The 144,179-nt window shown below is 43.0% G+C and overlaps 1 long non-coding RNA gene and 1 pseudogene across 1 annotated transcript; one reads left to right on the forward strand and one right to left on the reverse strand.

The window, feature by feature from the left end:
- The first annotated feature begins 31,820 nt into the window (after nt 1-31,820).
- On the forward strand, nt 31,821-74,894 carry LOC109249869 (uncharacterized). Its single transcript, XR_008422880.1, has 4 exons — nt 31,821-31,925; nt 33,537-33,693; nt 71,429-71,498; nt 74,499-74,894. It is a non-coding gene; the product is annotated as an uncharacterized LOC109249869 (long non-coding RNA).
- Nucleotides 74,895-75,731: 837 nt separating this feature from the next.
- Nucleotides 75,732-80,150, reverse strand: LOC109249813 (protein BEX5-like; annotated as a pseudogene).
- Nucleotides 80,151-144,179: the final 64,029 nt, after the last annotated feature.

The raw sequence follows: 144,179 nt of genomic DNA on the forward strand, positions 1-144,179 counted from the left end.
GCCAAGCACATGGGGTGTGTGTGTGTGTGTGTGTGTGTGTGTGTGTGCGTCCCCTACTTCTTCCACTAAAGGAGTGATTCTCAACCTGGAGTGATTTTGCCCCTAATCCTCCCAAATATTTGGCAATGTCTGGAGACACGTTTGATTTCACAACTGGGTGTGCTACTGGCATCTAGTGGGTAGAGGCCAGGTGTGATGCTAAACATCCTACAATGTACTGGACAGCTTCTACAACAAAGAGTTACGTGGCCTAAATGGTCCATATTTCTAAGGTTGAGGAACCCTGATCTAAAGGATCAGATATGGAGGACTCATTGGCCATAAAACAGTGTATGGAGAAGCTTTAGCTAAAGAACAGTTAGAAGCCACAAGCTATTGTTGGTAATACAACAGCAAGACAGTGAGGTGGGTAGATATGTAGACTACCGGCGCTCACGATCTAAACTCTGCCGCTCAGCAGTAAGGTGTCCCTGACAGGTTACTTAACTTCTCTGAATCTCTTCCCGACCCTGAAAACATCACTACAAAGGTAGAGAAGAAATAGGACAATTTTATTACTGGGAAACATTAAACCAGAATGCGATACATCAGTTAAAGAGATTGCAAAGACAGAAAGAAATCTCACTGTCATGTAATAAAGGGATCCAACCCATTTCATCAGGTGGATTTTGCAATTTGGAATCAAGTAACCAGTAGGCCCTTCTCTTCCCAGGACATCAGGAGATTAGGTATTATCTTCCCTGATCATTACCTTTCAAAGAGATGGCCCCCAGTTCTGGAGAAAACATTCCTGAGTTGCTAGAGACTGGCCAGAGATTTGTATTTTTGAAAAGGCCAAAGAAAGAAATTGTGAGAGAAAGGGGAGAGGAGAAAGAGTCTCTTCCCTTGTTTTCAACAGGGGGAATTACACTTCTTAAATTTATTTGCTCTTATACATGCTGTCTATAAAAAGAAGATGGTAATAATAATGATATTTACTCCTTAGAGCTGTTGTAAGGATTATATGGGTTAGAACATGTATACGGTTATTAGATTAATTAAACTGGGGACCGTTAGACTGGTGGCTCTAATGCCATGGTGGCCTGCATAAACACCCCCAAATCTAACCCTGTAAATGCTTCAGGGTTACTAAATGGAAATGGGTTAGAACATGTATACGGTTATTAGATTAATTAAACTGGGGACCGTTAGACTGGTGGCTCTAATGCCATGGTGGCCTGCATAAACACCCCCAAATCTAACCCTGTAAATGCTTCAGGGTTACTAAATGGAAATGCCAAGGACAACCAACCGCAGCCAGTCAGCTGGACTTTAAGCTACAGGCAATCAAATAATTTCTTTCTTTTTTTTTTTTTTTTCTTTCCTATCTTCTCTATATAAGTCTTTCCCATAGTTCTAGTCCGGAGCATGCTCCTGGACACTTCAGATTTGAGGCTGCCCAGTTGGAATTAGTTTTTGCTTAAATAAACTCTTAAAATTTTCAAATTATGCCCAGTTCATCTTTTACCAAAGTTTAGACCCATGTCCAGCACTCAGTAAATGCTGCTTTAAGACCTTGTGATAGGCAGAAGTTTAAGCTGGCCCCAAGATTCCCACCCCTGGTACACACTTCTTGTATAATTCCCTCTCCTTGAGTGTAGGCAGAACCTCTGAACATGAGGGCACATCCCTCTCATGATGAGGTTACTGATCATCTGGCTTTGAGTTAACTAAAAAGGGGATTATTCGGCGGGTCTGACTAAATCACACAGGCCCATTACAACTGGATCTAGATGTCAGAGACAAAAACAAAACAAAACAAAAAACAACATCAGAACAATTCAAGATGACAGAGGGCCTATGGAGGAGGCCACATGGCAAAGAACTACAGAGGGCCTCTAGGAGCCAAGAATAACCCTGGCAGACAACCAGCAAGAGAACAGAGGCCTCGGTCCTACAACCATAAGGAACTGAATTTGCCAGCAATCATATCAACTTGGGAAAAAGGACCCTGACCCACAGAAAGAAATGCAGCCTGGCTAATCCTTTACTTCAGTTTGTGAAACCCTGAGCAGAGAAGACCTAGCTCAGGTGGGCCTGGACTTCTGATCTACAGAGACTGTAGGGGTAATAACTAATTGTTGTTTGAAGCCACTCAATTTGCATAATTTGTTATGAGCAATAGGAAACTAATACAATCCTCAAAAAAAAAAAAAAAAAGTAACATTTCACTCTGATGTCACCGATTTAAGTGTCAGAGGAAGGACCTGACCTAGAGGGCCACCTCTGTCACAAGTTATATGTAAGCAACACCTGAAGTCTGTTTTGGAGGAAGAAAACCTATGAAAAAATTCACTAAACAAACTGACCAGGTGTGAGGCTTTAGGCGAGTCCCTTCAGCTTGGTTTCCCTTCTATAAAGTTTGTTGTAAGTGGAACCAGATGGCTGCTGTGTTTACTGCTCTTCTGAATTCTCTCAGAATTCCAAACAGTGAGTGCAGGAGAAACAGGGGTGGCTTTGTAATAGGGACCATTTCGTGGCTGAGCAAACTGGACTGAACATTCTAGCTCCCTTCTAACAGGTGCGCTTTGAGTTCCTGAGAGCGTAGATGGGGATTCATTGTGGCAAGCCTCCAAACATGTAGTGGGTTTGGCTCAAAAATATCTTATTTATAGACACTTCTTTCTCTTAGAAGTTTAAATTACTTGAAATACATGTAATTAATCTTTGATTCATTCTTAAGAATAAAGAGGAGCTTTACCTGAAGGTTCTGGAAAACTACTGACAGGCCCAGGAACACGCTCGGGTGCTAGCCAACTCCAAGCAGACAGGAGACTAATATGAAGGTCTTTGGTTTTGGTGGGGGCTCTGAATGGGTTAAAATGAAGATAGCCTAATCTCCACTGAGCTCTCCCAAACATTCTGACTGGGAAGGTGCTGGCATGGGTCCCGGGACTTTGTGTTTTTAGCGAGCACCTACAATGATTCTGAAAGCAGATGGGCTGTGGAACACTCAAGGAAGTATCACAAGTAGTAAATTAGAGGTTACTAGAGTATCAGAGAGCAGAATCCAACTCCTGTCACTGAACAAAAAAAAATTTCAGTGAAGAAATTATGGAGGAATGGGCAGTGTAAGGGAAATGGAAATAAAGGACTCAGAGACTTGCAACAGTGAGAAGCCATCATCACCTACAGGCGGGCTGATGGATCAAGGGGAGTGTCACTAAATCCCACTGCGTGATGGGAGCTGATGAGGAAGCCCCCTCCTCCCCCACCCCGGAGAGGCTGTGGTCAAAGAGGAATGTAGCAACTTGCTAGAGACTCTGCATGGAAGTAAGGAGGGTGCAGGGAGGGAGGAAGTGAAATCCAACTGGAAGCCAGCAGCAAGAATCCTGAACGCGCCGTCTCAGGAATTCAAGGGCACAGAACAGGGGAGAGAGGCAGTAAGTGGATAGTATCGGCAGGAGAAGCGATGAAAGATAATCAGCATGTCCTAAATCTCAAGGACAAGATCACAGACATGAAGAATGGCTGGACAATTACAGGAGTGAGTAGATCAAAATGAAGCCGTCGATACCACGAAGAGAATCAGTTACAGGAGATGGCCCAGGCCAAGTGCCTGGGACTCATCAGGGGATGTGGAGTAAGAGGAAAGAAGATGGTCTGGCTGGGCTCTGCTGCTTGGGCTCCTGAAAAGTTCATCTGTTGCAGTCAAGACTGAAAACAGCAATAATTACATTTGAATGTACTGGAGCAGCCTTCCAGGGACATTCAGACTGAGTGGCATCATCAGCTTGCAGACTACCATCCAATGTCTTCCTTTGCTAACATTGCCAAAGCTCACTGCTGCCCTCTGGATAAAACAAGTCAATGTAACTCACATTTAGAGTACTCATAAACGGCCTTGTCATCATGATTAATGAATGAGGGATTTTCTATTTTTCTCACTAGGTTATGACCACAACTGAACAAATTAAAAACTATGCGTGTGTGTGTGTGTGTGTGTGTGTGTGTGTGTAATTGGACCATATATTTCAGCTCATAGTACAGCTGAGATATACTGAGAGAAAGGAATTTCCTTATCTTCTAATTAGATTGGCACTCTTCCCGAGCCCCCACCCATTGGTAAGTAACTGGGAGAAAAGCTAACTGTACAATCTGATTTAGAACCCGAGTAATTTAAAGAGTCTCTTAGGCCATCTCAAGTCACTACTGGATAGTCACTGCCCAGTGGCTCAGTTAGCCTGGCTTTCCCCACCGTGTTACAGTCTAGTTGAAATGGAAGAGTCTGGGTGTACTCTTGGAAAAGAGCATGGCTTACTGGTTCCCTGTTGTGTTGCTGGGGTACGGACAGACCCCTGGCCTCCTGAAGGCTCATGAGTCCTACTGGCAGGAATCTGCACATCTCCAGGGGGCAGCCTCTGTCCAGGTAGTTCGGTTGCCCTCCAGAGCTGAAAGCTGCAGCTGGAGAACTCTGGCTCTCTCAAGTTTGTTTTCAAGAATATGTCCTTCCTTCCTTCTTCTTTTCTTTTTCCTGTTTTTTTTTTTTTAATTTTTTTTTTAATTTTGAGAGTGAAGGAGAGAGAGAGAGAGCACACATGCAAGTGTGAGCGGCGGGGGGGGGGGGGGGCAGAGAGAGAAGGAGAGAAAATTCCCAAGCAGGCTCCATGCTGTCAGCACAGAGCCTGACGCGGGGTTTGAACCCACGAAACGTGAGATCGTGGCTTGAGCCAAAATCAAGAGCTGGACACTTACCCGACTAAGCCACTCGGGTGGCTCAGGACTTGCAGACTGAGGAACAGGAACATTTCCTACTCACTGACTCTGCTTCTCTTGAATTCTGAAGAGCTACAGAACCCTGAGTTTCTGCTGTTTTTCCTTAAGCTGCTTGGCCTCGTTGTCTACTTGCAGCCTTTGCTGGAGGGTCACCTTGCTTTGCCACAGCCGGCCTGTGGCAGGTCCTCTGGCTCTAAACTCAACATCCTGTGAGGAAAGAGAAAAGGGAGATTCCAGATTGCCACCTAGACCTTTCCTGTCTACTCATGACCTTCCCCCCTCGTAAATACCTAGATGACCATGATGTGTCAGCATAGGCCTCCTGTCCTAGGAACTTCTTCAGATCCAAGTGGGCAGGTTGAGCAGTCCCTTACTTGAATGATACCTTCGACTTATCTAAAATATATGTAGTCAATCCTCATTATTTGCTGCTTTTATATTTGTGAATTTGCCTAATCACTAAAACTTGTTTTAACCCCCAAATCAGCCTCTTACACATCCATGGCTGTTTGCAGAGTGGTGAGAAATTTGAGTTGCCTGTTTTGCCCCTTCTCAGCTGGGGTCAAATAGGGTGACACCCGGTCTTACTTCAGGACTCACACTGTCAGCAAGTATTCCTTACATGACCTATTTGGTGCTCAGCTTTTCACATTTTCGTGCTTCGTGTTGGTGATTTTGCTGTTGACAGTGGCCCCTTGAGTACAGTGTTGACGTGCTGTGGATGGCTCGTAAGAGTGAGAAGGCTGTGAAGTGCCTTATGGAGAAATCATAGGTGACAAGGGCTGAATGTTAGTGCCTTCCAAAAGTTATATGCTGAAGCCCTAATCTCCCGTGTGTCTCTATTTGAAGATGACACATCTAAGAAGGTAATCAAGGTCAAATGAGGTCTTACGGGTGGGCCCTGATTGTTATCAAAAGAGATGAGGGCTTTCTCTTGTGCACTGTACTCGGGCGAAAGGCTAAGTGAGGGCAAAGTGTCCATCTAAAACCAGGAAGAAAGCTTCCACCAGAAACCTACCATAACCTTGGTCTTTGACTTTCCTGCTTCCAGTACCGTGGGAAATTCAATTTCTTTAAGCTACTCAGTCTGTGGTATTTTGTCATGGCAGCCTGAGTAGAAGCCTGGGCACACCAAGACAGCAATGTGTCAGACTAGCTTCCTCCAGGCGTGTTTTACAGAACCGTTGTCTGTGAGTTCAGTGTTAATGAGTCAATGGTGTCTATTAAATAAGGTGTTCTTAAACAAATAGATACACACATAAAACAGGGTTATATGTTGATTATTTAATGAAGTATAAACTTCTGCTCTGTGATAGATGCTGTCAAGAGAATGAGAAGATAAGCCACAAAGTGGGAGAAATATTTGCAAAAGACATTAACTGACAAAGGGCTAATATCCAAAATATACCAACAACTCTTAAAACTCAACGACAAGGGAATGAACAACCTGATTTAAAAATGGACAAAAGACCTGGACACCTCAGCAAAGAAGGTATGTGGAGGACAAATTAGCCTATGGAAAGATACTCCACAGGTTATGGCATTAAGGAAATGCAAACCAAAACAACCCTGAAGGACTACCGCATGCCTATTAGAATGGCCCAGATACAGGACAGTGACACCATCAAATGCTGGTGTAGATGTGGAGCTATAGGAACTCTCATTCGCTGCTGGTGGAAATGCGAAACGGTGCAGCCGCTGTGGAAGACAGCTTGGCAGTTTCTCATAAAGCTGAAGCTACTCTTACCATATGATCTAGTGGTTACACTCCTTAGCATTTACTCAGATGAGTTGAAAACTTACAGCCACACAAAACCCTGCACGTTGGCTGTTTATAGCAGCTGTATTCATAATTGCCAAAACTTGGTAACCAAGTTGTCCTTCGGTAGGAGAATAGATACATAAACTGTGTATTCATTAGTCTGCTCCAGCTGCTATCACAAAATACCCCAGACTGGATGGCTTACACACAGATGTTTTTTCCACAGTTCTGGAGGCTAGAAATCCAGGATCAAAGTGCTGGAAAATTTGCTTGCTGGTGAGAGATTTCTTCCTGGCTTGCAGATGGCCAGCTTCTCGTTTTGTCTTCACATGGCTCTTCTTCTGTGTGAGCATGTCTCTGCTTCTTATAAGGACAGTCCTATCGATTAGGGCCCCACCTTTATAACCTCCTGACCTTGTTTAGCCTTAATTACCTTTGTAACTGGCCTTGTCTCCAAGTGCGGTCATATGGGAGTTAGAGTTTCAACATATGAATTTCACGGTGGGGGCGGGGGAACATAATTCAGTCCATTACCCTGAGGTATATCCAGACAATAAAATAGTATTCAGCATTAGAAAGAAATGTGCTATCAAACCAAGAAAAGATAGGGTGGAGGGGAGACTGAAATATATATTACTAAGTGAAAAAAGCCAATCTGAAAAGACTACAGGCTGTATGATTCCAACTATATGAGATTCTGGACAAGGCAGAACTATGAAGGCAGTGAAAGATTAGTGGTTGCCAGGGGGTCGGGGCAGGGAGATTTTTAGGCAATGAAACTTTCCTGTATGATCCTATAATGGTGGATATGTGTCATTATTTGTCAAAACCCAGGGAATGTACAATACCAGGGGTGAGCTCTAATATAAACTGTGGGCTTGGGATGATTCTGATGTATCAATATAGCTTCATCGATTGTAACAAGTGTGCCACTTTGGTGGGGTATGGTCATAGTCCAGGAGACTATGAGTTTGTGGCGGGGGGGGGGGCGGAATATGGGAGCATTCTGTACTTTCTGCTTTCTGCTCAATTTTGCTGTGCACCTAAAACTGCCCTAAAAGAAACCTATTTGAAAGGAAAAAAGATGTTACCAGAAACCTAACCATGTATGTCCCCAAAGAGCAGTGGTCCAGTATTTGCTAATTCAGTGTTTGTGGTGATGTTATAGAACAGTACAATGAGTGAGGAGAAGTGACTGGACGCAGTCCCGCTCCAGGCCCAAAGCCAGGAGGGGCAAATGGGACACTCATCTGGCTATCGACCTCCCACACCTTCCTTCCTCCTTTTCTTCTTCCTACTTCTCTGGGGTCAGAGACAGACCCCTTCCCCACCACACAAACTGGCCTTCGCTAACCAACTTCCTGTTTTTGTACTTTATGTAAAACTCTGGGATCTAGTTGGCCAGGCAGGCTCATTACTAGGCTATCGGGTAAAGACACGGGGACAATCCTTTCTCAAAATGTCGGGCAAGTTTATAAAGCTAAGATTACACGGCAAACCCCTATCATGCAAGGCTGGAAGGTGATTATTATCTCAGCTCTCTTTGAATTCCTTCCCTACTGAACTCCCTAATCTCCTGCCCCTCCCCACTGCCTTCCTCCTCTCTGGATATTGCAGGCCAATGGAGAAAAAACTGACCTACTGAGAAGGCAGAAAGAGCAAAGTTCATTAATCGTTTGTAACAGGTTGTCCCTGTTTCTCTTGAAAGCCTCGTAGCACAGAGCTCTGCACCTTGAACGTAATAGGTGTTCGGTGACAGACGACGCCTGAGTCAGAAGCTGTCAAATAAGAGCCACCGTATGGTTGCCCCGCCTTCAGACTGCAGGCGTTGATTTATATCGTTTCCCTTCCTTCTTCCTCCTTTGATTGTCACACCTTGGTGATCCTATAACCAATATCCCTTAAGGATAAAGACCCCCAAATGCACAGCCATCTTGGCAACACCTTTCCTATTTGAATTCTCGGGCACTGCCTCCTTCCAGGAGCTACCAGCTCTCAAGGAGAGCTTTCCATTTTAAGGTTTTCATCAAATATCTTCACATACTTCCTTTCACAATGTGGATGGCACTTCAGTAGGTGCCCCTAACTACTTGAAAGGAGAGTGCCCTGTATGGCTTAAATGAAGGAATGGGCACGCTAGAGGCGCCTGAGGGGCTCAGTCAGTTAGGCATCCAGCTTCGGCTCGGGTCACGATCTCGTGGTTCGTGGGTTTGAGCCCCGCATCAGGCTTTCTGCTGTCAGCACAGAGCCCGCTTCAGGTCCTCTGTCCCCTCTGTGTCTGCCCCTTCCCCAGCGCACGTGCACGCACTCTTTATGCTCTCTCTCAAAAATAAACATGACAAAAAAAGAAGGAGAAGAAAGAAAGAAATCAGCACGTCAGACCAGCACAGCCATAGAAAGTAACTCTGTTGAATGCCTACTGATAAACTTAAGGGAAAGTAGAAAAAAGAAATGTCAATGAGGAAAGGCTTCAACCAGCATGGACCCCGAGAAAAAGTAGACTCGCAAAGGCGAGTGTCCCAGAAGAAGGTACTCTCTCCGTGACTATGTATTTGGTCTGTCTGGCGGGTGTATCTCTGGTATGCAGGTGGGTAAAACAGACTGCAGAACCCAATGCTACTGTGCTCCCGTTACCTTGGTTGTTGCCCGTGCCTGCCAAACAGTTTGGTGATAGTATAGCTTGTCAGAAAGGAAAGAGAGGGCTACTCAGGCCACCACGAATACCACACTCTAAATTATCATTCTAGCTTTGTACATCATGTCTTCCAGGCTTTGTTTAAATGAGTCAGCATCTCAAGTCTGGCCAACCCTGGGACACTTACAAAATCATTTCTGCCCCCCAAGACTGTGAACCAGATTTGGGGAAGTGGTGAGTTCTCCAAGGTCAGTGCTGACTTGTGGGGTCCGTCTGGGGGCCAGTCTCCATCCACATCACTCTCTAGAGATTCTCTACCCTGGGGCGCCTGGGTGGCTCGGTTGATTGAGTGGCTGGCTTCGGCTCAGGTCACGATGTCACGGTTCGGGAGCTCAAGCCCCACGTTGGGCTCCGTGCTGACAGCTCGGAGCCTGGAGCCGGCTTCGGATTCTGTGTCTCCCTCTCTCTCTCTGCGCCTCCCCTGCTCACGCTCTGTCTCTCTCAAAAATAAAATGAGGGGCGCCTGGGTGGCGCAGTCGGTTAAGCGTCCGACTTCAGCCAGGTCACGATCTCGCGGTCCGTGAGTTCGAGCCCCGCGTCAGGCTCTGGGCTGATGGCTCGGAGCCTGGAGCCTGTTTCCGATTCTGTGTCTCCCTCTCTCTCTGACCCTCCCCCGTTCATGCTCTGTCTCTCTCTGTCCCAAAAATAAATAAAAAACGTTGAAAAAAAAAAAATTTAAAAAAAAATAAAATGAAAACATTAAAAAGAAAAAAAAAGAGTTATCTGTTATAAAGATTCTCTACCCTGCTTCAGCCTGTTTGGGCTAAGCAACAATTCTTGGGTAATGCACGAGAATGATATTTCCTTTGCTAGATGATTAGAGTGCTTCTCACCGCTGGTTGGAAATACCCGGGGGGCCTTGTTATCCCACAATACTGGACACTTCTGCTTCTGGTGAGACAAAGCTCTTAAGAGCAGTGTTTGTAAAACATTGAGTAAATTCATTAAAAATTTACCAATACTATTACAACTTCAGGCCAAAAGTTTCTGGGAAGTTTGGGTTTAAGGGGAACTTCTACCCCATTGCCACCCCTCCCACCCTGTTTCCCTGTCTAGATCACCCTGGGGGCTGAAGGCTGGTAACGTGGGATTTCTTTTCTAAGTTCTGTTGTTATTACCTTGTACCAAACAGCAGTGGCATTAGTCAAAGGAGTGGGCTGAAGCTGTTTCACTTCGAGAGTTGACAGAGGCTGCCATTTCTACCATCAAATTGTACCTATTAATGAGTTTAAAATATGCCTGAGGTCTTGGTGGACTGCCTTGGCCATTTTCTAGCAACTTCTCTTCATTTCTGGACACGTACCAGTGCCCTGCCTACGTTTCCTTTACCCTGGCACCATGAGAACACTCGTACAGAAAGCAGGCTAACTGTTTTTGTTTCCGGAAAAACAGTGCATCATAGCACCATAGCAGCAAAAGTTAACCATGCACGTTTTAAACAGGATTTGGTTTGGAATGTGACAGTGACCCTATAACAAGCTATCAATACTGTGGGGTCCTTCATTTATTATATAACTCAAGTCTGCCTTTTCCTTTTTTTTTTTTTTATGTTTATTTATTTTTGAGAGAGAGAGAGAGAATCGAGAGCAGACTCCAGACTCTGAGTTGTCAGCACAGAGCCCGACACAGGGCTTGAATCCACAAACTGTGAGACTATGACCTGAGCCGAAGTTGGATGCTTAACCAACTGAACCATCCAGGTGCCCCTCAAGTCAGCCGTATTCTTAATATTATGGCTCTGGTTGTGACGTTCAACCATTCTCCCCAGAGATTTTATCTGGCCCATTTCTTGTTTTATGCTAGAAATCAGGACCCTATTACATGGATTTCCTTCTGTGATGTAGATGACAATCCAATCCGATGAAAATTGTGAAAACCATTGGAAAAGCTGAATTGTATCTACCTAGCAACTGGCTGTAAACTCTTGTATATTTGTAAACAAAAAGTAGCATTTTCAAGAACATTATGTGACAAGTCCTGGCTAGGAAATTTGACATGGCCTGGAGCCATTTTAATAATGGATGTCCGATGTACTCAAACACATATTTATATGGGTCACCGTTAGCATTTGGTTAATTAAGAAGTTTTGCCTTGTCAATCTCTTTGTCACTTCAGTGGGGAGCTGGCACACAGCAACTTCTCTTAGTTCTGGGCTAGTTATTTGTTCATTTTATTCTTGCTGCCAGTACCCCTATTTCAAACTTCGAGGAGGTCTGAAAGATCTACCTGCTATCCAGTTGATAACTGGATTAGATGGGGATTAGAGTGGGGTTTCCTTCCCCTCTCCCTCCACTCCTAATAACCCATCGGTTACTCCAGGACTAGATCCCAGCTCACCGTCAGGGTAATGTTGAAGGTAGTGGTGATATCGATGCACATCTTATTTTTAAGAAAATGCCGAACATCACTGGGGAAAAAGTAGCCGACAACAACCCTTTTATGTTCACAGATGCTGCCACCTGCAATACCATTAATGTTTAGTCTGATAATTTTCCTAGGCAGGGAAAATCACTTGCCTTACTCTTCTGTAAGGTACCTAATGCACTGTGCCGAGACGAGACGTTTTTTCCTGCTTTATGAAGTGAACGTATTTACTTATTCTTATTTTACGTAGCTTTAAAAGTTCTTTCTCCAGTCTTCGTGGGAATATATGTTTATGAGAGATTGGGCCTATTTAATTAGCTCATAAAATGATACAGAATTTATCATTTCAAAGCGAAGGTTTCATATCAGATGCCTCCTGAAGATTAAGTAATTTTATGCTTGGTGTATTTAAAAAATAAAACTTTATTTTAGGCAATACAAGGAATTTTTAGAAGACGTAAATGTTTTCAGAATAGGCAAGATTAGGTTTTTATCCAATATACGGTCTGACAAATGAAACACCTTACATGTTTTCCTAGCCAAAGGCTTACCCAACAGTATAAGTAAGCAAAACAGTGCATGATACTTTTTTTTTGATAGATAGATTTAAAATTTATTTCTGACTTTTGGTTCAGTTCAGAACATGATCAACATCTTCGGGCCAGCATTTCTAGGCGCAAACTAAATTCTGCTGCAATGAGAGAAAATGAACTTGGGTTTCAGATTAAATTTTATATCTTTGAGTTTTCAGACCGAATGTATGGGTCTAAGAACGAACAGTTCATTTGTCTGCCTCTCTATAACCAGTCTCAAGAAGACCGAGAGGGAGAGGGTGTTGGAAATGATTAAATGGACTCAGTTTTGATTAGTGAGTCAGAGGTCTCAGAAGTCAAATTCAGATCCCCAGCTGAAAGCCATAGGCTGGCGTAGAAGCCAGATCAGATCAGATCAGTCCAGATCTCTGTATTGTTCATCTGGCTGTGTGATAGGCACACTCTCCACCCTTGACTCAGCCTCAGACGGGGAGACTAGTGTTTCTCATAGGACACAATGCTAGCCCAAATTCTGAAACATGAAAAAAAAACCCCAAAAACAAACAACTCAATTCATGCCAGCTTGTTTGGTTTGGGGAACCATTATTGAATATTTAGGATTAGGCATGATATGATATTTGAATGATAACATGTTATGGATCAAAGGAGTAGATATAGTCAATATTAGTCTAGTACGCAATCTCTATATAAGTGACAGTTGAAAAAAAACAAGACGTTCTGTGATTTCTGCCAAGCTCAGTGGTTTGTAACATCTGGCAAGAAGTAGCCCATGTGATTCCAAAACTTGGAATATCACATACGACCACTGAAAAGAAGTAGCTTGTGAAGAAGATGTTTAAGAAGCAGAGGTAGGTAGCTTCTGGGTTCTACAAATAGTTCTACACGGAAGAATGAACAGAAGCAAACCAGAAAGGCTGCTGGTGAGGCAGAGCCCAGGATAGCTTCTACTGCCTGCATATGTCTGCAGCAACACAGGGCATGAACCAACTTCTACTTGGAGAAGCCCGGCCCTGGCTGCTGTCTTTGGCAGGGAAACTGCCAGAGAGATTCTGCCTAGCCTGCTCCTTGGCATTGGTTTGCTGAGCAAGAGGTTTAGGCTCAGGAGAGATGACCAATGAAATGCAGTAAAGTCTGCGATCTTTTGCCATGGGGCCAATACTCAGAGAAAACAGGGCTGTCTTTCAAAGTAGGAAACTGTCTGGGCACCATCTGGGGACAGTTTTTGAGGTCCTTCCGCTCTCCATTCTGGCTTCTGGCTGCTGGTGGCAGCCCTGTGTTCTCTCAGGCTGCAGGCTGCAGAGGAACTGCCAGACATAACTAGTTCAGACTGGGTCTGAATTCCCCCAGGAAGTACAGCATTGAGTGTGTGTGTATGTATGTGTTAGGGGAGGGGTGAGGAGGAAGCAGTTATTACCCATCGATATGCCTGAAAGACCTGGTTCCTGGGAAAAAAAAAAAAAAAAAAAAAGGAATAGGATGGCTTGTCATTTGGGAACTTGGAGAGAGAAATTCTCACTTTGTAGTAAAGCATTGGGCTGTAAATTATGCACACGTGAGAAATGTGCTTTCCTGCAGCTCTATATGGGTAGTGGTATTTAATGGAGAGAACACAGAAGGCTACATTCTTCTTATTGTTGACTGAATTTCTGTGTTGTAAATATGTAAATATGTACAAATATGTACGTGATGTTGGAAAATAAGCCTTAGCAGAGGAAGTGAAAGTGAAGAAGGGGGTGCTTCCTTTGGAGCAGAATGGTGGGAGGCAGGCAAATGAGCCACCCATCTTCTACCACCATCAACACACACACACATGCAAATATAAACACAAACATGCATCATTGTCCAAGTGTCTACCTTCCCTATACCACCATCAACATACTTGGTTCATAAGAACCCAAGATTACATGAATATGTCCTTCAAGCTTACAGTTTAATACTCCTCATGATTATTCATTTTATTTGCAATAAAATTCACACATGTTGAACTCATTGGTAAAAAAAAAAAAAGAACTTCCAAGTAACGACCATATCAAGATATAGACCATTTCTATCACCCTGAGAAGTTTTCTATGCTCTCTTGTACTCAGTCTCTCCACCTCACCCCAAGAACCAGGCAGCCATTGATCTACTTTCAGTCCGTGTAAATCAGACTTGCCTATTTTCAATTTCCATATAAATAGAATTATACAGTGTGTACCTCTTCGTGTCGTTTACATAGCATGATGCTTTCAAAATGTTAAGATCCATGTTGCTACTTAAATGAGTAGTTCATTGCTTTTTACTGCAGATTAATACTCCATTGAATGGATATACCACGATTTATCCACTCACCTCTTGATGAACATTTGTGTTGCTTTCAGTTTGGGGCTATTGTGAATGAAGCTTATATGAATATTAGTATTCCAGTGTTGTGTGGACATACATTTTCATTTCTTTTAGATAAATACAAAATAATAATAATAATAATAATAATAATTGTGGGTTATTTGATTTCATTGATTTTACTATGTTGCTTCTGCGTTTTCTATTGTGTTAATTTCTGCTCTTTATGCTTTCCTTATAATTACTTTGGATTCAATTTACTCTTTGTTTTCTAGCTCACAAGGTAAAAATTTAGAGAACTGAACTTGAGAATTTTCTTATTTTCTACTCCCAAGCTTTCTTAAGATATTATTGATATATAACATTGCAAATTTAAGGTGTACGATGTGATGATTAGATACATGCACATATTGAAAGAATTTTCTTATTTTCTAATGTAAGCAAATAAAACTACAACTTTCCTGTTAGAGACCACTTTGACTTTACCTCGCAAATTTTGATACACAGTGTATACAAAATAGTGAAGGACCATAAAAATGACCATGCAAACTGAAATCCTGCAAAGTGATCTTAATAATCAATGGAAAAATTCCAACTATTCTGTGACCTTTAAGATTTTTTTGTCATGGCATTAGAAACTCTGCTATAACTGTGTAGGAAAATGAAAAAAAAATAATGAAACGAATATTTATTTAGTACCCTGTAATTTAAACCCTTGGACGCATTAAACTGTTTATAGTGAAACGCTTTGAGGATTAAAGTGTTTTCCTTCTTTATAAAAAACTTAGGAAGTGGATACAGACTTTCAATTTGGGAAATGAAAAAGTTCTGGAGACGGATGGTGGCCATGGTTGTACAACAATGAGAATGTACCTCATGCCACTGAACTGTCCCCCTGAGGTGAAATAATGAATTTTGTATTATTTATATATTGCTACGATTGACAGAAAAAGCAAATCAAAAGAGTTTGAACGGTGTTTGCTGCCTTGTCGTTGTATAATTTATGACGAGGAGTGATCACTTTTTCTATGCCTCTGTGAATTGTCATTCTCAGAACTTTATAACTTTGATTCAGCTTCCAACATTTGATATTTTGCACATTCAATGGTATGAAATATCCAAGAGTCCTTTAATGTAACATTTTTTGCCAGGATCCCTTCCTCTGGGGCATCTTTATCCTTTCCATTGTAAGTACATTCCTCATTTATGTCACTTTCACTACATTCCTCGGACTATAAATCTAGAATCTCTCAAAAAGCTGCAATATTAAGATTCCCACGTTAGCGATTTCTTCTCTAATCCCATTTGCATTTGATTCAAATTATGCTTCCAACATGATCACGTTTTGTTTGTTTGATGTACTTTCATCTCTGTTGGCCAGTTCCTTCTTTGGGTCATCCATTTTTGTAAAATGTCATGTGATTTATCAGGGGGGACCAAGAAGGAAACAGCATTACTCTATGTGTGTGCACTGAGTAATAGAGGCACAGCAATACATCACCAAAGAATTTTGGAAGAAGTGATGTGATTGGCCACTGATCATTTGCATAGTGATTCATGGACTGATAATCTCACAATGAAGTTTATTGAATTACTTACAGTTAATAAACTATGATAACCAAAATGTGGTAACTGAAATGGGAACCATGTTGATGAGGGACCAGTATTATTTATGGTAGCTGAAATCTGTGCATATTAGAACCTGTGCAATGCAAGGATTGCCTGTACTATGTTCTTTTCTTTTGACCCATGAGTTATTCAAAAGTGTGTTTCATTTCCAAATATTTGGAGTATTTTCCAGATATCATTTTATATTGCCTTTTATTTTAATTCCATTTTGAGCAAAGGGCATGGTCTATATAATTTAAAACCTTTTAAATGTATTGAGATTTGTTTTATGGCCTAGCATATGGTCTATATTGGCTAATGTTCCTTGTGCACTTGAAAAAACTATGAATTCTGCTGTTATTCAATGTAATGTTCTATTAGGTCAAGTTGGATTATGGCACTGTTAAGGTTTTTAGAACTTTAATGTTTTCTTTTTTTTTTAAATTTTTTTTTTAAGTTTATTTATTTTTGAGACAGAGAGAGACAAAGCATGAACGGGGGAGGGTCAGAGAGAGGGAGATACAGAATCTGGAACAGGCTCCAGGCTCTGAGCTGTCAGCACAGAGCCCGACGCAGGGCTCGAACTCACGGACTGCGAGATCATGACCTGAGACCAAGTCAGCCGCTTAACCGACTGAGCCACCCAGGTGCCCCGAACTTTAATGTTTTCTATTGACTTTTTCTGTCAAGTGCTGAAAGAGAAGTATTGAAATCTTCAACTGTGGATTTGAATGTTTCAATTCTCAGTCCATCAGTTATTCTTTCACATATTTGGAAGCTGTATTGTAAAAGTATGTAGTTTTAGGATTATTAATGCCCTTTTGATGATAAACCTTATCATTGTTATAAAATGACCTTCTTGACCCCTGATAATATGACTTTTCCTGAAGTCTATTTGTCTGACGTTAATACAGTTACTCTAGCTTTATGGTGATTAGCATTGACATAGTATAATTTTTTTCCATCCTTTTGCTTTTAATCTATCCTTGTCTCTATATTTAAGGGTATTTCCTATAGCAGCTTGTAGTGGTTCTTGCTTTGCATCCAGTCTGGCAATCTCTGTAGAATCCAGATGCAAAATAGAGACTCTTAATATTTAGTGTAATTATTGACACCCTCATTGCATTCATATTTTCCTTTAAATATATGAACATATTTAAACTATTGTTTTAAAATTCTTATATGCTAATTTCATTATCTGTGAGGACTCTTTCCAGTGACTGATTTTCCTCCTGGTTTTAGGTTTTGTTGCTTTGTTTTGCCTATCTAATGACTTTTCATTGAATGCTACAGGTTATGAATGTTGTGCTGCTGAGTGTTTAGATTTTGTTGTCTTCCTTTAAAGAATGTTGAATATTATTTAGTAGAAAATTAAGTTACTTGTCACCAATTTGATTTCAGACACTATCTTTGAGATTTATTAGAAAGGATATAAAGTAGTTTTTAATCTAGAGATAATTTAGTCTCACTCCTAAGACATGACCGTTCTGTGGTCTCTACTGAATGCACTGGGTATTCAGTGAGGCCTCTTCACCTCAGCTGGTAAGAACTCAACTTTCTCCCAGATCTTTATTAGCTCAGGAAATTGTTCAGCTTATAGTATTTAAGCAGCTGTTCTAATAGCAATCCAACCTACCCTGCGTAGATTAGTATTCAGACAAGGGGTGTTAGTATTCAGGCTTAAGGGCATCCTTGAAGCTCTGGTTTAACCTCTTTTTCTCTGGAGCTTTGACAGGTACCTCAGTCTTCCCAATCTCCTACATCTGTCTCCTCTATTCAGAGAGACCACTGCCTGAATTCCCCCTTCCTGTGGTTTGGAAATTGCTTCCATGCAAAAATCTGGAAGAATCAGAGGGTCACCTGGTTTGTTTCTCTTCTCTCAGTGGCATCTAATATTTATAGGATAAAGTTCTAGCTCCTTTACATAGTGGCATCGTAAGTAGATTTATTTTTCCTCCCCAGTGTTTCAGACTTTTTCCTCAGTAGCCTTTATATTATGAAGACCCAACCCCAGGGAAGAAGAAAACATAAACAGTTGAAGTAAAAAATAAATAACAAATAAAAACTTTGCTCAGCATTGAATTTAGATGCTAAACTTGGTTAGAAGACAAGAGTCTTAGAAATCAGGCTTTCAAGAGACAGAGTTTCCTGAGAAATCCCACAGTTTGCTTTCTACTTGTCAAGCACTAAACTTAGAGGGTTTACTACAAAGTAGATCATAGATCTGGGGAAAATGTGGGATAGGAGGAAGTTCCCTCCTCACAGTAGAAGAAAAGCCCTGATGAGGTTGGGTCAGGGGATAATGGGGAGAAGGCCAGGAAAGAGGAGAATCCTCTGGCTTCTTGCATCAGGGTCAGAACCTGGGGTGGTAGTGGGGGTAAGGGAATGCAGGCAGTTGTGAGGGAACGGGAGAATGTTCTAGAACTTTGTTTTCCTAGGGATACCTAGAGAGAACGCAGTCCTTCCAGACAAGCAGGTAGTGGGACTGATGTTCTACCTGCGTGACTGGGTGACTGAGGGAAGGGCGAGGAGAGTGAACCTCATAACAGCCTTACGGAGCTCTGCACACTTGGGCAAAGTCAGAGAGCACTACCCAGGTTCCAAGGTAGAAGAGTGTGAGGTCACCGAAAGTGTCGGCTGCTAGAGTCTGATAATGCCCAGGACGTCAGACCCCAATACCTTCATAGATCTTGGCACCCTGTGACAAGGACCGTCACGTTGCACAGCAGCAAAAGCCACCAGTAAAGAGGTTTACACCTGGACAGGATGCAGGGGAGTCTGCAGTGCGTAGGGGACAGGAAAGTCACCTTCCTTAATACAGGACGACATATGATTCCTGTCCCTCCCCCTAAAAATTAGAAAAGAGTCAGCGAAGAGGGATGTGGACAAGAATCTCTCAGTAACCAGGTATTTACTCTTAAGAGGATTATGTCTGAGCAGGACAGTGACGGAGATAAAATATGTGACTTTGGGTGAAAAAACCTTACATTGAGCTGAGGAATGTGGAAAAGGAAAGTCTCTTCCTCCACCCTCTTCGGTTTTTAGCTCTTCTTGCAAATTAGACTAACAAAAAACACCAACCAAAGACAAATTAGACTAACAAAAGACACCAACAGTTCATGCAAATTTTACCTGACAGTAGGAGCCTTCCCAGAAGACAAACAAAGACCCAGAGAAATAAATAGGCCCCGGAGCTTACATAACATCTTAACAAAGAACAGTAAAGTGGTGGAGATGGGACAAAACAAAGGAAAGAAGTTTTGGGCTTCTGGGGGTGGTAAATTGTGAGAAAGTGACTAGGAAGTATCTGAGGATAACTAATGGAAAATAAGGGTTATTTTAGTCAGGGTTATTTGTACGGAAGTATCTTGGCATGGACTCCCCATCTCCAGTCACAAGAATGTTCTCTTCCTGGTACAGCAAGGGTACCTTTTTTGCTGGAAATTTCGACTTGGATTTTAGCCGGGTGAGGCGGGGTCAGAGAGTCCTTCCTGCATCTGCTGTTTCTAAATTGCCTTCAGCTCAAAATAGTCACTATGCCAAAGTGGGATATTTTGGGGTATTCTGATCCCCTTCAGGTACATTGAATATTATGGAACAAAGTCTCTGCTCCAAATCGAATGTGAGATTTATGGCAGCGAGTCAATTTTAGAAATAAAATCAATTATGTTCCTGCACATATCTGCCTTGTAACTGCTCAGTTTTTACCTGTTATAAAGGTCAAAAACAACACAAGCAAAGCACTCTTTGTGATGTAGTTCTTCTTACCACCTATCCTTTAGTCTCCAGTATCACTAAACTGCTGCCTACCATTGTCTTTGGTTGACCTGTGTCACCACTCTGTGATCTGCGTCTGCTACCCACAGTAGTAGTCCGTTCTTCAAAGGCTGGAAACAAATCTCATTCACCCTTGCATTCCCAGAACCTAGCACAATGTGTCTGCTGTGTGACTGAAAAAGACCTAAATACCTTCCTCTGGAAACTTGTCCCAGGACCTGAGATTCTTCCACCAGAAACTCTGCGTTGAGTTATAGGGCAAACTCCTTAGTGCTCATTATTCCATTGTTAGGTGTGATAGTGCCTTATCACAAATAAATTCAGCTGAGTAGGGGTGGAGACCAGGGCTCCACAGGAAGGAAATAAATGAAAAGGGGCTCTATGGGGCACTGAAGGGAAGCCGGTTTCTCTGGAGCAGCCAGGGTAAGGCTGCTTAAGGAAGCTCAGGGCAGCGTGAAGAAACTGAAGCTACTGGTAGGGAGTGGGAAGTGGGGTAAGGATGGCTTCATGGACATGTGACCAATACATTTGCACAGGCCCCCACACTTAAGAGACCCCATCTTGCTTTAATCCTTTACTACGTCCATTTCGAAATACTTAATAATTTTTACTTAAAAAAATTTTTTTTTTGACGTATTTTTGAGAGACAGAGACAGAGCACGAGCAGGGGAGGCACAGAGAGAGAAGGAAACACAGAATCCGAAGCAGGCTCCAGGCTCCAAGCTGTCAGCACAGAGCCCGACGCGGGGCTCGAACTCACGAACTGGGAGATCATGACCTGAGCTGAAGTCGGACGCTCAACCGACTGAGCCACCCGGGCGCCCCAATACTTAATAATTTTTAAACAAAGGACACTGTGTTTTCATTTTGCATTGGACCCCCTAAATTACGTATCTGGTCCTGGTTGAGGGATACCAAATGGAAGGAAAGAGCACAGAGAGAGAAGACGAGAAGAGGCATAAGAGGCGTTATTCCACCTTCATGGCCTGAGGTCAAGCTACCAGCCAGTGAGATGGCCAAGAGGGCTGAAGCGGCAGAGAAACTTGAGTGGCCACCCACCAGTGTTTCATGTATCTCATACTTAGAGGTGGGCTTCTGAGCCATCAGAACCCGTGGGACTCTCTCACTTGCTTCATTTAGTCCTGGGTTTACAGCCCCTTTTCCTGTGGTGGCACTTCCGTAACACCTTCCAGGTTGTATCACTGGTGGCTCAGGCTTCCTTCCTTTGAAGGACACCCAAGAGTCAGATGTCATTTGCTGTCATTATCAGTGACCTTAGTGACACTCGAGGAGGTAGCCAGACACAAAGGTTCTAAAGACTGTAGTGTATATCAAGAAACAGTGGCAGGAGTGATGCTGGAGATCATATGATAAATTAATCATTAAGCCGGGCATCTTCATTTTTGTTTGTTTTTTGAATAATCAGTGGTTACAGCCTGCTGAGAAAACAGTCACAATCGTTACTAGTGTATCTGAGAACCTGTAAAACACCCTCCTGGTAGACACACTATGGTCAGGAGTGGGCCCCTATCCCTTTTGCATAATTTGAAACGAAAGATGACAATCTGATGTATCTAATGCATTTCCTCAGTGAATTCATCATTGGCATTATCATCTTCCTTTCCAGGTAAGAGTTCTTCACGTACAACTCGTCAGACATTTATGTCTTTATGTGTCTTTTTTTCTTTCCTTCAGTACAGCCTAGACTGAAAACTGATTGAATGCCGCATTCTTCATCTATAGCTAGAGTTAAACTAGAAAATGACAAGCCTTGCCCAAAGGAAAGTCCCCTCTTTGTCATTTTTATGAACATCTTTATAAGCCTTTAATGTATTTGGCTTCTGTGCTAGACTTAAAACAAATCTGAAGATAATCCTTGTCCTCAGGGCAGAAATATTATATCTAGAACACACAGGAGAACACACACAAATACCTCCTCACTGCTGGGGGGAAGCTGTCAACTGCAGTTACAGAATACCCGGGAATGGTGTTATAGAAATCTATTACGCTACAAACATAATGCACTGAAGATCAAATGAGCTTTTAGTTTGAATCTGAAGGAGCAAGACAGGGACTGCGATTTTGCTAATGTTCAAATTAACCGACGAGACGTCCGAGTGACCTAAGTGAGAACACAGCACTGATGGCCGAGGGGAACTCCTATTCATTGCTTACGTACTGCTTTGCACTATGTCCTTGCGAACAGTCTCCGATTTAGTCTGTACTAAACAAGTCGCATCACTGGCACTGAATTGATATCTGTTTAATGGTAAAGAATACAAATTTAAATCCCGTGCTCTCAAATAGAAATGTCATTTGGGATATTTTATTTTATTTTTTGTTTATTTTATTTGAAGGAGAGAGAGAGAGAGAGAGAGAGAGAGAGAGAGAGAGAGAGAGAACATGAGTGGGGGAGAGGGGCAGAGGGAGAAAGAGAGAAAGAATCCTAAGCAGGCTCCATGCCTAGTGCAGAGCCCGACACAGGGCTTGATCCCATGACCCTGGGATCAAAACCTGGGCCAAAATCAAGAGTCTGAAGCTTAATGGACTGAGCCACTCAGGAGCCTCTGGGCTCTTTTAGTTCTGTAGAAATCATTAAGTAAATGTCACCAGAATGAATGATGTCTTCTTTCATCAGCCTTCTCCAGTCACTATCTCCCTCTGCTCAGGGTCCCTCCCTTTAGATGGCAAGGGAGAGGAGTCGTTGCAGGGTTGCTCCAACCTGGAGTTGGGTCTTCGTTGTCCAAAGAGGTAACTGGAAACATCAATGCTTAGAAGCTGTTTTATCCATCCTCTCCCACCCCAATAGGATGGTCTTTTAGCTTTGGCTTAAACAGTACAGGAAAAGATAACTCACCATTTCCTGGAATAGCTTATTCAACTTTTGAAACAAACATTTTAAGAGAGTTATTCCATATGTTGAATTAAATATATGTCTCTCTTTTTAATTCCTATACACTGGCTTTCAACTTCTGGAGGGCATTCTATATCCTTTATATCTTTCTCTTATAAATGTTTGTTTATTTGGGGGGGGGGGGGAGACAGAGAATCCCAAGCAGGCTGTGCACTGTCAGTGCAAAGCACAACATGAGGCTCGATCCCCCAAACTATGAGATCATGACCTGAGCCGAAATCAAGAATCAGATGCTTAACCAACTGGGCTACCCAGGTGCCCCTCTGCTTTATATCTCTAGCCCTGATCACTGGCCTGACAAAAAACAATGTTTGTGGAACAGTGGAAAGCTGGAAAGGGTCCAGGTTATGAATAAGCGGGGAAGTTGGGATGCTGTACCAGTCACAGAGATGATGCTTAGAACAAGAGGTGCAGATTGTGGGGGAGGCTGAAAAGTTTGGGTTTGATAACATTGGTAATCCCAGTTATGAATCACAAACTGGAAAAATCCAGTAGGCTATGAGGATTGAGAAGAAAGGGACAAAAACTAAGGAACAGATTAAATCATTCACGACAAGCCTATAGTGATAGGAGAGAAAAATGAGAGAATTTTAGTCCAACTGCAGTCATGTTAATAGGTTACAAATAAGTTAACAGGGTTATGACATTATATTAGTTAATGAGATAAAGGATATGTAATAAGATGAAGGATGGTGTTATGCTAGCAAATCAGTGAGAAAGAGCTGAAATGTAAAATCTGCATGAATGGCTGATGTGGAAGTAAAATAAGAGCCTAAGTGGGAGGAAGAGTAGGTGTTAGCAGCAGTCGGCCTGAACCTGACGTCTAGCTGCATGATGGACATTAGCAGGTTATGAGATGATGAGAGTTATGTCCTCATATTTCACAGATGATAATAATTTGCTTGAAGCGAGAGAGAGAGAGAGAGAGAGAGCTAGTAAGGTGGGACTTCTTTGACTCTTGCACTTTATTGCTTCCCTGAGATGTCATGCTATCTTCCTGGAACCGGAGTCAGAACACCCTGGAAAGGCATCAGTTGACAGGATCTAGGAAACGTCTACTGATTTGCAATAAGCCTCGCCTAGTGCCTGCCTGGTATGAACAACTGGAAGACTGGATGGATGGATGGATGGATGGTATCCATCCTTTTAAGGATGTCTTTTAAGGCTTTTAAGATTGTCAAAGAATTAAAATATGGACTTAATGATCATTTCCCATCACTCAGATAGCCCTTTGGACCAAGCCACAGATCTTTAGTAAGCATCCTGGGGAGAGGGACTCCAAATAAAATCTCAAGGACAGTTCTCAAAAATGATGCAGGCCTAGAGAACATGGCTTTGCATCTATTCATGTGAATGAGGCTGGCACTCAAGTTGGGGAGAAGGGTTTTTCTCATTTTATCAAAGTTCAGACCCTGGCAACTTTGGCTTAGCGTTCCCTGCACACGAACACTGCAGGTTCTTAGAGTCTTTGGCTCAGTTTGTCACCTTTTCTTCTACAGAGCATTGATGAAGGATAAATCAGAGGGCCATTACTGGCAGATGGTCGTAGTGTCTCTGGAAGGTGACTTCACAGAGTTGCAAAATATACACATTACTTCCAAAATATGCAAAGAACATATAACTTCCATTTCTAGAACTGATATGAACTTTCACAAGAGTCCCCACTCCTTGGTAGTAGATACCGGGAAAAATTGTGAAAGTCTTTGAAAAGGGCAAAAAAGATAAGTATCCTATTTAGTAAACTCTTCTGGGTTATATCTGCCTTTCGTTGACCTTGAGCTACTTTACAACTCTGGCAAACTGTAGAACACCGATGACAATGCTTATGTTTTTTGCAAGTTGTGTCTGGTGGAGAGGCACTTACCTATTGCCCTGTAGATGTTGACCAATTTTTGGCATTCGTTTCATTCGGTATTCATATTCATCAGTCTTCCTGATGGCCTGTACTTGTGTGTGTGAATTCTCTTTTAAATCAGCTGTAAAATCTTACCAGTTTCCTCATAACTTGAGTTAATAAAATCTTTCACATGGGAGAATCATAGTTTTATCCTTTAAAAATAATCTTTTAACATAAAGGAAAACTGACTAAGCTTGACGTTTTATGACATTGCTATTTCTTCTGGCTTAGGCTGTTTTAGGCAGCTGCTCGGTCTTTTTTTATATCACGTTCCACCTCTTGCTCCTTGCCATCTTGAAAGCGCATCATCTTGATGTGAGGGGGACAAGGCCCATATGACTTGTGGTGGGGGAGGAGAGACAAGATCTGAGGGCCACGTGGTGTCTGTGTGGTCATTTGTCCACCATCCTGTCATCTCTCACAGAATACTGTGGACCCAGTCATATACTCTGTCTTCATCCTTAACGCAGGTCTTTGCATCCCTCTACATGGCACATGGAAACTTCTAGTTGCAGTGCATGTTTGGGTAGTCCGTGAGAAATGTGGAGTGCCATCCTTTATTTATTTGCCAGTTCTGTGGTGTGGTTCCTTCTCCATGCTGACATGACTATATCCCAGACCCAGAATGATCTCAGTCTTTCCTATTCTCATGTGTGTATTTCTACCACTAAAGCATTGACTTCTAAGTCTGAACCTTCTGCCCTTCCTCTGTCTTTCTTCCCCTTCCTATCATCCATGAAGACCAAATGAACAGGCATTCTACTTCCTCTTGCTGTTTGATAGACCCTTCCCCCACACTGTGCCCTCTGAAGTGTCACTCACTCTCCCCCTTTTTCCCCTGAACTGTCATGACAGAATGGTCATTCTATGCATGACATATGGAGAAAGGGAATGAAAAACCCATTCATGTAGTAGCTTCAAAACATCATCACTCTTGTATAGGATGTTGGGGTTCTCAAAAGCAGAAGCCATCACTGAAAAACAGAGCCTGCTGAAGAGAGAAAATTTGGAAACCAGAAAATAGATGAGAAGGTTGCTTGAACAAGGACAGCTAAAGCACTCTCTGGACACCACCTGTGAGCTTGAATAATGCAATATCTTTATAAATACATTGGCATAAAAGGCAATCATTTTGAACCACCATCAAAAAAAGTATCACTTTTATTTTGGGACTTTATGCTTCTAAAAACCCATAGTGGCCCCTAGGGATAACTGCATTTAAAAAAATCTGCTTTCAAACCACATGCTTAATAATAGGTTTAGGAAATTTGCCAAGAGTAAACATTAACTCACTCATCTGTATAACTCAGTTTCTACCTTCTCTACATTCAAAAAGAGAAAACACACATTTTAATACTTCAACTTTTTTCAACTCCTCCTATTGCCCCTAACACCAAAAAAAAGTGTGAAACAATAATTTTAATATTATATGGATTCTCAAAAGGCAAATTGTATTCTCAAGAAGTATGAATTTCCATGAGCTTTTGACCACTCAGAAGAAGTATGAATTTAAATGCAATGTGTTGAGAAGGCTCTAAGATTTCTGGAGGGTATCTTTTTCTTTTCCTCTCAAGCCAGGGCAGACATTGTGACCATGGGACAGGAGTTTTTGGCTGTGGGCAGGAGCTATGACAGCACATCCTCAGACAATTCTGTCCGTATGTGCAGGTTAAATAGCTCCTTATAGAATTTGACAGCAAAAAAAAAAAAAAAAAAAAAAAAAAAAGGTTGTGACAATGGAAATACATAATTGAGACAGTATATGATTCTTCAGTGTAACATAATCAGTATTAACCCAGATATAATTTCCTATGAATTATGTGACCTTATAAAATAAACTTTTATACACACACACATACACACTTAGTCATCCTGGAAATAAGTGCTTGGCTGTCTCTTCATGTAGAATATACATGTGGGACTCATTCTCAGAGGAAGTCCGTGGCTAATGGTTCATACCATTTTTTTTTTATGGTTCTTACCTTTAATGGTAGACAGAGACACAAAAGTACTAGTTCCTCAGTAGCTCATACTGTACCAACAAGCTCAGTCCCGGTCCTATAAAATATATACAAATTTATCTTTATTGATTATATCCACATATGTTCATATATATCACATACACAACTGTCTCTCCATATAAAAACAGTAATTCAGAAATCTTTCTTATTTGAAAACATGGAATATCTGTCGTCATCCTCTAACATTTATGAGAATCCACTCTCTGAGCCAAAGATGGAAAGGAGGGAAACCCCGTGATCCAGGAGAATGTATTCTAGTTGGACATTGGCTTATTCTCATGGAATTTGGGTCAATGCATATTTTTTTTATTTTTAAATTTTTTTTTTTTTAATGTTTACTTATTTTTGAGAGGGAGAGACAGAGTGCGAGCAGGGGAGGGGCAGAGAGAGAGAGAGGGGGAGATACAGAATCCGAAGCAGGCTCCAGGCTCTGAGCTGTTAGTACAGAGCCCAATGCAGGGCTTGAACTCATGAGCCATGAGATCATGAACTGAGTCAAAGTCGGATGCTTAACAGATTGAGCCACCCAGGCGCCCCTGGGTCAATACATATTTGTAGTTCTTTGACCTCAGATCTCTGATCCACTGCACCAAATACAAAATAATCTCAGCCCATAGGCCCTGGGTGAGCTATGTCTTCTGGAAGCCATGTTGGGATTGCTGATGTTTTGCAGTCATCGTAAATCGCTTTCCTTTTTGAGACACTTTGTCAATTCTGTTGAGTACACTCACTCTTCACAGCTCACTGCTTTGTATGCCAGAGAATGCCGACTCTAATTGTCTGTTCCTCATCCAACGATGTCTTTACAACTTGCCAAACTTAGGAAGCGCTCAATTTGAACTCCCATGAGAACTCTAAATGTCATAATCCTTATTTTCTCAAACACTGAGCTTGCTTCAGTGTCATCTTCAGGGAAACTCCGTGGACTCCCTGCTGATCACAGTGATATTAGTGTTGGTGATATTAGTGGTGGCCACTGTTATGGCTGTTGTTCAGCTGTCATGAGACCAGGGTCCACTGCGGCTGAACACTCCTCCTTAGACAGCCTCATGTTGAATCCACAGGAGATGTAGAAGCAAACAGGTGAAGGAAGCCCCGGATTTGGACACGTATGCTACCGACCTTTGGGACCCATATCACTTCAGGTGTAAGGAGTATCTGTCTCCTGACGATAGTTCAGACCTAGAGTTGTCTTGGATGACTGGTCAACTGTGGTGGAGGGGGAAGAAACAAAACAAAATACCTTTTCTCAGTCCTCCTAGGTTTTCTGGCTCCAACCCTGCAAATTAGAGTGACACTAAGAAAAAAACAGAGTTTATTGAGGTGTGCATGGCACCTACATGTGGGAGCATCAGTGATGGGTCACTCAGAGGGGTGGTTGGAACTGGGGCTTCTCTAGCATCTTCATAAAGAACAATAACTTTGTAGAGAAGAGATAGGCTGAAGGAAAAAGGGTTTAGACGATTAGGGGTGGCAAACTGTGGTGAGGTTAAGTTTTTTCTTGTGTCTGCTTCTTCCCAGCTGCCTTCAGCTTAAAATAGTCCTTATGTCAAAGTGGCAGATTTGGGGACGGCATATTCTGATCTCCTGCACCACCGAGGAGGAGGCAAGCAGCGTAAGGACAGTTCTGTTTTGTTCTGAGTTTTATGCGAGAAGCACAAACTCCAGTGGGAAAGGAAATGAAGGTGTTGCCTTGAAGATTTCAGCTCTTGTGTTGGCAGGCCATGTAGACAGCATGACGCTGACTAGCATTCACCGAACGTTTGCCACTTGCCAGGGCCTGTACTCAGGACTTGATATGCATTAGATCACTTAATCCTCAAAATAACCCTTGAAGGCAGTACTGTTCTCAATTCTTTTTGTGGATGAGCCCCTGGAGCTGCAAATGAATTCATTTGTCCAGGGTCCAGCGTTGGGGATGGTGCTAGGCTTAGAACCCTGATGGCCCCTGCATGAAAGCCCAGGCAGGTAAGGCTCCCAGAGCATGGTGTCACGGGCACTATTACAGCCCCTTTGTGGGCACCGGTCAACAGGGCAAACTTGGAGGACTGTGACCAGTCCCGTGCAGGGAACTGCAGGGTGGAACTCAGGTATGCCAGACTCCAGAACCCGCTTCCTTCTTGTCAGCTCCGCACTGCCCCTCCGTGAGAAGCCTCAGCCCTTCTTGTGGTGATGTCCTTCCAGACTTGGAGACGGCAGCCATCTTAAGCATGATACTACCCCCTTCCTCCTCGCAGCTTAGGAAACTGATGATGTGTTTGCTACGGGATGTTCTCCTTTGCCACCCCTCCCTCCGTTGTCCTCTATACACGATCTGTACTTGCTTGTTTCCATCTTGACATCCTTCCACTGAGCTCCTGACTTAAGCCCTACTGAGTCTTGTGTTCCAGGCGCCTAGCACTGCCTGGCACGGAGCGCGCTCTGAGGACGCAGCTGGTGACCGAGGAAGGAATGACAGTGGATCACGTGTTGCCCTCCCAGATACCGGCCGTGGTCATAAACATGATAAACTAGAGGAGGGACTGAGGGTGATGTGTCAAGGGAAAACCTTGGACCCTGGGGCATCTCCGATCGTCTCCCGCCTCAGAGAGGCATTCTCTAGAAAAGCAGTCAGGAAGCCTCCTTGTAGGGGCCTGACGCTGGTGCAGCCGTGCAAACAGAAGGGGTCTCATGGCTGTTTTGTGTCCCAGAGCGACTCTGGCTGCAACAACTCCTCGGGCAGGGCAGGTGCCGGCCTTCTCCTGCTCTCTGGCTTCCCCACCACCGTCGGAACCTCTTCCTTCTGTAGAAAGAGCATAATAGTAGGAGTCCAGAAAGAAAAGTCTACCCACACACCCCTGGCTCGCCGTGGGAAATTAGAAGTCACTGTGTGCTTCCCTGAGCATTCATTCTGTCACCTCTACAGTGGAAATTGTCATATACAGCCTGCCTACCCCATCAGGTTCTACAGATGAGAGAAGACTGTAAAAATGAAAGTCCTTTGTAAACCAAAGCGCTCTGCTTGTCTAAGGTATTATCCCCATCTGCACACTCAGTCTTCCCGGGGTGATTTAGGTGCACAGACGCACCTCTGGTACATCTCAGGAGATTCCTGCCAGACCTCGTACTCAGGTGCCATTTACTTGTCCCCGGGTCCTAAGACACCCTAGGAGATTCTCCTTATGTAAAGCCTCTTCTAAAATCTGTCTCTCTGAGGCTTCCAGTTTTTGGCATCCGTAAAATGAGCGTCTGATGTGCCTCTAGGCCTGTAAGTAAAAACCACATCCCTCTTATCTCTGTTCTGAGAAGGAGGTCAAGTTACAACTCCTGTGAGAAGGGAACTTCTTGGTTCCTGTTCTCGCTGAGGCGTAAACTGCTAAACCACCTCCAGAGGTACATGATGGGGCTAACCAAGGGGGTCACCCCGGTAACACACATGCAAAAGAGCAGGTGGCTGCATTGCCGTTCAGTGATTTGGGAGCAGAGAAAGCAATTCCTTTACGACAGCGCGGGGCGAAGGGGCCTGGAAGAAAGGGCCCGGGAGGCTAGAGAAGGGGCGGGAAGTGAGAGGAGAGAGAGGACGAGGACGCCGAGCCAGGAGGGAGGCTTGGTGGTGTCGTGGGGCCTGTCTGGGCCGGGATCCTGGGAGCAGTCAGTGTCTGAGAAGGGAGCGTGGCTGCTCGGGTTTTGCTTGTGCCCGTTTTACTCCTGATTCCCGTTAGTAAGGACTTCCTCTCACTGCTTTTTCTGCCTTTAGGTGTCATGTTTCAACCGTATAAAAATTGATATATTTTTTTTTTGGCTAGTGGGATGGGAGGCAAGCAGAAGCATCCTTGCTCCAAATGGAGGCTCTACTGCGAAGAAGGCTCACGCTGCGTGTTACCACCTTTGGGTTCTCTGGGTGGGGAGAGGTTGTTGGAAGAGCGCTAACTCGTCCAGAAAGTGCAAGCCTCACCGGCTATGTGTTTGACAAGGGCTTTGTTATCCGTCCCCGTCCCTGGGAACCTGAGATTGCACTGTGTTTGGTTCATTATTTCTCCTTGGCCCAGTATAAGGCCCTAGGCTGCGATGAGGTCTCTGACCCTGAAGCCAGTCTGAAGATGTAGAAGAAAAAGAAAAAAACCCCGCTAATATTTCAGTTTTATGAGGGGTTTTGGAAAGTTCTAAACCAACGACTGATTTTTTTTTTTTTTTTTCACAAAAGGGATTGAATCTCAGAGAAAGGACTGTCACATAAGGCTGAACAGGTTGTTGACTGCTCAGTTCTAGGGTCATTAGAGACTTTTTTTTCCCCACTGGGGTTAGGACAGTGTCCTGAGGAAGGGAAGCAAGCCTCTGCCTGGTGTGCCTGGGGACACTGTGGGGACTAGAAGCTGTGTTGCTCTGGGGGAAGAAAACATCAGTTTATTCAAGTATTAAAAAGACGGGAAACATCCCCTACACACTGCCTTCTTCTTAGCTGGCTGAGGTCGTTCAGACTAGGCTTTAGTAACATTTACTAAGAATTTTCAACATAGGTACCATTGTCATTCCCATTTCACACCTGGGGAAAATGAGATGCAAAGAGACCCAAGCAATTTTCTAAAGGTTACGCAGCTAGAAAACGGCAGAACCCTAATTTGAACCTAGGTAGTCTGGCTCGAACGCCTACGGGCTTAATCGCCTGGGTTATCAAGACCGTATCTTCGTCTTAGTAAGGGCATCATTAACCCAGAGGAGCCTCTGGTGAAATAAGTGGGGAGGAATGTGGATAATCCCCGAGGACTCCTGCCTTATTCTAAGTTGTCCGGCAAAGAGAATACAATAAGGAGGCAGGTGGGACTGTACCCCTTACCCTCACTGCCTTACTTGTAGCTCCAGACTTGGTCTTGTTTTCATGTTTTGTAAGCACGGCCATAGCATCAGTGAATATAGAGGTTTCCCCCCTTACACTCAGTTTTCTTACATTGCTGGACACAACAGTTCTGTCTAACTATTGAGTCTCCAAAGTGCCTTCACACTGATTTCCACATTTGAACTTTCATAACAACCTAGGTAAGAAGAGCATTCTTGTGCCACATTACAAACAGGAAACTGAAGCTCAGAGAATTTCCAGGGGGACAGAGGTCAAGGTAGTTCTCAGTCCTGGTGTTCTGGTTCTTAATTCTATGTTCTTTATACTATATTCTGTAAGGACATCAATACTGATGGGTATGTGTATACGCAACTATATGAGCCTTTTAAATTTTATTTTGATTGAGAACTGTAGTTTTGAAGAACACAAGTGAGGATCTCTGGGTGAGTTTTGTCATGTTTTGGGGGGTAACGCAGGTCCAGCCTGTGGGGACTTGTTGGTGACACTGGCTTTGGGGTGATTTGACATTGTTGCCATCAGGACCTACTGGGAAGTGAAATTTCCCACTCTACCTATTCATTGATCTTATGTACTTATGTGACCATTTCCCCCAATTGCAAGGCGCATTATTTTGCAGCCCTGGTGGGACCTTTGTGAAATTTCCCCATTTTCTCTCAAGGCATTTCGGGTTAGTCACTACCCTTTGCATTGACTTTTGTGATTGCATATACATTGTTCTCAATAGCACTAAGAGAAATTTCCACAGAGGAAGCCTGCAGCCAGACGGCAAATGCCTGCAATGCCCGGGCATGCGAGTGACTAAGCAGTCAAGATGTGTTTAAAATATAATCTTCAAGCAGGAACTTGAAACTCCCTGGAGACTTCCAAGTCTGTGCTATTTCTGCACACCCCTCCAATTTGCTATGGTCATTTTCGTTAAAAAGCTGGAAGGCTTAATATTAGAAAGCACACATATTATTAGGGATGAAAAAGCAAACGTTGTTACCTTCCCAGTTGGGAGTGTCTTGATCATTAACTGATCTTCCCCCTCACCCCCCTCAATTTTATGAAATGCGCTTGGCTGCCTACTTTTTGTCTCACGTCCATCCACATATTCCTGAAAAAACAAACAAACAAAAATGCCACGCAGTCCTTTCGTAACGTCATTTCTTCTCCAAGAATTCATTGGATTGGGGCTCATTTGTACTCCAGTGGAAGATGTCCAAGGAAACTTCCAGAGAATTCAGGAAATGCTGTTTTAGTTACTAAAGAAATACTAATTCAGCATTACGTGTTTTTTGTTTGAAGTGATTTATACATTATTTAGTCACCATAAAAGAGCATGTTTCTTCTCTGACAAGGACGCCTCTTTGTGACCCAGAGTAAATCACTTAAGTTATCTCCCTCCAAAGTCCTCAGCTGCAAAAAAAAAAAAAAAAAAAAAAAAAAAAAAAAAAAAAAATGGTGCCAGGCATGTTGAATTGATTATGTGATAAGGAAGGTGACTGAGTTCTTGGGTATAACATATCCTGAATCTCAAAAGCCATATACGCACAACATAATTAGTAATACTCTGTAGCATTTGGTGTAACCTAGCGAATTAATGACCTTGAATTATTATGACTCATCTGCTGCATTGTTTTCAGTAAAGTCATTCTCAAAAATGAAAGTAACATGAAATAAAGCGTTGGCCCAACATTTTGACCACATAGCAAACTGAAAGAGGACTAAAGGAAAAATCTTCTTCAGTGGTGGATGTGGTTTCAGTAGACACAAAATAACCAAAAGGGCAATAGGCAGGGAAGACATTCTAAGTGCCTCCGAGACTCCACTTCCTCGGAGAGCCCCACTTTGCCCAACTTATGCAAGTTCTATGAGGTGGACCAGCTTATCTGCTCGGACACGCAGAAAACCCTGAGGAGGCATGGGTGGGAAATCTTTGGGGGAGGAGAAGTGCCAGGGACCAGGAAAGGAAATGATTTTAGGAATCCAATATGCTGAGGAGAGGAGCTGATGCCTTAGGGCAAAACTTTTGTTTTGTTTTCTTCCTTCAGAGCTTGATGTATCCATCAAGTTCATCCATCAAGTTCATGACGAGCAACCCCTGAACTCAGTCGCGTGCCCCATGGACCCGAATATCCTGTACTCTTGCGTCTAGGCAACGATTCTTCTTCAAAAAGGAGATTTAAAACCCAGAACGCATTGAGCATGGTGAGCGAAAACAAACAACACAAAGTGTTCTGTAGCAGCCCTGTGACCCACTGTTAAGGGAACCAAAACCCACAAGCACAAGACACGAGTCATTATGAGGCAAACAACAGTCGGTGACCTCAGAAGCTATTCTTGTGTAGCGGCAGCTGGCCCACTGCCCACTGCTGTGAATGACCCAACATGCTCAGTGCCTGTTCTTGCTTCCCCAGCTCTTGTCATGAGTGGGGAAAGCATGTGGGTGTGCACATATGTTTGCTTTGTGTATTAATTCCAATTTCTTCCTCATGTTGTACGTCAGGAATGAGAAATAGTCTAGGAAGGGTTCCTGAAACCCAACTCTGCCCCCCCCACACACACACATACAGAGTAAATCAAGAGAGACATCAAGTATAAAATATTAATACTTGTTAAAATCCAAGAGACTTGTGTGGAGAAGAATATTCATTACCATTTGCACTTTGTTGAGTGTCTAATGTATTCATCTTATTTACTTCAAATTAACTTCTTTGTGTTCTTTTTAGAGAGAGAGACTGCAAGTGAGGAGAGAATCTTAAGCTCCAGGCTCAGTGCCCAGCCCAAGGCAGGGCTCGAGGCCATGACCCTGGGATGATGACCTGAGTGGAAATCAAGAGTTGGACACTAGCCACCGACAGAGCCACCCAGGTGCCCCTAAAATTAACAAGTAGCATTCCTTTAAATATTCACATACTGGGGCGCCTGGGTGGCTCAGTCGGTTAAGCATCCGACTTCGGCTCAGGTCACGATCTAGCGGTTTGTGAATTCGAGCCCTGCGTCGGGCTCTGTGCTGACAGATTAGGGTCTGGAGCCTTTTTCGGATTCTGTGTCTCCCTCTCTCTCTGGCCTTCCCCCGTTCATGCTCTGTCTCTGTCTCAAAAATAAATAAACAAAAAAAAATTTTTAAAAAATATTCACATACTCACTGTCCAAATAAATAAAAATATATCTCCCTCAGCTGTTACACATTGATTATAAGCTTAAATGTATCTAAAATCACATGTCAGGTCTATCAAATTTTCTTAGTAACTCTTTGTAGTAGGCTTATTTTTGACCACCCAAAGATTTCAGGTCCTAATTCCTAGAACCTAAATGCAACCTTGCAAAGAAAAAGGATCTTTGCTGACTTAGTTGAATGTCTTGATACAGGGAGATTATCATGGATTATCTGGCTGGGACTTAATCCAATCACAAGTGTCCTTATAGGGGAAGACAGTGGGAGAACAGACAGACACACAGAAGAGGAGGAGCCCATGTGACCACAGCGGCAGAGATTGGAGTGATGTGGTCACGTGTCAAGGAATGCCTAGAGCCACCAGAAGCTGGAGGGGGCAAGGGCTACATTGTCTCCTAGAGGTCCTGGAGGCAGCCAGACCTTGATTTCAGACTTCTGTCCTCCTCCAGAACTGTAAGCGAATCCATTTCTATTGTTTTAAGTTTGTGGCGATTTGTCATGCAGACACAGGAAACTAATATACTATTTACCACCTTAGGAAGCAAACAGCACAATACAAAATGTCACTGTGGTTACAAAACTATTTAAAAACCTTCTCATTATTCCTGATTTAAAAAGTTCAGTAGATTTGATGTTGCTTCTTAATCTTATTATTTAAGGTTTTTAAGAAGTCTGCCTTCCTAGGTTTTCAGCTATTGTACTGTCCCAAAGATTTTCAGATCAATGGAAACTTTCTTCACTTGGGTGGGTCCTTGAACCTGGTTGTACAGGCCACGGTGATTCAAACCTGAGCCACTGTTCAGACTGAGATCCTTCTGTGGCAGTGATCTCTGGTTTCATCCGAGGAGTTTCATCACCTTTCCTATTGAGTTTAGTGGGAAGGGGTTCCTATTCTTTCCTTTCTCTTTCTCTTTTTTCTCTTTCTCTTTCTTTCTTTCTTCCTTTCTTCCTTCCTTTTCTTTCTTTCTTTCTTTCTTTCTTTCTTTCTTTCTTTCTTTCTTTCTTTTTTGCAACTTGAGGTCTTTAAATTCTTATTGCCTATAACTATAATATAGTGACATCATCTATAGGATAACTATATATGTCTTACAGGTACTTCATCATACTAGTAAGGAAAATCCAGCAGATTCATTTTCTTGGATAGGCAGTTAGCTCTCTTTTTAATGATCTGAGAATGCCCCTGTTTTTTGTTTTCTGCTTTTTGTTTCAACTTTTTTTAATGTTTATTTATTTTTGAGGGAGAGAGAGAGCGCAAGCAGGGCAGGGGCAGAGAGAGAGGGAGACACAGAATCCGAAGCAGGCTTCAGGCTTTGAGCTGTCGGCACAGAGGCTGACATGGGGCTCAAACCCATCAACCGTGAGATCATGACCCAAGCTGAAGCCGGACGCTCAGCCAGCTGAGCCACCAGGCACCCCTTGCCCCCGTTGAGATTGCTCCTGAGCTGATTATTATACATGCCTCCTTGCTCTCAACTATTTCTACCTAGTGGTTGGGTGAGACCAGGGGCAGTGAGTGATCCTCTTCCTGCCACTGATACAGCTCCAGGACTCCCTGGAAGGTCTACAGTTTTATCCTCCTGGTCCTCGTTACCCTCCTACGAAGTCACTAAAGATGTAAACATACTCCACTGTATATATGCCCCACCCGCAAGGGGCGGGGGGGGGGGGTGGGTCTGTGACTGGAGGCCTTTCTCCTGCTCTGCATTCTCAGTGTGTGGACTCTGCTTGTGGGTCTTGCTTCATGGATTACAGATGTCTTGCTCCAGATGTTGTGCAGGAAGAAGCGCAACGATGGGCAACTGTGCCCTGTGGCTACCCCTCCATCATGAAGGCAAAAGCTTTCCCAAAATGTGCTCCCCCAACAGAGCAGACTTCTGTGTACCTCTCACTGGCCAAAAGTTTGTCATATGACCTGCTGGTTTCAAAGGAGACCGGGCACAGGTGTTTAGAGTTTCTAGTCTCTACTTGAGTGAGGTAAGCAAGGAGGGAAGGGTTGGGAAGCGTGATGGGTTAGCCAGCTTCCCACCTGCCGCACAACTTCTCTGTGCATGTTGGCTTTATCCTTCTCTCTATAGACAGACCTCCTTCTTCTGCTTCATCATTTGTTTGGCTAAAAATGTCCACCTTAGCTCTAGAGAAGCCCCCAGCCCAGAGGCCTGCTTCTCAGTTTGTGATCTGTGGCATTCCCATCTTAGGCTCACTGGGGATACTTGTTAAAAGTATCCTGTAGGGGCGTATGGGTGGTTCAGTCGGTTGAGCTTCTGACTCTGGCTCAGGTCACGATCTCGAGGTCCATGAGTTCAAGCCCCGCGTCGGGCTCTGTGCTGACAGCTCAGAGCCTGGAGCCTGTTTCGGATTCTGTGTCTCCCTCTCTCTCTGCCCCTCCCCCCTCTCATGCTCTGTCTCTCTTTGTCTCAAAAATGAATAAACATTAAAAATAAAAATTTTTTTTTAAAAAAGTGTCCTGTGCTTTAAACCTGCTGCAGATACACCCTGAAGATTACAGATCCTGAAGATCAAATATTTTTCAGCTCCAGACCCAAAGATATGGTTTTAGAGCTTGGGAATCTCACATGATTCTTATGTACATTAAACTTTGAGAGCCAACGAACTAGAGTCCTTGTGTCCCAGTTCCAGACCCGTGGGAGAGGGCTCCAGGTTGGCCTGTTTGGGTTCTGTATGTATAACCCTCAGTCCAATCAGTCAAGGGTGCCGTTAGAAGGCAGGTGGGCTCACGGCCCACGGCACCAACCTCCCATCAGTGACCTTAGGAGTAATCTCTCTAGGGAGCATGGGCAGGGCAAGAAAGGTGACTCTGTGAACTTCTCCACTGTGGGGCTCCCCGTTCCCAGCATGCAATTTCTCCTTTCACAGGAGCCCTCTGCTGACCTCAGGTACGCGTCTCACCCAGCAGGTTTCTGCTTATGCAGCTCTGGCACTGCCTCTGGCACAGCGTCCCACCCTCCCCTCTCTGCTGTGGCACCTCCCCTCCTCCCTAACCATTGCCTCATCATTCCTGGCCTCACTCGTTGTCGCTCAACTTTGAAATGCCGTGCAGCTTTCAGCCGGTGTATCATAACTCAGGCCACGCAGCCATTTCCAAATGTACAGCCGCAAATCAAATATGAAGAAGTGTAACATTTTGAATTCTTGTGAGATTAAACTCAGCTCAGTTCCACTTGTCAACTTCATTTGTCTGATAACTGATAACCTAAAGCTGTTAATAGTTCCACATTAAGGTAGCTCCTTACTTCCAGTTTAAGATGTTGCCTCTTTTTGTAAGGAGGCAGTCATAGTCAGAGTTTCCCCCCCTTTTATGCCCTAGGAGTGACCTCAGTGTGTAGGGGGCTTAGAAATAATCTGGGTTTGGGGGTGCCTGGGTGGTGCAGTCGGTTAAGCATCTGACTTCGGCTCAGGTCATGATCTCGCGGTCCGTGAGTTCGAGCCCCACGTTGGGCTCTGTGCTGACAGCTCAGAGCCTGGAGCCTGCTTCAGATTCTGGGTCTCCCTCTCTCTCTGTCCCTCCCCCGCTGCTCATGCTCTCTCTGTCTCTCTCGGTCAAAGATAAATAAACATTAAAAGTAATAATAATAATAATCTAGGATTTTATGCAGTCCTTTGCCTTTGATGGCCACTGTGCGGTCATGCTCTGGGCTCTGGAGAACTATGGCTGGCATCCTTAAGGCATCTCCCCTCCTGCCTGGCCTTTGATGTGAAAGGCTAGCTGTGCTGTTGAGGACTCTGGGCTCTGACCTGGCCCCCATCAACCATGAAGCCAACACTGCTGTGTCCTCCTGCCCTGCTCCTAGACCTCTCGTGACTTACCAGCTCCCATACTCCCTCTACACCCCTGCCTGGGTATTCAAAACTCTCAGTTGCCTCTCCTTATTCTTCAGTGCCATGCAGGACTTTGCAAGGCTGTGCTAAGGCCTGTCTGCTCAGACACATCCCCCCATCATTGCCAATCTGGATCCAAGAGCCAAACTGGTCCAATATCTTTCAAATTCAAAGCTTTTCTATGAGACTCCCTGTCCTCTTGGGCTCTGCCTTGGAAGGTGCTGTTAGAAGTCTCCTAAACCTAACGAGTGTCTTCACCACGTTCCACATAAGGTTTGACCACCAGAGGGACCAGATTTTGCCATCAGTTACATTATTCTTATTAAGTACTCTGTCTTAATCATCTCTGAATCTCTTCCTCTGGCTCACTGGTAAATCTTCATTTCCTTTTTGGATGGAAAGGTAGATACATCGACTGGCATTCCTTACTATTCTGTGGAAGTTAGTCCAAACCAAGTGCTCGTTCCACCAAACTTGGTTCTTGATCCCTAAAGCTCAGCTCTTAGAATTCCATGGAACCCATTTTTTTGTTTGTTTGTTTGTTTGTTTGTTTATTTTGAGAAATCTAGTTCTTATAAGTAAGTAGCCCTTTGGCTTTCAGATGATTGTGCATGCTCTGCATTTAAGAAACCCAGTTAGAAATTTCACAAACTCCTTTGACTTGGGATGATTTGTTCTCCCCTGAGAGTAGTTCATCTAGAAGGTGTCACCAGTGCTGGCAACATGTAGGAGAAAAGCAACCAAGAGCACAGATCAAAATGCACACACACTGTTGTCCCTTTCACGCAGTCAGTTACATTGCCTTTGCCTGTGTCTCATGTGTGTTAAGCGAGTCGCTCATAAACTAGATGCTCCCTGATGGCAGCACCGGGATCCTACCAGAGAAGAACAGAGGAGTCTAACTCAAATCAGTTTGTCACGATGCCTGCGAGACCAGCTTGGATAGCATTGGATGTGTCAAGAAAAATAAAACTCCGTGGGTGTTTCTCTCTTTTTTCCTTCCAGAAGAAGGGATTTTAACTACACCTATCCCAAGACGTGAACCAGTGAAGCAGCACTTTATCTAGAATCAAGGACACTGTGCTGTATGGGTTTTGTCGGTATGGAAACCATGTTTCTGATACTGCAACGGAATCACCACTTGCTTCTATCACATTTTGCTGACCACAGGCAAATCATAGTTTTTACTGAGCCAACCCTTGTGTGCCAATAAAAGTAGCTTAAGAGTCAGTTAAATAAAAGTTTTCAAGATCTAATTTCCTGAAAACCAGTGAATATCTCTTGTTATTGGGCTCAAACTTTTTTTTCAATTCAGCAAAACTGAATTGGACACTTCACATGATGCACTTTACATATACCTGATACAAATATTATCTCCCAGGAGTGCTCTTGATCTCCAGCCTGTGTGTCTACCTCTCTGCTTGGCATCTCTACTTATTGTTCGATGATCCTGACATCAACCATGCCAACTCTCCTCTTTACTGTCATAATAATGGCATTACTGTTCAGTCTGTGGCTCAAGTCTAGGATCTGGGAATCAACCCAGACCTCTTTCATTCCTTCACATCAATTCCTTGGAAGTCAGCTCTCCCTCCCAAATAGAGCCTTAGTCTAACCATATCTCACCCCCTCTACTGCTACTAGGCCAGTCCAAGAAGCCACTGTGTCTTAACTGAACTGCTCCAATAGCCTCCTAACTGGTCTGCTTGCTTTCACCCTCTCTCCACCCACAGACACCCCCCTTTATTCTTCATACATCATACAGAATCCTCTTTTTAAAGACTGTATTTAATAATATCACTCACCCTCCCATTTAAGTACCGCCCATAATTTCCTACTATAATTAGAATAAAATACAAACTTTGTTAGGGCCCAAGGACTTCCCTGAGATGGTCCTGCCAATATCTTGGATCTAATCTTGTACCCCTTGTCCCATCATTCATTGGCCTTTAATTTGTCTCTGGAAAATGCAAAATTTGTTCTCGTTTCACAGCTTTTCTTTTTGCCATTTCCTTTGGTTGGAATGCTTTTTCTCAAGATCTCAACGCACTCTGGCTTCCTTTTTCATCAGAAAAGACTCAGAGACGATGTGACCTCTTTAGAGAATCCTTCCCTGACTACTTAGCTAGACTAACTACCCTTTGCTGCAAGATACCCTCTATTACTCTGATATTTTTTTAATAGGAAATATCACTCCCTGAATCTCCCTCCTACCTCTCCTACTTCCCTCACTCCTTGTCTTCCTCCCTTCCTTCTTCTCCTACTTCTTCATTGGCTATTTGCCCCCACCACAACGCACATTTCACCAAAACAAAGATCTCTTCCATTCGTCACTGTAATTTTAGCACCTAGAATAGTGTCTGGAGCATTGTAGGTGCTCATTGTAAATACCATTTATTGAGTGACTTCTGTGTACCCGGCACTGTTGTAGTTTCCTTAGACATGTATCCCTATTTCTCAAAGCAAGCTTTCAAAGATTTAAATGTGAATAAGTTGAAGCACAGAGAGGTGATGTGACACAGTTAGTCAGTGTTAAACTAAGTTGAATCCAGGTCTGTCTGATTTCAAACTCCATGCTTTAAAAACAATTTTTTTTAATTCAACATTGCTTCACTCTACTTGATTTTCAGGTTCCACATTGGTGACCAAGCATCCTTGTGTTTGTTTTTCATATTTGATTTTGCCAAATGATTGCCTTTATACAGCTACTGATATCTGGTGTCATTTTGGCTAAGATTGATATGAATACATTTGTGCATCTTTTGGATTATTTGCCTTCAAAGGTACAAGACAATTTTTAATCAAATACAATGACACTGATGTTAACTCGTATGGAAATGAATTTTTTTTCTGAGATATTAGTAGATATTAATAATTGTAATTTATCTTCCTTAATCGATTTCTTTGGGGCTGGCTCTTTTACAGAGAGGATATCAGCTTGTATACTTGCTTCCTCCTTTCTCCACGTAGTTTTTAATTTTCAATTTCAATGAATACAGAGCATCAACTTATAGACGTCAGGTCCTTTTTTTAAAAAAAAATGGGTGTGGGTAGTGAGAGGAGGTAAGAGTATCAACCAAAATGAGCACATGCATTTGGAAGCGTCCTGGCAATCGAGAGATGTCATTCTGAACGTCGTAAAGACAAACAACAAGGGTGGGAGAAATGCCTGTGGTGAGTCAGGAGGACAGCGAGCACAGGGCTGACTGGACCGAGGGCAGGCGTTCCTGACTGGGGTTTCGTGTACCAGGTGTACCTTTACATCCCTACGTGGTGGGGCAAATCCAGACGCTGCTGAGAATGACCCGAGATTGGTGGGGCAAAGTGCAGATTTCGGTCCACAGACCTCCTCCTGCCCCTCTCCCTGCCTTCAAATACCCATAGACTCCCCAGTATCTTCTCAGTTTACTGCTTTCTGCCACAAGCCGGGGGACGATACCCGGGACCCCGGGTCCCAGCTGCCCAGTGGTGCCTGAATTAGTTGTTGTTATCTCTTGAGGGGAAGGGGGACCAGAAAACATAGAATGAGGAAATATGCAAGACCTAAGACTCAGTCTTTAGTTTGAATAAAACTATGAGGCCACACCATGGGCTCCCCAGGTATCCCCACTCCAGCTTCTTGACCATACAGCTGACCCATTTCCTTTGCCATCTGTCTTCCTTCTTTAAGGTCATCTTCTTGGGACCAGATCGCAGTCTTTTCCCTGTGCTTCCGGAGGCTCCTGTGAGCTACCCTCGCCCTGTCCCAACCCACCCACCCATCAGCCTGTCCTGACTCTCTCAGGTTCCTGTCGCTTGGGACCTCATATCTCCAGCCTTGTCTCTTTCTGTCAGTGCAGGAAAGGAAATCAGCCTGCCCATCTGCACTTTTTCAGTGAAGCCCACCTTCCTTTTATACCATGCCACTCCCATCCTTGCCATTAGGTTTTAAAAACATAAAAACTAGTTCCCTACCATCAACAACGCTTATGCACCTCCCTGATCAGCAAATATTAAAGGTCTACTTAAGTGGGGTTTCAGCGCCCTTTGCCAAAGAAATTTTATTTCATGCATAGGGTATGATGCAAAAAGAAAAAAAAAAAAAAGAGTGTGGGTAGTTCCCTATCTCTACTTTACAGTTTCAAAGCCTCAAGAAGTTAAAATTTACCTATATTTGGTGCTCAGTCTATACTGACAGAAACTCTGCACCATCGAAAAGTGTTCCAAACCGTGAAATTCTGCTCAAAGAAGTTTTTCTTTTTTCCTCCAGGTAGTTAGGTCAGATAATAACCTAACAAAAATATTTAACTACTTTCATTTTTATCTATTGAAAGTAAACGCCAATGTGTATTGATCTGCTGTGTTAAAGAGTGTATGCGAATAATTATAGTTCCTATGTAATAACTTTAAATTGTATAATTTTTTAGTTCCAAAAGGAAAAAAAAAAAAACCAAGTTGTTTAAAAGTTAATAGAAAGGGTAAAATTCACCCTAAGTAAGTTATTTTCAATATTTCTAGACATTTTGGGTGACAGGCTTTTTTAAAAAAATGTCATAAAAGTGTTGTGAAAGAATATTTTTATATTTCATGAATCTCGATTATTTTTACAGTGTAACAGTGTATCATACTGCATGATTGGAAGCAATGTATTTGTTATGTAAAACAAGGCTATATTTTCCAGAGTAATATCTCTATTAAGCATAAATATAATTTCCCCCAGCAAGTCCAGAGAACATTCTGGTAGGTTAGTCTGCTTTTTGTCATACATTGATGAGTATTTTCCCAGGACAGTAAATATTCCTTGAAAGCCTGATGTGTGATGACTGTATACTATGTGATTAAACACTGTTCCTGATTTTGTTGCTGTCTCATGAGATTTGGGTTGTTTCTTATCTTTCCATATTAAACAAAATAGCATTATGATTTCTTGAGTTCTTTTTTAACGTTTATATCTTTTTGAGAGACAGAGAGACAGAGCCTGAGCAGGGTGAGGGGCAGAGAGAGGGAGACACAGAATCAGAAGCAGGCTCCAGGCTCTGAGCTGTCAGCACAGAGAGCAACACGGGGCTCGAAGCCACAAACTGCAAGATCTTGACATGAGCTGAAGTCAGACGTTCAACCCACTGAGCCACTCAGGCGCCCCAAGACCAAGTTTAAATGCTACTGCTGGATGCTTCAGTCCTTTCAGTCAGTGTTTGTCTCCTGGATGGCATGGGGAGTTTGGGGGTTTTAGATTTCCTGACAGATTTAGCCTACTGCTTCTTTTCTTCCTGGCTAAGAGCTGGGCCATCTGACCACAACTGGGTCAGGATGGGTAGAAACAGGAACAACTGGGCTCTGAGTGGCCAAGGCCAAGCTGGAGGGGAGGTCCAGCTAGTTTCCTTGATTATTCTTCAGCTCTGGGCCTTCTTTTCCCATTGGGTAACGATTCTCCCCCTTCTTCCTTAGATCAGTCCTCATCTGGTACTACCGTTTGATAGTACCAGATGGTTTCTTTTAGTTCCAGTTCTCAAATTTCTCTTCAAGTAGCTGCATAGACAACTGTGATATTGTGATTTATAATAAGAAATGGACATTTAGTCTTTGACCCCATTCCAGACACAGAGCTCATAAAACTTTAGGAATTTTTAAAGCGTGAAAGTGATAGAGTTGTCATTTGTTATGTTAATGTGGGGGTGTTTGGCAAGCACCTCAGGATGGGAGCAGGTCGCCTGGGGAACCAACCAACCTAGCAATGAGAAGTTTGGGACTCAGTCCTATTGGCTCTGACCTCCAGGGAGGGGAGAGAGGCTAGAACCAATGGCCAATGATTTAATCAATCATGCCTTTGTAACGAAGCCTCCATAAAAACCCAAAAGGACATGGCTCAGAGAGTGTCGGTGTTGGTGAACACACATAGATTTGAGGAGAGTGGTGTGCCTGGAGAGTTCATGGAAGCTCTATGCCCTTTCCCCATACCTTGCTTTATGCGTCTGTTCCATCTGGCTGTCCCTGAGTTATATTCTTTCATAAGAAACCAGTAGTCTAGTAAGTAAGATATTTCTGAGTTCTGTGACCTGCTCTAGCAAATCAATTGAACCCAAGGATGAGGTTGTTGGAACCCCCAATCTGTGGCCAGGCAGAAGCACAGGTGACAACCTGACTTGCATCTGGCACCCGAGTGGGGATGGGTGGAGTCTTGTAGAACTGAACCTTTAACCTGTGCAATCTGACACCGCTTCCAGGCAGACAGCATCAGACTTGAGTTGAATCGTAGGACACCTAGCTGGTGTCCTACAGAGAACTGCTCGGTGACATGGGGAAGAAAGCCACACGCTAAAATCAGTTGGAATCAGAATCTTAACAACCTAGACTTGTTTCAGCACCACAGTCCGTGTTGGGCTTTCACGTTCCACCCCCAGAACTGGATCCTGACCTGGCACCTGGTTCCTGCTCTCTGCCAAGAGCTTCTGGATACCTACTAACCCTGTCTGCCTCCCAGACCTGGGAGTTTCTTCACAGTGCCTCCATCACTGTAATCAACTCCTGTATGCTAGGGTTCCTTCTCAAATGTCCTTTCTCTGAAAAGCAGAGCTCTCTTCTAGTGTCTGCAACTGTATCCATTCTGTAAGTACTTGCCCCATCCCGGTGATGAGGGCCAGCTCCTCCTGTTAGGAATCATCCCTTCTAATCCTGGCTCCTCTTTACTCTGTTGTCCTGTGACCCTGCCTCTCTGTGCCTCTACTGCATCGTTATGTGGAGATAATAACAGTACTTGCCTCCTAGAGTTAGGAGATGGCAATAAATTAACATGCGCAAACAGCTCAGAAAGTTGCTCTATACTTCAGTGTTTAATGCATCTTAGCTCCATACTTAAGTGTTTAATGCATCTTAGCTTTATTATCTTAGCAAATTTCTCTCCAAGCTCTGTTATCACCAGGGAAGAAATTCAGGCTGCTCTTTCCTTGAAGTCCCACTACAGGGACAGACAAAGTGAGGCAGGGGAAAGTTCTTGGACTGCTGCTTCTCTTTCTAGGACATCACAAATGGCCCAACAGCCCTCCTGCCAAATTCAGAGCCAGCAGTCAATTGTATTTCCCTTTTATCTTATTTAAAACAAGGTCCTAGGGGCGCCTGGGTGGCTCAGTCGGCTAAACGTCCGACTTAGGCTCAGGTCATGATCTTATCCGTGAGTTGGAGCCCCGCATCGGGCTCTGTTGTTGCCAGCTCAGAGCCTGGAGCCTGCTTCAGATTCTGTGTCTCCCTCTCTCTCTGACCCTCCCCCGTTCACACTCTGTCTCTCTCTGTCTCAAAAATAAATATTAAAAAAAAAATAAAAAATAAATAAATGAAACAAGGTCCTAAAAAGAAATATTGACTTCTGAATTGTACACAATAGGACTCTAAAGGGTGTTTGTTAAAGGGAGCATTCCATGTGTAGAAAGGGCTTGCTTTGAGCTGTATCTCTTTTAGTCTCATGTTCCAGGCTCAATGTGAGGTAAGATGAGGCTGGGAAAAGTATGTCAAAATTCAGTGTATTATGTAACTCTCAAGAAGTGGACCACAGAAAACTGAATGCTGACAAATTCATAGAAACAGAATAGAATGGTGGTTGCCAGGGCCTGAGGGTGGGGGAAATGGAGAGACATTGGTCAAAGTGTACAAATGTTTAGCTTTAAGATGATTAAGTTCTAGGGCTCAGTATTCATTGTGGTGACTATAGTTAATAATATGTATCGTATACTTGAAAAGTTGCTAAGAGAGATCTTAAACGTTCTTACCACACAGAAAAAAAAAATTATAATACTGTCAGGTGATGGATGTGCTAACTAAATCTTACTATGGTCGTCATTTTGCAGCATACATGGGTATCAAATCATAATACTGAACACCTTACACTTACACGTTATATGTCAATTCTATATCTCACAAAAGCTGGGAGATCGAGGAAGGTGTGCTAAGAATGCCTCACAGGTGGGCCAGCAAGTTGTGATCCAATTTCCGAATTTATTGATTGCAAAATCAGTTTCTTTGTGTGACGTCTTTTAGCGATTGGTTCTCATTTCTGACTTGTTTCACCTTGGTTAGAGCCTATGAATCCTTCATATGTGTGCTTAAAGTCTTGTGCTGAATGAGAAAAAAAAAAAAAAAAAAAGCTTGCCGCTGGAAGATTCTAAAAATGGGCAGGAGAGATCCTTCAAGTATATATTAAGCATGATTGGAAGTCCCACAATGCAGGTGACAAGAATTGGAAATAACAAGGAAGCGTGTCAAGTGGAAAAACCATGGGTTAATTCTAATCTTCCCATTGTGCCAGCTCTGAGGCGTCACCAGAAATAGCTGTGGGTCCTGGAAGCTGTGGTCATAGTCTGAATATGCCATGAACACGGGAGGAAACGGGGATGAGGAGGCCGGTTATGCCTCATTCCCTTCCAGCCCCCCTTACGTACACAGGAAGTAATAGCCAGGACTGTCATCTTTTAGGACAAAGGATGATGATGTAAAAACAGTCTGAAACATAAAGATCGCAGATGATCATCCATAAGTCATGTAAACTGACCGCTTGACCCTTCATCTGATTTACTTTTTAAACCTGAACATCTCATTGTGTGATTTCCTTGCCTGTATATCCCCTTCTGTGCCCTGAGAATGAGACACACTCTTTTTCCCCAGCTAGTCTTCGGGGACCCCGAGTTATTTTTGAATGGTTCTAAATCCAGTTTAAACACAGAAAAAGGGAAGGTCTTAGAAAAGAAGTATTTTTGTTTGGTTTCCTTTTTTACAAAAATAGAATATATCAAGGTAAGCTAAACAATGGACTTAAGAGATCCCTTTCAGATCATGTTCATTCTGATAATGTAAAAGTTGGCGACTCTTATGCCCTCATTTTGATGCTGATGTTTGTACATGTAATATATTTAAATAGTTGGTGTTTGTTAGCTATTCTTATGCATAATTTCATCAACCACTTTTTGAAAACATATTTTCCCTTACATTTGGAACATCTTTCACTAACCATCAAGTTAATAAATTGAAGGTTTTGAAGTTTTCTTCATAAATGTCATTAAATTTTAAATAATTGCTTTCATATATACATCCCTTTAGGATTTTCAGAATACTATTAAAATAGTTGGCTTTTGATAGATATCGTATTCAAGGCAGTTGCACCTAACATGTTTTTAACATCTGAATTCTTGCGGAGTAATTATCTGGATTATTTCCCTTTCATTCCTTTGAGAATTTATACAGGCAACCCGTGCTTTGTATGTGTTGTGTTAACTGAAACTCATTTGTATTGGAACCGTGAGAAGTGAGGGCTGCTTTATGTTTGTTTGTTTGAACCTCATCAGGGTTCAAACATCACTTTTGGGAGACTAGAACACCTTGGTATTCTGATAGTAGTGTCGTTTTTCTCTAAAATTATTGAGAAATTATTGAGATTGCCTTTAACAGACGTATATTTCCTCTGTTAGCACCAGCCGCTGGCGACGCTTCCAGTGCAGGACAAACACAAAAGGATCTCTGTGCAGCTCAATGTTCCCACCAAGTTGTTCGGCTAGAATTCTGGTCCTTGGTCCAGTTCTTCCCAGCGTTCATGAAAAGAGCAAGGAGAATCCCCTAAGTGACCCTTTATGTCCCACATGGTCTTGTGGGTTCCCAGCCACTGATGTAGCAGCCAACTATTTTCAAGGAGTCTGGTGAACCTGTACCACTGTCCCCAGACCCTCCTTAGCAGTAACCTGACACCCGTGTCAGCATGTGCCCCAAACTCACCCATGCTCGACTCTCTAGTTCCCCCATCCCTGGCCCTTGGCAATTGATTCATCTGTACTGAGAAAAATGGAAGATACTATTAGTGTGTACCTCATAGGGTTGTTTCAAGGGGGTAATGAAATGCCTAGAGTGCACTTTGCGTTTTGTAAACACACAGTAATTATTCAGTGTTAGCACTTATTATTGCCCCATAGAGGATAATTCTGAGGCTTGAAGCCCTACTCTTAGGAGACATTAACTTAGACTTTTCAAGAGCCTTTGAAGCCTCCATTCTAATCTGACCTGGGCCACTGTATCAGTTTCCTGCAGCTGCTGTAACAAATTACCATAAATTTGGTGGCTTAAAATGGCATGGATTGATTACCTTATAGTCTGGAGGTCAGAAGTCCTACAATCCAGGTGCCAGTAGGGCTGCGTTCCTCCAGAAGGCTCAAGGGAAGAGCCCATTTCCCTTCCTTGTCCAGCTTCTAGAAGCCGTGATCTTCCTTGGTTTGTGGCCCCTTCCTTCATCTTCAAAGCCAACAGCACAGCATCTTCACCTGTCCTCCTTTGTCTCTGTGCACCTGCTACCATGATCCTATCTCTTGACCTATGACCCTGACACTGCTGCTTTTCTCTTCTCAGGAACACTGGACCCACCTTGATAGCATGATAATCACCCCATCTCTCTATCACAAGATCACAGGTTTGGAACATGAGGATGTAGCCATAATTGGGGGTCCATTATTCCACCTACTAGTGCCACTTTTCAGATTTCATCTGATTTCTCATTTTTAATATAACCCAAATACTAGGTGACACTGAAGTGTTGAACTCAGCCAACTCAACTCTCAAAGCCATTCCTTGCTAGGGTTGTTTACACATTATCAGGTATCAGAAAGATCCAGACAAGAACTCTGGCAGATGTTGTGAGTTGGCTGATCCATCACCCATTTCTAACACTTTTCTCCTTTTATTTCCTCTACTCAAAAGTCTAGGGGTACCTGGGTGGCTCAGTTGGTTAAGCATCCAACTCTTAATCTCAGCTCAGGTCATGATCTCATGGTTTGTGAGTTTGAGCCCTGCATCAGACTCTCTGCTGTCAGCATGGAGCCCACTCCATATACTCTGTCCCATTTCATGCTCTCTCTCTCTCTCTCTCTCTCTCTCTCTCTCTCAAAAATAATAAATAAATATTTTTTAAAAAGTCCATACTTCCTTGGAATGGCCAAGCAGCACAGTTTTTGCCAATCAGATATAAGTAAAAATCTGTTGTGAATTTTGAGAAACTCTGCTTGCATCATTAAAAAGGACATATATCTTCCCTTTTGGAGGATGTAAATCTGATAGTTGGAGCTTCAGCAGCCATCTTGTAATCATGAGGAAAAGGCAGGGCTAGGGAATCACAGAGACATTGGCCCTTCCATTGTTGCATTACTGACACAACTTCAGTAACCACACTAGCAACTTCTGTTATGTAAGAATAAGTCAACTCATATTTTGTCTAGCCACTGTATTTAGGTTCTCTGTTACTCGTGGTTGACCAAACATAATACCAGCTTAAAAAAATTACCTAGGCTAACCATAAATGCCTCATCCTGCAGAAGCCATATGGAAACCTGACAACAGTGGGAATAAACACTAATAATATTATAATGGATAATGAACTTATGCTATTATATGATAATTTTTAGACTTATTAATGGAAAACCCCTCTTTTGAGTGAAACGAATAACTTCACAGAACCAGAATCAAATTGTTGGCTAATGTAAGCTGGCCAAGGAGACCTTGCCAAGTATTTTTCTTTTCAAAAACATCTCCCATTCTTGCTTTTAATCTTAGCTCCTGCTTGTCCTTAAACTCCTTATTTCTGTAATAAACAATAATTTTCTGCCTCTGTTTATACTAGACTTGGTTTACTTATTTTCTCACTAGTGTTTTTTTTCGGGTGGTCGTTGAATTTTGTTCCTTTCAGTTCTGAAACATCAAGGTTCTGTATCACTGCAGAAGCAAAAACCTTTGTTTTTAAAGGCTAAAATACTTCTCTCAGAGGGGTTTTCCAGAAGAACTGAGTGGTGTACTCAGGAGTGCAAATTAGAGGGAAACCCCTTAGCTTCTCTCATCCCCCAATGGCAGCCAGTTTCCATGAAGCATTGATTACAGACTCCATAAAAGTATGTGCCCATCGGGGCGCCTGGGTGGCTTGGTCGGTTAAGCATCCGACTTCGGCTCAGGTCATGATCTCACGGTCTGTGAGTTCGAGCCCCGCGTCGGGCTCTGTGCTGACAGTTCAGAGCCTGGAGCCTGTTTCGGATTCTGTGTCTCCCTCTCTGCTCCTCCCCTGTTCATGCTCTGTCTCTCTCTGTCTCAAAAAAATAAATAAACGTTAAAAAAAAAAAATTAAAAAAAAAAAAAAAAGTATGTGCCCATCTTCTGACCTCTGAAGACACAGACAATAAGCCAGAAGGATGTGTAATCAGCAGCATGTATGTAGGATTATGTGGAACGTGGGATGCTTAGTGAGAACCAGAAAAAGTAGAGAGAAGGTAAGAGAGAGAGGTTCAGTTGTTAGCCGGTCTTAGCAGAAGATTTAGTCTTTATAGAAAACTCTACAGTCTTATCTAACACACATCAGTGGTGCATCTGGATGACTCAGTGGGTCGGGCTCACAACTCTTGATTTCGGCTTGGGCCATGGTCCTAGGGTTGTGGGACTGAGTCCCACATAGTGTGGAGCCCTCTTAAGATTCTCTCTTTCTTCCTCTGCCCCTCTCCTCCACTTGTGCTTGGTCTTTATCTTTAAAAAAAAATTAAAAATAAGTAAATAAATAAAGTAAAACGCGTTAGTTAAATTATTAGAACTGTTCCCAATGTAATTCTTTAATGCTAGAAAACTCATAGAAAATTCTGTAATTTTAGGTATTTCCACCCTGAAATACATACATATATACATATACATATGTGTGTGTGTGTGTGTGTGTAATTTTAAGATGCTGTAGATTTTATAAAGCACCATCAATTTAAATGCAGCTTTTGTGTGTGTAAGGAAAAAAAGCAAATCACATTGAATGGACAAACCAATTCTTACACAGACTACTTTCAGAGACTTAATGTATGCAAAGCAAAGATTTTGGTCTTTGAAGGAAAGTTATTCTTTTGGCTCCTTCAGGAGAGATCGAAGCTCAGATTCCTCACTTGGAATGTGAGGAATGGCGATGGGGGTGGGGTGTTGGGGGGTTGCTAGGGAGAAAGGCCAGGAGAATTATGAGAAAAAAAGATCAGATCCCAACTTGGTAGATACTTACAACAAATGTAAAACTTGGTTGTCTTCAGAGAACAATAGAATTTCCTGAACAGGTTTTACTTATCCTGGTTCATTTGAAGATGAAACAGGGCCTGCCCTTGGCAATATTGTGAAAAGATGAAGACCTTTTATGGCTCATGGGAAAACACCCAGGAAAATCAGGAATGTAAGTTTGGGTTCTAACTTTACAACTAATTTATGGTGTGACAGGAGCACCTTATTTAAGCTTCCTGGTCTACAGTATTCTTTTGGAAAGTTAACACAATAGACCTTTGGTCTCCCACAAAATAGCGGAGCCACCGGGAGCATAGAGATGGATTTCTTCAGGATTATCCAGTGAGTTATGGGCTGGAGTGAGACGGGGGAGGTCCCCCCATTGCAACAGAGTGGCCTCAGGGACTTGGCTGGTGAAATGCAACTACTGGGGCCAGTGGGCAGCAGGTGCTGGGGGCAGGAGATGGCACCAGACACCCACCACCAATCTTCGAGCTCCTTAAAGACAGCCCACCAGGCAAAGGGGCTGATGAGGAGTGAGGGCAAAACCCCGGGAAGACCATGAAGACTAGCAGAGGCTGGGGGTGCCTGGGCGGCTCAGTCGGTTAAGCATCCGACTCCTGATTTCGGCTCAGGTCACCGTCTCACCACTTGTGAGTTTGAGCCCTGCATGGAGCTCTGCGCTGCCAGCGTGGAGCCTGCTTGGGACACTCTGTCTCCCTTGCTCTCTGCCCATCGCTCTCTCTCTCTCTCTCTCTCTCTCTCTCTCTCTCAAAAATAAACATTAAAAGAAAGAAAAAAAAACTAGCAGAGGCTGAAAGTAGTGAAGCACCTCCCTTTCCAAACTGCGTGACAAGAACAGGTGGTGAAAGCCAAGTGGTCAGTTTGTCTCTGCCTTTAAGCCTTAGCTTCCTGCCTATCCTGTCTTCATGGTTTGCTCTGAGGCACCAGTAAGCATGTTAACCTCATTCAGTCTGCTATGTGATAGAGCAGTGGCAAGGAGAGTTTTAAGATTGCAAAGTGGCTGAAATGTGAGGAAATATAACAAACTGAAAGTAGGAGGGGTGTGTGGAATCTACATATGCAAATGGAATGAATCTTAAAATAGCGAAGAGGGGTACCTGTGTGGCTCAGTCCGTTAAGCGTCTGACTTTGGCTCAGGTCTGACTTCAGCTCAGATCATGATCTCACAGTTCATGGGTTCGAGCCCTGCATCCGACTGCTGTCAGCACAGAGCCTGCTTCAGATCCTCTGTCCCCTTCTCTCTCTACCCCTTCCCCACTTGTTCTCTCTCTCTCTTTCAAAAAATAAATAAACCTTTCAAAAAAAATAGAAGAATTATGGAGAAGAAAGATTTATCATAGAACACAAGCTTATCAGTGTCCCATGCCAAGCAATCAACGGTGATCACATGTTTTCTACTTACAAATAAATAGACTTAAGAAGGATCTTTTAGAACATAATCTAACCATAGAACAGGACCTTTTGTTCTCATTCTAGAATGGTGTTTATTCAAAATATAGGTCACACTCACAAGTGTGTCATAAAATCAATTAGTGGGTCATGCGTAGCAACTTTTCTCTCTGATAAAGTAGAAGATATCAGATTATATCACACAAAGTAAGTTCTGTGAACTTGAGTTTCAGGTGTGTGTGTGCTTGCGTGTGCTGGGGCATGATGTAAAATATAGTTTTTACTATGGGAAACTGTCAATAAAAATTAAAAAGAAAAGATCCTGGTGTGACATTACATGAGGCTTCCAGAAATTTGGGGGCAAACTCTGAGTTATGGGTTGAATTGTACTCCTCAAAAATATACATTGAAGCCCTAACCCCCAAGACTTATGAATGTGACCGTATTTATATATAGTGTCTTTGCAGACCTAGTATATGTTGATACAGTAGGGAACAATTTAAACATAACGGGGATTTCACATTTGATTATGTACAATTTATTCTGGGAGAAACACTAAAAGAGTGCATAAAACTGCACTGGCAGAATCGAACTGCGTAAGAAAACTCAAACTACAGGCACGTACCTCAGACACCTACCTGAGCCACATCAGTTCACTGTGTATCAGGATCCGTCTTCATTCGTGTCTGTCATTACACCTTACCTGACTGATTTCAGAAAACTTTCTTTCTATAACATGACACTAACTCCCAAGCTACAACCCCTTTCACAAGCAAAGTTCGTCTTTGTCAAGGTAAAGTACCGTGTTTATTGTAGTATTCATGCATGTCTTATCCATTTAACGCGTGTGAAACTGTGCTACTGTTTTTAGCAGGCTCTCCTTTTTGTAAATGCACCAATGATGTGTGTGAGTTTTGTGCCCCAGTCACATCTGTCATTTAAGCCCCGTGGTTGTCACTGTGGGATTTTGCAGGGCACGGTGATTTTTAGGAATGCTATGTTGTGTCATAGCAGAACTGAGTGTATGGTATTTAAAACTGTGATAATGGATGAGATCATCCAGTGGGTGAGTAGAGAAGAGGGCAAGGGTTGAGTCCAGGGGCACTCCAGCCTTAACAGATAGAAAGGAGGAGCCAGTGAAGGAACCATTTTGTGAGATAGGAAGAAACTCAAGAGACATGGTGTTCTAGAAGCCAAGTGAAGGCAGTGTTTCAAGGAAAGGTCTAATCAATTGCATCTAGTGCTGCAGAGAAATCAAGAAACAAGAGTACTGACTGAGAAGTCACCACTGAATTTAGTAATTTGGTGGCAGAGTGGGGAAAAGCCTAACTGGAGACAATATATTTTTTGAATAATCATGAAATAAATTTTATTTGATTTTAACACAAGTCTTTTTCAAGTGAGTTCTGCCACTAACATGCACATTTATGTCTTGTATGGTGTCTCATAGATCAAGTTCTGCTTACAATTTTTAGTATCGCTATGGAGTCCCTCCTAAAGGTCTGACAGTGGGGCAGAAGCACTGTTTAAGGGAGCAGATTCTACAATTAAGACACTTTGTTGTACATTTCAGTGTCACTACTTACTAGTGATCTGACGTAAGCCTTACTTCAGATTTGCAAAGTGAGGTTCATATCCTACCGTGGTCATTGTCAGGACTGGGTAAGGGAAGTGCTTAGCATGGCATCTGACATAAGGATGCCTCATAAATGCTATTATTAATGTTTTTTTTTTTTTTACAATGATCTATGTAATGTTTGGCCTTGAATTTACAATGAAGTTGGGGGGATAAGACACAAAAAAATTAAATAAGCATAAATGAATAGAACCAAAGTAACCAGGGAAAGTGATACTTCCAACAGGACTGAAAGGAGGAAGAGCGGTGAGAAGGGTCCCCTGGGCTTGCTGTGCACCTGCCACTCTGTAAAACCATAGCTACATGTCTTTGGTTGGTCCTCATACCACACTGTGATGAGGCATTCTCCCCAGCCCAAGGGTGAGAAGACCAACACTCTAGTAGGCTCATACCTTCCTCCAGGTCCCCGGTTAACAGGAGTGAGTGAGCTCATCTCTCAAATCCACGCTTGCGGAGACAGAGTGGAGCAGCAGAGAGGTACGGGGCTACGTCTCCACTCTCCGCCATATGCAAACACTAACAAGACAACAAAACAAAACCTGTGGCAAGCAAAGCTTCATTTTAGCCTGATGTTTCCTCTAAAGAACGACATCTAAGAAACAAACCCAAGGGAAGCCTGTGGCATATTCTTACCCTGGACCTTTTCTTCTTCTGGTAGGGTTAATCATATGGTGGAGCAGAGTTCCAGGGAAGGCACATCAGGAGGACAGGTGTGGAAATGAGCAGCAAGTGTGTATAAAGGGGTGCTTACAGGAGACAAACACCGTGGTGTCTATTTCCCAACCTGGCTGATTCACACATTTACTCTGCAGTGGACTGTGTACCTGTAGTCTGTGTGGCTCCTGTTGGGGTAACTAATGGGGGGGGGCAGGTATTTGGATTTGAGGATGTCTCCACACTAGTTGAGCCTCTCAACTCAAGCTGCCAGAACATGGGTGACTGGTGCCCTGCAGGGTATGGTTCAAGGAGTGGCTTATATCTCTCTCCTCTCATTGGCCATTAAGGGTTCTTAAAGTGCTTCCTTAAGCAGAGAGTAGAGTCTAACTGGAAGAGATAGGCTGTGCCCCTGGGCATCATGTTAGCTAATTGTGAAGCTAGATGCTCAGTCTACCCACACACTCTCAGTGGGTAAAGGCTATGGCCTTGAAGGATAAACCCATGGCAGGTATGTTTTGATGGGCCGAGGGAAAATGGAACATGAAACTTTGTAGAGCTCCGTGGGACTTGGAAGAAGAGCGTTGATCGAGGTGTGTACTGGTTCCCCAAGGCTGTCATAACAAATGACCACAACTGGGTGACCTAACCTACAGAAATTTATTCTCTCACAGTTCTGGAGGAGGCTAGAAATGTGAGATCAGGTGTCGGCAGGGTGGGTTCCTTCTGGGCGTTCGGAGAGAGAATCTGTTCCATGCCTCTCTCCTATCTGCTGGTGGATGGCTGGAAATCTTTGGTTTCCCTTGGCTTATAGGCGTATCTCTCTGCCTTCATATTCCAAGGCTGTTTCTCCTGCATCTCTGTGTCTGTGTCGTTTCCTCTCTTCTTACAAGGACAACAGCGATATTGGATTAAAGCCCTGTCCTACTCCATAATGATCTCATCTTAACAATGATCTATATCTGCAAAAAAACCTATTTCGAAATAGGGTGACACTCTGAGATTCCAAAAAGAATATAAACGTTCCAGCCCTTACAAGAGGGGAGCATAAAACCATTAGGAGTTACTGTCTGTGAGAGAACAGAGAGGAAAGGAGAGGAAGGCGTCTCTGAAGGAAGGCTTGAAAGGACACAGAATACCAGTGAAGCAGGACAGGGTTATAACAGGAAGCACATGTACCATATGGGGTAGTGGAGATTTTAAAGAAGGAACCATTTACAGTCAGCGGTGGGGTTAAGTAAAAACAAACAAACAAAACAAGAGGGTGACGAAGAGCTCCAGAGCTAGCACAAGCAGGACGCCATTTCCACTAGCCCTCTTGCCCTCCTCCTTCCTCCCACTACCACAGAGAAGGGTTCCATGCGGGCTTCTACCAGCTTCTCTGCCGCCGACCTGCTCTGCGATGCCTCTCTTATCCTGTGCTGGGGTTTCTCTGATGCAGTGGCTGGGCTGCCTGGCACTCAGGTATGCCCTGCCTGGAGATGGGGAGTTAGTGCCAGGGTGCCACCCTTGAGGAGGGGGGAGTGGAAGCCAGTTGATGCCCACTTCCCTATTTCTTCCCTAGCTGACTGCTCTGGGATACATTCCATAAGATTCCTCAGAAGATTCTGAGGGATTGAGCACCAACTGACGACAGCGGTGGCCAATTCAAGAATTCATCCTTGTGTTGGGGTTTACTTCCTTCACCTTCACTCGCCCCACCTCTCACAACTGCCCCCTGAGATACATGCCCAAGCAAACACACAGGTACACAGCCTTCATTTCAGGCTCTTCTCTAAGGGAACCCCAGGCTGAGCAACCACTGTCAGCCAGTGAATTCAAGGGGGTTGAGGGATTTCTTGGAAAGAGTGAGAGAAAAGGGGGGTAGGACGGGAGGGAAGGATGGAGAGAGAGAAAGGGAGAACAGAGGAGGAAGAGAGGAAGAGAGAGGAAGGAGGAGGGAGAGGAGAGAGACAGAAAGAGAGCTGAAGCCGAAGAAGGCAAACTGTAGTCCTCTGAGCAGGAATACAGTCTCTGCCAACCCTCAGGCCAGTGGGCAGCTGGGAGGAAAAATACAAAGTACAATCGCCTGCCACCCACTGCCCCCTGCCAGAGACTTCTGTGGCTGAACCAATTCCCAGAGCGGGAGGAAGGGTCAGCCTTCATGCAGTTCATAGAGGTCAGCCTCCCAGGGCACAGAATAGGTGAGAAGGATAAGAGATAGAACTGGAAGCAGACAGAATTGCCAGCACAACCACGTCTGCCCACACCCCAGTTTTCTCTCCTGCTGATCGTGAGCCTTACAGAATTGGCCACAACATCGGTATCTTCACAAAGCCATCTTTTCAAAGTGGTAAATGCTTCTAGGATGAGGTTGCTCTTGCAACCACGCAGAAATAACGTGTTGGCTACACATAATTTTGGTTTATCACCATTGAGCATAATCATCATAATAAACGCAGTCATCATCTGGATTAAGCAGCCTCGTTTGTATGAAGACAAGTGTGGACCTGCATTCAGAACACCCCCTGGTTCAAAGCCCAGCGCTGCTACTAACAAAAATTGGGCCCTGGAACGAGTTTCCTTAACCCTCGGAGTCTCGGTGTTCTCATCTGCAAAATAGGATTAAAATATCTACCCCACCTCACAAAATTTGTGTGGGGATTCAGTGAAAGGAGATATTGCAAATGGTGGCAAATGGACTTCGCTTGGGAGCGAAGAAGAGGGGACTTCTTGTCACAGGGCTCATCCTCAGCTGTGTTGAAAAAAAGTTTCCGTGAGAAGCTATGACTTACGTGTTAAGGAAAGAATGTACTCTGTCTCAGGTGTAATTCATCTTGTATCTAAAAATGCATGATTCTGTGAAATACAGCATACTTATTTCTCTCTCTTTTGTCCTTTGAGGAAAGTCTGCCCATTTCTTTTGAAGTAGCACTACTATATAAAGGAAACGCATCTTTCTTGCCTTGTAAACAATTTTTCCCATTATTTTGTTCCTCTTTCCCAAACAGGACTTTTTTAGTGGGAATGAAGATAGAAGAAAAAGAGTTTAATGAAAAGACAAACATGGATACAAATTTATGATCATACTCACCTTCTTTTTAAAAAAAAAAAGGAAAAATAATGAAGTTAAAGCAAATTGGATCACAAAGAAAAAATCAGATGTATTATGAAAATAATAATGTTTATGTTTTCTCTCTGGATTATGTAGTTGTTAAACCATATATTTCATTTGTTGACTATTTTGCGGTTATCACTCTGTTTATAAAAATGATTGCCAATTTCAAGCCTCATTCCGGAGAATGAGCCAGAGGGCATTGGGATAGGTGCGCACTAATCCTAAAATTGTGTTTGAACATGAGAGCTGGTTCTCCTTAGCAGGACTCAGGTGTTACAACCAAGGCTTAAGCCACAACAGAATTAGAAAACTATCCTTACATGGAAATCTTTTCTCAGAGGGCGTATATTTTGAATCTCTGTTTTCAATGAACAGAGCAAGCAGGGGCTGTGAAATGCATTTTCAGTTGGGGAGAGGGAAAGGGGCTTGTGGAAGGTGGCTAGTTAAGGGATGAATTAAATCTTTCTTTTAAAAAAAATAAATCAGAAAATCCATGTTTGGACCAGGCATTAGGAATACTATAGCCTTTGGTTCTTGGTCAATGGGAAATTTTAATCATAGATCCTTGGGAAATTGACCAGACTACTCATTGTCCCACAGTAGATGTCAAGTATCTACCTGTCATAGAATTTCCTCCACCTGTTAGAATTTGGATGCCACTCTTTGGGGAGAGGTGGGTCTCAGGTAGCACTCTCTCAGATGGTGCAAGTGCAGGGTGGGTTCTTGGCAGTGAGCATCTCCCTGTATTTTGCCTCTTATGTGCCTCGCTGTCCTCACCCTAGTGTTAGCCCTGAGAGGCACCCAACAAGGTCTGAGGGGTCTGAGAGTTAGTCAATATAACCATTCGGGCATCTCCCAGGCATGTGCAGATCTGGGAGAGCACACTGGCTTGGGTGCTGCAAGAGCTCCAGTAAAGAGAAAATGCTGGTTGCTATGCCTCAACCTCAGCTGTGTAAAGTGACAGTTTACTCCTCTGACCAAAATGTATCTAGAATGTTAGAAAGCGCCTGTGCCTGATGTGTCTCTCAGAGTCAGTCTAGGCTGGTCTGCCTGCCTGCGTGAGCAGCTGAGAATGTATTTTCAAAGCTGTCTAGTGACTATTGCTCAAGTGGCTTACAGATGTCTGGGTTGGTCCTCTGGTAGATTCTCTCTAGAGCATTCTCTCTAATTCTGACCTTCTATCCCTACTCCAGGGATCTTGAGACCCACCTCTCTATTCTGTTTGGGGATGTGGCAATGATGGTTGATATTCTTCTGGTCAGAATGCCCAGATGCTCGTTCTCAGCTGTGTCTTCTCCATTGTAGGGGTTGAAATTGTTCCTGGAAGAGTTCCAGGGCCTGATGTCCTCACTTATTGGATTTTGCATATTTAGACAAAGCTTTTCCTTATGATTCCCAGATATGGCTCCTTCTCCTCTACTCCCCAGAGCACTTGGCTAATATCTGTTTATTGCTTTCTCTGCCCTGTATCCACAGTGCCTAGTGTATACATCTTGGCCTCACCAGACTATGGGCCCCACAAGTCCAAGGACAATGTCTTATTTAGCTCTGATTCTCCACAGCAGGTAATCCAGCACCTGAGGGTTGAGATGTGTCCCAGAAAGAATTCTTAAATGAATCAATGGGTAAATAATTGAATTTGTTACTCTGGAAGGGAATTCATCAAAAATTTTGCTTCTTTTTAAAGTATTTTAAAAAATTTATTGATTTTTGAGAGAGAGAGAGTGTGAGCAGAGGAAGAGAGAGAGAGGGAGCCACAGAATCTGAAGCAGGTTCCAGGCTCTGAGCTGTCAGCACAGAGTCTGACACGGGGCTCGAACTCAAGAACCGTGAGATCATGACCTGAGCTGAAGTCAGACCTGAGCCACCCAGGCACCCCCAAAATTTTTGCTCCTAATTGGACAGAAAAGTATTCTTCTTGGTGCTCAAGCTTCTCTGTACTCATCAAAGTACTGCATTTGGAAGGTGTTGTGGTAACTGAGTGATGGCCAGAGGAAGCATGAAAACAGATGCTGGAAAGAAACATTACTGTGAGTCAAGCTTAGGTATTTGTTTAGATAATAAGGGGTAATGCCAGAGTTAGTAATGAGGGAGACTAGACACTTTAAAAAGTACAAAATGAAGAAATAATTGCTAGTTGGGATCCTGCTGCTTTAGAATGTCCGTGAAAATGTTAGCAAATTGTATTTATGTGGGATCAGATCCCTAGACTCTATTATTCCAAATATATTGTAAAATTGTTGTGACTCAGGATCGCGTATCCATGTGGTTGATACAGGAATGTCATGATGTGATAGAATGATTCCTCAACGTGCCCCTCTACCACTGTCTGGTTGGTTGTTTTTGAATGAGGCATTTAAATTATAGATCAATTTTTGTATAGAAAACAAACAGAATAGGCTAAGTGATGTCTATGATCTTTCCAATCTCTAAAAGGTTACAATTTTATACTTTTAGGTCGTTTTGAAAAAGACACAATTATTCAGAGTGCTCTTTATGGGGAAAAAAAAAGATCCATACATACTCTTTTCCGTGAATATAATTTAAATATTTCAATGTAATATGGTATATGTTCAATGATTCATTTGAAAATATTAATATTTTAATAAAGAATATGTTAATGAAATCTCAAAATGTATGAACCGTTTAATTAATTTTTAACCTTTTTTAAGTTTTTTTTTGAGACGGAATGGGGAGAGAGGCAGAGAGAGGATCTCAAGCAGTCTCTGTGCTGTCAGTGCAGAGCCCGATGTAGGGCCTGATCCCACTAACGGTGAGATCATGACCTGAGCTGAAACCAAAAGTCGGATGCTTAACCGACTAAGCTACCCAGGTACCCAAAAACATGTTTGTTTGTTTTTTTTAATGTTTACCTACTTTTGAGAAAGAGCAGGCGAGGGGCAGAAAGAGAGAGGGAGACACAGGATCTGAAGTAGGGGCTTTGCTGACAGCAGAGAGCCCAGTGAGGGGCTGGAGCCCACGAATTGTGAGACCATGACTTGAGCTGAAGTCAGACGCTTAACCAACTGAGCCACCCAGGCGCCCCTGGACTCTTTTAATTCTTAACACAATATCTGCATTTTTCTCAAAAACAAAACAAAAATACTTTCTACTTGAAACTCCACATCATGATGATATTCCCCTTACAGTTTGCTGAATGACATTTTGTTAGGGCTGATAGGAGGGGGTTACTCCCACAGTCCTGGAGTCATAGAAGCTGCCTGATGGGAAGTGATATGCACGTCACAGAGCATAAGTAGGGAAGGGATGGAAGGGGAAGAGTCATCCCTCATATTTGACTCCTTCCACGGTAATTTTCTTCCTACCACCACTTCTGTGGAGCCAGAGGAAGCACGAACGAGACAGAGGTGACTTACTTATGTATTACACACAAATTGGAAACCAATGGTTGTCCTATCCTTTCTGGCTCCAATTATTTCCCCAGCGCTCCCAGTTGTGAAATGGGGTGACCTTACATCAGACACAGAAGAATTTTGGCACCAGCTTAAAGAAAAGCTCCTGATGAAAATAGAATTCTTTTTGCTTTACAAAAGTATATTAATTATGTATATAAAATAATTCTTTATGGTCTGACTTGAGCATTAAATCCCATCGATGCATCACATGCTACATTCTTTGGTTCAGCAAAAGTGTGTTAAAAAATGAGATTTTGCAACTTTCTAAGTGGGTTTAATAATGAGGAAGGTGGTAAGGGCTGGCTTTTCTCTGGTTTAAATTAAAACAGTTTCTGATAAAGACAAACCAAACTTCCCTCCTCTGTGTTTCTCTTCTTTTTTTTTTTTTTTTTTAAGTTTATTTATTTTTGAGAGAGACAGAGACAGCGCAAGTGGGGGAGAGGCAGGGAGAGAAGAAGGCAGAATCCCAAGCAGGCTCCCCACTGTCAGCATGGAGCCTGATATGGGGGCTCAAACTCATGAAACCATGAGATTATGACCTGGGCCGAAACCGAGATTCGAACACTTAACTGACTGAGCCACCCAGGTGCCCCTATGTTTCTCCTCTTTCATAGCTTTGGATCCTTCCAAAATACCTATCATCTCAGAATAGGGTAAGATGCCTTGAGAACGCCCTACACAGAGGAAACCACCTTTTTGGTGGTGCATTCATGATCTCCATGCAAAGATATTTCTATGGGGTGAGGTCTCCTTGATTGAAACCATAATCTTATGTTCTTTCCTATCTCTGATTAGCCACAATTCGTTTCCAGGGAATTGTGCAACCGATCCAGGATTTTATTTCAGAGAGAGCCTGGGCTATGCATATATTCTTTGTGGACACATTGGGCCTGAAATCCCAGAAAGTCCAGAGACGAGTCATCGGCAATACGGTTGCCCTGGTACACGAAACTGTGATCAAACTGGTGTTATCTGGTGTGTTATCAGAGTGTAGATGAGGTGTAGGTGGCAGATGGAGGAAGAAGGCGATTTGACGAATGACAGCTATTAAATTGAAACCAGGGAGGAGCAGCTCTCAACTGTGGGCCAATCTATACCGCCATGTGAGGAGGGACGCTGTGTTGGCAGTGACACGCTGGCAGGGTCAAGGAAATGAATTCCTGTGGAAGTGTCAAGGTTGGCCAGAGTTCCCTCCGAATAATAAAATCTTTACTGCACCGTCAGTGCTCATTGGAGACAGAAAGGAGACGTTGAGTCAGTGTCCAGAGAAAAGCAGAGTCAATTCTGTACACACTCTCGGCTAACACAGACCATCCCTGAATGCATAGCCAGCCCCCTGCTTGAGAAAAATCACACCTGCGCCTCTACCTCTCCGACTTACTTGTATCTTCTACCAACTTCATGACGAGTTTGGTTTCTTCGTCTTGTGACACAATGTATTTTTCTCCTTTATTTCTCTGGTGGAGAAAAATATGGAGAATTAGAAAGAAAAGGAGTATCTCCACTTTTCCTTCAGATGCAGTCCTAATGCTGCTCTTGAAAAAGGCAAGCGTGGAAAAAAAAAAGTACCCAGCCTGTGCAAGTTTTTGTTTTAGTTTTGTCGTCTTTGTGGATGTGTTTAATAGTGAGGTACTTTGTGCGGGCTTGCAAAGTCACCGTATTGGGCGGAAGGAAACCTGTACTGCTCTTCCCTAGGTTGGTCCTGTCCTGCTGAGGAAGGGCATACTGTTAGGAGAGGCATAATGACACTCACACCTTCTTGCGAGTTCCATTACTGTCACTAACTACTCCTTCAGCTCTGGGCTATCTTTCAAATGCGTGCTCAAACACAGCCTTCTCAGAAATCCTTCTTTCATTTTTTTTTTATTTTTTTATTTTTTTTTTATTTTTTTATTTTTTAATATATGAAATTTACTGTCAAATTGGTTTCCATACAACACCCAGTGCTCATCCCAAAAGGTGCCCTCCTCAATACCCATCACCCACCCTGCCCTCCCTCCCACCCCCCATCAACCCTCAGTTTGTTCTCAGTTTTTAACAGTCTCTTATGCTTTGGCTCTCTCCCACTCTAACCTCTTTTTTTTTTTTTTTTTTTCCTTCCAAAAAAAAAAATAAATAAATAAAGAAAATTTCAAACAATAATTCTAGAGGAAAGATTAGTGATCTTTCTATTCTCATTGCAATTAGCGATATTACAATAGTATTGTCATATGAAGAGGGAGTCAAAATTATGCAGCCCAAAATATAGAACCAAGTATGGATTTATGGCAAATAGATAATTATTAAAAAATGACATTAAGACAATTTTGTAATTTTATGGGAACTTATCAGCTCTTTGGAAAATTTTGTTATGATTATTTTTCTCCTTCTAAATAAATATTAATTTTCTTACTAAAAAAAAAAAAAAAAAAAAAAAAAAGAAATCCTTCTTTCATACATACTCGCTACTGTCCCACCCTCACCCCCAAGGAATCACTTTCCTTGCACTATTTCTAGACTTTGTGCATATCTCACTCTACTGAAACCATTGATCTACCTTGTTTTCATGTCTCTCACACTAGAATGTAAACCCCTACGGAGAATAGATGGTATCTTGCCTAATAGTGAAAGGCAAATAGTAGGGACCAAATAAATGTATGTTTGACTGACTGGCTGCAGTCCTTATCATGGGGCACACAGCCGGGGGGGGAGCTGACTGTTCTCTGAGTACAGGATCTATCACACCAATATTTTACTTATTTTCTGGCTTGGTACATTTCCCTTAAAGCCAGTTCTGGTCTATTGTGAAATGTCTTTCTCATGAGCCGCTTCCCCCTCCATCGTGTTAACACATATACACACATAGTCCAGGCAGAAGGTTTCTTTGCGGATGGGGAAATGAAAATACCATATTGCATTAGTTCTAAAACAGAGATTTTTTTTTCACCTTTTGAATTGAAATTAGGGAGTTTTTGCCAATCGATGACATCTTCCAGCTATGATTGGCAGTGCTTTTTGGAATCAGACCCAAAATGATGCATCTTTCAATGACGGCTTCTTAGATTTGTTAAAATATTGTACTTATGGAAAAAGCTATACCAGGGGCCAAGCCAGCCAGAATTTATATGGTAAATTCTGGATATGTTCCGAATGCTACATTAAAAACAAACCAAAAACCGACTTTTCCAGAATAAAGTGAGAGGATCAGACTTAAGGATCAGCAAGCAAGGATCATGTGACAGTCATTGTTACACCTCTGGCATCTGATCTAGTACATGCCTGGAACATATACATACTTACTGCATAAAGTTAATTGATAATAGTTTTTGAGTATTCACTCTGTTTTAGTCAGTGGATTTTAAGTGCTTTTTATGTTTAAGCTCATTTAATACTCAGGATATCACTGTGTGGGACTATGATCCCCATTTTTCAGATGCATAGAGTGAGGCTGAGGGCAGGAAGGTAATGTGCCCTACGTGCTATAAAGAGTACGCAGCAAAGCTATGGCTGGACCCCAGCTTGATTTGCCATCAAAAGCCATGCTCTTGTGCTCTATGCAGTGCATTCTTTCCAGTGAATATTGATTTTGAATAAGTGATATTTCTACTGGTGGTCATTTGCTTGGTCAGTTGTCAGTTCTCAACTTTCTGTCCAAATTGTCCACTTTCCTGGGCCCCATATACTCCACTAGTCATCAAATGACTATCCTGGATCTAACATTTTGATGAATATTGTTTGGTGTAATAAACAGTCCATTGGAAAAATATTTCCTTTATTTAATGATTATAGGCAAAATCCTATCAAAACCCAAATGCTCTAAGAGCCATTTGTGATTATGATGTGGTTGTATTTCACAAACGCAATATTGTGGAGGTAAGATAAATTCATTTTGGGGGCGCCTGGGTGGCTCAGTGGGTTAAGCATCTGACTCTTGATTTCAGCTCTGGTCATGATCTCACAGTTTGTAAGATCAGGCCCCAAGTTGGGCTCTTCATTGACAGTGTGGAGTCTGCTTGGGATTCTCTCTCTCTCTCTCTCTCTCTCTCTCTCTCCCCCACTCTTGCTCATGCTCACTCTCTCTCTCAAATAAATAAACTTAAAAAAATTTTTCAAGAAAAAGTCATTTTGTAAGTAGTAGAAAAAAAAAAAACCCACAATCTCTCTTTCGTAGGATTGCCATCCTTGAGGTCGTGTAGAAAAAAATTAAATTCGGTGGCCTTTGATTGATGTCATCTTTAGGGCCTGAGACCTGTTTTTCTGACACCGAGACACTCAAGCATAATATTAAGAAAATCCTGAGGAAATTCACTTCAGGTACAAAAGATTCTGCTAGACCACCGTTTCCTCTTTGTAGTCATTGCAGAGCTCAGAATGAGGGGTGGTGCCCTGGCCACCATGCTGGGCAATGGAAGAAGCACGGGTCTAGGACCAAGCTCGAATGTGCACCCCAGTTTCCTGGAGGGCTTGTTCAAACACAGATTGCTGGACCCACCCCCACAGTCTCTGATCTATCAGGCCTGTGATGAGCCCTGAGAATTTGCATTTAAACAAGTTCCCAGATGGTGCCCATGCTCCCTATCCAGGCAAAACACTCTCTGAACCACTAGCCTCAACATTAGAAGGCCAGAGTCTGGCTCCTGGACTCCTCATTTTCCCAGCTGTGGCTTAGGGAATTTAATGATCTGTTTTGACTCCTTATGAGTAACCTTGACTATAGGCTACCTGTTGTATCCATTTTGTTTGTTTGTTTTTGAGAGAGAGACAGACAGACAAACAGAGCCTGAGCTGGGGAGGGGCAGAGAGAGAGGGAGACACAGAATCCGAAGCAGGCTCCAGGCTCTCAGCTGGCAGCACAGAGCCCAATATGGGCTCGAACCCACTAATCGTGAGATCATGACCTGAGCCGAAGTCGACACTTAACCCACTGAGCCACCCACGTGCCCCTGTTGTATCCATTTTCTAAGACTTGTGTGAAAAGAAATGAAACTAACATGCTTGCAAATTACTTAAAAAACTATTTTGTTGGTATTACTAATATTATTGTGAAAGAAGCTATAGATTTATGTCACCCCAGACAGCAGCTGGCAGAATTTTTGAGTTACACAAGGCCGAGGGGTAAAAGTTCAGATAATTCAAAATGAATGTTGTGCCCTAAAAGAGCACATAGGGGCCTTGGGAACCAGCATGGAATATAAGCGGTAGGGACACAGGCTCTGTTCTACTCATGTGTGTTCAAATCCTGTTTCCCGTCTGGAAAATCGGAATGGGAGCAGTTACCTTGCAGGCTTGCCGAGAGGGCTATTCAAGAGAATGCATTTAAAGAAGCAGCACATGGGGCGCCTGGGTGGCTCAGTTGGTTAAGCGTCTGACTTCGGCTCAGGTCATGATCTCACGGCTCATGGGTTCGAGCCCCGCATCCGTCTCTGTGCTGACAGCTCAGGGCCTGGAGCCTGCTTCAGAATCTGTGTCCTCCTCTCTCTGCCCCTCCCCCACTCATGCTCACTCTCTCTCAAAAATAAATAAACATTTAAAAATTAACATTTAAAAATTAAAATAATAATAATAAATAAAGAAGCAGCACAGTGCCTGCCTGCCATACAGTAGGCACTCCGTAAATATTGGCCAATATTTAGATTTCAGGTTGGTAACACAGCCATTAAGCTGTTCCATGGAAACAGCCAGTTCCTTGATCCTGAAAGTCCATATTCTAACTACGCTGCTTTGAACAAGCAGTTGGACTCACTGACCTCTAAGGTTACTTCCAACTAAGACTCTGATGTCAGCACAAAGCAGGCAAATCTGGCCAGTTGCCAGCAACCAGGACTGTTTTCCTCAGTCTATAACCGACAGCTTTACCACTCACGTCTTGGCCCTGCCCCACCCCATAATCGTCAAGCAGACTTTCTGGAACTCCCTAGCAGGCAAAGCACTAACAATAGAAAACTTAAAATGACACAAAGACTGGTGTTCAGAGCGCTTCATTCCCCCCCCCCCGCCCCCCCCCCCCCCGGGTTATGTGACAATTGAATCAAGTCTAAACCAGAGAACGTGTGACAGTGCAATGAGCTCTTCACGAACAAATGCCAGATAAGCTTCAGCAATGTGCTCCGGGTGGGTGGAACTTCCAGGCTTGCAAAACCCTGTAGTTGATGGAGGCAACAACTGGAACACAATTGCTGACCAAGTCGTGGAACCTGATGCCGTGTCATGGGGCTGGAATGCAGCTCGTGGTACCCTGTTGGGCAGACTTTCCTTTTATACCTCATGCAGATTAGAAGTTATTCACTGAGGCTGTGTGTCTTCTTGCACAGCACAGGGACCAACACTCTGCCCATTCAACCTGACATCACAAGTGATACGGGCGGGTAGGGCGTCCTTGAACATGCAAGCTCATTTCAGTGATGGCAAGTGACTGATTCAACAAACTTGGGAGAGAATTTGCTCAGTTTCCATCACTCTCTTTCTCACTGGGTTTAGGGTGACTGGGTGGGTCACGGGACAGGCAAGGAAAGATGACAGTAAGACACTTCAGTTTGATCTGACAGCATTAGTTGCCTCTTCTGACATTCCTTGACAGCAAATACAAAAAATATAATTCTTTACGGGAATGCCTATTTTTAAATCTTTTTCCTAATTTTAAGTTGGGAGTGAGAGCATTTTTTTTTCTTAAGGAAATATTTCATATGATTGACAGATAATGCACTATCCATTTTTTTCCTGACTCCTGGTAAACCTTTAACTTTTCTGTTTCTCTCTGCATCTGGGTCCCAGTTGCCTCCAATTCTGAGAACTTTTTCTCACTTTCTTCAAAGCTCTCAGCCTCTAGAGTACTGACTTCCTTTCCATATGATTCATTGCCAGCCTTCACGGTGACTTCCACATTCATAATCTTCCAGTCAGACAAGCACTGTTTTCATTCTATCTCAGCCACACCCCAGCAAGGCCACGTCTTACACTTGGCCACAACTCAGATATGCTTCACTTCCAGGATGGCAAATTCTGAAATCCCTACTTTTTTCTCAAAGTCCATTCCTTCCTCTCTCCCTCTGCTTTTCCTTTCATCTCCGTTGAGACCTCTAGTTCATGATGCTTACCTACTCTACCTATCCATCACCTGGATTTGGTTTCATTGCAGCAACCTGAACCCATTGGCTTATCACATCAATTCAGCATCACCCATGATTCCCTCTGTGATACCCTTTCCATTCTTGCTGGCTCTCTAGAGAGCACTTGCAGGGATCTCCCACCTGGTCTCTCTTTCTTCCAATCTGCTCTGTTCTAATCCATATTAGTTACCCCTTCTAAAATGCTCATCCTGATTTTAAAGCCCTGAGAAAACTTGTGTAACTCTTATCCTCCACAACCTTCTAGTTTTTCTTCCAAATCTTGCTCATGCTCTTTTTTTCATCTCCACCTGAAAGATACCGTCTATTGTATTAAAGTCCATCTCAAATAACACGTCTGATTCTTCCACCTGCATTTGGTCACTTCTTAATGTTATGTTTCTTTGCTAGTGGCAATGGTCTGCATATTTGTTTTATCTCCTTGCAGTGTGATTCAGGCTAAGGCACATGAGCGCTGGATTTAGAGACAGATCCAGATGAAGACCCCGGCTGTACTATTTACTGTATGTATTAGTTGTAAGATCTTGGGCGAGTCTTTCATCTGCCAAGACCACACTTCCTCCTCCAAAAAGGGGACAGTACCACCTACTTGGTGGGATGGTAATAATGATTCAATTAGAACAAAAGACTGCCATATAAGAGTCACTCAAGAAATATTATTTCTTCCATTCTTCCCCATTCCTTGTGTCTTTGAAGTAGAAGACCACGTCTTACTCATTTTGTTTCCCTTGAAATGTCAACAGAGTTTGGCCTTTCCTGGGCCATAAGTAAATAGTCACTGAATTCCCATGTCTATATCATGCGTCCTTTTTTGTTGTGAAGGTTGGAGCTCCAGAGACAATGCATTTTTTTATCTGCATTCCGTTTCCTACTTAATTTTGGTATGTTTGTTTATTTACTTTGTTATTTTTTTAAGTAGGCTCCTTGCCCAGTATGGAGCCCAATGCAGGGCTTGAACTCATGATACTGAGATCAAGACCTGAGCTGAGATCAAGAGTAGGACGCTTAACTGACTGAGCCACCCAGGCACCCCCATTTTCATAAGTTTGAAGCAGAATATTCTTTTTGTCTTAATTTTTAAATGTTTATTTATTTTTGAGAAAGAGAGACAGAGAGTGAGCAGGGGAGGGGCAGAGAGAGAGAGGGAGACACAGAATCTGAAGCAGGTGCCAGGCTCCAAGCTGTCAGCACAGAGCCTGATGCAGGGCTCGAACTCACGAACCGTGAGATCATGACCTGAGCTGAAGTCAGACGCTTAACCAACTGAGCCACCCAGGTGCCCCTAAAGCAGAATATTCCTTATACGCTGAGCAGACACTTAATTATACCAAATTTCCCTACCATGGATAATTCTATCTGCTCTATTGAGAAAGACCTGTGGCTAGGTGCCCTATGTCTGGCCTGGAGTAAAGAGACTTTTGTGTTTGTGTGAAGAAAGCTCAGTCATAATAATGATATCTGAGAATCTTCCTCTTGGGGTGATTGACTCAGCATGATCCAGTATGGTTGTGACCCATCATGCCCTCTCCCACACGTGGAGCTAATATGAAATGAGTTGGGAAAACTGATTCACATCCTTATATGCAGAGGGACCCTGTTACAAAAATCTAATAATACTACAGAATTCCTGGCAAAATAAGTGCTTCCCTGGGGAAAGCTAAGGCTCCCGGCTCAATGCTTATTAAAGGTATTGTGACGTAGTAGAAAGCTCATTGACCTTGGGTTGGAAAGGCCTTCACTCGATCTCAGCTCTACTACATATTAGCTGTGGAACCTCATATAGGTTACTTGGACCTCTCTTGTCTGTAAACGATGACAGCACACTACATCACAAGTTATCGTGAGCACTGAATGACACACCTGGAAGCAAGCACCCAGTGGCATGCACGGCATAACCAGAAAGAACAACTGACAAACGCTAGTAAAAACATCAAAGAGCATAGAGAGATTTTTCATTGAAAAAAGACCTAGCACCATTTGTAGACATAAGTAGTATCTATTATGCTGTCAGCGACTACCCATGTGCACGGTTCATGTGTCAACTTGGCTGGGCTTTGATGCCGAGACATTAAGCCAAACACCAGTCTAGATGTCACTGTGAAGGTATATTTTAGCTTTTACATCAGTAGACTTGGAGGAAAGCAGATTTACTCCCCATTGTGTGTAGGCGTTGTCCAATCTGTCGAGACCTTAAGAAGAAAAGATTGAGGAATTCTACTGGCAGGCTGCTTTCAGACTAGAGCTCCAATGTCAGTTCTTCCCTGGTCTCCAGCCTGCTGACCTGCTCTGCAGATTTGGGACTTGCCAGACCTCACAACTGCGTGAGCCAGTTCCTTAAAATAAATCTCTATGTAGATACACCTCCTATCGGTTCTATTTCTCTTACACAGCCTGCCCTGCTCACTAGGTGGTCATTAAATGTCAGGAACTATATCCAACTCATCTTTATATCCTCAGCACCTAGCCCAGTGCCAGCTATATGGTAAATATTCATGCTTATTGAGCTGAAAAAGAATAGCTCGCATTCATATACTATTTTGTAAAAATCGTTACACTAATCAATGGCTCTACTTAGTTCTTCATTCTTCAAACATTTTTCAGATGACCACGCTTAACGCTGATGATGCAGAAAGAAAAGACAGAATGGCTCTTCTCTGGCAGTTGTTTAACGGTGGGTTGGAGTGAATGGGGCTGGTGCATAAATGGAGGGTAAAACTGGACACTTGGGACCCAGCGTATCCAGGCGAGAGAGTGTGAGCTCCTGGTGCAAAGCAGGGGCAACTGGAAGAAAGAGGAAGGGATGAATTCAAGAGAGAACTAGGATATGAAAATAGTGAGAAACAGGAGAGTAAGGTGTCTCCCATGACTCCCCGGTTTCTGTCTGAGAAGACCTGGGAGGAGCAAAATTTCTCATCAGCTCATCTGATCCTAACATTCCTCAACATCACAAAATACAACCCCTTCCTTTAAGGGATGCAGACACTGAGGCTGAGAGGGAACAGATCAACTGCCCCAAGCCTCATAAATCAGGAGCTGGCAGAGCTGGTATCAGAATCGCAGGCCATACCGTCTGGCTATGATGCCCTCTCTTCAGCTTCCATTATGCAGCCTGGCAAACGCCCTGGGCAGTGAGGAGTGAGGAAGGGCCTTGGAGCATCCCTGTGACTTCTCTATGGTGTCACCTCACTCCCTTGAGTGGTCAGATAGCAAAGCAGCCTGCCGCCCTATCTGGATGTACAACTGAACTTCATAAACGACCCAGGAGTCATTCACTTCCTTTCCAAGAAGCTACAGAGAGTGAAGCAGATTTGCTGTGCTTTCAGTTGGTTGTCCTAGATGGGAAGAGGAGGGACATTTATTTGCAGTCAGAGAGGGATAATGTTAATTGGTAAAAATGAAAGTACATTTTCCCCCAAAGCGTGAGGTCATCCTCTTCCTATTTTTAATTCAGAAGTGCCCTACATTGAATCAGTGTTCCCTTTCAAGTAAATGACAACATTTGACTTGTTGTCCTTTAAAGCCTGCCCACCCATCCCCTTCCTGCTCTCTCTGCTGACCACAGTTATTAACCCCAGCAGCATGAATCAAGGAATTCTAGCAACCTGAGCCCTCTCCGTAACCTGGCAGTTGTCCAGCAACTGGTAAGGAGAGAACTGCTTTCTCTTTCTTGCTCTGAGATGGACCTGGAAGCGGGAACCAGGAACCAGGAACCCAAACCCACCTCTGGTCTCCCACATCATTTTCCAAGTCCCTCTTTGTCCGCCTCTCAGCTCTCATTTGTCTTGACTGTCTTAACATGGCCCCTAAGTTGAGGTGACCCACAGACTGCTAACCTGTCTTCGAGGGCACCTGTTCATGTAGCTTGACCTTTGCCTGGGTCTCAGTTTCTGATTTTTTTTTTTCTTTTTTGACAATGCTGCTGCCCCCAGACCAGGTGGGCTCATGTTTAATTCATCTCAGGGCTAATTCTAGCCAGGTTAGGGAAGGGGCATGGCAACTTTGGCCTCCCACCCCAGGCCTTCCTGCTGTCATGGTGACTAAGGAATGGTGGGGGGCAACGGTTTGTGTCCCCCTCCCTGCCCCAAGTTCGGGGCAGTCATGGCAGCCTCCAGCACCTGTTCCCAAAGAGCATCCTCATAGGACACACTAATGGCAGAAACACAGGTATGAGGCCAGTGGGAAAGAGGCATGGAGATGCCTTGCAAGCAGGCAAGGAGAAACATGCAAGCATCAGGATGCTCCTTTCCCTCACTTGCAAGGGTCAGGATTGATCCTAATACCTGGTATATGCCGGTTATTCCACTATCTTCCAGGTGGGCACACCAAGACTGACGTCCCACAGCAGAGAGGTCCAGTGCCTCTGAGTCTTTGCTCCTGCTGTTCCCTCCGTGTGACTTGTGCTGCCTTCTTATCATCACCTCAGTTTCTGAATTCTTATCTAAGCCCTCCAGGACACTTATTTTTCTAGCACCTCCCCCCACTCCCTGTCTTGCAGGACTGCCCTCCCGTTAACCACTTAGCACAGTGGCAGAGTGGTTACCAGGTGATTCAAGTGGAATTTAGAGCTCTGCAAAAACACAAGTGCTCAACATGTGTCAGGTCTTTTGACTCCTGCTTGACTCTGAGCCTTGCTCATCCTGGAGGTTTACTTCATGCACCATTTGGGACATCTTCAAACTGGGGTTTCAGGCAGCCCTCGCCATCCTAGAATGAGTCTCGGATGGGGGGCTAAATCTGAGGTCGGTTGGGCTCTGACCCAACACCTGACTTATTCCAGTGGGAGGGTAGTTCTAAGGCCAGGCCTCGGCCCCTACCCCCACGCCAGCCAAGTTCAGCTGTGATTTGAGAATCATGACTTCCTGGGTCTCAAGGGGATGGCAATCAGACCTTTGCCAGATGGCGAGGCAGCTGGATGCTACTTTTGCATAAAATCACTACAGAGTCTGTAACCATTAGAACTACCATTTTCATGGAAGCCAGCTCAACCTTGTTAACTGAGCAAATTTGGAGCAGCTCCAAACATCCATCCAGTTGATGAAATTGGTGCTCTCCAAGCATGCCACATCATTTTGAGTCCAAATTCAAAGTTTAATCTCCACTGGTGGTTTCCTGAGAATTGTCGTCCTGAGCATTGGGAGATGGCACAGGAAATATCGACGATCACCCCTTCATCATCAAATTGTGATTTGTGAACTAACATTCCTGGCCAGAAAAAGTTGGAAGAGGCTAAAACTGTCTCTTAGCTCACATTTTTTTTGCAATTTAAAATCAATGATATAATTAGATTTCCGTATCCTACTGCTTAATCCTTTGTTTAGATTTCATGCTTTCAATTATTCGTATCACCTTGGGTTTCCAGTTTGGGCAATTAAGAGTTGCCACCTTGCACAGGAGACTCCCGATGTCCCTGATGGAAGGTCACGGTGATGTCTAGCAGCCTAGGCTGAGTCCCACTCCACTGGCTTCCAGAGCTCTGCTTGCCCTTGGGTGTTTGCTGTCGGCTGGGCTGTGTTGCATAAGGTCAGAGCCTGGAGCTGCCACATCCACAGCTCTGTCCCCAGCACTGACTCAGTGCCTGGCACTCAGAAACTGCAGAATAAATATTTATTGAGTGAATGCCTCGAGAGCAATCAGCGGCTGTGTAATGGGAGTTCTTTGTCCTTTTCTACAGCAAATGGATCTCAAAGGTCAGGAATGAGAAGATGAAAACGGAATTGAAGCAGATTAAATCAAGGCACAACATTGTCACCCATGGTACATGTACATCTGCACCCAGGGTTCTGCTCAGAGAACCCTCACAGAGCTTCTTTCTCTCTGTGCCACCTTTTTAAAATCTTTATTTATTTGCGGGGAGGGGGGGCAGAGAGAGAAAGGGGGAGACCCAGAATCCAAAGCAGGCTCCAGGCTCTGAGCTGTCAACACAGAGCCTGATGCAGGGCTTAAACTCATGAATCGCAAGATCATGACCTGAGCCAAAGTCGGCCACTTGACCAACCGAGCCACCCAGGTGCCCCTCTCTCTGCTTTTAAAAGAAAACTGGACAGTCTCCTGCAGTTCCAAAGTAGACTGGAAAAAAAAAAAAAAGCAGTGGAGAGAGGGGAGTTCAGAAGGAAAAGTCCAAACACCCTCTTCCCTATAGTAATATTAAAAACAGTAAAAACAATAAGGCTAAATTGTATTCAATCACTTTCCATGTGTCAGGAACTGTACCGTACATTTATTATTTTATTAATCTTCGCAACAAGCTTATGAGACAGATATTATTATCATGCCTATTTGTGGATGAAAAATAGGAGCTTGAAGAATTTGAATGATTTGCTGAAGCTGGTAGTTAGGGAAGCTGGAATCCGCCCCAGGTTTGTCTGAGTTTAGCCACAGCCACATAAGTGTTGTGTCTTTGTCCTTTCCTGGTTTCAGTATTTAAGAACAAGGTGCAAGTCTCATGAGTTGTTTCATTCAGAACACCTGGCTCAGGGTCATGCATATCATGTGGAGATAGTAAATATTTGTTGATTTGGAAGTAGAGATAGTCAAAAGGCACTAGGATAGGGTTATCACACTTGAAAATAAGCACACATGAAAGGAAATTCCAAAGCCAACTAAGGGAAAGCAGAGTGGTAAGTGGCCTTGCAGCTCACAAAAGACACAATGTATCATTAAAGGTGTTTGGCATTCTTAGCATTAAGTCAAAAGAGCATTTTAAAGTGGCTCCAACGTGTCTCCCTGCTTAAGTTTTTCTTTCCATTGGTTGTATGGACTGAATTGTGTCCCCGAAATTTATATGTTGAAGTCTCACCCTCAACGTGACTCTATTTGCAAACGGAGAATTCAGGGAGGTAATTCAGGTTCAATAAGATAGAAGGGTGGGACCCTAATGCAATAAGAAGAGGAAATACACCTCTCTCTCTCTCTCTCTCTCTTTTTAGATTGCTTCTTAAACTGCTTTATTACCTTTACAGCATGTAATAAACATCTTTTCCTGCAAGTTGATGAAACTTCCCTGACAGAAAAACTTCCAGAGTAAGGCAAAATGGAATCTCTAATCAGAAAAATGACATAACACCATAGGTTCACATCAAGAAAATGCAACTTCGGGAAGCAGGGGGGTTATTATTACTAATCTCAGCATTGGAGGCATAAGGCAAAACTCATCATGATGGTCACGGTGAGGGGGATCTCCTATAAGAGTGGGCAAACTGTACCTCAACTGAAGCCCCCTGATTCCCTCCTTAGCCACCTCATGTCATCCGTGAAAAGTTCCGTATCATCTGTGTCTCCATCTGTCATGTCAACGTTATTGACAAGCTTGTTGGGCATATCCTCTCTACCATCATGGGCAGGTGGGGCCAAATCCACTCTAATATTTCCTCCAGGCTCCTGGCCTTCACCACCTCCCAAAGGGTGGGCTTCTTCTTCATTCTGCACTGGAGCCTGCCTTTCTCCTTCTCTTTCCCGGAGGACATTTTCCACGTTGAAACTTTTTTCCTGCTTACTTTTCCTGCAGGGATCCAACAGAGTCTTTCTCTCTTAGCCTTGAAATCTGCTGTGCCAATGGACCTGAATTTCTTGAATGCAAATGGACGACTTGCTGGGCGGGGGAGTCAAAACCACTTGCTGGATGGTGACGTGGTTTATTTATAAGGAATTTCAACATGGCTGGGACCCAACAGCTCACCCTGCTTTCTCTGCCCACCATTTTTATCAACACCTCTCTTTTTCTCTCTGCTTAAACACAGAGAAGGACATGTGAGGAGACAGTAAGAAGATTGGTCATCTACAAGAAAAAGCGAGGTCTCACCAGGAACTGAATTTTCTAGCACCTTGATCTTGGACTTTCAGCCTCCAGAATGGTGACAGAATACATTTATGTTGTTGAAGCCTCCCAGTCAGTGGTACTTATTATGACAGTCTAAGCAGACTAATACAACAGACCACCCTACATTGTGTTATCAGAATTATATGCATACAACAATAAACTCATCTCATGCTTTAAAAATCTTCAAGGTCCCCCATTGACTTGTAAGTCCAAACTCTTTAGCTTGGAACCTGAGGCCATCCTCCGTGTCACTCTTGTAGCAGCCTGCCCAGGCTGCAGTCCTTTACCACCTTGTTTTTAGCAAACATTCAGCGATCTTGCTGTTCTCAAGACACATCTGGCATTTTCTGAAGATGCAGTGAAGAAGCCCGGTGCCTTGGGGGGCGGGGGGCACATGAGTTGCATGTTAGGGGACAGCAGGATGTGACGGAGAGGAGCCATGTTGCAGACACGGTTACTGCCTGCCTTTCTTCCTTGTCAACAGTCCTCACTGAGTTTGGGAGACATGATAGGCCCAGGTGCTGAGTGAATACTAATGCATAAGCTAGGAGTTAGCAAGCTTGTTTCATAAAGGGCCAGGTGAAGGTAAACATTTTAGGCTTTATGGGCCATCTGGTCTTTGTTACAGCTCAGCCTTTCTAGCATGAAAGAGGTCATATGTCCTACATAAACAAATGAGCATGGCTGTGTTCCAATAAAACTTTATTTCTAATAGCCAGTGGGTTAGATTTGGCCTGTGGGCCATGGTTTTTCAGCCAGTTCCCGATGTGCCAATCCCTGAGCACTGACATTGTTGATCTGAGTCAAATCTGGAACTACTTTCAGATTTTCCTGTGATATGAAAGAGGGAAAATTGAATTCTTTAAAAGTCTTGCTGTTGAAATTGTAGGTTTTAAACCAATAGAATCAGCACCACCTGGGAGCTTGTTAGAAATGCAGAATCTGAGCCTGGGTGGCTCAGTCGGTTAAGTGTCCAGCTTCAGCTCAGGTCATGATCTCATGGTTCATGGGTGTGATATCCACATTGGGCTGTGTGCTGACAGTGCAGAGCCTGGAACCTGCTTTGGATTCTGTGTCTCCCTCTCTCTCTGCTCCTCCCCCGCTTGTGCCCTGTCTCACACACTCGCTCTCTCTCTCAAAACCAAATAAACAAAAAAAATGCAGAATCTCAGGCCTCACTTCAGACCTCCTAAATCAGAATGTGCATTTTAATAAGAAGCTCCGCTGATTGGAAGATACATCACAGCTTGAGAAGCGCTGGTTGAAGCCACTGTTGATGGAACGTTCTATTCCTTGCAGCTGAAAGCATTCCTAACTTACACCAACAAGCAGGAACCACATCATGAACAATCTTATATACTTTGCTAAGCACTTTGATGTTTTAGGCAGGGAGTGAGAGGATACATTTTTTGGGCATATGTCTTCTTTCTTACGGAAAAATGAACTCCTAAAAGATACAGCGTGTACCAAAGAAACAACTCCTGTAACTGATTCTACACTACAAAGCCCACCAGGTAGGGCCTCCACCACTGGCACACCGTCTGATGGAATTCAAAAGCAGTTTCTTCTGTAAGACCTGTTCTCCTGTCTATAACCCACTGCTCTGGGACCTGGAAGGATGCTCTGCTTCTGGTACATTGTTAGGGCTCAAAAGTGGCTGTGGGCTGTAACTCTGGGATTACAGTTTGGAACCTGAGTCTGACCTGCAGTTATTTACATTCAACACTGCCACCACTCAGCTTGGTTCATTTACTTTCTGAATGTGTACTCACCTCTTCCCTAAGACTATAAGCTACTTCACCAGAGGCTATCATATTTTAGGATTTTTGCATTCCTTCCACAAGTGAAAAATGAGAGTCAAAGATCTAAATATTATCAACTCTTCTGCAAGCTAAGTCTTATTTATATTCTTTATGTTGAAGCTCCAGCGCAACCCAGGAATTCTTTGAGAAAGAATTAAGTACAAACATTTGCTTTTAGGGCTGCCCCATTTATCAAGTCACTACATCCTCCTGTGGTTTGTTTATGAAGCGCTACAATCCAAACACACACCACCTACAGCCCACTTGCGCAGTATGTGTGCTTGTGCTAACACGTGAATAGCACGTCATAGTCAGATTTGTATAAACAGCACCTCACTTCATCCACAAAAGACCCTAGGAATGGGTAAATTAATATCCCCATATTACTGATAAGGAAACTGAGGTACAAAGTATGGATGCACGTACGTAAGATCACACAGCTAGAAATCTGGTGGCAGTAGGAGAGGGGTGAGAATCCAAACCCAGAGTCTGTGCTCTGAACTGCTAAGCATTGTTCCCATGAACAGAGCTCTGGTAAATCAAAAGCCAACGTCTCATTGCCTTATTTTCTTTCCACCTGCAGGCATCTTCAGCTAGGATTTACATGTGACAAATCATTTATCCTAAACCCAGAGACAATGAAGATAAAGTGCTAGAGCCACTGACTCCACGGTCAGGTTGGCAATGTCCATATTTACCCTTCCTCAGTAGGAGCTAATGAGTTCATCTATCAGTATTAAATCTGAGGACGTACATTTATTTATTTATTTATTTATTTATTTATTTATTTATATTTTTGAGAGAGAGCAGGGGAGAGTGTGTGAGTGTGAGCAGGGGAGGGGTAGACAGAGGGAGACAGAGGATCCAAAGTAGGCTCCGTGCTGTGAGCTCAGAGCCCGATGCGGGGCTCAAACTCACGACCCTGAGATCAGGACCTGAGCCGAAATCAACAGTTGGCCGCTTAACCAAATAAGCCAGCCAGGTGCCTCAATCCCCATAACTGGGGAAATACCTTGAACATCAAGTTAAGAGGGATTACTTTTTCTTTCTCTTAGCAGTTAAGTTAGAGTAGAAAGTTTTTCGCCATCACTTAAGAGTCTACAGGAAAGATTGTGGTACGAGTGCCTGCAAATACAATCTTATTAATCTGTCTAAATTCCAGAGGCTTTCTGGCAAAGCCTGTGACCACATCCAAACAGTTAAAGTAAAGCACAGAACATGAAGCCTAGAGGTGGTGGTTTATCTCCGGATTATTCTGATCATCGGTCCCAATTCGTGTAAGAATTCAGCTCGTGGTTTCCCCTGGCTCTGCCATTTTCTAAATCAATATGACCTCAGAAAAGGCACAGATCATCTCCAACAAAGGCGTTTCCTCTCCAAGAGATTAGAGCAATGACTTTGTGCCGAGCAAGTTAACACCAAAGGATGTGTGCCTTATGTGTGCCTTAAGATTTCATAATTGTTCCTAAAGATTGCTTTCTTCACTCCTGACATCCGTTTTGGCCTCTTCCCCACTCTTTCTCTTGTCTCTCTTCCTTTTCCTGTCTTTTGTTCCTCATCTGCCATCACCCAGTTGCTCAGACTGGGAACCTGGAACTATTTTTTTTCTGAATGCAATGAATAACCAGTCCTGCAGATTAGACCTCCAAAGTAGATTTCACAGCTACTTCCCTTCTTCTTTACGACTTTCCTCCAGTCCAGCCATCGTCATTTCTCCATGTGAATGTCAACCCCTGGAGACACCTGGTGATACCACCTGGACTGCTGCAGGACCTTTCATTCAACTCCTGCCGCTCACTCCTGCTCAGCCATCCTTTCCTCATACAAAGTCAAAGTGGCATGCACCACTCCATTGTCCGGTTGGCCTCAGAATACCATCCAAATCCATGTGGGATCTGGCTTTTCTCCAGCCTCAATGAGACCTCTCACTGCACACTAGCCAGACCGAGTTTCCAACTGTTCTTGCAGTGGGCCAAGTTCTTCTCCATTTCACAGACTTCTCTTCTGTTTCCGGCTCTGCAAGAAATCCTCCCACTTACCTACACACCCATCACATCCTTTAGGTCTTTGCTCAAATATGACTTCCTCAAGAGGCCTTTCTAAACTTACACGCTAGCTTCCTATGCTCTTCACCCTTGTTTCCCTAGAATTCTTCGTAGAATTCCTTTGTGTTTGTACATTTATGTATTTATCTCCGGCCTTTCGCGATAGATTGTAACCACCATGAGGTCATGGACCATAACCTTTTGGTTGATGACTCAGCATTGGGTCAGGTCTATGGTAGGTAAGGCCTTGGTTATTATTTGTCGAGTAAGCAAATCAACATAATCTGCAATACATGCACATCTCATGAACTACAAAATGGGTGTGTCTCTGGAAAACAAAAGAAGTTCATGGGTTCTCAAAGATAAATGATAATTTAGTGGTGAGCTCTGGTGGGCCACCCACACATTAATATAAGACTTGTTGCTGTGAAATGAGTAATAGTAATGGAAATATTAGTATGTTTGAGGAAGCATGTGGGAAAATCACTTTAAAAAAGATGTCGAAGGGCACCTGGGTGGCTCAGTTGGTTAAGTGTCTGACTTCAGCTCAGGTCATGATCTCACAGTTCGTGGGTTCGAGCCCCGTGCTGGGCTCTGTGCTGACAGCTCATAGTCTAGAGCCTGCTTCGGATTCTGTCTCTCCTTGTCTCTCTGCCCCTCTCTCTCTCTCTCAAAAATAAATAATAAAACATTTTTGAAAAAAGAAAAGAAGATGTTGACGTATATACCAATATCTAGCACAAACACAAACATTTTTATGATGATTTGCTCCAGCAATGTCACATGTGTGCATTCCAGTGACATAATCCAACTTCCTCCATGCTACTAGTGGAGCAGAAGCAAGTGTGAGATATCGACCCTCCCAGACCTACGACATGAGATTTTTCTAGCCTAGGATAATTGCCCACATGTCAGGGGTACTCTTATATACGCAGCCATTATAGCCAGAACATTGGACATCTCTTCCTCTGGGTACCAGTGTCTGGAACAAAACAGTTTAAGGCACGAAGCTAACGTTAATTTTACCTACTTGTTCACATATAGACATGTTAGTGGTTAAAGAGAAGAATATGAAAATCCTAGACTTAAAATTAACCCTTTACTACCAAGTAACATTTCCCATAGCATTCCTCAATAATGTTATTTTTCAACGCATAGCCCATTTTCTAAGTACTTTTATATCTAATGTAATCTGATTCTGGCCGGAGACTCTGGAAACCGTATTTTCCCTGTGCCACCTTCCTGTAGGGTTCTGCCCAAAGGGATCCTGGAGAGAGGCAGGAAGGCAGGAGCGGGGCGAAGGGACTTGGTTCCCCCCCACCCCCCTCCCGCCCCGTTTGCTTCTTGCCCCTGGCAGCACCAGCAGCTCTTCACTCAGGCAGTGGCCCTTGGTTCCAGCTTCCAGCATCTTCCACTGCCCCACGCAGCCTCGTTGCTCCCACCCAGGAACGTCAGCAGGGTACGGGCAGTGCTCCCTCTTCGAGGGTTTTAAATGCCACTTTATAACCCCACAAAGCTGTCTTACTCACTTGAACATAGGGTCATACTGCAGCAATTTTGCGAGGTGCAGAGAGCGGGTATCTAATCCAGGGACTGCTAGAAGCAGGAACGAAACATGGTTTCCAACTGCGCAATGCGCGTGCGCAGAGAGGGCCCCGCTACGTCCGTCCGCCCGCAATGTGACCACGGAGAGGCTTCAGCATTTCCAACTACGCAATGCGCATGCGCAGAGATGGACGCGCGCCGCCTGTCTGCCCGCAACGTGACCGCGGAGCTGCTGCAGCGTTTCCCACTACGCAATGCGCATGCGCAGAGATGGACCCGCGATGCCAGTCTGCCCGCAACGTGACCACGGAGCTGCCTGGGGAGCTGCCTGCCGGCCAGACGCGGCTTCGGAGCCCAGCGCGCCTGTCCCACGGTGAGCTGCAGGTGCCACAAATCTCCCGCCGCGCTTCTCCGCAAAAACTACTGGGAGATTTTGCAAGTGCAGCACACGAGTGTGCGTGAGGGTACCGGACTAGCATAGCCGTAGTCAGTTTTTAAGGCGGTTATCCCGATGATTCCAGATGAACTGACAAGAGCACGGAGTTCAGGGGGAGATATAAAAGACAATTGTGGATTCTGGGAAATAGGGCCGTAGGACCCCTAAGGGTTTGTGAACCCCAATTGTATTTATTAAGTGCTTGTGCAGCGCTTACCCTGTCAGCACTGCTCTGAGCACTTTACAGCTCTTGGCTTAGTTATCCTCCTAAGCATGTCATGAGGTGGGTTCCCGCTGGCATCCCCCTCCCCATGTGTCCTTCCCTTCCGCCCCCTCCTCGTGCGGCCACTCCCCACACCCCCTCTTCACACACTCTTCCCCGTGCGCCCCCACCCGGGGTACCCCCCTTTCCCATGCCCCCTTCTCCCTGCACCCCCTCCCTCTGCGCGCCCCCCTCCCTATATACTCCTCTCTGTAAATTCTTCTCAGGGGGTGAAAGAAACAGCGTCAGCTTAGAAACATGACCTAGCTTCAAGTGATTCCTGGCTGGAACAGCTCACTTCCCGTGTGACTTCGGGCAGGTTATTGAAGTTTCAGCCCCTTCCTTAGTAAAATGATAACTACTCCCCAGTTTTCTGCTCCCACAGCTAATGGCATCTCCATCCCAGGGACCGAGGCCTAGAGCCTGGGATTCAAGAAGGACTCCTCTCTTTCTCACTCCCACCCCCAATCCAGTACCAAACCCTGTCGGTTCTACTTCCAAAACGTCTAGAATCTCGTCACTTCTCATTACCTCTGCGGCTGCCTCCTTGTGGGAGCCACCGTCATTTTTGCCTGGGTCACTGCAGTTCTCTCCCAACCGGCCGTCACGCTCTGTCCCTGTTCCTGTCCACTCGGTGAAGCCAGACTGATCCTGTGAAAATGTTCATTGAACCACTCCCGTATCCAAAAAATCTCCAATGGAAAGCATTTTAGAGTGAAAGCCAACGGTGTTGCAAGGACATGGCGGGCCTTGTAGGGATGCCCCTGCGACCTGTCACCTTGTCTCCCACAGGCCAGCTCACTCCTGGCTGGCCGCACCTGCCTCCTTGCTGTTTGGCTGCTCCTGTTTCCAGAGCTTGCCAGTAAAGCTCGCGGCTGGACTCCTTTCACGTCAGGATTTCTGCCTGTCTTGCTCTCCTGAGTCCTTCCAAGTCTTTGCTCTGTTGTCGAATTCTCACTCAGACCTTTCCTGATCACTCTGTTTGAAGTCCTCCCCCTCCCCTCTTTGCTCTATTTCTGATGTTGTAGCACTTTTCATCCTTGTCACATGGGAAATTATTTCATGGCCACGACAGCCTCTAAGTCCACAACTAGGCAAGCTCTCCTGGAAAGGCTCGCAGATCCAATTAGGATGATTGAATCACATGGTTTATTAAATCAGTTGAAACTCACACAAAGAATGATGGGGTTCCTTTACATGCTTCACACAGCACATGGTTAGAAAAACCATAGTACCTGGGTCCACAGCGACACCGATACTGAAGATGTCTGTTTCTCTCTCTCCCACACCACCGTACCCTGATAGTTACCAGGACCAGAGTTGACTTTGATCATGGGGTCTCAGCAGACAGACAGGGTGTTTGGAAGTATTACATGGCCCTGGCTGTTGCTTGTCAACCAGCCTTCTGAGCAGCAAGGATTTTGTGTTCTTTGGGCAAAGGTCACTTAGGGCCAGAACACGTTACCTAGCTGTATGGCCAAATTAAGAACTCAGGAATACTGAGTATCGTTCGCATATTTTAGTATCGTGACTATCAGGTATCCTGGCCCTGCTGTTTCTTCCTATCTGTGTTCATCTTTCTAACACACCTCGCTTACCACTAATTTTCTTATTTATATATGCTCACATATGAGTTCCCTCCGTATCAGTTGTTTTCTTCTACTGCTGAATTGAATATCCTAAACAACATGGCAGATGCACCTTACAGCCTTCTAATGGGTCTCATGGTTTGGCTCTTTATTTTGCTTATCGTCTGTCTCACCCAACTGGGACAGACGTGCCATGAACAGAGAATTTGTCATCTGTGTTTCTCAACTAATGTGTCTCAGCACCTGCACGTGCACCTGGTACAAAGTAAAGACTTAAAAACTAAAGGTGGAAATACGGATACAATTCTGAAAACCATGACGATAAAGTGAAACAAGGTGTGAACTGCACTAGAACAGGAGGGACAGTGAGTTGGAACAGGAAGACATGAAGAAAGTGAAAGCCAGGTCCCGCAGCCCCTGTCCTGCCGGATGCCAATCCCTCTCCCGGCCGGGGTGTGGGCGTCGTCGTGCTTATTCTGAAACTGGGGACATCGCCTCCCCTGGAAACGGTCACATTTATTTCTTTGCTCTCCAAGTGGCTTTTCCTTTGCCCACCTCACTCTCAGTCACACTAGCTGTAATCATGCATCTTGAAGTAATTCAATGAAACAACTGTCCCGGTTGTCCTGAGACTTCAAAGCCATTGTGAGGACTGGTACTTAAAGCGACTTCAGGTATTGCAGCCTCGAGCGCCCAGGGCCATAGGCCTCGTGTTAGAATGTTCTGCCGTTATAACAAAATACTACAGACTGGGTGGCTTAAGCAAGAGACATTTGTTCCTCACGGTTCTGGAGGCTGGGAGGTTCAAGATCAGGGTGCTGACTGATACGGTTCTGGTGAGGACTCTCTTCCCGGTGTGTGCTCCTCGCCGTGTGCTCACATGGTCTTTCCTCTGTGTGTGCAGGGGGGAGCTCTCTCCCTCTTCCTATAAGGCCATCAGCCCTGTTGGATTAGGGCCCCACCCATATGACCTCGTTTCATCTTAATCACCTCCTAAAGACTCTGTCTCCAAATACAGTCACATTGGGAGTCAAGACTAAAGCATAGGAATTTGTGGGGGCACTGAGTTCAGGCCATAAAAGTCCTGATTTCTGCTGAGCAAAATATCTTTTTTGATGTTACGTATCAACTTAAAAATTATACATTTCCTATGAAATCCACAGTTAATCCTTTGCAACTCCTGTCCTGCTTCACCCATTTGATTGCCTACCTCCTTTAGAGATTTAAGTTTTGATCCTTTGCCTATAGGTTTAGCCACCAGCTAGATTTTCCCAGAATGAAATTTAGGACATACGACATCACGAGTATGAATGTGCTTATAGATGAATAGGACAAAATGCCTGAGGTTAGGATTGTTCTGGAAAAGCATGGATATATGTATAACAGTGGTGATAAATGATAAATGACAATTCTCTGTTTCTATACCCCAGTGGTTTGGGGAGAGCTTAATTTAGCTTGCTGTTTAATGCCTCTCACATTCAACCAAAATCTACTTGTTAAATTAAATTTTTGGATAGCGAGGAGCTTGTCGGTGTTGGACTATAGAAAATACACAGGTTGACAGCTGACACAGCTTTCCGCGGCAGAATTTGGCAGGTTTTCTTTGGCCATGATCCAAAGCAAGAAATTTAACCTTAGAACGTACACAGAGATGCACCCTGATCTATTCTAATTCTAATTCTCTTCTCTTCTCTTTTCTATTCTATTCTATTCTTCTACAATGCCTGTTATGGCTTACCTAGTTGGTTTCCAAAACAGGAGTCAATTGCAACTGGTATTTTGAAAAACACTGTCCTAGTGGACCAGTCCACTAGGCTTTAGTTTCCTTTTTGCTAAGAAATATTTTGGTTAACCTGAAGGTTTTTTCTGTTTTTGTTTTTTTTTGTTTTTGCTGTTGTTGTTGTTAAAATACATATAGATACTAGTCTTGGCTAGAATCTGGAGAAAATGATTTCATCCTCTTGGACACTTATCTCCTGAAACTTTTTTGGCCACAGATCAGAAATTTTCGGAACTGGAAGTGGTCAGGTCAGTATGCATCACTCGAATTCTTGTGCTCATGTGAAAGCTCCCAGTGTCTGGTAATAGGGACCCTAGAGGGGTAAATCACAAAAATGGGTTTTTCTGACTTTTGACTTTTCTGAACATAACTAGTCTTCAACTTAGTTTGCTAACAGCCTACTTGCCAAGATCTCATTCTCCCTTAAAAAGCTCACAGTGTGGTTTTTGTTTTATTTTGTCTCTCATTTCCTCCCCGTTTTTTCCAGGTCACAGTACCACCGTTGACTTGGTGATTGTGGTTTGAGGTCACCAAGAAGCTTAATCTAGTGAGGGAGGGCAAAAACCCCAAGATTTTATTGCACACTCAAATCTCCATCTGATGACAAGGAAAGCTTCAGAGGAGCTCGAGAACTAGTAGAATTTTCAGTGGACTTACCTAGAGAAAATAAAGGTTGAATCCGCTAGTTGGTGAAGAAAGGTGGATCACGTGCTGCCATCTATGGGCGATACTGTGAAACAGCAGAGTTTAAGTGTTGGCAATTTTTAATGCCACTTGTTTTTACAAAATCTTGTTTTGGAGGGGACTATAATTAGTTTCACTTATTTTCCAATATTTTATTTCCCAGGCAGCTTGGCTTCAAGCTAAAGCATCTGTAGATGGGGATGACCCATCTTTCACCCTCATGAAGCTCGCCTGTAAAGTAGACCAGAGGGAAGGGGGAGTTCCCAGTCCGTCTCATTACTGTCCAAGTCGCCACACTTCCCCTTCAGGACGGTTTGAGGGGAGGCGAGACTGTCTGCTTCTGTCAGAGAGATTTCAAAGAACATACTGTTCCCGTGCTTTAGATCTTTCTGATTGCTTCATGGGTCTCCTGAGATGACCAAATGTTATGTGCAAAAGGCAGCTTTAAAGCAAAACAAAATATTCCCGCCCTCTTTGGAAGCGTGTTGATTCTAAATACTGCACCATTGTGAATAGGTTTATTTATTAGTGAGGGAAACCAGACATCAGGGCCCTGCTGCTTCCATATTTAAAGGGTCCCTGTTCATTAAAAAAAAAAAAAAATGAAGACATACCTAAGTACAGTTAACAAAATTGTACATCTGGAATGTTTACACTGGAATATCATTATCATTCTTATGGAAAAACGCAATGCAATTTGTGTTAACCATTACATAAGTGTAAGATTTATTTCTAATATTAATTCATAAAGCACTAAAGCAATAGAATGAATTGCTATTGCCATGGAATGCAAATTTAAAGCAGAGTGCTAAGCCCTTAACTCAATACAAGGATACATCAGTGAACAAAGCACACTAAAATCCCTGACTCTAGAGCATACATGCTAGTGGAGAGGGAGGGGATACACAGTGGATAGATTAAGTTAATTGTGTATATAGCATGGGAAATAAGTGCTATAGAAAAAATAGGGTGCAAGGAATGGAGATCGGGAATGTGTGTGGGGTTGAAGGTTGTAGTTTTGAGTTGGGCGGTCATGGTACACCTTGTGGAGCTGGCATTTGAGCAGGGACTTACAGTTCCTGATGAGTTAGCCATGTGGGTATAAGAAGGAGCATTCCAGACAGGGGAAATGAGCAGCTTGTGCAAAGGCCCTGAGGCAGTATTCTGAGGTGTGTGTGTGGGGTGGGGGAATGGGGACTAAGAGGAAATGAAGTTGGAGAGAAATGCTGGGAGGGTGGCTTGGGGGTGGCTCGTGGGCTTTTACTTTTTTACTTTGGTTTTTATTCTTGAGTGCAATGGGGAATCACTGAAGGCTTTGAGCAAATGAGGAATATAATCTGATATAGCTTTTAGAAGAATTATGCTAGCTGCTAGTTTGGAAATAGGCCATTGGGAGCGAGGGCAGACACCAGGCATGGTTAAGAGATGAGTGGAGTAGCCCAGGAGGGGGATTCTGGGGCTCACACTGGGCTCACAGGGGAGGTGATAAGAAGACACCTGATTCTGGATATAATCTGAAGATGGAACCAACAAGGTTTATGGATGTAGATCTGTTGTGAGAAGTGAGAAAGGGAGGGGCAAGGATGACCCGAGGCTGTGGGCCTGAGCACTGGAAGTTTGAGCTGGCGTCAACGAAAATGGGGAGGACTGATCATAAAGTAAGTTTCCGGGAACATATCACAGCTTCTCTTGGTCCTTTCAGGGGGTTTTGGGGATATATGAACAGCCTCACTGGGTCATACAATCAACAGTCTAAATTTACAGCTTTTTGGGACACCTAGATGGCTTAGTGGGTTAAGTGGCTGACTCCTGATTGCAGCTTAGGTCATGATTTCACCGTTCGTAAGAGCCAGCCCCCTGTCCGTGAGATCGTGCCCCGCGTCAGACTCTGTGCTGACAGCATGGAGCCTCCTTGGGATTATCTCTCTCTCTCTGCCCCTCCTCCTGCTCCTGCATGAGCTCTCTCTCTCAAAATAAATAAATAAACATTTTTTTAAAGTTTTTTTTTTTTTTTTTTTTTTTTTTAATAAATAAATCGACAGCTTTTTGGCTGCAAAGCCTTCCTCTGTGAGAAGGCCTTCCTAACCCCATCTTCACAGAAAGTCTCCCCGGTTCCATCGTGACTAGCAGGTGTCCTTCGTAGACTCCTTCACACTTTGTACTTCTTCACAGTGTACACTGTAGTTATGATTTTATATTTGTGATTATTTGCTTAATTTCTATTTCCCTTACAAGGCTCTAAGTGCCATGCGTATGGGGAGTGTGTCTGTTTCTCCTTCCAATCCCATTCCCGCCTGCTCAACAGGCCTGGCACATGATAATCTTCCAAGAAATATTAGTTGAAGAAAGGATAGATCACAGTGAGATTTTAGGGGCCTTACAAGACCCTCAGGAGCCCAGAATTTTTAAGCCCTCGGAACTGTCCAACTACCCTCAGTTTGTTTAACTACCCGGACTGCTTTAGGTCATGGACTTTTAGGTGCTAAACATAGGCAGTAGTGGAGTGGGCCCTGTTCTAAGAGGCGGCTGTTCTGGGAGGGGGAAGGCACAGGGCCTGGGTACGTGCATCCTGAAGGAACAAATTTGCTTTGCCTACCTTGCCTCTGTGCCCCAGCCATTTGCTCTCGTTCCTTCCCCCGCGGCATGGTCTGGATAGTTTGCTCACCAACGATTCCACTGTTGGAGGTGTCAAGGGGGAAGGGCACGAGCTGACTCTGCCCCCCACCCCCACTCCATGGTCCTGCTCCCAGGGCAACATGGACCTGGCCTGGGCTCCGGGTCACTTATGCTTCTTCCCATGGATTTGGGAGCCAGAGAGAAGATGGGAGGTCCATAGACTCCCAATAAGGAACATACCTCCTCGCTCTCCTCTGTCTCAAAGTTCACACCTTCCTTATTTTCCACACTGTATGTTACAGGTCCTCTGGCTCTTAATTTCCTTCTCACTCCCACATTTACTCTAAGGCAGGGTTTTTGAACTTCAACACTATCGACATCTGGGGCTGGATAAGTCTTTATTGTGGCTTGGGGGACAGTTGTGTGGTGTACAGTGTTTTAGCAGCATCTCTGGCCTTTATGCTACAGGTGTCAACAACACTTTCTTTCTCAGTTGTGACAGCCAAAAATGTCTCCGGACATTGCTAACTGTCACCTGGGGGGTAACATTAACCCCAGTAGACAGCACCGGTCTAATGTGTGGCTATATTTTGTAGAATGCCTTGTGACCCCCTGCTCTGGAAGGCCTCGCTGCTCTTGCCCTCCTTTGACCCATCTCCTCAAGTAATCCTGTTCTGCCGACGATGCTCGATCAGAAGGGTGGTTCTGGCCTCTCTCTCCACCAACCACTTCAACCTGCAGCCGTCAGAGCTGCCCTTATAATCTTCCGCATCCCAGCTTTCTGATGGGTTTTGGAAGCGAGGGTAGTGCTGCTCTTTTAGACGTTGTCTGAACCTTCACCCCTGTAATAATCATGTTTTTATTGTCTGTATTCAGTATTTCCCTTGTTAACTTAAGAAATGCTTTTTTGTTGATTATAATACTGATGATGGAAAGCTCACAAAAGTTGTTAGATGCCAAAATAATCTTTGGCAGAAAAGCCTGGGAAACTCCCGAGTCAGTGGGAAAATTACTGGGTTTTGTACGATATGACAAGCCATCACGAATCCTGGGAAGGGGGTTGTTAGCTGGTCTGCAAGTGGGGAAACTGATGAAACACAATTTGTTATGAACAGTTACATGAAATGTGTGGTTCGGTAGAGATAGAAACAGATCTCAGCTTTCCAGACTATAATCGGAGAAAGAGGAGCTCGGAGAAACTTCGAGCCCAAGGGCCCTCCAGAAATCAACAAAAGTCCCTCATTCAGGAAATAACAGAACATCGGGCCAAGAGAATAATTGCTTTGCCCAAGGGATGTAAATAGCACTGGAGTCTAGATTTGAACTCAGATCTCTCAGTTCTCTGTTCTGAATTGTTGTGATGTTTCCTCAATCCACAGCAAAATGAGAAAAATCGGGACAATTTAGAAAGGTTTTGTAAAGGTTTTGTAAATTACTTAGATTCTAAAAACTGTCCTTTATCTTGAGATGTATGCCCTTTAGGCCCTTCTACGTGTGTGTGTGCGCGCACGTGTGTGTGTGTGTGTGTGTGTGTGTGTGTGTGTGAGAGAGAGAGAGAGAGAGAGAGAGAGAGAGAGAGAGAGAGAGAGAATGTTGTCTCTACTAATAAATAGTAGCTCTAGATGTATTTGGAGTTTTGGGGGTTTTCTTAATTCCCTTATTTTGGCAATTCCAAAGCAATTTACCATACCACCCCTTTAAAACAACAACAACAAAAATCTGGGAAGCACTGACATAGAGTCCTTGTATCCAGAGAACAGTAGAGTTTCTTAGGTTTTCCTAGTGTGCAGGGCAGGGTATACAGGCCTATTGGGTGAAAGAAGATGAAGCCCCCCAGGTGGGCAATCCCTATAAACAATGCTGTCCAACAACCCAGACCTGGCCTTCTCTGGAATCACCCTTCTTCCTTCCCTTCACCCCCTCTCAGTGGATCAGAACTTTCTGGAGTCCTTCAGCAAGACTCCTGACATGGCGCCCCTCTGGGCCACCAAGATGGCTGTATCAGGTCTGACCAGACTCTTCCGTGTATCTGGCTGGAGTGTGTGTGCTTTAGACTCTGGGCCACCCCTTGTTCTTTCTGGCTGTGACTTCCTCTAGAATGCAAAAGGTTTAGGATATTAGTTCTCCAATTTTCTTAAGCCCTCTGCTTGAGAAAAGACTACCAAAATCCAGGGAAAAACTTTGTGATCCTTCTAGAAGTCGTACAATAACTGCTCCTTTGTATCCTTCGCCTCTAGCTCGTTCCTGCCCCCGGGAAATGGGGTGGGGGGGCGCGGAAAGTTACCAGAAAAGCTTCATCAGGCTTGACGCCCCACCAAAATGTCCTGGCGTACCAGGTTGACCCGACTATTCAGATTCCACATGTACATCTTAACAGAGGTTTCTGAAAATGCCAAACAATTATTCTCAAGAGGTGAATGAAATGGCAGGCTGGCCGCCCACCCCCCACCAGGCCACAGTTAGCTGGGGGTCAGCGCACCATAAGCCTGTGAGTGTCCTTCAAATCATGCGGCCTCAGCCGCTGCCAACCAGCACAGAAGGAAGGATATGAAGGGTTTTAAAAGAGGAAGGTGAAGGCGGCATGTCTCTGAGATCTGCAAGTTTTCAAAGGAAAAGGAAACCGAAAAAGGAAAGAAATACGTGGTCACCATTTATCTCTATAGCCTCATCGTCGAGTTGAATTTCTATCCACCCGTCCCACTGTGTAAGGGGCCAGATAGCTCTTCCCTGGGTAGACTGTTCTAGTAAAGTGACATCTGGGCAAGGATGAAGCTGCCTTTATAGATCGGCTATTACTTAGACTGTTGCAGGTGGTCTCACATGCCCCCCCCCCCCCAGGAAAACAATTGCAAACCCCAGGAAGCAGCAGCTTCGAAAGGGGAGAAGGGAGCTAGCAATTATGGAGCAGCTTCGTGAGGGAGGCCACACTGAGGAGCTGTGCATGTGCTTTTCTCATTTTATCTTCCTGGCAATCTCACGGCGGGAGTATGATTACCCTGACTTCACACGTGAGGGGATGGCTGCATAGAGAAGTTAGGTAACTTGCCCCGTCACAGGGCTCAAGGAGGACAGAACCCACGTGCAGACCCAGACCTTCCTGTCTCCAATCTTCGCACAAGATGCGGGGCATCTGGTCATCCAATGCATTGGAGAAATGGGGAAGGGGACTGTGGTTTCTGAGCCACGTTGGGACACAGAGAGATTCAGGATGGAAATGCTCCATTGGAGCCCATGCAAAGGTGGACGTTTGATGAGTGTGTATTTCTAACAGTTCCTGGAGTCAAGAAACATGTAAAATTGTTTGCATGATGTCTTTGTTACAGAACTACTCCCCAGTTGCCTCATAATTCCATCTCAGATCGTTACTATCAACTAGTGTCAGAGATATACACGTTTAAAGGTAGAAAAAAGTAATCTCGACATTTTTAAAAAGACATCAAATCTTCAGGAGCCAACATGGGCCATTTTGTGACAGCTCAGGAAATCCGCTGGCTTCTGCTTCGGATCTGAAGATTGTTTACATTCCAGTGGAATTCCTGGGAAAGTCCAGACCTCTCGGTGTTTTGAAAACAATGGCTTATGGAGATCAACCTCCCAGCTGCAGCCTCTGGGCAGGAGGGAAGGGCCAAGAGGGTCCCTCTGGGCGGTGGATGGCAAGTTTGCCTCTGGTAGGCAGACTCCTGCCCGTTGAGCCACAGCTGGGTTCAGAAGATCATTGCTACACCCCTGGTCCCCAATGGCCATAAGTGCTGATAATTCCTACACGTTTCCAGAGTCTCAGCCTTTTCCTGGACAGACTAAATACTTCTAAGGTGCGGCTACCTTTTGTTCCCTAAGTGGTCCTGGAATTAGAACCAACCGTAGTTTGCCTTCAGCGACACTAAATCCTTCCTTCTACAGAAGAGGAAACTGAGGCCCTGAGGAATGTAATACATTTGTTAAAAATTATATCGTTGGAGCCTAGCTTTATTTGTTTATGCACCACATATTAATCAAACTCTGTACTATGTGTAGGGAAAGAGCATCATCTAAACTCACAGTGTATGTTAGTAAAGGAGGGATGGAGAAGGTCTATGCTGCAGTTTTGTTTAGTTATTCTGTATTTACATAGTGAAGGGAACCTGATCATCCATGTCATGTTAATTGTAACTATGAGAGGCCAAATAGGAAATATCGTCCCTTGTGCCAGGGTTGATTTACGGATGGTCTGGTCAAGCGGATGTGAAGGGAAATTTACTGTGGGGCTTGGAAATATTTCTGGGAACGATTTTTCTTCCCCAAAGGTTGTCATCTGTGGATGCAAAGCATTGAACCAGGGGCCAGCCTCTTGACACACAGTGGCCAGCAGAGAAGAGAGGTGGAGAAAAAAAAAAAAAAAAAGGCTAAGACCCTGAGGACATCATGGGGCTACTGAAAAACAAACTGGGAGGCCCCGCAACGTTTGGTGATGTGTGAGCTAATAAAATTATTGATGAAAGCCGTTGAGTTGGATTTTCTCCTACTTGCAACTGAAAGCATCCTTCAACAATACTTGAAGTTTTAGGGGCCAGGTCATGACTAGAGTTTCCATCTAAGGAGTATTGTTTTCTCTTAAGGCAGTGGGGGGATGGGAGATTTGAAGACGGTGAAGAATCTGAAAGCAGCGCCTTAAGAAAATCAGAAGGACGCTAAGGGACCTGAGACATGACGGCAGCAACCTCCCCACTCAGGTCACCTCTCCCCAGCTGTGCTCAGCAGCCCCAAAACAGCCCGGGAGAAGACAGGTCATTACAGGCAGCAGGGTTTGGGGTTTTTCCAGGTGGGTGCTTCTCCTTGCCTTCCTCTTTATTATCTTCCAGACATCAGTTCAGCTCAATATTAACACATGTCTACCATGTACGAGTCACTCCTAAATTTCCATAAAACTAGAAGAATATTCTTGTGACTTCCAGGTTGGCCCAGATAAATTCAGAAGCTCTCACCCCAGATCTCCGACTTCATGGCATTAAATGATCTTCAACTGGGGCACCTGGGTGGCTCAGTCGGTTGAGCATCCGACTTCAGCTCAGGTCATGATCTCATGGTCCATGAGTTCGAGCCCTGCATCGGGCTCTGTGCTGACAACTCAGAGCCTGGAGCCTGCTTCAGATTCTGTGTCTCCTCTCTCTGCACCTCCCCTGCTCACACTCTGTCTCTCTCTCTCAAAAATAAATAAACATTAAAAAAAATTTTTTTTAAATGATCTTTGACTGTGAGATTATATATTGTCAGAATGGAAAAAAAAAAGAAAAAAGTCACATGAAAAAGAAAATGTCTCTGCAGGCTATTTTTAAATGTCTTTGGGTTAAAAGCAAAGGCAAATGGTGATCAGATGCCTTAGGTTTACTTTAAAAACACAAGACCGCCCAGTGTGGATACACTCATTCATTTATTCCGTACTCCAGCACTGAGTGTCCCCCAGGAAATGAGTTTGGGTGTTAGGAACACCAGCTTGCTTTTTTGGAAGTCAAATGGAGGAAACAGTTAAAAGCTAATATTTACAGCAAAATCCAGAATTTACTCATGGCAAAGGGAGTCGTAAGGGGAGTGCCAGCTCCTCTTTGGATTAGAGGTGGGATAGGTCTGGTATATGGCCAGGGAGGTTTGTACAGGAGTCCTAGTAGACATTCTATAGGTGGGGAGGGTCAGCGGCACATTTTGTGCAGCAGAAGCCTGCCTGAAGGCCAGGGACCCGGAGAAGCCTGGCCTGTTTGGGGGCTGCTAGTAGTGTTCTGGTTCTGGAACCGGGAGGGGAGTTTAGGAGGACGAAGATCAGGGTCATTTGAGAAGCTTAGATTCTGCTGGAAAGAGGGAGCCACTGAGGGGCTAAGGAAGGCAGGTAATGCCGTCAGATTTATTTCTGGGAAAAGCAACCTGTGATAGCACAGAGGCTGAAGGGGGCACAGGGTCTGAAGAGTAAGGGAAAAACAGGCAAGTGTTTCGACTCATGAGAAAGGCATTATAACAGGAATAGAATTCAAGTTTTAAAACAGAATAGAGCCTGGCGTTTAAGGAACAGAGTCTATAGACCATCACATTTGGATTTACAAGTTCAAAGCTTATTTCCGAATCCTTTGTCAAGTTGGAATAGGCCTTGTGCTTTCTTGGACTGCTGATGCCTGGCAGACATACAGTCCAGTGACCAAAAGAAATTTTTGAATAAGATTACGTTAATCCTTGAGTTAAGAGATTTAAGCCACGCACCCTCCCCCGCAACAACAAAAAACCTGTGAAAAGGATCCAAATGCACAACCAAAACCACTCATACAACAGTTTCCTTTCGTCTGAAACATGCTTCCCACACACTCCGTCTGCCTCCAGCATGTGCTAAATCTCCGTCCTCAGCCCCAAGTGGCTCGTCTCTCTTGACCATTCCACGCCCTCCCTCTGCATCTGCTTCTATCACGTCTCCTATCAGAGAGACCCCATCTTTGAGGGGTTGGGAAAGCTGGAGAGGGAGGGGATAGCATCGGTGATGAATAGATCCTGGGAGAACAGGAGAAGGCTGGGGTTACTCCCACGTTAATGATTTTTGAGCCAGCATGGTACTTTCTGTCTTTAAACTTGTATTGTTTAGTCAGGCTTCAGTCATCAATATGAAATAAAAATTGAGACAATTATCTGAATAATTCTGAAAAAGGGAAGAGAGTTCAGCTTGAATCATTCATTGATATTTTTCTTCTTCTTCTTCTTCTTTTTAATAGACTTTATTTTCTAGAGCAGCTTTAAGTTCACAGCACATTTATTTTAACAGAGCGGAAAAGAGCACTCAACGTTCAGGAAAGTTCTGACTTAAGCAGAACCTTGCTACAAAAGATTTTATGGGTCACAAAATTTCCTCGGAAACAAACTGTGAAATGACCTTAATGCTACCCTATGGGCTTCATTGGATTCATTGACATGATGATTATAGTGCAGCTTGAAGCTAAGATTCATTGAGCTTTAAGTCTGTGCCAGGCCAGTTCTGAGGGCTCTACTTGTATTAATTCACTTACTTCTCACAACCACCCAAGTATTGTCATTTTGTAGCTGAAAACCTAGGGAACTCAGCTAGTAAGTGGTAGAGCGAGTGAGGGCTCAAATCCAAGGCTCTGAGCTGTCAGCACAGAGCCCGATGCGGGGCTCGAACTCACAAACCGCGAGATCATGACCTGAGCCGAAGTTGGACGCTTAACCGACTTAGCCACCCAGATGCCCCCAAAGCCCAATTTTAACCACTAATTTCGCTGGTCTTGTGCAGGAATGTTGAACTTGTATTTATCCCTGGGACGTGCTCTCTTGGGTAGAAGCATAAGGAATATGGGGTCTGCGTGCTAAGGTGCTGTGTAACTCAGGAGGTTAAGCCATGAGATATGAAGGGAAGGAGATTGGAGGTCCTGGATGGTAAATGCAGCTTATGAATCCCATTATCTAGAGTCAGAGCATTTCTGTCTTATATTACTTCTGTTAAGTATTCTTCTAGGAGAGTTTGAGGCACTAGGCCCTGTTTTCTGCATAAACAAGAATGTAAAGGAGAGAACAATGCTGCCAGAGGCTATTGCTGCCAGAGGCTATTGTGGTGATCCAGTGAGGATTAAAAGAAACTTCCCAAGAAGAGGAACAAGTCAGAGCTGGAGCCCAGTTGTGTCTTTGGATGTAGGATGTTTATTCCACTGCTAATATTAGAACGTCTGGATATATTCTTATAACATGACTGGGGATGGGGGATGGGGGGTAAGCAAGTTGGTTTTTTCTTTTGTTTTTTGATTTTTTTCAAAAGGCACAGTATAGCCACCAGAAACTAAAAAGGATTTTGTGCAATGAAAAACAAGGCCTAAAGCTGCTAAGCTATGAGACTCTGTATTTCCTCCACTCACTACCTATCTCTCTTCAGCGCTCTCATGTTAATATTAATATTCACATTAATGCTCTCAATGTCTTCTGTTTGTCTTTCCTTTCCTGAGTCACTGGTCCCATGCATCACTAAACTCTCCAGTTTAGTGGCCCTTGGGTATGCACGGCTGGTCATAAACTTCCCATCAGCCTGATATAAAGTAAATACTCCATAAAAGTCAATAAATTCATAAGCAACATCAAAACGACATGAGACAGAAAGAATGAACATTGAACAATCAGCTCAAAATGGCTTTCCCAAAGTTTTTCTAAGTATCCTAAAAATATCAGGGGGTGAGGAAAATTGTTTCCTGTCTTTCTCATCGCCAAGGGATTTTCTCTCATACGCAGCTCATTGGCAGCGGCTTCCCCGAGTTTCTGAGACCAAGTAGCAGCAAGAGTAGACCAAAGAGCATACACTGAAGGTAAGAGACAACTTTAATCAGGCGTAGGCAGTCCCAGAGTCTTCCCTCAGTAGGGATAAAGAGACTGAAAGCATCTCCGCTCCAACTCCAAGGCATTCCCCTCTGCCTTCATATTTCTTGGAGCGGAGTTTCTCAGGCATATTTTCACCCACACAAAGATACTGACGTTTGTTCTTGACCTTTCTACTTCAGTTCTTTCCAAGTGAGTTTCCACATTTTTACTGCTGTGAGATACTGGGCTTATCATTCTGCTTCCATCTATTCTGGTCACCACTTGGCATGGGATGGTGGGGAGTTCCATGCCCGTTTCCTACAAGGCTCTGGTATGTTGCCACCTCAGTTCAACTGATGTAGCCCTTGAACAAAACATTCCATCCAGCTTTGACCTTTGTCCACTGATTCAGTGTGCCTTCCTCTACCTCCTAAAATTTGAGCATGGAACTATTTCCTTGTTTTGTAGACATTCGAGCCACCACAGATGAAAGGTCTGTCTCCACATCTGTGCTGCCAAATAAATATGGAGTTCTAATATGCCGTTATTGATACCTTCCAAACAACACATGAGCTTGGCTGTCTAGTGTTGTGGGGGAAGAGCCCCCCAAACACAAAATATGACTCAAAGAGACTGAAGAGTGAATGAAAACGAGGAAGGCACTCTGATGTGGAAGATAGTTTCGTCAGTAGAAATGGGATTCACACTTTAAAAATACAATGGACCCTGGTATTTTGGAAACAGAATGTATAGAGCGTTACATTTCAAATTGCAAGCTCCAGAAGTCACTTCTGGATCCCTGACCAAACTGGAGTCCATTTTGTGTCTTCTGGGAAGGGTGACATTGTTGCCGAAATACAGTCTAGTGACCAAGACTTTTTGAAACTGTGCTTAAAACTATAAATTGAGGGGGCGCCTGGGTGGCTCAGTCAGTTAAGCGGCTGACTTCGGCTCAGGTCATGATCTCGCGGTCCATGAGTTCGAGCCCCGCGTCGGGCTGTGTGCTGACAGCTCAGAGCCTGGAGCCTGTTTCAGAATCTGTGTCTCCCTCTCTCTGACCCTCCCCCGTTCATGCTCTGTCTCTCTCTGTCTCAAAAATAAATACACGTTAAAAAAATTTTTTTTTAATAAATAAATAAAAATATAAAACAAATTCCAGAGAAACAAACTTGGGTTAATAATGAAGTTTAGAGTGGCCTTATTTCAACAGGCTGTCCCTCAAGACTGAAGAACTTGCTGAGTGATGGGAGCATGTGCTCCCCACCTGTATTTCCTACTTCCTTCCCTGTCACCTGGGTGAGGCACACTCAGGCCAGAAATGGATGAGAATATTTTGCCCAATGGGGAGGTTTAGTTCAAGGCATCTTAGGAGAGGTGGCCTAAGCTGTCCAGATCAGCCCCACCTTAAAGAAGACACAGCAGTAGGTAGAAAAAGAACCAGAGAATGAGTAAAGACAAAGTGAGATATGTAGTAATGGATATTTGATGCAAATGGTTATCCCCATTCAAACCCAAAAGTATAGACATTTTTAACTGGAGGAAGTAAGGGAAGTCAAAGAAGCATTTGAGGAAGTGAAAGGTTTCGGCTTAGCCCTGAATCTGGAAATGAAGGAGCACTAGTGATTATGAGGAGTCCAACCCAAAATTGCCGCCCTCAAATTGGTCCCTCTTTATTCCAGACATTGTTGAAGGAACCCTGGTTTAGCTTCTCCATTACAGTTTTCCATCCAGATTCCTCAGAGTTCTCCAGAATGAGAAAAAAATTACGCCTGTCGTGTAAAAGATGATGTTGCAGCACGGGAAGATAAACATAAGAAGAGCTAAATACAAGGAGCTGAAAATGTTTTCCATTTTCTTTTTTTTAAGTGTTAATAGTGATGAACACCTGACCAGATGGAGAAAATGACCCAGGTGGCAAAAGCAGCCGAGGCAAGATGTGGCAAGGATGGGGGATTTCTACTATACAGACAGCTAGATTCAACCAAGCTAAAAGCCAAGCCTGGTAAGTCTTTCTTTGACTTACCTGGCTGGACGTTGAGTCCAAGCCAAAGGAACAGAAAACTAGGAGAGGAACTTCTACCTTGAATGAATTATGAAAAACGAGTGAGAACAGATTAGTGAACTGAAGTAAGAAGGGTAAGAGCAAAGAGCACACACATCTTCTGAGTTCACAAGACACTTAAAATATATCATCTCATTTATCCTTCTTGCTGACTGTAAGATGTAATGTGGCCTCATGAGGTAAAGCGTGAGTATCTCCACTTGGCCTCAGAGAGATTAAGGAACTGGCCCGTGGTCACCCAGTTAGTTTGAGTGGGTGCAAGCATGGAGTAGAGCCCTGACTCAGAGTTCAAGCCTCCTCCACTATCACAATGCTTCCTTGAGAACCTTGAGAAAAAATATCCAAGTCCCCTGAAGAGTGTCAGGCATCTGAACTACATCTGGGAAAACACTTCAGAAAGAATTCAGTTAAAGGCTGGTGTGGGCCTATGACTTCAATCACAAACACGAAAGGACATAAGATGTTTGGGTGACAAACAATCTCTGCAAATAACCCAGCCTGAGTAAAGCTGGAGAGGTCAGCAAAGGATTGATGTGACTCTCAAGGAGCTCAGCTCAGATTTTAGAAAGATACAGAGAAAAGGTAGAAAAGCTCCCAGTTAGGGAGAAACACACAAGTGAGGTTACATCCAGCATCTGGAATACCGAAGTTTGGCAAGAACTTAGTCTGGCGAAAAGTGCTGAATTGCAAAGTGGGGGGGGGGGGGGGGGGGCATCTGGGGCTGTACTCAAAGCAGGAAGTAGGACAAGGAAGGCAAAAACCTGTTCCAGAAGCAGATGGTGCAGTGTCAATAGGAAACTCGGAGAAAAACAAACTGTTCTACTCCTATTTCACTTCCATTGTCTTCATCAACGAGAATAATCTTCAGACCTGCAATGTTGAACCAAACTCTGGTAAAAGACTTGAAACCCAGCTGCCTTAAGTAAGCTTAAGTCTCTTGGCTTAGATTAAAGAACTGCCTGAGAGAAGTCGCCAGAAAGATCACACTGCTATATTAATCTGAGACAGTGAAGAAATAGCACAGGCCTCACAAAAGTGGGGTTCAGCATATGCAATTTTGATCTTCAAACAGGAGGAAGGTGAAGTCCGTGAACCATTTTCTGGAAAGCTTGCCCAGGACAGATCAGGAATCAGTGTAGATTCACCACAAATGAGCCATGCTGGACTCACTTCATTTATTCGTAGAGTTCTTACTTGAATGGACCAATTGAAGGCTGTTGGCAAAGAATATAATAGTCTTTAATACCCTTGAAGATGAAAAGGAAAATTGGGGGCTAGAATATTATCAATTAAGTACATTTCTAACTGATAAGGGGCCATAGCCAGGGAAATGCTGCTCATAAAACCGTGTAATCCTGGAGAGAGGTCTCCAGGAGCTTTCATCCACCACCTTATCCTATTATGCATTTCTGTTTCAATTAATATGGGTTCAGCTGGCCTCTTAAGTAAAGTTGCAGACGACTGAAGATTGAGAAGGATGACAAACACTAGATGTCAGATTAGAGTTCAGAAAGAACTTGACGGGCTAGAACAATGAATCCAACAAAGAAACATGCAAATATGGTTAACACTTGGATTCCAAGGTGAGCTTCACAGATGTGCAAGTCCAAACAGTAGCATATGCAAAGAATACCTCTGGGGATTTTGTCGACTCAAAATGAATGAAGAGTATGAAGGAGGTGCCAAAACTTGGACTGTCATCTTTGGTTGCATTAATCGAATACAGTCCCTAGGACGATGAAGTTAACAGTCTCTCTGTTCTGCTCAGGTTTGACTGCACTGCACGAAGGGTGTTCAGTTCTGGGTGCACTCTCCAAAAAGGATAGCGACTATTGGGAGCATGGCCAGAAAAGAGGAATGGAGATAGGAAATGAGAAACAATTAAAGGAACCGAAAATTTGGCCTGTTCTTTATCAAGAATAGGGTTTCTTCTCTATAGTCCTAGAAGGTAGAACCAAGGCCAGCTACGTAGACTTTGGGCAAATTGTCAGGAAAAATGTTCTAATAACTATAGATGCTCAGCACACAAATGGTCTGGCTCACAAAGCTGGGTGCTTCCCCTCACTCTTACTCTTGAAATACAGGTTGGACAATCACTTGCCGAGGAGGAGGAGACAAGAGGTTCTTGTCTGAAGGTTACATCAGCCCTGGTGGCTGCTCATCTAGCTTTTATCTTGAACACTTCTTGGGAGAGATCACCGCCTAATGATATCGCCTAAACATTTAAATAAAAGCTTATTAAATATTGCTTTCACTTTTTAGATTACTACAGATCCTCAATAACTGCTATAATGCTTTTCAGAATTTGGAAATGTCCCTTGGATTGGATCTAGGATGAATTCCTCCCTCCATTTTTTGCTGCAGCTCCTCACTCACCCCATCATCTCTTGCCCAGAATACAGCAATTCTTTCCTGAATATACTCTCCCAGACTTTATTTTTATGTCCCCTTCAATGTTCACTCCCCACGCTGTCCACCGTATTCTTTCTTAAAAATGTATTTTTTCAAGTCAGTACCATCTGTAAGATCTTTCATGATGCATTTTCTTCAACAAATTCCTGTCATAGTAAGGTGAGGTAGAAGGGAAGGGAGATGATTGGCTACTGTGTAATCAAAGAGACTTAAAAGGCCTAACCACAAAATGCAGGATTTGGACCTTGCTTAGAAATTGATTGGTACACAACTACTCCAGATGTTTTTATACGTCATGATAGAAATCTTTGGATTCATTTCTTAAGCTCCCCCCCCCCACCACCACACAAGGAACCATCCCATTTTACCTTTCCCAATAAGCAATCTAACACACATAGTCCCTATCTTTATAAAAAGATGCAGACTGGAAGCACTAATCGAACTCATCCATCTGACTGATCACTTGAGAACACAGTGGAAGAGGTGACCATCTGCATGGGCCATTGCTCTATAGTAATCTATCCCAATTAAGGCACAGTCTTTTAGTAGAGAAGTGGTATGGTCCACTCTTGGTTATCTGCTAATAGATGGAAGCTGATGCAAATGTAATTAATTGATGAATACTTTGCCTAGTGTGTTCTACTCTCTTAAAAATGTCTAAAGACCTGGCTATAAAAGAGTCTTACATAGCAGGGAGATAAGAAGCAGGCTTTGAGAAATGTCTGGGAGAAGATTTGGTGGTGAACTTGGAATCTTGAATTCTTTTTCTTTTGACAACTGTTCCTAAATTACTTCTTTTAAATTATTTATCCTGAGCTAATAGCTTTATCCTGCCCCCCCGGAAGGTTTATATTGGAATTTTCTCTCTACAGGTGACTGAAATTATGATGTTTAAGTTCTGGAGCTGTGGGATGGCTCTCCAAGTACCCAAGAGGCAGAAGAGACTATAAAGCAGGTGGCTTGAGAGAAGCAGAGGGAGATATGGAAAGGGAAGACTTGGGGCTTTCCTAACCTTGTTATGGTGGCTTCCAGAAGCCTGGTTGCCTCTTGGAGTTCTTAAGATACACCTTTATTCTTATAATAAACTCTCCCTTATTGGCAATAGAAACTAAAAGAAAAACTAAAATGAGACCCGATCATTAACATCTTCCAAGCTCTTGCTTCTATGAAAACTCTCCTGATTACATTAGCCCGAGCAAAGCTATCTCCCCAATCCATACGGATATTTATCATCTCCTCCACTCACTGAACTTTTCCGTGAACTGCTTGAATTGTAAGTTATACTTATATATCCGCAAGTAGGATAGACATTATTTGAGCAAAGGAATTAATGTCTTTTGCTCTTTTGTATTCCCCACTGCACTAAGCAAAGCATATGGTAGACCCCCCAATAAGTATTTATTGATTTATGAGACTCATTCATCCCCAGCAGTTCAAACTCTCCTGTTGTCAAGTAATTGAAATCACCCTGACTTGGGATAAAACAATAGAGCTTACATAGGCAAAAAAAAATTTTTTAAATGGGACACTTAGTAAAATAACTGCAGGGGGGATCCTAGATTACATGCCATTTTAGGAACAGTTTTAAAAGACCCCCAAAAGAGTGTGTAAGCCTGGATTGGTCACCCTAAGATGTTAAAATAGTAGGCCAGCTTAACAAATGTAATTAGTTGGGGCTCACTCACGCGTGCTATATAATTTGCCTAGTGAGTTGCCTTATTTTCATGTGTTGACAGTTATCTATGCTGAGCTTTTCCCTATTTACATCACCCAGAAAAATAAAGAACTTACTGTACGAGTACAGGTTTGGGGAAGTCTTGACTTGGCAGGCAGTCTCCTGTTGTGAAAAAGATCTAGGGGCTGTAACTGAGTTCATGCTTAATGTGAGTCAAGGGCTTGCTTTAATTCTTTAAAAGACTCGTGCAATCCTAGACCAACCTAGGCAAAGAATCACATTAACTGGGAGTCGGGTATTTTGGTTATCTAGAAGCCCAATCTCTTGCATGGTGTTGGATTTTTGCTATCTCAAACCATCCAAGGTCTCTCCTTTGACCCCATTAGTGACCCCTTAAATAGTCCCTTCCACATAGCACAGCTCACTCATTAGGAAATTCTTTAGTATTTTAAGCTTTATCTACTATCTATTTTTCTGGCACTTCCACCTATAGAGCTTAATTCTACCCAGTGACTCACATAAACCATATCTCACTCTCCTCCTTCATTGTAATGGGAACATGTCTATCATACCCCCCCACACACACCCCCAGCTCTGGATTTAACATCTCCCCTGTTCTCTCTTTTTCTTTAAGACGTTATTTTTTGGAGCAGTTTTAGGTTTACAACAAAATTGAGAGGACAGCACAGAGATTTCTTATATACTCTTGCCCCTGACACATGAATAGCCTCCCCCACTATCAACGTTCCCCACCAGAGAGGTACATCTGTTATAACTGATGAACCTACACTGACACATCAGAATCATCCAAGGTCCATAGTTTACTTTGAGTCCACTGTTGTTGTTATACAATCTATAGGTTTGGACAAACACATGTCCATCAGGTAATGGATATCATAATACCATCCAGAATATTTTCACTGCTCTAAAAATCCTCTGTGTTCTGCCTACTCATCTCCCCTCTGCCCCTTCCCTCCCAACCCCCAGAAATTACCAATCTTTTTTACTGTCTCCATAATTTTGTCTTTTCTAGAATGTAGTATATAGTTGGGATAATGAGGTATGTAGTCTTTCCACTTAGTTATATGCATTTAAGCCTCATCCCTGTCTTTTCATGGCTTGATAGCCCATTTCTTTTTAGTGTTAACTAACATTCCATTGTTTGGAGGTACCACAGATTATGTATCCATTTACCTTCAGAAATACATCTTGGTCGCTTCTAAGTTAGGAATAAAGCTGCTATAAAAATCCATATGCAGGTGCTTGTGTGGATATAAGTTTTTTAACTCCTGTGAGTGAATACCAAGGAGTATGATGGCTAGATCGTATGGTAAGAGTATGTTCCCTCTTGTGACAGACCACCAAACTATGCTCCAAAGTGGCTGTATCATTTTTCATTCCCAGCAGCAATGCACGAGACTTTCTATCGTTCCGCATCCTTGCCAGCACTTGGTGGTGTTGTTGGTCTCAACTTCAGCCATTTTATTTTATTTTATTTATTTTTTAATTGATTGTCAAGTTGGCTAACATAGAGTGTATACAGAGCGCTCTTGGTCTTGGGAGTAGATTTCTGTGGTTCATCGCTTACATATGATACCCAGTGCTCATCCCAACAAGCTCCCTCCTCAATGCCCATCACCCATTTTTCCCTCCCCCCCGGCCCCCCCTCCCTCAACCCTCAGTTTGTTCTTTGTATTTAAGAGTCTCTTATGGTTTGCCTCTCTCCTTCTCTGTTTGTAACTATTTTTTCCCCTTCCCTTCCCCCATGGTCATTTTAATAGGTGTGTGGTAGTATTCCAGTTCTCCTAAAGAATTCTCTAAGCCAAGCAATTTCCAGGTCCCCCACTGTTCTGCTTGCCATTCTTACAAAGCTCTATTTTATGAAGAAACTGAGGTTCAGAGAAATGTTATTTGCTCAAAATAAAAAAAAAAAAACTGGTCAGCATCAGAGCTGAAATTTGTACTCATTGTTATTTGCAATAAATTGAATCACACTGTAGTGATTTTTTGTTTTACTGTGAATGGTGCTATACTGTAAAACATCAGGAATTACAGTCTATAGAAAGAATGTCAGACAATGTCTAAAATTTCTGTATCATTCAGATGAAAGCATACCTGCCATTAGACCAAAAGGACTGAACAGATTTGAAAGGAATCAGTATTGTTTCTGTTTTTAAGTTAATGAAAATGATTGTTTTTGAAGAATATGCTAAGTTTATGCTAAGCATAAGAATGGAATATGCTTCTCTTATGCTAAAATATGCTGAGCTTTCCCAGAGTTAAGAAATCCAAAGCAGATAATAAGCATATCAAATTTTTAACATCTGATGCTCAGATTTAAGATGATCATACATATCCCCTGTATACTTGGTAACTTGTTTTTTTATCTGAACTTTCTCAAGAATATAAACAATGTGTACAGTCCTGAGAAATAGCTTCATACTATACTTCATTTTTATTTAAGAGAGCAAAATGAGTGTAGTGATCGACACTTGTGTTTGTTGTAACCGTTAAGCTTTATGAATCGTCAAGTAAACTTTACCAAGAATCCTGGAAATGAGTGATTCTGATTTGACTGATTTCTCCCTGAGGTTAGTTCTAGGTCACTGTATTCTGAGCCTTTATGCCACTTAGTCATGATGGGAATTATAGTTGACCTGGATTTCCCCATTGACATTTCCACTCAATTAGCCCTGAAATATAAAGTGTATGAATTCTGTTTCATTCTAAACTTAAGTAGCAGGAAACTTCTGCTTTTCTTCCCAAACACTCCTTCAAATTTATAGAAGTCAGAAGTCCCAGTAGAATCACACAACAGATGTTTCTGGCATATGATTCATTCACCCATAGGGGCTCTGTGGCCACCAGGATAGGAATTTTTCATAGGTTGCCCAGTACGGCTTAACAAGCTAGAGCCACTAACGAATTCAAACTAATTGGACAAAGAACAGTCTGAATTAATACAATCTTTTAATCATATAGTTAAGAAAACTTTTTAACTGTGATAATTTCACACTTGGAGAAAAATTATAAGAATAATTCATGAAAATTCACATATCTTTTTAGCCAGATTTCCAAATTGTTTATATTTGTGCCACATTTGTTTTATCATTCTATTTGTGCATGTTTTTATCCTTTATTTTTCTTCCTGAGCATTTTGAGGGGTTGTTCTTCTATACTTCCCTTTACCTCATATTACTTTCTGAGAATTTCCTAAGAACAAGGGCATTTTCTTTCATAATCACAGTACAGTCATCAAGTGTGGGACATTTAACATTGATGCAATAGTTTTATCTAATCTACCATTCATATTTTTTCAATTACCCTAATAATGTTCTTTATAACATTTTTCCCCCCAGGATCTAATACAGGACCATGTACCACATTTAGTTGTCTTTTTAGTTTCTTTAAATCTGGAACAGTTTTGTAGTCTTAGTCTTTTCTTTGCCTTTCATGACGAAGGCTAATAATTTTATAGAATGTTTCTCCATTTTGGTTTGCTGATGTCTCCTTGTGATTAGGTTCAGGCTACACATCCCTCGCCAGAAAACTACGTAAGTGATGATGTGTCCTCTCAGATATTCTAAGTATAAGATATCTATTTGCCCCTCATTCATGATGTCAGTGTTGATCACTTGATTAAAATGTTATCCATTTTCTCCATTGTAGTTTCTATTTTCTCCCTTGCAGCTAGTAAGCAATTAGCAGGGAGGAGACCCTTTAGACCTGTCCAAATATCCTACTCTTCATTATACTTTCCTTCCCAAACTTGATGATTTTTGCCCTAATCAATATCCGCTATGATGGTTGTAAAAGGTTGATGTCACATGTCCACCTGGTCCCTCCACATTTATTAGTAGGTGTTATTCAATAAGAAATGCCTTCTCTCTCTCTCTCTCCACCCCCCGCTTCGTTACCCCCTCTCCCTCCCTCTCATCTATCTAGCTATTATTAATACAGATCTATAGGTTCCAGTTTTATTCCATGGGCTATAATCCATTCCTGTCACTGTTCATTTTAACGCTAAAGTTGTCTCTGATTTGGCAGTTTGGTGCCCCTTTAAGCTGGCTCCTGGATGCTTTTAACATGCTCCCATAATTTTTTTTTTTAATGTTTATTTATTTTTGAGAGAGAGAGAGAGAGAGAGAGAGAGAACGGGAGTCCGGGAAAGGCAGAGAGACAGGGAGGCACAGAATCTGAAGCAGGCTCCAGGCTCTGAGCTGTCAGCACAGAGCCCGACGCGGGCCTCAAACCCATGAACCGTGAGATCATGACCTGAGCCGAAGTCGGTCACTTAACCGACTGAAGCCACCCAGGCGCCCCACTCCCATAATTATCTTTAAAACACTTTCATGGTTTCTAGTTCAAACAAGCTGTTCCAGACTCCTCATGTACCTTCCCTGCCCAGTACCAGACTTGGCCATTTCTTCAAGGACCTCTGCTTCCTTTTAATGGGAAATCGTATTTAGAAACCGAGGTCTTAGCACTACATCTTCTCATTGCTACTGGGGTGTCTTTGTCTCTAGGCCCTTTCAGGGGACAAAGCTGGGAAACTATAGGTGCACATACACATGGTGGTTGTCTGTGTGTGTGTCTGTGTGTGTGTGTGTGTATGTGTGTATATATATATATATATATATATATATATATATATATATATAATAGAAATCCTGACATTGCACTGGTGCCATCAATATCCATCCTGCTCTATGAGGTCCTTCACTGCCATCCTCTGCTCCATCGTTTTATCTCCTTTCTTCTACAGTGAGAATGTTGACCTCCAACACCATCAACACACTGACTCATCTTCCCAGGGCTAGACCCCACACAAAATCATCTCAAAAGTGCTGTACCCAAGTCATCTCAAAAGTGCTGTACCCAAATCACCCAAATTCTATTGCTTACCAAATGGAATCAAAGGAAATTAAGATGTATTTGCTGCGGTTCTTTACTTTTCCTCAGAGTAACAGTATACGTTCAAAGTACTGTGGTCTCAAGTGACTTGAATTTGTTCTTCCCCTGCCGCCCCTTTCAACGGCGTCACGGTACCTACCCATCTCCTGAAGGCTCACTTAGAGAAGTGCTGCTTCGTTCCCTCTCACATCCCTTCACTTCTGGTAGGTAGCCATTTTCATTGCTTGCTGGTTTTTCCTTCCTGTGTTTCTTGTCCCCCAAATAAGCAGATTCATGTGTTCTCTTACTTCTTTTTGTTACATAAAAGATAGTGTATTGTAAGTACTCTATTCTTGCAATTTGTTTTTTAAAAAAACTTAATGTTGGGGCGCTTGGGTGGCTCAGTCAGGTAAGCATCTGACTTATGCTCAGGTCATGATCTCATGGTTCATGAGTTCGAGCCCCATGTTGGGCTCTGTGCTGACAGCTCAGAGCCTGGAACCTGCTTCAGATTCTGTGTCTTCCTCTCTGTCTGCCCCTCCCCTGCTCACACTCTGTCTCTCTCTCTCTCTCTTAAAAACAAATAAACATTAAAAAAAAAAAGTAATGTCTTCTGGAGTTTGTAATAGGATGATGATGATGATGATGATGATGATAGTGATATACTACTCCATTGGGTGAAGTACTCCTAGGAGTTCAGGCCGTTCTCAATATTTTGTTATTGCAAATAATGCTGCAATTAAGAACCTTGTACCTGTGTATTTTCATAATTCAAAGGTTTACTTTCATGCTAAATTCCTAGAGGGAGGATTCCTGTGCTTTTGTTAGATACTGACAAATTCCCTCTCATGGGAGTGAATCATTTTCTATCTCCACCATCAAGATACGTGAGTGCGTATTTCCTTATAGTCTTGTCAATAATGTGCATTGTCAAACTTTTGACTGTTTGCCAGTCTGATGGGTGAGAAATTGTATCTCTGTGTGGTTTCAGTTTAAATTCCTTATGAGTGAGGCCATGCTTATATCTTTTCTGGGAATGGTTCTTGTTTTTGCCCATTTTAAAACAAGATTTTCAGTGTTTCCTCAAATTTTCAAAGTTCTTTATATATTAGTTATATATATTATATATAGTTGTATATATATTAGTTATATATATATATTATATTAATATATATAGATAGGGGTGCCTGGGTGATTCAGTCGGGTAAGCATCCAACTTCAGTTCAGGTCATGACCTCATGGTTCATGAGTTCAAGCCCCGTGTCAGGCTCTGTGCTGACAGCTCAGAGCCTGGAGCCTGCTTCAGATTCTGTGTCTCCCTCTCTCTCTACCCCTCCCCTGCTGGTGCTATGTCTCCATCTGTCAAAAATAAAATAGATAAACATTAAAAAAAGATATAGATATATATTAACCCATTATCTGTGATAAGTATTTTCTACCAATTTGTTATTTGTCCTTTGCTTATGGTTTTTGCCATTTAAAAGCATTTTACCAGTCAAATGTGTTAAGCACTTCTCTTGCATCTGGATTTGGGGTTATAATTAGAAATCTTACACCTACACTTAAATTTTGGAAGCATTCATTCATGTTTTCTTTTACTATTTGTATATTTACTTTTTTTTTTTTTTTTTTTTTTACATTTACAACTCCAATCCATTTGGAGCTTATTCTTGTATACCTAAGGAATGGACATGCTTTTACCTGTGGAATCTAAAAACTCCAAACTCATAAAAATAGAGTAGCATGATGGTTACCAGAGATTGGGAGGTGAAAGAGTTGAGGCTCCATGGTTCAAGGGTAAACTGGGAACTAGCAGATAAAGAAATACTGAGGAACAAATGTACAGATAGGGATTAGAGTCAACAATGTTGTATTATGAAACTTCAAAGTTGCTTAGAGTCTAGATCTTTATTGTTCCCGCCCCCTCACACACAAAATGATGATTATGTGATATGACACAGGTGTTAGCTAATGCTGCAGTGGTAATCATATAACAATATATAAATGTATCAAATCAATGCATTGTGCACCTTAAAGTTACACAACGTTATGCATCAATTATCCTTCAATTTAACAATTAAAAAAATTAAAAAAAATTAAAAACCTCAAAAAAATGGACATAATTTTATCTTTTTTCTCCCAAATGCTTCAGTACCTTTAAAAAGTCCATTGGTATCCCCAGAGGTTTAAGATACCCTCATCATCATATTCTAGATTACCGTATGATATGGGTCTGTCTGTGGACTTTGTGTTTTATTCCATCTGTTCATGTAGCAGTGCCACACTGTTTCCAACATAGGGGCTTTATGTTTTAATATCTGGCTAATCTCTCCATCCCTCCACTTTCCTCCCACACCATAGCTCTTCCTTTTCAGTGTTTTCCTAGCAAGTTTGTTTTTCCACATGGACTCCAGTAGTAACCTGTCCAGCTACAAAAGAAAAAAAGCTTTTTTTTGTCGGAATTGCATTCAATCTATAAATTATTTTAGGGAGAACTGACATCTAAATACCATTGAAACATTCTTTTTTTTTTTTTTCTTTTTAAGCTTATTTATTTATTTATTTTGAGGAGGGGCGGGGCAGAGAGAGGGAGAGAGAGAATCCCACGAAGGTTCCGCATGGTCGGTGCAGAACCGGACGTGGGGCATGAATGAACCCACGAACAGAGTTGTTGAGGTCATGTCCTGAGCCAAAACCAAGAGTCTGACACTCAACCAATTGAGCCACCCAGGCGCCCTGAGGAATAGCTTTGAAATGAATGAAAATGGCTTGCATTGTGTTACAGGGTATATTTAGAAATGTACCACTCTTAGAAAGTCACAGCCTTCTCCAGCCTCAAGTATGAACACCCAGGCAGACTGAACTACATTAGCTATTTGAATCAATTATCGCTCTTATGGATGCAGTAATATTGACGAAAAAGGATCATTGGTAGGAAAGACTCTGAAATCAGAAAGACTTGACTTGAACAAGTTGGGGACAGATAGATATATAGAATCCAGTCAGAAAACTAGAACCTGACGCCAGACAGGACAATAAAAGGAGACGATTAGAATTCCTATTCCCCCATCTCCTAGCCCACGCCCAAGAAAGGAAAAAGAAAAGAAAAGAAAAAAAAAAACCCACCCTGTTTATATGATGTCGTATAATCACACATGAAACAAAGGAAAGTGCTGAAAGGGACCTTATGCAACAACCCCAAGGCAATCTGAGACACTGAAGAGACAGCATGTTTCACATCCCCCTGGTGTGAAGGGGTTAGAGTCACTTTACAACCTGGGTTCAGCCAACACACCAGTTCCGTCTCCTCCTTTCCCACGACAGACCAACACATTATTAGCATTTTTTTTTTTTTTTTGGTTACATGTAACAGAAATTAAACAAACCCGTCAACACAAAAAGGGCATTAAGAAAACTCATGGAATCCAAGGAAGAGGTCAAACTCCCCAACCCCTGGAATATCCAGGAACTTCCAAAATGGGAAGTTCCATCCGAGGCCATTAACGTGGCTCAGCTTCCCAATAAGCCTTAGTTCTAAATTCCAAAATCTTGAGAAGAATCCAAAAGACCCAACCAGTATTTCCCTTAGACTCGGGCACGGCAGCCCTCTGCCCTGGGCTCCAGGCTGCCGGAGGTCCCACACGGCACAAAACGTGAGACCTGAGCACACTAAAGGACATGCGGTCTATCCCTGGGATCCCGCTTGGCGCGGGGAAGATTTGAGTAGCTCTTGCATGTAGGAAAGCGAGAGGACTGCTTAGCTTGTCAAATCCTTCTTCCCAGGTACCGCAGATAAAATAGATCTCTCTAAAATGAAACGCTGTTTCCCAGGAGCGTTGACCATCTTGGTCTCATCTCTCTTCAGGCCACCATTTGTGGTTCCTGAGGCACTCCTGATTTGCCACTGTTAGGAACAGTGGTCTATAGCAATAGAGCCACGCAGAGGCAACACTTTGCAATGCTGAGCAATTCACATGACTTTAAAACTTGCATGAATGTAGATCTGTAACATCACTTAAGCATAGTACTGTCTTCCCACTGGCAACTATTTGCACATTGGATGGGTAAAGCGCAGTTTTATTTTTATAGACGGTTAAGAATTCAATAAAGTCACAAAACTTTTTAAATTGGCTATGATTTAATTAATTTTGATTAAAATTATGACACCAAATTAATTGCAGTTTGTGTCTTGCTTTTGAATTTGTATAGATGATTTAGAATACTTTAAAAAGAACTTTCGGGGGAAAACTTATGTTTTACAAGTTTTTTCTTTAATGTGCATTTATTTTTGAGAAAGAAAGAGACAGAGTGAGAGCAGGGGTGGGGCAGAGACACACACACACACACACACACACACACACACACACAGAATCCGAAGCAGGCTCTGGGCTCTGAGCTGTCCGCACAGAACCCAACGCAGGGTTCAAACTCACAAGCTGAGAGATCGTGACCCGAGCCGCAGTCAGACGCTTAACCGACTGAGCCACCCAGGCACCCCTGTTCTATAAGTTTTATAAGAATACTTCTAAGGTATCCTATGTCTAGTTATTTTTTTACATGTATTTTGTTGCAATTTTGGATGAAAATATGATAAAATTACATTTCATTTTTAATTCTTTGGGTCTTAGGAATAACTACAAGTCAAAATTATGAAAGAAGTAGAAAATATAAAAGCAAATTCAAAATAGAAACTAGAAGTAAAAAACTTGCAAAAAACTTTCCTTAAAACTCTAAAATTCACATTAAAATTGAGAACATATGTTAAATAATTCACATAAAACTTTTGAATGAAATATTACAAATATTATATTTATTGAAGCTTTAATAACTGATCAAAACAAGAAAATGAACAGGAACATTGTTCCAGTCAAATCCAGAACTTGAATGCATCAGATGGGATTCTTGCAACTAAAGAATATTCAAGAATTCATATCGGTAAAAATGAAGATTCTTTACTAAGTGAAGATTTGCAAAGATAATGACTCACATCAACACCACCACCCAGAAACACCAAATGCAACTCTATGTTTCCATTTAAAAGATGAAAAACTGACATCCCTGAATCTGCCAATTGGATGTGAAAGAGGAAATCTCTGGGGCTTTACTGTTTATTAATCATGATATTGGGAAATGATCCAGGCAGCTTTTTGACAGTGTGAGAATGTTTCTTGCAAAACTTACTCTGATGCAAAAAAAATTGTTTTGAAATTACGTTGCTTGAACTGCGCAGAGAATTTAATATTTTATTTTGTATCAAAATTCTTTCAACAGGAAAAGGAATCTGTGGAAACGGGCTTTTACATTCTAATTTCAAAGACAAGCGGTTATGTTCCTTCTGTCAAAGGCTTCACATCCAATCTTCACGATTAACTTTACAATGAAGGTGTTTGTTGCTGTTGTTGTTTTTTAATGTTTATTTTTGAGAGAGAGAGAGAGAGAGAGAGCACCAGAGAGGCACAGAATCCAAAGCAGGCTCCAGGCTCTGAGTTAATGACATGGGGCTCCAACTCACAAGCCGTGAGATCATGACCTGAGCTGAAGTTGGACGCTTAACCAACTGAGCCACCTAGGCGCCCCGAGGTATTTGTTGTTAAAAACACTTAAGGCCACAATCAAAAGAATACAAAATGTCTGTTGTGCATAAATATACAAACATGCACAAAACAAAACGTGCGAGAACTTTTTGTTTAAACAGCAAAAAATTGGTACTATTTAGCAAAGAAATTAACACGGATATAGGATGTTAGCATGGTATGTTTATTTTTTTTAAGTTTACTTATTTATTTATTTAGAGGTGAGGGGAGGAGCAGAGAGAGAGGGAGAGAGAATCTTAAGCAGGCTCTGGCAGCATAGAGCCCAGTGCAGGGCTCAAACCCATGAACCCTAAGGTCATGACAAGCCAAAACCAAGAGTGGGACACTTAACTAACTGAGCCACCCAAGCACCTCAGCATGGTGTTTTTAATTTTTTTTTTTTTAATGTTTATTTAGTTTTGAGAGACAGAGCACGAGCAGAGGAGGGGCGGAGAAAGAGGGAGACACAGAATCCGAAGCAGGCTCCGGGCTCTGAGCTGTCAGGACAGAGCCCGACGCGGGGCTCGAATCCACGAACTGTGAGATCATGACCTGAGCTGAAGTTGGACACTCAACCGACTGAGCCACCCAGGCACCCCCAGCATGGTGTGTTTAAAAGAATAATACTGGGGTGCCTGGGTGGCTCAGTCGGTTAAGTGTCCAACTTCAGCTCAGGTCATGATCTCACAGTTCGTGGATTCGAGCCCCGTGTCGGGCTCTGTCCTGACAGCTCAGAGCCCGGAGCCTGCTTCGGATTCTGTGTCTCCCTCTTTCTCCGCCCCTCCCCTGCTTTCGCTCTCTCTATCTCTCAAAAGTAAGTAAACATCTAAAAAGAAATTTAATTAAAAAAATAATATTATGCATTCAATATGTACCCTGAGCTTTTCATAGCAAAAACAAGTACAACATTTAAAGAAAGTAATTTAAAGAAAACTTCTAATTTTATTGCAGATGATTTAGAAATTTTATGCCATAGATCATGATGAATGAACATGTAAGCTTAATAAAAAAAGAAGAAAGTCAAAAGAGGTTTTAAAATCTTGTATGTATGATAAAGTGGGAAAGATTATCCCCCAAATCAAAATCTAACAGTACGATGTTCAATGACATTGTTATCAGAAACAAAATTCATGTTGAAAATAATTTTATTGTAGAAATTTTGAACTACCAAAATAAAAAACATGAAAATTTAAATTAAAGACTGTTTAATTTGTTTTATATATTTTGGAAAGGATGTGAGTTTTAAATGAAGGCGTTAAAAGAAACACCACTTTCTGCTTATGACTAACACTGGCTGTGGTTTGCACAGTCCCACCTTGCTCTCTGAGTAGGCAGTATTGGTTTTGGACCCCATGTGCCAATGTTAAATCACACCTTTTGTTAAAAACAAACAAATAAAAATCAATAACACAATTTTCCGTGTTAGCTATTAATCTGAAAGATTTTCAAGGCAAATCTATGAAAATGGCATCATCATGGTTGGCTTAAAAAACAAGTATGCAAACCAGAATTTTGGCCCAAATTCTAGGAGAATTCATGGTACCACATAGCGGCACAGTGTGAATTTGTCACTTGAGATGTCATTTGTACTGTGTCAGTAGCTCAGTAGTGATGACATTCCGTGGAACAATTCGATTACGATAATAAATATTTTCTGGGCCTGCCCTTCAAATATAACCTCACCACTGCATGCAATGAGAATGTCAGCAGTTAAATTCTGTCAGCAATTAGATTTCATTTAGGCAAAATATATGAAGTACCCAAGAAAAGGAAAGCAAAATAACTGGAAGATTCGAAATAAGAAGAAATCAATCTTTGAGGAAGAATGAATTAATCTTGAATTTGGCTGTTTGGTGTGTACTATAATTTGCTACTAACCATGTTAGCAAAAGCTTACAAGAAACTCAAAAGATGTATTTGGACCACTGTTAAGTAATCAATAGTATATATATTTTTAATCTAGAGACAATGGTTTTTTTCCCCTGAGTTGAAACGGCACATAAGCTAAACAACAAAAGTAGCATTCCAGTAAAGAAAAGGGAAATTGAGCATGTTTATCCACGAAAGAGAGGATTCCTGTACCTCCAACCTCCAAACCAATTTCTATACAGATTATTTTCTCAACATATTATAGGTTCAGTTATAGTCTTGATTAAAGAGAGAGTTCAATAAGTTGAGCAAAATGTTAATTGCTATTTTCATCTTTTATAACATTACAACGTGGAAATTTTGTAAAGAAGAAAATCTTAAGAGCTATCATATGGATCTTGCGGTAAGAGACCATGAACATTATACAAGTGATAGTCACATGTAAAATTAAAGTAGTATACTATAATAGGGGTGCCTGGGTGGCTCAGTCGGTTGAGTGTCTGACTCTTGATTTTGGCTCAGATCATGATCCCAGGGTTGTGGGATTGAGCACTGCATGGGGCTCTGTGCTGAGCCTGGAGCCTGCTTGGGATTCTCTCTCTCTCTCTCTCTCTCTCTCTTTCTCTCTCTCTCTCTCCCCTCCCCCGCCCCTCTCCCCTGCTCATGCTGTCTCTAGAAATAATAATAAAAATTTTTTTAATAATAAACAATAGTTTATACTAGATTCTTTGATTATGGTAATTTATTACATGTAGCTCCATTACAATGATTAAACACCATATGTATGGCAATTATATTGCAATTTTTTTCAAGTTAAAAAATCATATGTAACTTTTATTATTTATTCTCAATCTGACTATTGCTTTAAGATTTTGTCAATAATTCCTGTTGCTAATGCCTCCAGAGAGTAAAGTTGAGCCAAACTGAAACTAATTAAAACAGAACTTTAATGGTGCAGAAAATATCATGCATTACTGCTGATAGAATACAAATTTTGTGAAAATCTGAATCATAACAACATATCATTAATTTGAATAAAATCGAAGGAAAGAAAAATATATTTTATGAAACGAACATGTATTAAATCATTAATTTATGTGTCATTTTATTGATCATCCAAACATAGCTGGTCCATCAACTAAATGTATTGACATGCATAATAGTACCCAGTACAATTGTCTCTAATTTTTGCCAACACTCAATCGTATAAAGATTGTAGCTTTTATATACGTGTATATCTTTAAAATGCTATTGGTATGAAGGTATGTATCTGTTCTTTTTTTTTAATGTTTATTTTATTTTTGAGAAAGAGAGAGAGACAGAACATGGTTGGGGAGGGGCAGAGAAAGAGGGAGACACAGAATCCGAAGCAGGCTCTAGGCTCTGATCTGTCAGCACAGAGCCCGACGAAGGGCTCAAACCCATGAGCCATGAGATCATGACCTGAGCCAAAGTCGGACGCATAACCGACTGAGCCACCCATGCCCCCTGAGTATGTATCTATTCTAATAGGTGAGGACAGGGGAAGATGTCATATAATATAAGCATGGCTACCAGGGGACCAACCCAGTACATCTGGGAGCATTTCCCAGAACAAGTGAGGTCATTGTAAGCTAATACGATACCCTCAATAAGTTCATTTCATTTTGTGCTAGACACTTTGGTGTCCCTATTTTTTCACTCATGCTATGTATTCTGCCTGGAGTGTCCTCATCCATGTTCTCTGCCTGGAAAACTTTCTATCCTTCAAGTTCCAGTTAGAGTGAACTCCTGGGAGGCTTCCCTATCCCTCGTTCACATGGTTTGTCCTATATCCTTTTGATATATCTCTATTATACCTCTCCTCTTGGTGTATCAAGTATTTTCTGCATGCTGGTCCAGGCCAACAAAGCATAAGCTTTTCACGAATAACGACCACGACTTTTTCATGTTTGTTGCCCTGACATCTAGCTCAGAGCCTTATACATAGAATGTACTTAAACATTTATTGAATGAATGAATGCATTCACAAATAGATTAGACTTCTAACAATTTCAGAGAATATGTACTCATATTACATATTACTATTTTCTTTCATATATTGATATTAAAGATTGTAGTCTTCGATATAATTCCTTTACATCTTAATGTATCAGGAGGAGCTTTCTCAGCCCATTGACATCAAAATTAAAAATGCTTTACATTCATGTTCCTGCTAAATGTTAACAATATCCGAGCCTAAATAAGTTATGGGTCAAATGAGACATGTGAGGTTTCAGAATTTGATGAGCCTTTTTCTAATTGAGTTTTTAAATGACAATTGCAGTAATGCTAATCATAACAAATGAAAACAACACAAAAGGCTGTAAAATAAAAAATGAAAATCCCTTGCCTTCTCTCTATATTCCAGGAGGGAACTACATTTAACAGTTTTCTGGGTTTCCTTCCAGATACCCAGGTATTTTTGACTTTTTTTTTTTTTTTTTTTTTTTTACACACACACAAGCACTCACAGGTCATTTTTTTTTTTTTCTTTTTCTTTCCTTTCCTATTTTTTTCCCCAGCCAAACTGGGATTGCTGTCCCTACTGTTCTACAACTTGTTTTCATCTCATAAAATTGTTGTAGTCTGGACACCCCACTAGACAGTCTTTTAAGAGTGCTCTTCAAGATATTTCGATATTGCATAGCAAGATATTTTAAGAGTTTTGAATATGCAATTATAGGCACTTAATGGAAACAACACTCTATTATTTCAACTGAACCTCAAACAGAAATCTCATATTTGTTTTCTTGGACAGTCTCTTGAAATGTTGGCGTGGTCTTGAAATTGCTGATTATCAAAGCTCAAGTCTCACTGTGACATCACTCGGGAAGTCCAGGCTTATCCAACTTTTCCATGGGCAGAAATTGCCCTGGGGATTTCAGATCCACCTCATTTGGAAAATTCAGAAAATTATGTAGAAGTCCCATCAAGAAAACCTTTGATTTAAAAGCTAATTAAGAGTCATTTATTAACTTTCTCATACATTTTTTAAAAGGGACATATGTACATATAAGCATTTCCTTTAAAAATAAAAAAGGCTCAGGGCTGAAAATCACTTTTCTTCCCCAATTAGTTTGGCAAAGAGTTAAGCCACAGTAAACAAGCTACCATATTTCTCAATAAATATGGGATATTCAGTTTCATTTAGAAGTTTTTTTCAGTATTTTATTTTGGTTTGCCTGAGGTCAAATTACAACTTCAACCAAAATTATAATCCTTTTACCAAAGATTATTTGGTCCATTTCACTCACATTAAACAAATATAGTTTCTCAAGTGTATTTCTCCGGTATATTTTACGATGTAGGCGAGATAAAAGTTTCCCTCGACCCTTTTACGGTCCCTGGCTGGGCATGAAAATTAAATCGACAAAGATTAACAAGAGAAAAACATACAGATTTTACTGAATTTGTGCAGGTATACAGAAGCCTTCGCAAGAGGATGAAAACCCGAAGAAGTGACCAGCGCAGGAAATTTTCATATTGTATAGACAAAGAAATAATAAATTTGTGAAGGATCCAGAAGACAAAGAGGTTTGGGCTAGGGATCGTAAAATGAAGAAGAAATAACAAGGTTTGTTTATACAGCTTTCTCAGCCCAATTCCCTGTGTTTGGTGATAAGGATGTCTCCCTTCCTCCTGGTGGTGGGAGCTTGCACATAGGAGATTTATTTCCTGCTTTCAGAGGAACAAGGTGGGTAGAGAGAGGTCAGAGTGACCTTCCTGCTTCTGCTGTTTTCTCAAATTCCTTCAGCCTAAGATATTCAGTGTGGCAAGGTGCCATATTTGGGGGATAGCATGTTCGGAACCCCATCAAGGGCAACCTGTGAGGTGTCTCCCCCAATAATTCAGAAACTAGCTATGACCCCCCCCATTCCCCCCTCAGAATTAAACTATGAAGACAAGACAGTATGGACCATAACAGAAAGAAGAAAAGTTTGACTGAAAATATTAGCACATCTAAAGGAAGAACGTGTCACATGAAAGCTTTGCTATCCTTCACCTTCTCCCCGGGGAAAGATAAGGAAGGGCCTAGGAGCAATGGAAGGAAAGGAAAAGAGTAAGGGTCGAAGGCCAACTCGAGGGGACCTATCCTGGCCTGATGCTCTCAAACATGGGAATCACCAGCTATCTTGCTCTCGTTGTCTATTTCTGTGCTTGCCCAGCTAACTCAGATCGTCAGTCATCCGCTATCCTGCTGAGAAAGTACAAATTAGCTTGGACTGAGAAAGTAAACATATGGCCAGCCATTCATCAAGTTGGGCTAACAGACATGAGAGAGCCAGCTGCGAAGTTTATGGGAAACAACATTCCTCCCAAGGACATGCCGCAGCTATAAAGTGTCATGCAACCTTCTTGTTGGAGTGACCACTGCTTCTTTTTCACTGAGAAGCATTCTTCTCTAATAGCATAGGTATCAGAAATATTGTGGTTGGAATTAATCAGTAAGGAGGAAACAGTCCATTTTGCCTAGAGGATCTCAGTCGTTTTGATACAGCGAAGCTGCCTCGATTTCCAACCCAAATGTGAGGGGTGTCTGGGCACAATATTCCACATCTATCTGAACTTTGTTGTGTCCAGAGAAACAGTGTTGCCGTTCCACATCATAGTCCAAACTCGATGGTGAGCCTTTCCTCACAGCCCTGAACTTAATGTGCACCTTAATTCCACTTTTTCTCATATCCTGTAATAACTCAGCTCTGCCTCCAATGGCTGAGATGTTTCATAGTTCCTCTGGAGTTCAGCGTCTCACATTACAATGCTTTTACATTGTGAGAAATGTGATTTTTTTTTTTTTTAGATGTCAGATCTGTTCCTGTTGGTCTTGGGCTGATGAGCTAAGACATCCCGTAGGTCTGCCATAGTAGAGAGTGTTCCATGGGAGCATTCATATTTCTCACTGCATGTTAGTTCTTTTTAGCTTCTTAAAATTTCAGTCCTTGCCCGTAGTGAGTCTAGCCCAGGAGATAGATCTGTTATTAGGAAACAAGAAAATGAATTTTTAATCCTGCATCGCAGCTAAGGGCCTCCCTATAGCATCGAATTAGTCACAAACAAGCAGCTTGTGGGTATGTTAGAAGACAGCCCCAGAGACCATCTTGTATGAACAAGAATATAGCCCTCTAACTTCTGCACATTCCAGATTGTTCCCGTTTCTTTTGATAACCATAAAGTTACCTACAGACATACTTTGGCTCACTAAGCTTCAGAGACTTGACAGAATTTTTGTCGAGGAAGTATGAGAATCGATACTTTAAATTTTTTTGGAGCGGGGGAAGTACTTTATGTTTTGGAAATCAATTCATTAAAAAGCAGTTTTAAACAGAGAAAGTGATTTGCAAAGCATTGTTCCTTCTAGGTTTTCTCCAAATATGAGATCTCTCAGAGTGGTTTTTTGTTTTTGTTTTTGTTTTTGGTTTTTTGTTTGTTTTTTTGTTTTTTTGTTTGTTTTTTGAGAGAGAGTGAGCACATGCATTGGCGAAAGGCAGGGGGAGAGGGAGAGAAAAGAGAATCTCAAGAAGGCTCCTTGCCCACCACAGATTCCACCCTGGGGCTTGATCTCATGACCTGAGATCATGACTGGAGCCAAAATCAAAAGTTGGCTGCTTAACTAAGCACCTGAGCCACACAGACGCCCCTGGATTCTTTTCAAACTGGCCTCTGCTGAGTGCTTTGGTTCTGTGGAGGCATTGCAGGGGCTGCTGTGGGGCTGAAATGAGCCCTGGCTTTACACTAAGCAGCTTATCCAAGAGTTTGCCTGAATAATATGCTTAGCTAGTGAAAAATAAAGTTTAGAAATCACTGCCTTAGAGCCTTTGATAACCATCCACTTTGTAAAGTAGGGTGCACTGGTTTTAGAATCACAGGAGCCATCAATGCTCCCAATTGCCGTTTGGGGGTGGGGGGTGGGGAATGTGCTTCTTGAGAATTTTGGCTTTGAATAAGCGGTTGGGAGCTGACTGGGCTTAGAGCTCAGCTCAAATCTTTCTGACCTACTTAAGTTGGCTTGCAAGAAAAACAAGATACCAGAGTGAAGTTCCGTTTCTATCCAACAGAGGGCAGTAGTGCAAATGTTAACTTGGACATGAGAGAGCCCCGAAGGATGGAGGGCTGAGGACAGGCTTGGTCTATTTAGATTTGCCCAGAATAAAGCAGGTAACCACACTGTTTTGAACACTTCCCAGAACCTGGGCTCATTCTTTTCTTACCTTTCATCCATCAGTCTTCTAACAAAGCTGGGGTCCTTTTTGTTTTCGAAGTGAGCATTCTGCCTTTGAGAGCCAGGTTAGTAGCTGTTCAGGAGGCCCCTGGACTCTGATGGGCCCGGAAGCCCTGATGTGATTGCTCTCTCCTGGGCTCTGGGAAGCCTGGAACTTCTCTGGAAGACTGGTAGGGGACTGGGCGGGCCTTTGCACGTGGTGTGACCAGCTCACACTGTTTACATCTCTGAGCTCCAGCTCAGCCCTGAAAGCAGCATGGAATTTGCACAGCTGCTGATCTCCATCTGACGACAGAGAGCGTCATCAGCTAAACAACCTGTTTGTGTGTTTCAACTGTAAAATATCCTGGAACACAAAAACAAAATTCAAAACTTTTTTTTCTAACATTGACATCATGCTTTAAGTTGACCTATTTCTTCTAAAAGCACTCCGTAAGAAAGCGAAAAGCTTTCTCAAATACATCCGGCAGGTCAGGCTTTCTTCTCATTGGCTTAGGACTGTATCAATGCTTCCTACTAGTGCCCAGTGTAGATTCCTGAGCACACTGCTGCCCTCAACAAAGCTGGGGTCCTGGTAGCGACTGAGAAGTGACAGAAGGGATAGTGGGAAAGGAACTAACAGCACGTGCCACAAAGCTATAGAATTCCTCTAGCATAAAGTGAATCACATGAATCAATGGTGGCATAAAAATAATTTTTTAGTTGTTGTTAATATCATGGGGATTACTCACTAATTCAACAGATATTTATTTTATTTTTTTTTAACATTTATTTATTTTCAAGAGACAGAGACAGAGTGCCAGTGGGGGAGGGGGGGGGGCAGAGAGAAAGGGAGACACAGAATCCGAAGCAGGCTCCAGGCTCTGAGCTGTCAGCGCAGAGCCCGATGCGGGGCTCGAACCCACTAACTGTGAGATCATGACCTGAGCTGAAGTCGGACGCTTAACCGACTGAGCCACCCAGGTGCCCCTTCAACAAATATTTTTTAAACATCTGAAATGTTCTAAGTCTATGAATTCTACTTTGACCCATTTTGGTTGTGGATTCAAGACAATCTAACTGAATTCAGCCATGAAGATATGTCTTGCTACCCTTTGATGGTATACTACATTGGTCAAACCAGACGATCATTTGGAAAGTCATGATGGATGAAATAAAACACACACATAAACAAAGATGTGAAGTAATCAGGTTAAAACAGTTTCCCCATTTACTGGGTCAATTAAAGACCAAAAAGCCTTTTTTAAAAACAAATTGTCTTGAGACTGAGATCCAAGGTTAAAAGGAAAGGACTTTCTCCCTGGTAATCTTTGGCGGCGAAACAAAGAGATGGGTTGGAATTTCACAGAATTAATATGATAGCTCTTGTTCTCTGATCACTAATGAATAACCTGGATGAAATAAACCTCTCTTCTTTGCCAAGGTGCTTTTCATCCCTTTTGATGAACTAATAATCATTTACCTACAGCAATGCAGACTTATTGGCACAGAAATGTGATTCATATTCAGAAAGAACAGCGCATTAAAAATAGGAACAGCAAGGAGGGGACTAAACAGATGGTATTCCAGGACCGTCAGCTCTGACGTACAAATTTAATCCTCTATTGTCATAACCGTCAAGGGACTATCCAAATCCTTGATTTTACTGGAATTCAGTTGTATTGACTGTTCACAAATAAATGGGTCATTGGCTGAAGATGAAAAATCTTTTGTACTATGGTGAAGACTTTTACTATGAAGTACCTTTATCAGGATTCAATCTGCCTCAGAGATTAGAATAGTAGGAAAGAGCAGTAGAAAATTACCAAAGAGGCCAGGATTCCGGATTTCACTCGCATTGTTATCTGAATCTCTGGCTCGATTAAGTCTCTCACAGATGCGCTATGATTGGAGGGTAACGGGTCATTTCCCACAAACCCCTGTCCAGTCTTACAGTGCTCTTATCACTGGAGTCCTTGATGGAGGGTGGAGTCTGGGGCCAGAAGAGTTCAAGGGGGTGACAAGTCACCAAGTGACCCCTGACTTGTGTCAGTGTCTGACCCCTGACTACTTAGTGAATTCGATCAGTTTCATCATCTAAAAGGATACTGATTTTAAAGACAATTATAAATTCATTAATTGATTGAAACATAGACTCCTTGGGTCGCCTGGGTGGCTCAGTAGGTTAAGCATCTGACTTCGGCTCAGGTCACGATCTCACGGTTCGTGTGTTCTAGCCCCACATGGGGCTCTGTGCTGACAGCTCGGAGCATGGAGCCTGCTTCAGATTCTGTCTCCCTCTCTCTGCCCCTTCCCCACTCATGCTCTGTCTCTCTCTCTCTCTCTCTCTCTCTCTCTCTCTCTCAAAAATAAATAAACATTAAAAATATTTTTTTTAAAAAAGAAAAACATAGACTCCGTTAAGTATATAGCCTCCTTCTATAACACCCCTGGAAAGCAGTTATGAAAATATTGAATGCCAGCACCCACAGGAATTTAATCATTTCCCAAAGTAACTCATTTAATTTTCTAGCAAATGTAATTGTTTGGGATATTTTAAATAAACATGTATTTTTTTTAAATAAACATGTTCTTCTTATTTAAATAAAAACGTTTAATTTTAAATAAACATGCTTTTTAAAATTTTAAATAAACATGTATTTTATTTTCTTATTTTAAATAAACATGTATTTCTGTGTAACTCATACAATGGTCTAAGCTCTGCCCTCTGCAGATAGGAAAAATAATTCTTACCCTCCCACATCACAGTCTTTTGGTTGTTTGAAGGCACCCGTCTACCTCTCTTAATTAAACCCTGGATCTTTCTTTAATCATTCTTCAGATAGTTGAGTTTCAGATCCCATCACCATCCTACATGGAGCTGTAAGGAAAAAGCTCCTAAAAGTCAATATTTAATTTAAACATGGTAGTTCTCAACACCATCCCCAGAATTTTGATTTAATAGTCCTGGATTGGGACCCAGACATTGGTAGTTTTTAATTCTCCCCAAATGATTCTAATTTCATCAGGGGCTGAGAAGACTGTGCTCCTTCCCTGAACTTAGCACCTCTGGTGTGGAGAGCTGCGACAGGCCGATAAAATAGCTGCTTTCCTGGTTCTGGACACCAACGTTCTGTTGACACAACCTATGTCATATACGGGATTTTAGTGACAGTTATATACACTCTGGGCTCAGACTGGGTTTAAGGTTAACACAAAGGCTTATGTATTCGTCTGGTAAGTTTCTGTTAACTTACACCTTCCTGGTTCTATAGAAATGGAGTTGATTTTTGGACCTAAGTCCAGAAATTTTGTTTTTACTTCTTGCCTGTCACTGTATTATTAGTAATAACAACGGAAATAGTATTTGAGTGTAACTGTGTGCTCAACATGGCACTAAATCCATAGTCTTTTTTTTTTTCTGCCCATAATTTTACTTTGCAAAAGGCATAAAAATGCTAATACCTGCTTTTAGCATACAAATGTTTAATTTACAAGAGTGCAAATTGATCAAGATCAACACTTGAATATGAAATTTAATTCCAAGTTTTAGAAAAAGTAGATTGAATTTCAACAAACTTAATTAAAATGTCATCCAATCTTTGGAAATACAAATGCTGCTGGACAGGCTGTTACTGTCGTCTGTTGCTCACCTGAGGTTTTTTTGTTCCTCGGTTTTAATCCATTATCTTGATGGAATCTCACTGCAGTCCTGTGGGAAAGAGATTATTGCTAACCCCATTTTACAGGTGAGAAAATTGAGATTTGGATAGATTAAATTGGTTCCCTTACTCCAGTCTATTAAAACCATTTTAGGGTTCCAATTCTATCAGACTAGTCTATATTCTGTCTTTATATCCCTACCACAAATGTAGATTTTCTTCAACACTCACAGATGTGATCTGGGCACCATATAAATCCCCTTAAGATAGTTGTAAAGCTGTGGAGCAGGAGGGAGCGTCGGTGCTGAGTCTTTCCACTAGAGACCTCCATCCAGGATGCATTAACCAGCATGGTAGAGCTATATCGCTGCAAACAACTACGAATCCATTAATAGGGACACATCTTTCCCTTTTGTCTGCAAGGATGTCATGGGACCCTTGGTCAAAACCATGCCAAAATCTGTATTCACTGTTCCTATTTCTCTCGTAAACCCATCAATTAAGGAAATGAGCACTGTCCAGATGGACTTGTTCTAATGAACCAGATGCTGTCTCCAGAAAGCAGCACGTCTCCCAGGGATCACCATGTCACTACATCACGGACCATCCTTTTAATACATCGCCCTAGGATTTTATCTAGTACTAACATCATCTTGCTGATCCACAGTTTCCTGAGACCAAATCAGTATGTTATATGTGCTTCTTTTTCTTTTCTGGATACTTTCCTTGCTCTCTCTGACTGCTCAAAGATCATGATAGGTAGTTAAGAAACCTCTCTGTTTCCATCCTCATTTGCCCGAGTCAGAGAAACCTGACCCCCTCTGCTTGGTGACATGCCATCCGCTTCACCTCTTCTGAAAACTACCCACAAATCTTGGACTTCCATTGACCTGCCTTTCCCCCTCTGAAAAGCCTTCACTGCAGAGAACACCACACTTGGGCTATTCTGCGATCTCTCTGAAATCTATCAACATTACCTCACTTGCCCCGGGCAGTGGGCAGATTTCTTCCTTGTTCTTCTTGCTCAAATAAAACTCAAAACCCCTCCTGTAATTTCCCTTTGTATTTTCCTTATATTGAGTTTTGTATCCTTTTCAAGTCCTAGCTCATTCTGGGCGGTAGCCTTCCTGATACCTTAAGCTCATAATTGTGTGCTAAATGCAAGTTTAACCCCAAACTATGAATGCAAGGCTAACAAGTCACATATCAATTCCAGCATCAAGAGGAAATATGTTATGTGCCCAATCTTTCTCGTTTTACGAGCAGGTCGACCACCTCTACACCAAATTCAAATTACATCATATATGAAAGCACTCTTCTCAGAACTTTCTCGATAGGCGTGTATCGTCTTTCTTTATGTGCAGAGAAGCAGGTACCCTAGACGCTTAGAGAAGCTAAAGAGTGATAAGGGTCATGGATCCCCCGCATAGAGTCTGATGCTGAGTTGAGGCCTCTTTGCGGCCATCCCAGCTGATTCTCAGATAAGCTGTCAAAGACAACGGTCTCCAGCCCTGTTCAGTGCTAACATGAGTGACACTATTCTTCCAGGAGCCTGCAGCATTAATAAGAAACTCTATAGGCCACTGTGGTGTGTCAAAGACTCAGGAAAAGCCTACTCACTTTACTGGGAAGTGCTTTGTTCCAGAAGATGATATTAACAATTACTAATATTTTTGAAACCCTCTTATCACCAGCCAAGCCCAAGTTTTTTGGAACGGTGAGTCACTTCAAGCTTGCTTTTGGAGGCCAAAGAGTTGAAAGGTCTTCAATCAATGAGGAGGCTACTACGCAAGGACTTTGGATAGTCAACAGAGAGACTGATTATTTCAGTAGACTGTGGCTTCTGATCTCCGAATAGAAGGTTAGCCAGTGGCACACCGCGATCAGCAAGGTCCCTTCCACAGCAGATACGATTTTAAGCCACATGCTCCCAGAGTTATGGTTGCCCACAAAATGCCCTCTCCCCGTCTCTCTGCCGTCCCCACACTGCCCCATCCCTGACCTATATAAGCCTGCATGTGGCATGCAGACAGTCTCCCTCTCCCACTTTGTCTTGTCATGGCATTATGCAGTCACCCACAGGAGAGGTACTCCTCATTCGCATGCCTGCCTACAAATCTGGGCATGAAAATTTGCTCTGCTCTCTGTGGGGCCAGTGACAGGGCCATGGCCCTGCCCAGGCATTCTGGTCTTTAGTTAAGGGATCAGACATCTTTTTTCTTTTCTTTTTTTCAACTGACCCGTCACCTGAGCAAATGACAGAATCTTACCTGCACCCAGAAATTCCCTTCCTGCCCTCTTCCAACCATCCCCACTTCCCTCAACAAGGATCAACAGCACCCTGGCCTCCCAGCATAGATTGCCTGACCTGTTCTTGAACTTGGTCTAGATAGACTCATAGAGCTGACACACTTTGGCATCTCACTTCTTTTTCAGCTGTGTCTGTGAGATTCACTCATGCGGTTGCGTGAAGTCATCAATTGTTTACTCTCATTGGTGGATCATGTTCTATTTGATGACTATTCTCGATTTCTTTGTCCTCTCTACTGTTGGTGTACATTGGGTAATTTCCAGTTTGGGGACTATTACAAATAACGCTCACTGCTTTTAAGACTTCAGGCTTTGGTGATCATCTGTACCCATTTCTGTTGGGTAAACATTCAGGAATAGAATTGCTAAGTCACAGGGTATGCACGTGTCCTGCCTTACTAAATACTGTTTGCTTGTTGTCATTTCCTCCTCCACCTCCTCCTCTTTCTTCCTCTCTTCTTCCTCCTTTTTTTCTTCTTTTTCAAGCATATATTTAACAACACATAAAAAACAAACGAACAAAAACCCGTGTACTGGCCTTACACCCCTATGTTTACAGATAAAGGATAAACCTTCACCAGCTTGATTGCCAGAAATGAAGAGACATGAAGCTGTTCCCTAGCTTTTTCTGGGAGTTCTCAACGAGGCATTTGCTCCACTGTGCCTGATTTATCATCTTGAAACTCCCAGGAGAAGGAAGCTCTGGACCCGGCTCTCTAGGGTGCCCGCCTCTGTGACCCAGAGGGACAGGGTGTGCTGCTTTGCTGCTCAGTAGAACTGGACAGTCACTACCCTCCGTGGCCCACAGCACAGTGGAGACCAGGAGTATTTCCATATATGGTGTAACATGACAGGCAGGGGCTCCTGGGTGGCTCAGTTGGTTAAGCAGCCAACTTCAGCTCAGGTCATGATCTCTTAGTTAGTGAATTTGAGCCCCAGATCGGGCTCTCTGCCTGGAGCCTGCTTTGGATTCTGTGCCTCCTTCTCTCTCTGCCTGTCCCCTGTTCATGCTCTGTCTCTCTCTCTCTCTCTCAAAAATAAATACACATTAAAAAATAATTTTAAAAATCTACTTTATACATGACGGGAAATACTGCACAGAGCATAACTCGCATTATTATCACTAGGTGTGGCGTCTCTCTGGGAGCCCGACCAGCCCAGGCTCGTCCTTCCCCTTGTAGAGCTGCCTCCCTGCCTGCCTCCCCTACCCCTGCCCCCGAGGGCCTGGAGAGCTGGCTCCTTCCACTAAAATACTGCTATGTTCTTCCTGTCATTGGCCTGGCACATTTTTATGCCAGCATAAGGGTCGCTCTTGCTTATCCTGATTGTACAGAGAAAAATTCAGCTAAAGGGCCTATCTCTCTCTCTATCTCTCTATCTATTGGCATCCAAAGACCCTGAGCCTGAACCTGAACGTGCCATCCACCCTGTTGTTGCAGGGTGACCTTGAGTATGTCACTCAACTCCTGGTTTCTCACTTTCCTCATCTATAAATTCAGATTACTAAAAGCTGTCAGCTCTCAGGATACATCTGGAGAGCCTAAGAAATGATACAAGTAAAGTGTTTCAAACCCAGGCTGGCAGACGCTCAGCACGGACATGTTAGCTAGAATGACCTCATTCTAACTAACTTCTCAAAGGCATCTGCGGTCACGTTGTGGTCATTTTGGTGCCCACAGCCCGTCCTCAATTGGTGTGGATTGACTTCAGATTTGTGTTGTGGGCTATTCTTAGGAAAAAGGGGAGAGGAAGAGTCTGCCCTGGATGTAAATTCAACTCCGGTAGGAATGTTTTCTAATGGTCCAGGGGCAAATTTTCTTCAGCTTTACAAAATGTTAGAGCACGGTCCCAGTCAGTGGACACCTCATTACCTACAAATGGGTGAGAGAAGAAAGAGCGACAGAGACAGAGACAGAGAGACAGAGAGACGAGACAGAGGTTGTTACAACAGCTTAATAACTACAAAGGGGTCCGATGAAAGGAGCCTGGGCAGAAGAGATGGCTTGGTGGAGGCCAGACTGGAGGACAAAGGACGGGTCTGGCTGACCTGGTTTAGCATCTGGGCCACATTACTTACTAGTTCTGTGGTCTTGAACTTTGCCTTTTCCTATCTGTAGAATGAAGATAGTCTTATCTTCCTGAGAGGATTGCTTTGTGACTTAGAGTTAACGTATATAAATTATCTAGCCTAGCAAATCTAAAGTCCTCATAAATGGCAGGTATTATTATTTGGAATTGTACCCACTCACCCACACACACACACACACACACACACAGAATCCCCCTAATGAGAACAGAAAATAGCTCTGTTGCTAATCACATGTGATATTTCTAGTAGAACTTATGATTTTTTTTAATGTTTATTTCTGAGACAGAGAGAGACAGAGCATGAGCGGGGGAGGGGTAGAGAGAGAGGGAGACACAGAATCCGAAGCAGGCTCCAGGCTCTGAGCCGTCAGCACAGAGCCTGACGCCGGGCTCGAACTCACGGACCGCGAGATCGTGACCTGAGCCGAAGTCGGTCGCTCAACCGACTGAGCCACCCAGGTGCCCCTAGCAGAATTTAAATGGTACTTTCTATGGGACATGGATAAGACCAAGTACACAGTGTTTCAGAGAGACTTTTAGAAAGACAGAGATACTTTTAAATCATTCTGGTTCTCTACAGTTTGGTGACCGTTCCTCCCCCCCCCTTTGGGGTCTCACAGTCCATGACTCATGCCAATATACCTTAACAAAAATAACACGGTCATGTAGCGCTTACTATGTGTCGGGCAACGTTCTAAGCCCTTTGCATGTATTAACTCAGGGGACTGCCACAGAGAGCCCGTGAAATACAGTGATGCTATCCCCATCTTACGGCTGGAGAGAGCGAGTCACACGAGGATCAAATGTCCTGCCCAGGCTACGCAGCTGATAGATGGGAGTGCTCCCTCTCACCCTCACCCTCCTGCCGCACTGGATGGCGAAAGAGGGCACGTCCCTGTGGCAGTGTTCTCAGTGCCTCCCCAGTGGCTCGGGGTTCGCACTGAAAAGGTTGCCCCTAGCGCTCACTCAGCCCTGCAGATTGGTGGTTTGTAGGGTGAAGTCATTTCCATTAAGGTGCGTGGTCGCAAAAATTCCTCCTGGAGGAATCTTTTCGGGATTGTGGACTGTATATTCTTTCAGTCCTGCATCTTCTCTCTTTCTCTTTTCCTCCCCCTTCCCCCCATCCCTCTCTTTCCTTCTATTTTCTTTCTAGAGGTGGTATAAGGGATTTTGAGGATTTTTTTTTGCTTTATTCCAGAGAGAGTGGCCTTTTGGGTTGTTTCACAGGGTGTCCAGGGACTTGGATTTGTCAGGGCCACAGGTGTGAAATGGACCTATTCATGATTCTTGAGCTCATGATAAACACACTTTACAGGGTCACCTGCCCCTATGGGCCACACACCGGGTCAGGAGGCAGGGACTCAGGGTAGGGGTCAGAGCGGAGAAAGGGCTTACCTGGTGTCACAACCCAATGTAGAGACTAGAGTCCAGAACTCCATCCTCAAAAGTCAACTGGGAGGAGTCTGGGCCGAAGGCAGCGTTAGAACTGGGCTGTATGCTGAGGGGTGACAAGTATGGGTAGATTTCGGGACTGGCCAGAGCCCCAGACCTTTTGTCTGCCTTCTAAGTTAGGGTGTTCAGGTCCTGCCACTGACTGGCCCAGTGCCCTTACTTCGACAAGGTTGCTGGAGCTACCTTTCTGGAAAATGAGAACAAAACATCCTACTTTAGAGGGTTTTGGTGAGGGTGAAATGAGATGATGCATGTGAAGTTTCTAATGTATCATACATATCGTTTAATATTTAGACTCATTTTGTTAATATCCTGTCGGTTTTATGTTAAGGTTAATCTACCTCCTCTTTACAGGAAACTTGGAGAATTAACTCACAACTGTATTAAGTGACAGGCCAGAACTTAAACTTTTTAAAGTATAATTCCACCTTGACTGTGTTCATTTCTCTTCACATAATTGTTGGTAACATTTAACAGCGTACTTGGGACACGAGGCATTTTATGTCACTCAAAGAAGTTGAAAGTAAAAATGCATAACAATATTTTTTTTTATCATTTAAAAAAAAATTTTTTTTTTAACGTTTATTTATTTTTGAGACAGAGAGAGGCAGAGCATGAACGTGGGAGGGTCAGAGAGAGGGAGACACAGAATCCGAAACAGGCTCCGGGCTCTGAGCTGTCAGCACAGAGCCCGACGCGGGGCTCGAACTCACGGACCGCGAGATCGTGACCTGAGCCGAAGTCAGCCGCTTCACCGACTGAGCCACCCAGGCACCCCAAAAATGCATAACAATATTAATTCATTTTAAATGTTATACTCAGACTGCATTTTTTAGTTATAAAGGAGGTGTATTGTTTTCTCAGTGAACTTAGGAGGAGTATTTCATTTTGTTAGATCGCAATCACAAGGCGATTTTTTCAGAATTTAGTTCTTGGCCAAGCCTATATTAGCAGAATGAAGCAAAGGAAAGCAGATTAATTCCTAAGAAATCAATTGTCACTTGTCCTTTGATGGTTTTTTTTTTTTAACGGAGCATAAATTAAGGAGGTAAACGCCAATTAAACACACAGCTACGTCAGAACCACCGTGGTTTGGATCCTAAGGATCATCTGCTAGTCATGTGACCTGGGATAAGTTTCTTACCTTTTCTGAGCCTCAGTGTCCTCCCCTATTAGAGAAAGAAATAAAGCAAGATTCTTCTGAGGGTACAGTGTATGTAAAGTCCATTTTATGTGGTCATAATAAATGCACATTTAATGGCAGTTTTATTATTTTTATTTTAAAGATATAAAGCATTTAAGGCTATAAGCTGTCATTAGATAGACTCTTATTCTTGTACTTAAAAAAATAGAATCACAGGGCTAAGAGGACTCTCTAGATTTTAAATCCATTTTCCTGTCCTTTGCCAAGCGTCCTCAGAAAAAATGAGTCATTTTCTATATTATTCTGGAAGGTTCTAGGGAAGGAGGTAAAAAACTTTATACATTCATACGTCACTACACACTTTACAATTTTTAAAAAGTCAAGCTTCCTTTTTATGAATCTCTTCTTCCCTTCATATTATAACACCTATTATCTCTCATTCAAATTGTCCTTTTTTGGGGGACCTGGGTGGCTTAGTTGGTGGAGTGCCCGACTCCTGACTTCGGCTCGGATCATGATGTCACTGTTCGTAAGATTGAGCCCCATGTGGGGCCCTGCACCAACAGCACGGAGCCTGCTTGGGATTCTCTCTCTGTCTCTCTTTCTGCCCCTCCCCTGCACACATGCATGTGGGCACTGGCACTCTCTCGCACTCTCAAAATAAATAAATAAACGTTAAAAAAAATTATCTTTTTTATTTAGAAATAATCATCATAGTTCATACGAAGGTAGCGCTTTAGAGTTTTCCAAATGTCTCCAAGTACAATATTTGTTTCCTTAAAAAGATTTATTTATTTACTTATTTATTCATTTTGAGAGAGAGGAAGTGCACACACTCGCATGAGCAGAGCGAGGAGAGAGAGAGCACTCCAAGCAGGCTCTGCGTGCTGTCAGTGCAGAGCCTGACGTGAGGCTTGAACCAACAAACCACGAGATCGTGACCCGAGCCAAAATCAAGAGTTGGATGCTCAGCCGCCGGAGCCACGCAGGCGCCCCTCATGTACGGCATTTCATTTGACCTTTGTCCCCGGTGAGGAAGCCACGCTAGATAGTTCTAGAACCATATCTGGATTAAAGTTCTAAACTTGAGGATTGTCCTGGCCCCCAACTGCCTCATTACAGAGACACAGATCCTGTGCATGACTCCACCGGATTTGGTACCAAAACAAACCACCACCACCACCAAGGGTCCTGAAGTGAACTGGAAAGGAAGAAAAAAAAAATCTGACTAAAAGATCAAGACCACCTTTTATTCAAGATGTTATAATAAGCTTTACACAGAAAGGAATATAAAACGGAAAGGCAGTGAATGCGGAGTTTTGAATTTTAAGAATATTTGCAAAACATTTGGAGTTACTAACAGTATGGAAAGTAGCACTGCAGAGTTTTTTAAAAGTTGAAAAGGGATGAGATTATTAACATTGGGAGGATTTTGTTTCCCATTTACCATCAGTCATTCACTGGCCCCTGGAATGCATTTTTCTGCAAAGCGAGAGTAAACCGGTAACACTTTCCCGGTGACCAGCAGAGGGCAGTATCTGCTAACAAAACAGAGGCCATGCCTGGGCAGCTCAGGGACCACACTGCTCGGGCCTCCTGGAGTCCAGGGTGCCATCTAGTACAACAGCGTTGGTGACAACAGTAACAAAAAAAGTTAATACAAACGAAGGCAGAAAGGAAATAAGAAAAAAAAAAAACTTCGACATGAAAGAATAGGAAGAAACTATCTCAGAAACACCTGTGTCAGGCTCTGAACTAAATGCTACAACGAGCAAGACAAAATCCCTGCGTTGAAGCACAGGAGGTAAGAAGCCAAGCTCCACTCCACCTAGCTGCATTCTTTGTGGCCTGCTTGCCTCTTAGTAAAATAAATACGTGGTATCAGATGGCTATGCAAGGACCCATTCGGTGCCCAGATACTCCAGCTCTTCGATGGTAGCAGCCCAGTACAAAGGCAAGTTTAAGTAGTCAGGATGAAAGAGAAGACCAGAAGTGCCAGTGTGTTCTATGCATGCCTAACATAGGTACCTACATATGCACAATGCATTTCTATTGTTCATTCAGATAGAATGTGGATACACCTTTCACTAACTATTATCTCAAGGATCTGCAGAAATCGTATACTCATGAATATAGAATAAAGAAAAATGTTATACCGACCTTTTTTATTGTTCATTTGAGTGTTTTCTACCCCCGTGGCCTCAATATTCATAGTAGGTGAATATGGCAGAGCCTGGGATAGGCAAGAAGGAGCGGGGGGCTTGGGTGGGATCGACATACCCAAAGGTGGAGAAAAACTTACAACTGTTGTAGTGAGAAGAATGCATAATATCCCCAGATGAGGAAGATACGGCTTCTGGCTTAGGGAGTCGAAGCACGAAGGGTGTTTGAGATGGGTCTTGTGTGTTGTGATGGTGGCAGAGAGTGGGATGGAGATGTGATGGGTGTGAGGGGAGTTTTAGTTGGAGGAAACATGGAGGCAGAGGACGGCCATTTCCAACAGGGCATCTCAAGGCACCAGGAGGCAGCAGGATGCAGAAGGGGAGGTGTGCAGGAAGAAAAGGCTGGGAAGGACAAAAGTTGGGAGAGGGAGGAGGGGAGCAGAGCCTCGGGGGTCTTGAACGCCATGTTGAAGAGTTTGGCTTATGTAGGCTTAGTTTTTTATGCTCCACCTTAGTCAAAAGACTTGGGCTGTATTCTGTAAACCAAGGGACGGTGACATGACAGAGCATTTCTGTTTAGATTCTGTATGCACGCACATGTTTTTTCGAAAGACGTTACTTTTTTAGAGCCATTTTAGTTCACAGCAAAATTGATGGGAAGGAACAGGTTCCCTTGTATCCCCTCCGCACACACATGCATAGCCTCCCCACTAGCAACAACCCCAGAGTGGTACATTTGTTCCCACGGAGGAGCCTAGACTGACACGCAGTGATCACCTGAAGTCTGTAGTGTTCCTTAGGGTTCACTCTTGGTGTCGTACATTCTAAAGGCTCGGACGACTGTGCAATGACATGTATCCAGCTTTACAGTGTCATACAGAGGATTGTCACTGCCCTGAAACTCCTCTGGGCTCTGCCTGTTCATCCCTCCCCCCACCCACCCCCTGGCAACCACTGATCTTTTCACTGTCTCCATAGTTTTGCCTTTTCCAGAATGTCGTATAGTTGGGATCACACAGTACGTAGACTTTCCGTGTTGGCTTCCTTCACTTAGTAATACGCATTTCAGGTCCCTCCGTGTCCTCGTGTCTCGATAGCTCATTTCTGGTTAGTGCTGAATAATACTCCATTGTCTGGAGGGACCACAGTTTATTTACCCATTCACCTCCTACAGGACATCTTGGTTGTTTCCAAATTTTGGCAGTTATGAATAAAGCTGCTGTAAACCTTCGTGCGCAGGTTTTTATGGTGTATGTGTGTGTTTTGTGTGTGTGTCGATGCAAGTGTGACGCCGTGGCCCGGTGGCTGCTTCTATGGGCTCAGAGCCACTACCTCCCTGGTAAAGAGGCCAAGGATGACACCAAATATCTAAACCATGTAAAACCCAGATAGCTGATCAGAATATCAGCGTGACAGGAACTGACCACGTAGGGAGACAAGAGGCAGTTATTTTCCTTTTCTTTTTTTAAGTTTATTTATTTATTTTGGTGGGGGGAGGGGAAGAGAGAGAAAGAGAGAGAGAATCCCAAGCAGGCTCCGCGCTGTCAGCACAGAGCCTGATGTGGGGCTCAAACTCACGAACCCTCATGATGTGAGCCGAAGTCAAGATTCGGACGCTTAACCCACTGAGCCATCCAGGCGCCCCAGGTGTCTTTTCTGAGAGAGACCTTCATTAGGAGACGCTGGCACCCATGAGACTTTCAGCCACAAGCCGCAGCAGCAAGGCAGTGAGGCCTCGTTTTCCTCCTGCCGCCTTACAGACTGTGTGGAAAGCGGTTTCTTCCACTGACATACGTGTGTCCTGTTCTAACCTTCTGGTGCTACAACCCACATCAATATTCGTTTCAGAGATGTTAGGTTATTATGAACAATAAGATGTTTTCCCCTAAAAATAAGTTTCTCTGTGTTTTTCACGTGAGAGATAGGCAAGATGATTTGTTGGGGACTCAGGTAAATGGTGTCAGGAAAACATGAGGAAAGAAAAAAGTTTGTCTGCACCTGAGTGGTACTAAACCATTTTAGCTGGAGGATCATCTGGGAATTTGAACGGAACATTTGGAGGTATCCAAGGTCATATGTAACAGGGGAAATGCAGCTTTAAAAAACACTACATTTGTTCCTCTCCGTCACTCAGTCTTTGAATACATTGCCAGTCGAGTGGATCTTAATGATTTTGGTAACAGACCCTTTCAAAACTTTCAAAACTTTGAGTTTCAAAGCTCAAAACTTTTGAAAACGAGCTAACAACCCTCATCACAAAACAAAACAAAAACAAAAACAAAAACAAAAACCCACATGTATCTAATAAGATACATTCCTTTTCAGAGGGATTTATCAAAGCTGAAGCACAGACTCAGGTTTGGGGGTCCTTGCTTCAGACTTTTAGAAATAACAAACCACTGTATTTAGTCTCCCTAAAATGTCCCCTCCCCATGTTATACTTCGTCTTCCATTTCTTTTTTTATTTTTTTTATTATTTTTTTAGTATGAAATTTATTGTCAAATTGGTTTCCATACAACACCCAGTGCTCATCCCAACAGGTGCCCTCCTCAATGCCCGTCCCTCCCACCCCACCATCACCCCTCAGTTTGTTCTCAGTTTTTAAGAGCTCTTCCATTTCTATATCTAAGACAGTGGTCATTGCCTAACCAGGTGATGATTTTGAAGCCCCAAGTCTTGTGGCCTGTGATCTTATATACACATGTGGTTATTCTGCCTAATCCCAGAGGCTGCTGGGAAAGGAGATTTTTGAAAGCCTTCTTCCTTCATACAAACAAAAAATAGGATTGTTTTTTCATAAAGAAAACTTGCAGTCAAATTCCATTTTTGTCTTTTATTTTCTGATGTTTTTAAGGCTCTGGCAAGAGTGGACTGAGACTACTTCAGACTCAAGTGGCTTAATGAAGTACCAGCTTTACTGAAGTTGTATTTTATTTCTTTTTTATTTATTTGTTTAAGTAGGCTCCGTGCCCAACGTGGGGCTTGAACTCACGAGCCTGAGGCCAAGAGTCACATGCTCTACCAACGGAGCCAGTCAGGTGCCCTGCTTTACTAAAGCTTTAAACAAGAAGCCCACTGCCCCGTGCTCTAGAGGCAGGATGGCAGAGTTTGCATGTTCTTCGGGCGCGGTTTGTCAGGTGGCTCAGCAGGGGTCTCCCCTTGACCACCAGCACATATGGCTCCCCTTTCACACCGCGTACAAGTGCCAGGCGCTCTGCTAGGAGCGCCGATAAAGAGACTCATTTCCCCTTCCCAACAACCCGAAGAAATACAGAAATGTTGTTTTGCCAATTTTAGAAATAAGGAAACTGAGGTGCAGAATGACGAGCTAGGTGTCCAAGAGCTCTCAGTGGTAAAGCCAAGATTTATTTTCAAGTAGCCTCATTTTCACAGTCTGTACACTTGACCTCTACACCATACTGCCTCTTACATATAGCCATTATTATAAAAAGCAATGACCTCAGACAGCGATGCAGTAACTCTCTTTCTATCCTCCCTCTTGGGGGGTATCTGCAACTGTGGCCCAGGAATTTTCCCAGCTCCCCTGGCCCTTAAAGGATGACTCTTTCTCTCTCTCCCTCCCTCTCCCTTTCCCTCCCAGCCCCTCCACAACACACACCCTCATCCCCTCCCCTTCTCGCTCTCTCTCTTTCTCTGTGCGTGTGTGTCATGGGGCCATCACACAAATGCAACTCAGCCGTACAGTTGTACCTTTGTCCACTTAGGCCCAACATCTAGGTTCATGGAAAGCAGCAAGCCCCAAACTTGCGACTCATGCTTTTTCCATCGGAGGTGGAATAGTCACTCAAATTTGTTTTCACCATGAAAACAAGTCAGAAATCTCACTGCCTCTTTCTTTTTTCCACAACCGATAGAAGAAGGTAGGTATTTAGAGTTTGCAAACATAAACAGAAAAAAACTTCCATGTGGACTTTTTCACCTTCCAAAGATTTCTTGGGTTTCATTTTTGTTGCCGTTCATTTGTTTTGTTTTCTAGAGATGTGTATTTCGTGTTTCCAATTGTCCCTCTTGGTCAGTTTTTCTAAATAATATTTTTTAGGTTTATACTTCCAAACTTTGATTCTTCTCTTTCTTTGAGACTAAAAATACTCACTTAAACTAAAACTCCCTCATGTTTAAAAGACTCTTGGATTTCAAGACTTTGTCTTTATAGAGTTAACTAGATCATTGTTAAAACTGACACCATATACGGTAGTCTAACCCAATGCAGGTGTTTTGACTGGTTCACTGCTTTGAAAATTAGCCGAAACACCACTAGCATTTAAAGAAATCAATATCCCGGGTCCTTCTTCATCTCTAAACCCAGAGTGGTACCTGGACCAAGGCCGTGTCCTCATGTCTCACTGGTCAATGACTACCTGGCAATTGTCCGTAATAGTTTCTCCTGTAAAGTATAACTGATGATTAAGAAAGGGGACAAAATAGCTAAGACATGAAAATATTATCTCCTTAATAATAATGTTATACCCTCAGGTAATTTTCAAGGTGGAAACAGTGCGACTTTCTAAATATCAGCATTCTAGATCCATATGGAAAAAAAAAATCTCCAAATTTAATGATAATTATTTAACGTATATTTTGTTCTTTTTTTCTTGATGCAGCATGTATGTCGAGGTCACAGGATGTGAACAGATGGAATATAAGACAGGGGCCAACTAATTAACATTAAAGACAAGGAACCCATTGTCTTCTAGAACTCCTATCCATCTACCTTCATTTCTGTCACCATGGTACCTAGTGGCTCAATTATGGAGTGTTGTGAATAAACAATTAAGCAAAATCCACTTCATATAATACTGCTGCATAGTGTTCAGGAAGCTGGGCTTGAATGTTTTCCAAATCACTGAAACCTTCCCAATAATTTCCCTTGTTAAACTTCCCCTTATAGGGGAGATGAGACTGCAGGGATTTTCGTGTAAATTGTTTACTTTACGGATGAGTAGAGTGAAAACTGGTGTATTTTAAATTGCATTATGGGTATTCTTGTGGTTTCTAGTTCTGAGGGCTGACTCTAGAATGCCTCAGAGGGTTGTGCCCACAAAGCGTTTTGATAAGCTTTTATTAGATGTAGCATTCTACATCTACTGGGGGAGAGCAGGGGTTTTCCCAGTTGTGGAGTCGCTCCTGCCTCTTCCCGGAGCAGTCGCTTCCTGATAAAATCGGGCAGAAGAACACCAGAAGGTTCTGAGCAGCATACAAGTTCTCAAACGTGACCTGGGAATTCTTCTTTGAGTTTCTCGGGCAGCCTGTGGTGGGAGAGCACTGAAAGTCGACCCACTTCAGTGAGCATATGATCCAGCAATCTCACTGCTGGGTATATTTCCAGAAGAATTCAAAGCAGGACCTCAATTATCCACAGTAACCAAGAAGTGAAGGCAGCCTCAGTGTCCATCAATGGATGAGTGGATTTAAAAAATGTCTCACATGCATTCAGTGGAATAGTACTCATCCTGAAAAAAGAGAGAGAGAGAGCCTGTCAACATGTCGCAATAGGGATGAACCTCGAGGACACTAAGCTGAGTGGAATAAATCAGTCCCAAAAGACAACCACTGCATGGTTTTACTCATAAGAGGTGTCTAAAGTAGTCAGACTCGCAGAAAGAGAAAGCAGAATGGTGTTGCCAGGAGCTTGGTGTGGGGCGCTGGGAGGAGTTGTTTAATGGGTATGAGTTTCAGTTTTGCAAGATGAAAAAGCTGTAGAGAGCTGTTGCACAACGACGTGGGTATACTGAACACCGCTGAACTACACGCTTAAAATAATTAAGATGGTAACTTTTCTTATGTGCTTTTTGCAATATTAAAAAAATAGATGGGACGCCTGGGTGGCTCAGTCAGTTAAGCGTCCAACTTCGACTCAGGCCATGATCTCATGGTTTGTGAGTTCGAGCCCTGGGTCAGGCTCTGCACTGACAGCTCAGAGCCTGGAGCCTGCTTCGGATTCTGTGTCTCCCTCTCTGCCCCTCCCCCACTCACATTCTCTCTCTCTCTCTCTCTCTCTCTCTGTCTCAAAATTAAGTAAAAACATTAAAAAAATTTTAAAAAAACATAGATGCTTCTGTGCCTTCTCCTTGAACTGATGGATTTTAATGAACTCAGTTGCTAGTGTAGAGGGAACACAAGTGAGGTAATTCTGATGAGAGAAAGCCATTCTCCAGGTAAAGCTACTTACACTGGAGTTGACCAATGGGCACAATGATTCCAGAACCTACATCCCAGAGCACTCCTGCGCCACCCAATTGCTTTGAGAGCTACCATGGCCTGCCTGGAAACTTCTAGGGAGTCTCCGAGTTCACATGTGGAGAAAAGCAAAAAGTGATACGAGTAAAGAGTATCAACAAACCAACAAACATGCTCCAAGTAGGGGAGGCGTTTCTAGGAGAAAGTATTTCTTCGGGGTAGTCAGCCTAGCAATAGTTTCCCCACATGTCCCAAAACTGACAGGACTTTATACCCGGAGAGGACAATAAATGAATCACTCACATCATAGAAGAAAGTGAAGTCGAGGAAGGTGAGGACCGACTTACTCAAGAACCTCCGGAGAAAAGATTCAAAACGAGAACGTCAGTGTAAGACCCCTAGTGTCAGTGGTAATTTTAGACAAGATCCTTTCTTGAGTGCAATGTGATAGGAAAGGCCAATATTAACACACACACACACACACACACACACACACACACACATACATACACTTCACCAGAGCTCCTCTGGTTGAAATGACAACAGGTGGTGTCATTTCCTCCCTCCACACTTCATAGCCTCTCCACACCTCACCCCTGCCCCTCAGCACCCAAGGCACATCTGCCGATGCCTAGGACGCTGTGGGGGTACACTATGAAGACCCCTGCACCGTACTCTTCTTTTCGCTTTATGCGTCCACCATAACATGTACAGACTACTTTGTGATTTCTGTGTACATGTCTTCGGGAAGAAAGCTCATGAAAATAATACCTACCGTATATTGAGCACTTACTATGTACTGGTTTGCATGCTAAGTTGCCTTATGACCATTTTTAAATTTAATCCACCCTCCGAAAGTTATTGTTTTACCCTATTTTATAGGGGAAAGAAAATAAAGTCTGCATCATTTAAATAGTCTGCTTAGGCCAACGTCTGATTAGTGGCAGAGCTGGATTCAAGTTCAGTTACGACTGAAGGCCTGCGCTTCTAACCCAGCAGCAATCCAGGTTGTGACTGAATCATCTCTCAATGCACATCACCCAGGGAAATATATGTTGTATATATGTATGCACGCATACACACATATGTGTATACTATGTATATATACTTATATATACACATATAATAATGTCAAGTATTGGGGTGCCTGGGTGGCTCAGTCGGTTAAGCAACTGACTTCAGCTCAAGTCATCATCTCATGGCTTGTGAGTTCGAGCTGCATGTCAGGCTCTGTGCTGACAGCTCAGAGCCTGGAGTCTGCTCCAGATTCTGTGTCTCCCTCTCTCTCTGCCCATCCCCCATTCACACCCTGTCTCTGTCTCTCTCTGTCAAAAGTAAGTACACATTAAAAACAATTTAAAAAGGTAAAAAAAATAATGGGGCGCCTGGGTGGCTTGGTCGGTTAAGCGTCAGACTTCAGCTCAGGTCATGATCTCACGGTCCGTGAGTTCGAGCCCTGCGTCGGGCTCTGTGCTGACAGCTCGGAGCCTGGAGCCTGCTTCCGATTCTGGGTCTCCCTCTCTCTCTGCCCCTCCCCCACTCATGCTCTGTCTCTCTCTGTCTCAAAAATAAATAAACGTTAAAAAAAAAAATTAAAAAAAAATAATGTTATTACTACATGGAAAACTTTTAGCCTGTCCTTCAACACTAGAGTTACAACAAGCCTATCCTTTTTTTTTTTCAATGTTTATTTATTTATTTTGAGAGAGAGACAGAGAGAGAAGGGGAGGGGCAGAGAGAGAGGAAGACAGAATCCCTAGCAGGTACCATGCTGCCAGCACAGAAGCCGGATGCAGGCTCAGTCCCATGAACCTCAAGATCATGACCTGAGCTGAAATCAAGAGTCAGATACTTAACCAACAGAGCCACCCAGGGGGCCCCGGGAAGTCTATTATGTTAAAAATGAAGAGCTCAGTAATCCGTTTCTCCCCCTAAACCAAAGTTTCATGAAGGCTCGTGTCTTCCTTTATTTACATCATCACCCCCAGCATAATGTTGGAAATAGCAGATGTTCCAGAGGAATTGGAGTGAATTGTACTGCCATTATTTGAGTGTTGAAGTCGATTGAGGATATTTGTTTACGTCTAAGAAAGAGAACTCAGTTACTTTACGGTGAAATGGCAGCTAATAACGTGGAATTCTTGGATTCAGCAGGCCTAAGGCAAGTTTGGATTTGTTTTTACATTTATGAAAATGTCAGAGTTGTGTGATAGTTTAAGCACTCTTACGCTAGGTGTGGCCCTGAGATCAGAAGAGTAAAACAACAACGCAGACCAGTGAAAGTTCTCTTGTTAAAGAAAAAAAGGAAATAGATTTATTGTTTAGAGAAGCACAGTTTTGAGATCGAATGTGTCATAGAGTTCACTTGTCTCCATCAATGGATTTTTTTTTTTAACGTTTATTTATTTTTGAGACAGAGAGAGACAGAGCATGAGCAGGAGGAGGGGCAGAGAAAGAGGGAGACACAGAATCAGAAGCAGGCTCCAGGCTCTGAGCCATCAGCCCAGAGCCCGACTCGGGGCTTGAACTCACAGACCGCGAGATCGTGACCTGAGCTGAAGTCGGCCGCTTAACCGACTGAGCCACCCAGGCGCCCCCTCCATCAATGGATTCTAAAGGGTTGCCCTGAACGATAACAAATTTTATATCACAAGAAAATGACTTTGCCCGGGTAGGAGTAGAGAGTACTTAAAATATCACCTCATGTCAATTCTGAAATCATGTGTTTGAGGAGAGCACGTCCAGGCCT

This window comes from Panthera pardus, unplaced genomic scaffold, assembly GCF_024362965.1.
Source record: "Panthera pardus isolate Hobbes unplaced genomic scaffold, ASM2436296v1 HiC_scaffold_17, whole genome shotgun sequence".
In the NCBI taxonomy this organism is placed as follows: Eukaryota; Metazoa; Chordata; class Mammalia; order Carnivora; family Felidae; genus Panthera; species Panthera pardus.